The sequence below is a fragment of the Buteo buteo genome, chromosome 16, assembly GCF_964188355.1.
Source record: "Buteo buteo chromosome 16, bButBut1.hap1.1, whole genome shotgun sequence".
In the NCBI taxonomy this organism is placed as follows: Eukaryota; Metazoa; Chordata; class Aves; order Accipitriformes; family Accipitridae; genus Buteo; species Buteo buteo.
In genome coordinates this window covers 4,231,960-4,336,157 of record NC_134186.1, presented here as the reverse complement: position 1 = coordinate 4,336,157, position 104,198 = coordinate 4,231,960, and the positions used below count along the sequence as shown (strand labels likewise).

The window sequence follows — 104,198 nt, the reverse complement described above, 5'->3', positions numbered from 1 at the left end:
TGAGCGGCTGCGTTGGTGCTCAGTTGCTGGCTGGGGTTAAACCACAATAGGAGCAAAACAGGTCAGTACTGGGACCACAGGGACAGACAGGACAGGCAGAGAGAGATGGAAGGCACTGCCAGGACTGAGGGAAGGCTCCCCAGGGTCAACAACGAGCATCTGGGCTGAACCCACCACCTGCTGCAAGGGACACGCAAAGGTTTTTAGGTTGCATCTCTTTTCATCTCAAACCCCGGAGATTAAAGAGGCCTCTGAGCACTTGCAATTCTAGCAGCAGTTCTCCCTTTGCCCTCTTCAGGAGGACGCAAAGCAAGTCAGCTGTGTCCTCCAGCACTCCAGCCCAGCACGCTTTACCTGGTGGAGTGTGGGACGGGAGCTGGGAATATGGGGCTGCCCCAAAGAGAGCGGCTGCATCTCCAACCACCACCAGCCCCACGGCTCAGCCCGGGGCCCCTGCGCTGGCCCCGGCTGCTCCTCATGAACTGCAGCCCTTATGCAATTGCTTTCTGCTTCAGGCACCCAAATAATCTGGAAATTCATCTGGGAACAAAGGGATTTCAGAAGAACGTGACCTGGACCCCGGCTCCCCTCGCAGCGACGCAGTGGTGGTGCTGGTTCATCCTTCAGGTCACTCGACTTCTCCGTGCTTCGCTTGCTCTGCTTCTAAGTGTCTGCGGTCTCAGGCTCCCCAAAAACGCTTACAGAGCTAATGAAGAGAGATCTGCAGCAGCTCAGTCTTGTATTTCCACCTCCCACCCCTCCCCAAACAGCGCAGACAGTCTGGACAGTTCGTGGCATTTCAGATACTTCCCTCTTCCTTCACTGCACTTCAGAATAGAAATTGCACTTTGCATAAACGGCTCCCCAGCCCCTCCAACCGAAAAGGAAACTAAACAGTCAACACTCAGCAGTGCCCATTAAATAGAGTTTGTGTTTAAATACTCCTAACTAGTTAGCTGTGGGACAACTCCCTGTGTTCACCACAAAAACCACCAGTAAAGATTAAAAACACTTAACGATCTATACCCCATAGAAGGATTCACTGGATATGGGTGGAGCAAAGGGAAAAACAACACAAAAATTCAGCCGTTTGTGCTGTCCGCAGTCCAAAGGCCACCTGAGCATGTGTGTCGGCTCAGCCAGCCACTGCACGGGGCGGGGGGGATAAAAAAAAGTTGTTTCTCTGAAGCAAGGGCACCCTTCCAAGGGGCGGGCAGGCGGCTGCCGGCTCCCCAAGACAGAACTTTTATCTCAACCACAAAGCAACATCTGCCATTACGCTGCACTTTGCGCAGGAGCAACGATTGGCTGGCATGAAGGAAACCTCTGTTTAAATCAACACAAAGTGAAAATACAAACAAGGCGAGTTCCCAAGCCCAGCGCTGCAGAGTGGGGATCGCCTAGCCAAGCCCTGCCCAAGAAACAGGCTGGGCAAGCTGGAGCCCAAGGCCTCGGCATTCTGCAGAAAAAAGAAAAATAAAGTGAAGCTTGGGTTATTCCGGCTGAGACACAGCCTTAGTTACATCTAATTTCTGCACCAGTGCATTTCCTTGGAGATTTTTTTCCCTCCTCTATGGACTAGATATATTTCAAGTACATAGGCTTAGTTTTCTTCATTTTGCGGGGGAGGAATTTAGCTTGTGTCTATATTTAAAAACACCACTCTTACAACTAATCAAATATGTGTGACCTTCTCCTTTAATTAAGGTGCTTATCCTTTAATAAAAAATAATCTAAATTTCAATCCTTTCTCTTTTGCAATGACTGCATTGATTTACGGGTTTAACCACACAGCTCCTGCCAGGTGGGGAATCTGCTTTCTGGCACCAGGATACACAGGAATCCGCAGGCAACAATGCAAGCGCATGGCACGTAGAAAATGACTGGGCTTGGGTTTGTTGTGGGGGTAAGAAATGGCAAGACAAAACAATTTACAGCATTTCCAGTTTGCACTATTCCCACTCCCAGTCTGCACAACCCTTTGTTCCAGAGCACTGTTAATTAAAACATGCAAATGACTCCTAGGCTCTTGTAGCATGTAGAAGTAATAGTGTTTCCTCACCTTTATTTCTAAGGTTTCTTGGGGCATGTGAGACCAGCAGGCCACTGTGCCTCACAAAACTCCAGACCGTTTACACCCAGTTCAGACCCCGCAGCCTGCACACGCCAGCAGCACTTGGCCCTCCTACGCAGGAAGGAAACAAACCCAGCAGAGCACACATTAGCTGGGCTGCCTTCAGCCCTCTGCACAGGGGGGACAACGAGGTTCACCCACAGAACGAGGGCTGGCAGCTTTCTGGGTGAAATCCTGCCCCGGCAAAGGCAGGAACTAGAGGGGAAAGGCTCGCTTCAGCGAGAGGAGCATCAGTGCCCAGGAGAGCAGCAACATCTATTTGCAGCCTCAAAAATCCAGCAGTACCAGTAGCAGGGTAGGCAGAGCCTGCCAGAGATTCCCTTACAGCCCAGGGTGGTACTCAGTCTGCTTGTAATAACAACTTCAAGCACATACTGGATGCAAGAATGCTGCTTTTAGTCTTTAATCCCCTCTTTGAAAGTGAGGTACACCCAGAAGAGCACTGTTTTGATTCTTCAAGGGCTTGGCAGAAGCCGCAGGGCCCACACAGACATGGCTCACTTCAAGTGGTCCAGGAGCCAGCTCTGTTTTCACATCCAGTTTGGCCTCCCTCTGTCAAATCCTCCAGCAGTGGAAGTCTGGCACTGCCGCTACCCACAGATGATGAGCAGCACAGCTATTAGCCAACCTAGCACCTTTTACAAGCTTAGGATCACTTACAGTGCGACTGTGAAGTGCTACAGCTTACTTCTGTCCTAGCACAGCAACTAAACCCTTCTGCAGCTTTGCTCACAGCTAGATGACACTGCACTGAGAAGAAAGCATTTCTCTGTAGAAAGGTCAGAAACTTCATTGAAATTCAGATTTTATTTCAAAAACAGTCATGAACTTAATAAATTACACAATAAATTTCCTCATTATAAATTCTCCATAAAATATATTTTACAGTTTTTAAAGAAAGATTTGAAAAAAAATCTTTTCTGAGTGCTGAAAAGTATCTTGACTTTGTGTCACGCTGGTGAGTAACTCCATAGCTGCTACAACAATTTGATTTATCAAAGGTTTTAAAACAAAGACCTCAGACAACAAAAATCAAACAGAACACAGACCTCAAGGACTACCATTCAGTGTTAACCAAGGAAACACTCAGTGTCACCCAACAGCAAGGCTAAGCACCATGAGAGGGATTTCAGGTACCCCCACCCTTTAAAGTGGCAATCAGTGCAAAGAAACACTTTGGGAGTCAAAAAACCCAAAACCTTCCTGTGCCATTCACTTGTTTCTGCACTGCAGGCAGGCAGCACATTTGGTGTGCATCCTTTGAAATACCTCAGAGGAGAAATCAGATGATTTGCAAAGTGCCTTAGAGGTAAGTAGTATTATTCTGTAGTAGGATTCATACTTCAAGATAATACAGTTGATTCTGACTTTGGTGGACAAGAGAGAAGGAAGTTAACAAGGTATTTTTAAAAAGATCAAATTTAACAAGGAAAAGTGATATACCCTCTTAAAACTTTACTCATCGAATGACCACACTGAAATGTAAGTACTGTGAAACAGTATTGGCACAGACAGCGACAGGTTTGTTTTCCTCCTTTCAGTAACAAGCTGAGGCTTCAGTGGTACTGAAGTCAGTTAAAACATGAGAACAAACAGATCTCCCCTTCTAGAACACAAGAATAAATAGATCTCTCCTTATCATTGCTCACAGATAGGCTCCAAGTCGTCTTTTATAGACCAAGCTCCCCACAGGGAAGGAGCAACACTGGGACATCCACAAAGGCAACAGGCTGTATCCTCGGTACGACACAGCCACCTCTGCCAACTGATGCTGAAGTGAGGCACTCTGCTGTAGTAACTCTAAAAGTTACTTCTCTAGCATCTTCTAAGCAATCTACATTGTTTAGAGACAGCAAGGTGTATTTGTCCAAGAATCACTGTTTAGACAACTTGCCTTAAACGATAAAGTGAAGCAAAATAACAAGAATTAAGGACTAAGGCCCCATGGGTATCTGGCACCTGCTCTACACAGCACCAGGTAAGAACCACCTGTAGTCTGTAAAGCCCCAGAAGTCTGGTAGAATCAGTATCCTTTGCTTTTGGAAGAATAAAAAAAAATTATATTTTGTTTGTGCTGTTTATTCATAGTCAGGCAGAATAAACCCTGACTGATCAGAACTGCTCTCAGCACTGAGAGGGAACAGTATCTGAGAAAAAAATTATACAAGGAAATACTTACGGCAGTTTTCAGGTAAGTTTTGGGGAAAAAAACCAAAACAAACCATTAAATTGATTTTAAGAAAGCTGGCCTTTGTTGCAGCTTTAAAGGCAATTTTTTAAGACTCTACTTCTTCCAAAAGGTCAGATTGATGAGAATGTTCTTGTGGGTGCAGGACCGTGACCTAAGTGCTATACTATTACAAAGCAGCTTCTGTCTGCCATACAGTGTCAGGTGGCTGCAGTGAAACCTCTCTTAGCATATCAGTCTGCTTCTGGGGAGTAAGAGCTGGGGATAAGCAGCCTTTCAACTACTTCAAAGCTTTCCATCCTATCATCTGTGCTTTTAAATAAATATTATTTCTTGAAATGGAGGAAAACAAATAAAAAAAAATTGGCCAAGGTTGCCACACAAATCAGATACCTTTCACATACCGGTTACTGAGTTTTCTCCCATATTTGAGAATAGGTGTGTTCTACAAGACAAATAGTCACCCCTTTATCTCCTCATCACTACCAGATTAGAAGCAGTGCCAGAAAGGAAGAGGCCAGGACCAGTATTACTAGTCAGATTCAGTTAACAGGAAAACTGTGCTGCCACCATATTTTGAAGAATCTTAAAAATAACACTCTATGCTGCTGGATTCCCTCACCCACATTTCCATAAACTAAGCCCACAGTACTCTGCCATTATAAATCCTGAAGGTGCTATTGGATTATAGATAGAAGAGTAGAGAGCATGTTGTGAAACTGTAGATTAACTGGTTAAAAGTATTCGATTATTAGAAGAAAGCAAAATCAAATGATTAATGAACTAGCCAACATGCTAGCACCTGATTGCATCCATTTTTAATTTGACTCCCTCAGTGACAAGCTCATTAAGCTGTAAGTGCTAAGCTTGGCCATGTCAGCACTTTAAAAAACTGCTGATCCCCTTGCATTGCATTTTTTGTCTACAAAGTCAAGTCTCAGACCCTACCTTTGACATTAGATAACAAAAATAAATAATAAAGTTATTCAGGCCTGGAGAAGAAGGAATGCTTCTCATCTATCTTCTTCACCTAGTTTTCTAGCAGACCGCAATCATTCAGACCCATAGCAAATAATTTAAGAAAAGTGGCATACACTCCCAGTCACTCGTATACATAAATATATACACAGAATTACTTTACAAAGCCTGAAGATTTGCACTACCAGCATGCAAATCTCTTTTTTCCGTAAGAGTTCCTAATACTGACATAGGAAACTGGAATGTACGAAATACTCCATGACATAGTGCTGGAAACCAAGTCTCAGCTCTTAAGACATCCCACCGCCAGCATACACAAACGAACATTGTCACATCTTACACTTGCATGTAACATCCTGGTATTATACACATCAACGCATTGTTAACACAACGGCCAACTCACATTCGTATCATTTACGAAACTCAAAAAGAGATTCGTTTGGTAGAAACTACACCCTGCAGGTTTGAGTTCAGGCTCATTTCTTTTACTGCCATTAAGATGCACCATCAGTTAGGTGAGAAGCAGCTCTTATCGAGAGATGTCAGGCAGGTCACGTGTCCCAGCTGCTGTCTTTAAAAGCTATGTTAACTAATCGCAGTTCTAGCTCAAAAGCATCGGGTCGGTCCTGCGGGTTGGCAGCCAGCATTTCCTTGATCAGCTGTTTCATTCGAGCATTCATGGATTTTTTCTTTACGGGGATGAGCAGTTCCATTTTAGGGTTTTCTAGAAGCGCCTCTCCAACAGGGACGATCGCTGTCCCCTGCTTGACGTAACTCCCCAGAAGTTCTTTCTTTGTTTCCGTATCTATGAATGTGATTCTTTCCAACATTGCCCAGATTATAATTCCCAATGCAAAGATGTCTGCTTTGGCAGTGTAGTGTCCTTCCCAGACTTCAGGGGCCATATAGAAGTCAGTCCCACATGCAGTTGATAGAAAACACTTATTTACGTTGACTGGTTCCTCGGGATTCTGTCCTGAGGCTGAACATACTTTACTCAGCCCAAAATCAGCTACTTTCAGGGTAGGTTCCAAGTCACTAGCATCCATCCTGCTCTGAGATATCAGAATATTGTCAGGTTTGAGATCACGATGAATAATCTGATTTTTGTGCAGGAATGCCAGCGCGCTGCTGAGCTGAAGCATGAAACTGGTGTTGGTCTTGCGGTTTGGCTTTCGGGACAACAGATACTCATTCATGTCTCCTCCATCACAGAAATCCATTACAAACCAGAGGTAATAAGCACTTCTGGGGTCAAAGACTATTTCTCCCTTTAATGAGGTCTCTACAAGCTGCAACAAGGAAAAGAAACGTAACTACCTGATGACCACAAGAATGTAAAGATATGATGGAAAAATGCATGAAGTTTGGATCTTCCTCTCGACAATCCAGAGAGCAAGATATTGCAACTAGTGAAAATAAAACTTTCTGCAAAGTTTCTGATGTAAAAAAAAATAACACAACACAATGTTATTTGGCAGCCTCCTTATTTCCATGCACGCAAAGCGTATCAAGTTGACACTCCTGTCCAAAAGCTAGAGCTAGACCCAGATAACAGTATTTTGAAAGATACTGAGTGGCCATTGCACTCCCATCTGTTTCAGCTGGACAGTGTCCCACCCCAACAAAGCCCGTCCCACCCATTCTGCTAACAACTTTAATGTATAAACAAACTCCATACAGTGCCAGGGGGTTCTATTTGTCCTCCACTGATGAAGCAGTGCCACAATAGATTTTCAAAGCCTATTCTCCATTCCTTATGCATTAACGTGTTCTAGCAAGTGTTAACACAGGATCCCTTAACTCAGGAGAACGCCAGTCTACAGGCACAGCTGAACAGCTGCTGCACATAACACCTTTCCCACCATCACCACCCACTAGCTATTTTCTAGAATACAAGCAGTGAGTAGCTTGAGCAGCCAGTTCTAATAGCTGCTTCATACAAAAAGCAAAGTAAAACCAGCAGTCAGTTTTACTAATCCTGTTTACAAAACTACACATTTGCCTCTTCAGCTCCTCTGAGGTGGCTCTTGGCATGCTCTGGAAGGTAAGTCTCACAATTATTTCTGTTAGTAGTAAACCAATGTATACTGAACCAAATGTAGCTCCTACAGGCTTTAAAAAATTAAGGTAGCTACTAATGTTTAGAGAGGCATTTTAAAGTGCCTTAAAAAGCAACCTCTTCCATCCAAGAGCAAAATTGCTACCAATTTATAGCTACCTTTAATTACAAGCACAGCTAGTACTCAAATGGGATCAACTTAAAACAGTAAATCCATGTTAGAACTAGAAAAATACATATTTAGGTCTTATAGTCAGTAACAGTGAGATTAAGGTATCACAGGACAGCAGGGAGTCTCCTTTGCCAAGTGAGCACCCACACGCACCTCTCCCCTCCACACGGCTGTACAGAAGCTGTACTTGCATCTCAGTTCAGAGCATTAAGACAACAAAATCCACTACCACGTCTGTGACAGTGGCAAAGCACCACAAGACTAGGCTAGTTTAGGACTCTTGCTTTACTGTCTTAGCTCAGCTGACACCAGCTAAGCACCTGCCCCAAAGCCCTTCAGGAGACACTAATACCCCCTCCCTGGCCAGCCTCCTCACACACTGCACCCGTTCAGCTCTGTAATGTAATATCACCTGGGGTGGGGAGAGGAGAAGGCAAGCCAAGGGAGATCTGATTTTCTCTATTTTAACACATGCTATTATAAACTGATCCCAGTCACTTCAGAGTCAACTCAGCTCTGCCCTTTGCTCTTTGCTCTCTGGAGCAGGAAAACAATTTGTAGCGCTTGCACCAGACAGGGATCTATATGCTGCATTGTTAATAGGCACTACCATCAAAAACAATGCTGCAGGTGATCCGAAAGCTCTCCCCCACCTTGCAGTTCCACCCTGCTTTTTTTAAGCTCCTCCCTGTACAGCTGTCCACAAGTTTGATGCAATCTCTCACAGAGCCACTCATGACTAGGAAGGTAAGGCACTAATTTCTCCCACAGGAGCTAGCCAGTATTATTTTACCCTAATCCCTTCACAAAAGCAGGTCAGTAACAACTACCAAGCTACAGCAAGTTTACAAAGGCAAGAATCCTCCTTCTCAGGCTCGTACAGCACTCGGCACAACGGGATCTGGACAGCCCTGAAGGGCTGTCAGATGAATGTTCACTAACAAAAGGTCCTACATTAGACATGCAAGAATGACAACAATAAAAACTGAAATGATAAAAGCTGACTAGGGATAACACAATAAACATTGAGTGGGCTACTGACTTTTTAAACTAGAGACACAAATTTCTGCCAGGGGATGATTTATAGTTGGGGCAGCTTCTTGACAAGGGAATGAATCAGATTATCTGTAGAGTCTTTCCAGAGCTACTTATTCTTCAAAAATATGCATCTTCAAACTTAAAGGCGACTTAAAGGACACTTTCAGTAGTCATACAGGGCAAGCAATATTTATTCCCTTATTTATCAAACCTTTAGCTCTCTTGGAAGAGATTAATAGTTATTTATTCAAAAAAGAAAATGGCTCACCACACACTACCAATTGCTTATTATTTCTGAAAGAATTTTAAGTGTTGGCTTCGTAAATCAAGATGGTTACTTCCTCTTCCAAGGACATCCGAGATTAAGAAATTCTTCGGAGCTCTGTCTCAAGACGTTAGTACAGGTCTGCTCATTAACCCTGCAGGAGGGCTTCTATCAAGTAATACAACAGCCTACACCTCCCTTCTGCTTTACCTGTGGCATTTCCTTAAATTATCAAAGCAGATTTGCATTAAAAAATCACGGAGTCTTTTAGAGTGGCATGGTTTCAAACTACAAGATACAGGTAACTGTTCAATAGATACACTCTTTTAAAGATATAGAATAATTTTTGGGTGTCAACAATGCAAACAATACCCTCTCCTAACTAAACATACCTCACAAAAAAAATCATCATGGCTGCCCACCTCCTTCCCTCCCAGCTACACATCCATATTAATTACTTCCACCCCATTACCTCAGCTTCATGTACCTGTAAATAAAGGGAGGAACTGGAGCCATGGGACATCTTCTGCACCATACCATCTTTCTGCAAGATGCACTCCTCCAGGTGAATGACGTTGGGATGCTGGCTCTTGATACTGCTAAGTGCCCAGAACTCACGCAGAGCTAGTTCCACGTTCTCTGGAGCATGGCACCGAATCTTTTTCACCGCGACCCGTGCAGAGGTCTTCCTGACGACTGCTTCGTACACCACACCATAACTGCCACGACCAACCTCCCGTATTAGATCGTACTTAGGCTGGCTACTCACCATCTTCAAGATCAAGGGTTCTGGGGAAGGGGGAAAAACCCACAGAACTAAAACTTATGAACAAGAACTGGGCTGTATTTTCCCCCATAGGGCTTGGTGCAGCAATATCGGGCCTATCAAAACCCTGCAATTAACAGGCCAGCGCCTCTGAGCGTTACCCTGTACGCAACGCTGCATTCGAGTGCTAGAACATTCTAGAAGCTACCCTGTAAACCTGTACCTGTTGCCACAGACTAGTTAAAAGTGAAATTACATCATTTTGGTGGGACTATTAAGACTTCAAATACAGCCCAGTTTTCAAGGTGGCAACAATTCAAACCTAGACTTGCATTGTGCTGAGACAGGACTGTTGTGTATGCTCCTGCTCCTTTCTCTCAGTGACTTCCGTGAACATCTGTGGGAATAATAGTACGGTACCATGCCCTCCATCCACGCCTGGGATAGCAGAGGAGAGGTTCTAGTTGAAGCCTGCGGTTGGGCAGTAACAGATTTAATTAACACCGCCTTTTATGGAGGTGACTGCATAAGTAAATGTTTCTGTTACAGCTTAGTCGTTAAATTCTTTTAGTAAAGAGGATGCTTCAGATCGCTTCTGATTTATTTTTTTAATATTACTATGATTTTTCACCTAGTCTCCTCTGAATGAGGAGCCTACAGTTACAAAAAGTTAGAAAGGGTAACTGATTGCAGAAGCTTGTACCCAGCATCTAACTTTCACTTTTGCTCAACAGGGAAATGACAAAATTTAAGATATTGCTCTGCAAGTAAAACAAAAGACACACACACACAAAAAACAAGCCACCAAACACTGCTACAGATTTATGACCCTCCCTGCACACTTCCCTGCAAGATTACAAACCAAAACACACCAGCACCACCTTTACACAAACAACCAAAATGGGACACTGACTATAGACAGAAAAAAGCTTGGCTAGCCAATTATCACTGGTCAAACAGAACGAAACACAAAAATAATTCAAAAAAAAAGTCACAGCTAGCATAGCAGAACTAAAAGTTTGTAAGACTGCCAGTGACAAATGTAATTCTCTTTATGTCAGTAAACCAGGCAATAAGGACCACATCAAAACAGCCTGCTATTAGTCGGAAGCTTTCAATTATTTCCACTGTTTTAGGTACTTTTTTTTTTTAGAAAAAAGGAAAAAAAAAGAAAAAGAGAGAGAAAAAGAGGTATCATCAGTCTCAGGGCAATGCTACACAGACATTTTAACCTTGCAGCAAAGTTCTGTTATAAACATTTACAAGAACATTTTGAACTCAAGTGTGATGTGCCCAAGAAACACATTACCGTGAGATTCTGCTCACAAGATGCATTGAGCCTGCACCTGTAGCAGGGCTATGAAGAACAGATTAAGATTACAGCCTGCACACTCAGATCTGATAGGCCAATAGCCCCTCCCATGCAGGGGAGAAGAGCAGGATCTGTAATCTCACCAGTGGCCAAATATTTCCTGAGGAAAAGATTGCGTTACTCAAACACCATCACATCAGGTTCAAAATGAGCAGAAAACGTCCTCCCATGTCCAGAGTCAGTTAGCTCCGTGCTGTTACCAGACAGGATCTGTCATTCTGCCAAGCGTCGGGGTTGCTACCTGCCTTCCTTTGCCCCCACAGTGGGCTAGGCTGGTCTGGAAACGCCACCGAGGTTTATTGCCCAACCCGATGAGAAGTGCCGCCTGCTCCCCAGGGCAGCGACCGGGGCAGCTCATGCCAAGCTGCAGTGCCCTGTCAGAGGGACAGGCACAGGCCAGGCAGTGAAAAGCAAACAGGCCGGGCCTGCCCCTGCTCCCTCCTGCAGGCCTGGGAAGCTGCAGCCGGCATCTCACAGGGGAAGCCCTTTCCCTCCCCGGCTGCTTCGTTAGCAGCAATAATTACGGAATAGAATAAATTACCCCCACCACTCCTCTTCGCCCTGCTCCTCCAGGGAGGCCCTACAAGCGGCTGTCACACCGGGACCCCCGACTGCGGACCTTGCTCCAGAGGGAAACCACCGAGACACGGCTCGCTTCGGGCAGAGGCCGGGAGCGAGGCCTCACCCCGTCAGCCGCAGCCCGAGGAGGGGGAGCCCGCCCCGCTGGGCCCTACCCGCCTCAGCAAGTACCGGGGCCACCTCACAGCCCCCGCGCACACCTGGGGCGGAGACCCCCACCCTCCCCACCCGTGTGGGCCTGACGTAGCGTGGCCCTCACTATGACGCACCGGGGCGACCACCCAGACCCGCTCCCCACCACCAAGCCGAGCCGGGCCGGACCAGGCACCGCGTTACCTCAGGGCCGCTACCGCGCTGCCTCCACCCGGCCGCCATTATAGGGCTCCCCCCCTCCCCTGCGCCGCCGCCGCCGCCACGCCCCCCCGCGGGAGCCACGCCTCCGCGCCGCCTCTGCGCCCTCTGATTGGTCGGCGGCCAGGGGGAGCGGGAAGCGCGCGCCCCTCCGCCCGGTAGGCGGGGCGGGTGGGGTGGGCGCGCGCGCGCGCGCGCGCGCGCCGTTCCCGCGCTGCCCCGGCGGCGCGCGCCGCTGTTGCAGCCGCCCGTGCAAGGGGCTGAGCAGCGCTTTGTGCATCCTCTTCCTCCCTCCTTTGCAATAACGGCCCTCCTCTTTTTTGGGGGGTGTTTGGGTTTTTTTTTGTTATTTTTGCTTAGTATTTCATTGCTTGGCATTAAGAAAAAAGAAGAAAAAAAAATCAGTGCAGTCCCTCGTACCTTTGTTTGCGCTCTGGCTTTGCGTGACAGTGGCCCAGAGCTGTCCCCCCTCTCCGTGCCCTGCTCTCTGCCATTGCCCCCTTTCCTTTGCAGGCTGCAGGGCCGGAGGTGCCCCCCATGCACAGGAGTTGGGGGGCGCAGGGCTGCTGTCGCGGTCCCCACTGCCTCCTCAACCCATTGCGCAGCCATCACAGGGTCATTTTGGGAGAAGCCAGGGCCACCCGCTGCTCAGAGACCAAGCAGAGGCCGTTCAGATGCGCTCCCGCCAGAGCAAGTGCTCTCATACCTCTCCGGGGTTAATTGGAACGAGCCCGGGGGTGATTAGCACCCTACGGCCATGCCTAAGCTGCCCCAAGCCAATTAGAAGCCAACGAGTCCCTTGTGGGTTTTGAAAGCTGATTAGGGCATTACAACCCCTCCATTCCTGCGAATCCCCTTAATCAAGTCCAGAAGCAATTAGTTCATCAATGCCACCCCAAGCAGGGCCAGCTCGTGGGCATGGGTGCGCATCTGGGTACCCCACTTCTGGCTCCGGTCGGTAGCTGACCCCCGCGCTGCCCTCCTGAGTGCCTGGCCAGCCCTGCTTCCATGCCAGCTCCTCCCTGGAAGAGCCCAAAGTGCTGAAACGGGATGATTTTGCAAGATGTGCTTGGCCCGTCCCAGCACAGTCACTTGGTTGACATGCGAGCCTGCCCGGAAGGAGCACCCGAAACAGCTGCGGGGCTGCCCTGCCCTGGGGGGGGCTGGCTGCAGTGAAAATGGGGCCTGTGCACCCATGCACCCATGTACCCGTGCACCCATGTACCCCTGGACTTGTGCACACGTGCACCCATGTACCCATGCACCCTGTGTACCCATGCACCCATGCACCCATGCAGCTGTGCACCCATGCACCCATGCAGCTCTGCACCCAGGTACTCATGTACCCCTGCACTTGTGCACTCGTTTACCCGTGCACCCACGTACCCATGCACCCATGCACTGGTGCACCCAGGTACTCATGTACCCCTGCACTTGTGCACTCATTTACCCATGCACCCACGCACCCATGAACCCATGCACCCATGCACTTGTGCACCCATGCATCCCATGTACACATGCACCCATGCACTTGTGTACCCATGTACCCCTGCACCCATGTGCTTGTGCACCCATGCACTTGTGTGCCCACGTACTCATGCACCCCGTGTACCTGTGCACCCCTCCACTTGCGCACCCACGTACCCCTGCACCCATGCACTTGTGCGCCCACCTACTCGTGCACCCCTGCACCCCAGCACTCGTGCCCTCCTGCCCGCAGTCGCTGCGGGTGCAGCAGCCCCCGCCATCCCACCCACCCTGTCCCCCTGCCAGCATGACCCATAGGCGACAGCGCTATAATTACCCCTCTCTCCCGGTCCGGCTGCCAATATTTACAGATATCCCTGTGGACGGGTGCTGGCATTTGGCACGCCACCCTGTTTATCCCCGTGCATGGGGGGCTGTTTTCCTCGGCGAGTGCGGGTCCCGAGGGGCCGTGCTCACTCGTCCCGTCCCCCCCGTCAGCCATTTCTGGGTCAGATTTTGCAACGAGCGGGGGGGCTGGCTGGGTCATGGCCGTGCACGTCTGCATCTGGGGGTACAGTAGAGCCCCCCAATCCCTGCCTGGGGAGGGAAAGGGGGGACCCCGCTGCATGTGCCAGGCCTGGGGGCTGCATCTCCCTGGTGCTGCCTCTCCCCTCCAAGCACAGCCACTGGCGAGGCGCGTGTTTGCACCCCAGAAATGGTCGCGTTTTGGGGGTGCGAAGGGAAATGCTCTGTATAAGCCACCCCCCCCCGGTGCCGCTGGCCCCGGCTCTGCCCCGTTCCCGGCACCGTCACAATATCTGAACGACCGTGGGGCTGGTTTTTGCCCTCCCCTCGTCCCCACCCCGATGCCGTTATGGGGTCCAGCCCCAGGATCCGGCCACGCTGACCCCCAGGGTGTGCAACAATTTGGCCCCGGGTCAAAGCCTGACCCTGTTTACCCCCCAGTTCCAGTTTTGACATGCCAGTAGCCGCAGCACGGGAGGGCAGGGCCTCCTGGACAGCCTGTCCCCAGCTTGTTTACCGCGGCCGGCCTCATCCTGATGGCTCAGTCCCTTGTGACAGGTGCTGTTGCTTCCCCGGATACCCGACCCCGCTTTGGGATTTAGCTCCGCGTGACGGGAAGCGCCTTATAAATAGCGGGACGGAGGGTCCTGCCGGCAGCCGAGAGCGGGTGAGAGGAACGTGCCGTGGTGCCGATGGATTTCCAAGCCGGTATCCTGCGGGATGGCAATCCCATGGAGAGCCTGGAGAAGCAGCTCATCTGCCCCATCTGCCTGGAGATGTTCAGCAAGCCGGTGGTGATCCTGCCCTGCCAGCACAACCTCTGCCGCAAGTGTGCCAACGACGTCTTCCAGGTGAGAGGGGGGGTCCCCGCACCCGTTCCCCCCACCCTGCTCGGGCTGGAAGTCACCGGGATGCTCGTGGTGTTCTGGGAACGCTCACGGAGCTGTGGGGTTGCTCAAATATTCATCTTCCCCTTCCCAGGCCGCCAACCCGTACTGGCAGAGCCGGGGCAGCGTGATTTCGGGGGGACGGTTCCGGTGCCCGTCGTGCCGCCACGAGGTTCTGCTGGACCGTCACGGTGTCTATGGGCTGCAGAGGAACCTGCTGGTGGAGAACATCATCGACATTTACAAGCAGGAGTGCTCCAGGTAGGCGCAGGCGACCGTGGCTGATCGCTTGTGCCTTGTCCCGGTGGGGACACGGGGACACGGGGACACGGGGACGTGGGGATGGCCACCTCCCGAGCCCCAGCACCGTCGTTGAGACCGCAGGAGATTGCAGCTGGGCGAGAAATTGGGGGGCTTTTCTGCTGGCTCAGTAGTTCCCGATCCAAATCTTCCTCCCCTGACCCAAATCTTGTCTCCCTGTCCAGAGCAATTTGGGTCTCTGGGTGGCTCAGGGGGGTGGTGGGTCCCTGGGGGGGGGGGGTGGTGGGAGCAGGACAGGTCCTGCCCCTTCCACGCTCCACAGCTGGAGGGTTCGGTGGGAGATAAGAGGTGTGGGGGGACAAATCCGGGCTCTGCTCGTGACAGCGGGCGCTGCTGGCTGATAAGGAGCAGAGGGACAGTTTGAGGGGGGGGCCCACTCAGTAAAGGCGTGCAGCTGGGGAGGGGGGGGACAGAGGGGTCACAAGTTCCCGAGGCAGAGCGGTGGCTGTGGCCAAATTCCTTGAACCGCTGTAAATATTGTTTGAGAGCCATGGGGACGGGGACGATGGCACGGGGCAGGTGTCTGTGGCTGCTGGGGGGGTCTTGGGGGGGCCAGCCTTGTCTTTGCTTCAGTGGGTTGGCTTGTCCCCATGTCCCCCCCCTTGCTGCAGAGGGGACGATTTGGCCGCAGCCCCTGGCTGGGACCCCCCGGGGGGGTTCTGGGTGCCCCCACCCTGGTCACGCGTTGGGTGACAACAATAAATCCCGGCAGCCCAAAGCTAAAATTAGGCACTTGTGCAGCGTCCCTGGAGCGCAGCCCCGGGGCCCCCCCCCCCCCACCGGCGCTGACTGCTGCCGTGCCCAGTGCCACACTGGTTTAAACTGGGGCTTACTGGGCTTGGGACTTACGGAGGCACAGAGGTCCATGGCTCCCGAAGGAGCGAGTGTGGGGTTATGCCAGGATCTGGCCTCTTTGCTGGGGAGCTGATTTTGGGGTGACTGTGCAGCATCGGTGGGGATGTCACCGCAGGGGGGACGTCATCGCGGCAGGGATGTCACCGCAGCGGGGACGTCACCCCGGTGGGGATGTCACCCCGGTGGGGATGTCACCCCGACGGGGACGTCACCGCGGCCGTGCCGCTTTCTCCAGCAGGCCGCTGAAGAAGGGGGAGCACCCCATGTGCAAGGAGCACGAGGACGAGCGGATCAACATCTACTGCGTCACCTGCGAGGTCCCCACCTGCTCCATGTGCAAAGTCTTCGGTTCCCACAAGGACTGCGAGGTCGCCCCGCTGCAAACTGTCTTCCAGGGCCAGAAGGTGCCGTATGGGGGGGGGGGGACGACACGGGGGGACGGGGGGGGCCGCGGGGGGCACGGCTGGTCCTGCGGCGATGTGCTGAGCTGGGGACGCCACAAATAGCACTGGGACCTGCTCACAGGGTATTAATAGCCCCTCGGGTGACTTCGCCCAGGAGACAGCCTATATTTAGAGCGGCTGTAGCTTGGGGGGGGACGTGGGGGGAGCAGAGCTGGGGCTGGGCAATGCCCAGCCCATCCCCACATTGGGATGGGAGATGTCCCTGTCCCTGTCCCCGCTGGTTCAAGCTGTTTCTGTCCATCCGCCCCTGCGCAGACGGAGCTGAACAACTGCATCTCCATGCTGGTGGCGGGGAACGACCGGATCCAGACGATCATCTCCCAGCTGGAGGACTCGTGCCGGTGCACCGAGGTGAGGAAAGGGCGAAAAGGAGCCCTCCGAAACCCGGGGGTGAAACCTCAACCGGGGACCATTTGGGACGGCCAGGAGGGAGCCGGAGCCCACGGAGCAGGGAAGCTCCCGGGATGCTGCTGGTGCCGAGGGACACACGCGTGGCATCCCTCGCCCCTCGTCCCCCGCAGGAGAACAGCGAGGCAGCCAAGCAGGAGCTCTGCGCTCGCTTCGATGCTTTGGCAGCGGTGCTGGAGGAGAAGAAGTCGGAGCTGCTGCAGCGCATCACCCGTGAGCAGAGCGACAAGACGGGCTTCGTCCAGGGTCTCATCTGCCAGTACAAAGAGCAGCTGGAGAAATCAAGCCGACTGGTGGAGACGGCCATCCAAGCCATGGAGGAGACCGGGGGGGCTGCCTTCCTCATGGTGAGACCCCCAAACCTCCCCCCCTCTCCCCGCTGGTGACCGCATGGTGTCCCACCGGCTTGGGGACATCCCGGCGGCTGCCGCGTGGCTTCACTCACCTCTCCTCTCTTTCTCCGCAGAACGCCAAGCAGCTCATTAAAACGTAAGTACCCAAATTGGGGGAAAACTCAGGGATCCTCAGTCCCGCATCCGGGCAGGATTCGGCCGCGGGGCTTTGCCGGCGGCACCCAGGAGGCGAGCGCGGGAAGGATTCCCCGACCCCCCGCCCCGGTGCCCCGCGGTCCCCCAGCCCGGTGAGGGGACACGGGGGGGACACGGCCGTGCTCTCCCTGCCCAGGATCGTGGAGGCCTCCAAGGGCGGCAGGCTGGAGAAGATCGAGCACGGCTACGAGAGCATGGACGCCTTCTCGGTGAGCCTGGACCACCTCACCGAGGCGGTCCGCGCCTTGGACTTTGAGCCCGGTAATTCAGCCCCCGACCCCCCAGTGCCCCTTTACCAACTCCCACCGACCCGGTGGCACCCGTTGCCTTTCCCGGTGGCCCCATGGTGACGTCTGACCGCCTGTTTGCAGCCGAGGAAGACGAGGAGTACTTTGACGGGGAGGAAGAAGAGGTGGAGGAAGATGTGGCGCCCGAGGGGACAGTAAAGGGTAAGGGGTGGCATGGCTGAGCCCACCTCCCTGGGACCCTCAAGCACCCATGGACGAGCTTCAGGGGCTCGGACCCCCCTCTACCCCCTCATCCTCTCCCTCTGGCAGCTTCCCAGTAGCCGCAGCGACGTTGCCGGCACAGGAGAAACGCTGCGGGCGCAGGATGTCCGGCGATGGGACTCGGGACCGGGGGGGACATGCTGCGGGGGCCGGTGGTCTTGCGAGCCGGTGCCTGCTCCAGCATGGGACACTTTTCTATACGGGTGCAAAGAGGACAATTCCGCACGTTTTATATCTTTTTTGTTTTGTATATAATTGTCACGGATTTGAATTTTTTGTGTATTTTGTAAAGAAAACTGGTGGTTCGGGTGGTTTTTTTTCCTCGCCTCTTGTTCTCGGCTTGCCAACCCCGCGACGGGCACTGGGGATGCAGGTGGGTTTGCCGGGCTGGTGCCGTCACCGGTGTCCCTGCCAGCACCCAGTGTGGCAGCAGGATGCTTCCCAGTCCAACACTTAATTTTCACCCTCATTAGCACCTCCAGCAGCACTCGCACCCCGTGCCTGGCCGCCTGCCTGGGATGTCACAGGTTGGCACCCGGCAGGATTTATCTCCTGGTGATGGGGTGCCCGGGGCCAGTGCTCGCCCGGGCTTGGGGATATGGGGGACAGGGAGGATGCTCTGAGCTGTGCCAGTCCCCAAAACAGGGCTGGCCTCGGCATCGAGCTGCTGGTTTGCTGCTGGGTGAGCTCACGCAACTGCAAAAATATACCACGAGTGCAAAAATATACCACTTGTGCTTTTCTCCTGCAAAAATATAAGCCCGGCTCAGCGCCTGGCCAAGGGGAAACTGAGGCAGCGCCCGCAGCGGTGCTCCGGGCTGTGCCACAATTGCAATTAGCCCCAGGGCAATTAGCGCTGCTCCTCCAGGGCGGTGGGCAGGAGTCACTGCTGGCGGAGGCGGTGGGGGGGGGGGGGGGTGTCTGATCCCAGGCTTATCTGTCACATGGCTGCTTCACGGCTGGATCTAAATTGGGGGGCCCCAGAGCAGGGAGTGGGGGTCACCGGGTGCCTTTAGGGGGGGGACAAGGGGATGCTCCATCCTCCCCCAGCCTCAGGGGCTGCATCCGTGCCCTGATGGGTTCCTAGCGGGGTGCCCATGGAGGGGTCCTAGAGTAATCCCATCAGCAGCCCCTCCGGGTGCCGGGCCCAATCCAGGGCAGGCGGCCGCAGGTGCTTTGCAGCCGGCTTGGCCTTCCCTTCCCCCCCCCCCCCCCCCCCCGGCCGGACTTTGCACACGAATCCCCGGCGTTTCACACGGGCCGAGGCCACCGGCTGCCACCAAGGACCGGCCACGCACCCGGGGGTCACCCACCTCGACCACCCCGGACCCCGAGGAGGATGGCAGCCGGCGAGGAGAAACGGCATCTGCTGAGCGAGGGTGTAGGAGGGTAAGGGGGGGTGCCCCGGGAATGGGGCGAGGGGGGGGGGTGGCTGGGGACACGGTGTCCCTTCTTCCCCGTGGGACTCCCACGTGGGGTCCCCTGGAGGTGTAGGGGCTGGGGGGGGGGGGGTGGGGGGGGAGGATTCAGGGTCCAACTCGCTCCCCCAAATTCTCCCAGGCCCCCAGCTCCGGCTCCCGACCACCCCTCTCCCCGGCAGGTCCTACCTGGGGGCCGCGCAAAAGAACGGACACAACTCGGTGCAGGGACAGGCACCCGTCCTGGAGTTGGGGACACGGCGCAGCCGGCATTGCCACACGCGGGGAGCCACCGGTCACCCCGGCCAGCAGCAGCGGGCGCGCAGAAAGCTCTACCTGGCCGCCGGCATCTGCCTCGTCTTCATGGTGGGAGAAGCCGTGGGTGAGTGGTGGGTGCAGGGTCCGGCCGGGGTGGTCCCCGTGGGGGTACCCCGAGTGGCTGCCCGCAGCCCCTCTTGTCCCGATTCCCCGCCGTGGGCGCAGGCGGGGTGCGGGCAGGGCTCCCCATTGCTTTTTCGGGGCCCCCCCAACTCTGGCACTGGGTGACCTGGTTCATGCCTGGCTTGGGGTGGGAACCCTTCTCGATGCCACCCCGATGTCCCCAAGGCCCCCCCACCCTTCGCAGGCGGGTACCTGGCGCACAGCCTGGCCATCCTGACGGACGCAGCCCACCTCCTGACGGACTTCGCCAGCATCATGATCAGCCTCTCCGCGCTCTGGGTGTCCTCGCGCCCCCCAACCAAAACCATGAACTTCGGCTGGCACCGGGCAGGTAACGGGCTGGCATCACCCCCGGGGACTGCCCTCCGGCTCTCGGGGACCCCAGGGAACGCTCGGAGCATCCCAGGGTGCCCTCTCCATGGGGACTGGGTGCCTTGGGGAGCCCTGGGGGGCACGGGGAGCCCCAACAAAGCCCCGGCACCATGTGCATGGGCAAGGCAGAGCAGAGGCACCGCTGTCCCCGTGCAGGGAGCAACCCCAGGGATGGGTGCTGGGTGCCCACCCTGAGCCCCGATGCAGCCGGGGGGGGGGGGCCAGGAGGGTGCTCAGGCTTGGCACGGCAGTCAAGTGGCAACGTGGGGCTGGTGGGGGGGGCTCTCCGCAGAAATTCTGGGCGCCCTGCTCTCCGTGCTCTCCATCTGGGTGGTGACGGGTGTCCTGGTCTACCTGGCGGCCCAGCGTCTGCTCTCGGCCGACTACGACATCGAGGGTAGCGTCATGCTCATCACCTCCGCCTGCGCCGTGGCCGTCAACATCGTGTACGTAGGGCTGGCTCTCACCCTCTCCCGGTGTCCCCCACCCCTGCCCGGTGTCCCCGGGGATGTCACCGCTGCCCTGCCCGCAGGATGGGGGTTGCTCTGCACCAGACCGGGCACGGGCACAGCCACGGGGCGACAGGCGAGCAGCCCAACGCCAGCGTCCGCGCTGCCTTCGTCCACGTCGTGGGGGACCTGCTGCAGAGTGTCGGCGTCCTCATCGCCTCCTACATCATCTTCTTTAAGGTCTGGGTGGTCACGGGGGCAAAGGGGATGCTGGGGACGGGGATACGGGGACAGCGGCTTCGGCCAGCCCTGGCCAGGCACGAGGGTGAGACGGAGGGGACCGCGTCCTCTCCCCACGGGTACCGATGGGGATTTGGGGTGGGGGTGACGGCGCCGGAGGGACCTCACCCTCTCCCACCCCCTCCAGCCCGAGTACAAGTACGTGGATCCCATCTGCACCTTCCTCTTCTCCGCGCTGGTGCTGGGGACGACGCTGACCATCCTCCGCGACGTCCTCCTCGTCCTCATGGAGGGTAGGGACCCGCCGGGGGGGGTGCGGGCCGTGGGGTCACCCGTGGGTGCGGCGGCCCCCGTCCCTCCAGGGCCTGCGGCTCTCCCTCCCCAGGCACCCCCAAAGGGATGGACTTCAACGCCGTGCAGGAGACGCTGCTGGCGGTGGAGGGGGTGGCAGCCGTGCACAGCCTCCACATCTGGGCGCTGACGGCGGCACAGCCGCTGCTCTCGGTGCACATCGCCATCAGTGAGTGTCGCTCCCCGGGGAAAAGATGGAGGGGGGGGGGGGGGATGGATTTGGGGTCTACCCACACCCCGACATCCCCTCCTTTGCTCCTTGCAGACGCGGGTGCCAGTGCGCAGGAGGTGCTGGAGGAGGCCAGCTCCCGGCTGCAGGGCGCCTTCCGCTTCCACACCACCACCATCCAGGTGGAGAGTTACTCCGAGGAGATGCGGGACTGCCAGGAGTGCCAGCCGCCCCGCGACTGAGCCCCCTTCGGCAGCCCCTTCGTGTCCCGAGGGGGACTTTTCATGCGTGGAAAATAAAGGGGAGCAAAGGGCTGCGTGCGTGCAGGGCGGGGATGTTGGTTCTGGCGGCACCGGGGCGTTATCTTGGGTGTCTGCTAGGAATGAAGGCAGCAAGGACAGACCCACGGCTGCGGCAGCCGGAGGAGAGCAGCCGTTGAAGGCCAGCAGCCTTAATTTTCCCTATTTCTATTCGGCTGGTGGGAAATACAGCTGAAATGGCCCTTTTCCCTTCTTCGGGGAGCGCTGCGAGGCAATGGGGTGCTGGGGTGCCCAGGGGCTACGGAGGGACCCATCCCAGCTGGGGGGAGGGAGGACACACTCGCCCTGCTCTCACCTCTTATCGCTCCTCTGTTTGCCCTCGGGAAGCCAAAGGACCGGCCGTCCCCGCAGGGCTGGTGGCCGGGGGGGCTGCGTGCACGGCCGGGTGCCACACGGGTTATTCCCAGTGTGCCCAGGCGGTCACCGATGGTGGAAGCACCGGTGCACCAAACCGCCGGTGCTCCCGGTGCTCCCCGCCAGGCACAGCCCGCTCCCCAGCATCCTACAGCCACCGGCCGGACTCTGCCTCTCTACCCACCTTTATTGTACTGGTAAAACCCAATAACGAGTAAAACCCCGTCAGCAGCAACTGCCTGTTCCGGGAGAGCTCCGTGCACCAGGAACGGGGCACCCGGGGCCGGCTCCGACCCCGATCCCCGGCAGCCCTCAGGGTTTTTCCAAGCGTGGGTATTTCTTGCGCAGGACGGAGACCTGGTCCTTGAAGAGGACGGGGTCGAGGCGCAGCTGGGAGGACACGAGGGGCATGTAGCCGAACCAGTCCGCCAACTGGTTGAGGCAGTCCTGATGCTGGGAGAAACGCCGGCCGCCGGCCGCCCCTGTCGTGCCCTTCACCTTGGCAAGAGGGGAGCGTGGGGGTGAGGGGCTCCGCTCCCTGGCCGGGGCGGGGGTCCCGCATCCCCATCCCTGCACCCTACCTGCTGGGACACGCTTTCCTTGTGCTGCTTCCGCTGGGTGACCTTGATGGGCGGCAGCTTGGTGACGGCGGCCACGAGGACGTTCATCAAGATGTCCTCGCAGGCGGCCAGGCCGTCCACCAGCTCCCGCAGCCCCGCCGGCAGGTATTCCGTGAAAAGGGTGTGATAATACCTGAGGGGAGGGAGCGAGGTGGGGGGGCAGGATGCGGCCGAGCCCCCCACCCTGCCGGTTTCTCCCCGGCCGGGTACCTGTGGTAGAAGGCGGCGGCGGTGAGGACGATGGAGAGCTCGTTGGTCCACTTGGAGGTGTAGCCCCAGCGCTTCTGCTCGGCGTCCCAGAAGTGGGTCTGCGTGGGGAAGCCCACGATGCGCTCGGGGAAGCTGCGCCACACCGTGAAGGCAAAGTCCACCTGGTACGGGATGGAGGATGGTGTCACCCGGCTGTGGGGACCTGCGGGAGGGGGGTCACCATCGCCCCTGGGCGTGGGGGATACGGGGTGACCACCCAGCATCCTTCCCGGCTCGGCTCGGGGTTTGCCCCAGCTCCATGGGGCCGGGGACCGCGGTGCCCACGGCCTCACCTCGCTGGTCGAGAGGCTGGTGTGTTCATCCAGGCTCAGGACGGCGTCCGTCTGGATGGCCGCATAGGGGAAGAATCGGTCGCTGAGCTACAGGGGGGGAAAAATCAGGTTGAGATGTGCCATGGGGTGGATGGCCCAGCTCCCTGGCCGCATTCCCGGCTCCTCTCACCTTCCCCCTGCCCTGGATGATGGTCAGAGGCACCGTGGTCTGGGGCCATTTCCCGCTTGGCGGTGGTGGCTTCTCGCAGCTCCAAAGCACCAGGATCTGCAGGGGGGAGGACCAGCGTGTCTGGGGGTTTTTGGCCAGGCTGACCCATTGGGGTCCATTGGTGCATCGGTGTTTGCAGGGCGGCCACGGCTGAGCCCTCCCCGGCCCCGCAGCAGGACCTGCTCCAGCCCAGCTCACCCCAAAACCATCTCATGGCAGTTTGGACCAGAATAAACCCACGGGCGGTCCCACCTCCAGCCCGGTGGGCTGGGGAGACAGCTCTGCCCACCCAAGGGTGACACCATCAGCCAACCCCTCCTACCCCTAAACTCACCCGTGCCCTTCCCAGCCCACGGGACCCTGCTCCATCCCTCCCGCTGCATCCCTGGGAGCTGCACCGAGTGCTGCGGGGCTCAGCTCCCCCTACCTGGGCGCAGTACTGGGATCCGGAGACGGCTTGGATGAGCCTGAGGATGGGCTGGGAGAGGGAACCGGCCGGCGAGACGGCCCGGATGAAAGCCGTAAACTTCTCGGAGGGGCTGGAGCCTGAAAAAAAGGCGGCGAGAGGATAGGTGTTGTGGCATGCGCTGAGTTTGCCGTGCTCAGCTGGGGCAGGCAGGATCCTACCGTGCTGCAGGTAGTAAAAGGGAAAGTCCCCGAGGTGGGTGGAGAATTCGGGCAGAGCCAGGAGCCCCCCGGGCAGCGTGTTCCAGAGAAAACGGGAGCGGGAACGGTGTGGGAGCAGCCGGTCCTTGATGATCTGCCAGAGGCCGGAGAGATGGACTCAGCACCCTGGTTGTGACCCCGGGGGCTGGCAGGGGGGGAGACAGTTCGGGGTGGGGGGCTCACCTCCAGCGTGGTGTGTACGATCTTGTCGACGGAGGAGAAGTAGGCGTCCCAGAGGAACTGGGTCTGCTGCTGGAAAGCCAGCACGCGCTCCGGGTGGATGCAGCGGACGGCGGAGGGGATCTGTGCCGATGAGGGGGGAGCTGGTTTCTCACCTCGGCCCCCCCCTCCCCAGCCCCCCGGCAGGGCTGCCTTGTCTCCGTGCCATCCCAAGGGACACCCCATGGCCAAGGATGCTGTGCCACCGCCCCGCTGTGGCTCTGCCACCTCCTCTCCCTGGAGCAGAATCTGGCCCAGGACCCTCCAAGGGCTTTGGGTTTGTGGAGGTGCTCAACACCCACCCCCCCGAGATGAACGATGCCCCGGGGCTGTAGCTGGGACAGGACCCCCCCTCTGGGCTGGATGAGACCCCCCTTGCATCCACCTGCGGGAGGGCTGCTGGGCTCAGCTGTGGAGGTTTCACCCCCAAGCTTAACTGGGGGCTCCACCACCACTGGGGTCATTACTGGGGGGGGGGGGGGGGTCCCTTGTGTCCGGCGTGGGGCAGGATCCGGCCACGGTACCTGCAGGAGCAGCCTCTCATTGCCCACGACGGCAGCTTTGCCCCAGTCGATGGCCTCGGCGAAGGGCAGCTCCCAGCCATCGCTCAGCAGCACGGGGATGCAGGCGGCCTGCGGCGGGACCCCACACAGGCTGGGACAGAGCCCCCGGATCCCGGAGAGGGGGATCCCCCGTCCCCCCTGCCCACCCCATACCTGCAGCGCCTCCAGAAAGCGGAACGAGCCCAAGCGCCTGCCCCGGGGCACGATGCAGAAGGTGGAATTGTGCAGCAGCTCCTGGTAGTTGAACCTGGGATGGGAGATGGGGGGGGGGGGGTCAGGCACAGACCCCCCACCTCCTTGTGAGCATCCCGGGGGGTCTCACTGGCACCCAGCAAGGCTGAGCATCCCTCCTGGGGGTGCACGGGGCCAGCCCAGGGCAGCGTTAGGATTAATCAGGGCTGATTTTTGGCTCTGAGAAGCCCCGGCTGTGCGGGGCTGGTAAGGCAGAGATGCCCTGAGTGATGGAGGGTTGTGTCCACGGTCAGAAAGGGAACCTGTGGCAGAGCCAGGAACCAAATTCGGCTCCAAGTGGGGGGGTCAGGATAGGATCCCGGTACCCAGGCAGCGCTTGGCTTTCCGTGGTGTTACCCAGTTCCCTCCACGCGCCTGTAATGAAACCCCATGCAAAGCCAGCGCCCGAACCCCCGAGCCCGAAACTGCGACGACTCCTTTGCTGTGCCCAGACTTGCCGGGCAGGACCAACCCTGCCTGCCCTGGCAGCGTTTTGGCAGGGGCAGAGGGCTGGCTGCCTGCAGGGGTGCAGGCAACGCGCTCCCCCCGCAAGGCTGGGCTCACACCGTGGGGTTATGAAAGCCCCTTCTGTGCGGCCGATGGGGAGAGGCTCGTCCGCTGCCGCGACCGCGCCGGAAAATCCAATATTGACTTTAGGTTGGGACAGACCCGGTCTGTTCCTGCCCGCGGGGAGGGAGGGACAGGGCAGCCGGGTCCTGGGTGGGCTGGGGGGGATGAGCGTGGTCTAGCTGGGGGGGCTGTGAGGCTAAAGGGGCTGCTTGAAATGTGCTGGTCCCCAGGGGGAAGGGTCTCCCCACGGTGGGGATGTGGGGCTGGTGCCAGCCTGGGGGTTGAGACGTGTCCCCTCCGCGAGTGCTAGAGCACCCTGGCACCCCGGCACGTGGGCAATTGGCCCCAATACCAAGGCACGAAGTTTTACAAACAAAACCCACCCCCGGATGAACTACCCCAACGTCTCCAACGCATGCCAAAAACCCCATTAGTGCTCCGTGCCTCGTTAACACTCCGGTTCCTGGCCGAGCGACCTGCCGGAGGGGCGAGGGCAGCTCAAACAAGGCCAAGACCCCCCCCCCTCCACGAAACCACAGCAGTGACAGCCACATCCCGGGGAGCCGGTCGCTTCCAGCGCTCACCCTCAGAGCAGCCCTGCTGTCACCCGCTCCTTCGGGGACCCCAAACCCGGCCGTGACCCCCAGCACCTCCGCGGGGCCGTGCCCGCCGCCAGGGTTGGGTGGGCAGCAGGATGCGTCCCGAGGGGCAGAGCGGCCGCGGGCAGCCTCCCCTCGCGGGCGGCCGTTGCGGGGAGGCTGGCGCCGGCCAGGCTGCGGGGCCAAAACCTCTCGATGGAAATACTTTGCTCCTGACGCGTTGCGGTTTCCGGGTAATCACGCCGTCAGGGCTTCCTTGTTTTGTTAGGAGCTGGGACGGGCGTCCACCACGCTCCCTCCGCCTGGCTCCTCCATGGCTCCGGCCAGGCACGATGCCGCCGGAGGAGCTGTCGGCTCCAGAGAGCCTTTTCCAAGCCGCTTTGATTGCTTTAAACCCGGGGCAGCCCGCAGTGGGGCCAGGCTGCGGCACTGCTACAAGCCGCCCTTTATCCGGGCACAGAACCGGTTTGTTTTAGGCAGCCCCCGTGAGCGCGAGGAGGGTGATGGAGCCCCCAGCGAGGCCTTCCTCTGCTCCCCGTGGCTCTCCGCCGCGCCGGCACCCACCGCCCCGAACGAACGGCGACGTCCCCAATGCACCGGGCGAAGGGGGCAGCTGGGGTCTCACTTTGCCAACCGTGGTGTGTCCCCTCCCCGCTGGCCTGTCCCCATCGTCACTCTGTCACTGTCCCAGCTCCGGGTCTGGGGACGTCTTCTGCCGGGGCAGGAGGGGATAAATCCCCCGCGCGAGGTCGGGCAGAGCTGGCCCAGCGCAATGGAGACGCCGATGGCTTTTTGCCCGGTGTCCCGTGGGGATGAGCTGGGATGGCAGAGGCTCGGGGTCACGCACGAGCACGCTGCCCTGTGCCACGTGTTCCCTGTCTATCTGCTGCCTAAAGCCGTCCCGGGCGAGGTGTAAATCTCCCTGTACTTGCAAACAGCTTTAAGGGATTACCTGGGCCGGGCGGGAGGGGAATTTCCCATCCCACCGCCCCTCGGCATGGCACGGGGCTGACCGTGAGCCCACCGTCTCGCCAGCCCGTGGCATCTCCCACCATCCTGCGATGTCCCGTCCCCAAAAAGGCTCCGCTGCAGGGGCTGACCCTGCTGGGCTGGTGGCACCCGCCGGACAGGGCCACGTGGTGCCCGAGCCATCCCGAAGCTCCGGCTAATCCCGATGCCCGCAGCACCCTGGCTCCACTTTTACCTCCCAGCACCTCCTAAGACGCTTTGAGGATGATGCCAAACGTGGCCTCTCCCCATCTGCTCTCCTCCAGCTGGGTGGCTGCGGGATGTCCCCAGGCAGTGGGACGGGAACCTGCCCATCACCAGTGGGACAGGGTCTGTGCTTACCAGCCCTGGACTGGGCAGCTGGTGACGGGTCCCAAGCAGCCGGACGGGGAGGTGAGGAGCCGGCGTGCGTCCCCGCAGCATGGAGCCCCCCAAACTCACAGAAATTTGTCCCAGGTCCATCACACACTGCTGCCGCCGTCCCCATTTGCGAGGGGGGACGCAGGAGGACCTCCCCACCCCACCACGTCTGGGTGAGCTCAGGGCTGCCCACGCTGGGAGATGCCCAAGGACCCACCAGTTTTGTGGGATTTTTAGCGGAGCCAGTGATGGGGGGATGTTTCGGGCTCATCTCCAAGAGAAATGTTTGTGTTAGTGGAAGGCAGGAGGGGGGAGAAGAAAAGCATCATTCATCAGCGTTAGGAAAAAGGGAAATCGTATTAGAGGCGGCCGCGGTGATTGCAGATAAGAGCCGCTCTCACCAGATTACTCAAACTTTAATACAGAACAGGAGAGCCCTGAACAATCAGCGCCTCACTCCCCACTATGGAAATGAAACCTTCCTCTATTTTGGGAGAGCCCAAAACTTTCCTCTCTTCCCACGTCCGGAGATCCAGCCACCGCAGACGGGCACGGCTGCATCCCGCAGAGGGGCAGGAACATTTTTGGGGTGTCCCCCCCAACCAGACCCCCTTTCCCACCCCATCCCCAACTCACTTTTCGTAGTCGACGTTATCCTTGTCGCAGCGCGTGTCCTTGTGCTTCTCCCAGTCCTTGCCGTGCTTGCAGGTGGTGAGCGAGATGATGTCCTTCCCGTTATGGATGTGGTGCAGCGCGTTCCTGGTGCTGGAGCCGATGCCGGTCAGGTACCGCTTCCCCTTGAAAACCAACAAATATTTCTTTTTTGGGGGGACCGAGTCCTGATACAACCACCCCTTCTCCCCGCCGCGCTGCGGGTGGTCCTTGGGGAAGAGAGGGATGGAGATGTCGAAGCCGGGCCTGAAGCTCTCGGTGTAGAAGCTGGCTTTGGCCAAGATGGCCTGGCCGATATCGAAACCCAGGTCCTCGGTGTAATTGGGCCAGGTGCCCGAGTAGAGGTTGAAGATGAGGTGGTTACGGCCGCCGTTCCAGAGCGGGAAGGCGCGGATTTTCTCATCGACGTTACGGACGTATTGACCCGAGAGATGGTCGCGGTCCAGTGTGTCGATGCTGAGGATGAAGAGGCAAGCTTCCTCGGGGTTCGGGGTGTAGTACCGAGAACGCTCGATGGAAGCGAGGATTTTGCCATAACTCTCCGAGAGGGGCTGGTCCCTGTCCCGAGGGTAGGTGAAGACTTTGAAGCCGTGCTTCTCGCACCTGGAGAAGTCGAAGCAGGTTTCCATCCGGCATCTGCTGTTCTTGTAGACACTCAGCCGTGCCGCCCGCCGCTCCCGGGGCGATGGCAGTGAGGGGTCCCCATCGCTCTGGAGCTCCTTGGAGTCTGCAAAGCTTTTGAGAAGGGACCGATCCGTCCAGCGGGGCCAGTTCCTCCGGGCTTCAGTTTTCCTCCCAGAAAAGAAAGCGAAATGGCGCAGCTGGTCTCCTCCAAAGAAGAAAAGCAGAAGCCAAGAGGCAAGGAAAGTCAGGAAAATGTATTTCTTCCTGGTCTGCATAGGTTCACGCGTGGCCTCGGCTCCTCATCGGGCTCGGACGGGCACCAGAGTCCGGTCAAAAGGCCGATGTCCCAAACTCCAAGCGGGCGGTGGGATGGCTCCCAGCCCCCAGATATTGTCCCACAGTCCTTGCAGCCCGTGGGAGCGTGAATAAACCCCACGGTCCTCTTGCTGTCCCCTCCGACCAGGTCTGCGCTGGCTTTTCGGGGCCGTCCCTCTCTCCGGCTGTGGAGCGGAGCTGGGTGCAGCGGCGTCCCGCTCCCTTCCCTGTGGCGTAGCGTTTACTTCGCTGGGCCCCCGTGCCACGACAATGACATTTCCATCGCCGCTTGGCCCAGCTTCAAATCCCTGGAGAAGGGGAGAGGTCACATCGTCACCGTCCTGCCGCCACTAACCGTGTCACCGCAAGCAGCTCCCCACGTCCCCGCGGCGGTGACCCCCCCCTCCCCAGGGAATAAAAATTAATAAAAATTAATTAACAATAAATAAAATGAATGAAAATTAATAAAAACGAATAAAAATTAATTAAAATGAATAAAAATGAATTAAAATGAATAAAAATGAAATAAAATAAATCCTCCCGCTCCCTCCAGAGCCCCCATTTCTCGCCACCCTGCTCCTTCCCCACCTCCAAGCCCGGTGTCCCCCCGTCCCGTGTGTCCCCCCCCCGTTACCTTTGGGGACACACAATCCCGGGTGGATTTCAGGCCACCGTGCCCTGAAGTCTCGATATACGGTTCCCCGCTGCTTCGGGTTGCATCCCCGGCCGGGGAAGGCGGCGGAGCAGCCGCCGTGTCCGTCCCCCCCGCCCCGCGCCGGGTTCTTCCCACCCGCGGAGGAGCCGCTGCGGGAGGATCCGCGCAGCCCCGGTCCCGAGTGGGTGTGTGGGGGTGTGTGTGGGGGGGGTCTCCCCCCTCCGCTCGCCTGTCCCGGGGGTGTCCCCGGTGAAGTGCGCTTGGCTGGGGAGGGGGGGTGTTCCCCCCCCCCCCCTTGTCACCTTGTCCGTCTGTCCCTGCGTTGGGCTGTCTGTCCCCGTGTCCCCCCCCGGCTGCCTGTGCAAGCCCTCAGCTGCCTGCGCTCCCCGTGGCTGCCTGCGTGTGTGTGTCCCCCCCGGCGCTGGCTGTCACCCGTCCGTCTGTCCGTCCGTGTCGTGTGTCCCCCCCCCGGGGCTGGCTGTCCCTTATCCGTCTGCCCCCCCCGAGCTGACTGTCCCCTGGCCCGTCTCTTCCCCGGTCAGTGCCCGGTCCCGGTGCCCAGCCGGTCCCCGCGGTCCATCACCCGCCGTGGTCCATCCCCCCCCCCCGGTTCCGTGCCCCCCCCCTCCCCGCGCCCCGTCCGCATCTGTTACACCGCGTCCTCGTCCCACCGTCACAACATTCGCCCTTGGCCCCGCCCCGCTCGCCTCCCATTGGTCTCTCTCGCCCCCGTGGGCGTGGCCCGCACCCACCAAAGGGCCAGCCCAGCGGAGCGGCCCCCCCCCCCCCCCCTGCGGCGCCTTCCCATTGGCAGCGCTTCGCCGCCCGCAGAGCGCCCACGTGGGACGGGGGGGGGTTCCCCGCGCGCCCGGGGAGGGGCGGGGGAGAAGGGGTGGTGCCCTGAGGGGGGGTCCCGGGGCTCCGCAGGGTCCCTGCGCCGCCCGCTCGTTGCGGGACCCCACGCGAGGGTCGTCCCACGTCCCGTGTCCCCCCCCCCACTTCGCGTCCCTGCTGGCGGGGGCGTTCGGTGGCGGGGAGCCCCGAGGGGAGCGGCCCGTCCCGCTGGTCTCAGCCCTCGGGTGCTGCTGCCTTCAGCCCACCCCCCCCCCCAGCCCCTCCGTGCCCCGGAGCCCCCCGTGGAACTCCCCAAAAGGGAAGGGGCAGTTATAGGGCAGCGATGGGGTCACCATGGGGCAGCGATGGAGGAGCAGGCAGAGGCCAGAAACATAGCTGGGGCCATCTCCACCAGTGACCCCCCCCGGGCACCAGTGACATTCTGGGCACCAGTGACCCCCCCTGGGCTCCAGTGACCCCCCCCGGGGTCCAGTGCGACCCCCGGGGTCCCACCACGGAGCAGGAAGGTCAAGCCCTTTTGCAGCCTGACAGCTTTTGCCTAAGTCAAACCCAGCTCCAAACCCATCCCCACACGGGAGCCGGGGTCACGGTGCAAAGCTGGTGGTGGATTGCGGGGTTCACCCTCCCACGGGGCAGAGATGAGGGTCCCAGGGTGGTCTGGCCCCCCCCAAATCAGCCATCCACAGCGCGTGGCTGTGAGAAATCTTGAGGGGGTAGCTGGAACCAAGCGGGAGCGTGGGCCGAGTTAATTCCTTTAAAGCAAACCCCTGTAAACGCCACGCGAGCCCAGCGTGGGGGACAACACGGTGGGCAGCAAAGCCAACTGGTCCCCAGTGCTCCCCCCCAGCAGCACCCACATAACCCAGACCCCAGGGGTTCACCTGTGGGACCCCCCCCACCCCTGTCCTGCAGCCGGAATCGCCACCTTGAGCAGCCCCCCACCCTCTCCGGCGAGGACCCTCTCCCACGGGTGGCTTTGCCAGGGTGACGTGGGGGTGCCGAGCCCCACGGCAGAGAGCCAGGCGTGGGCTGGAGCGGGCAGCAGGGCAGGTTGGGGCTCGCGTCTCCCACCCCGTCCCGGCATCCCCAGCCACCCTCCGCCCTCGCCCCGCCGGCCGGGCAAGCCGGGACGCGACGGGGTGCTGGATCTCATCCATGGGTGTAACAACCTGGCCGGCCTCAGCCTGCAGGTGAACCAGCCTCTGGGGGCAGGATGGGTGCTCAGCACGGGGCAGGGTGCCGCAAGTCCCAGCTGGGCGCCTCGGGGTGGCAGTGGTGGTGGGTACGGGCTGGGGTCCCCTCTCCTTGCCCCAGTGGCCAGGTGGGAGCCAGGGGACACACAGAGTGACAGCCGTTCGGTGCTCAGCCCGTGCCTCAGTTTCCCTGTGCGCCCGTGGGAGCCCGGCGTGAGGCTGCGTGCGTGGCAGCTCGGCAGGGACGGTTTTTACCAAATCTTTGGATATTTATTTGCCAGGCCTGGCCAGCTCAGCCCCGTGGGGATTTAATCCCCGGCCACCGAGGGGATTACCGGGGCCCGGGGCTGCCTTAGCTGCAGAAAGCGGATTAACGGAAGGACAGGGAATGTGGGGATGGGCAGCGGGAGCCCCGGGGCTCTTCTGGGGGGGACATATGGGGACAGTCCCCAGCCCTTGGGGGGCAGGAACCCCGGGTGGGGTGCAGAGAGGGACAGGGCAGCCCTGGGGTCAGGGTGCTGCCCATGGGCAGGGCCCCCCACAGCCCCCCCACGGAGGGACCGCGGCTGCGATGGGGAGACTGGGGTTGTGGCCTGCACTGGTGGCACTGGGAGCTGTGGTTTTTGCACTGGTGGCACTGGGAGCTGCATCTTGTATTGGTGGCACTGGGAGCTGTGATTTTGCACTGGTGGCACTGGGAGCTGTGATTTTGCACTGGCGGGACTGCGAGCTATGATTTGGCACTGGTGGGACTGCGAGCTGTGATTTTGCACTGGTGGCACTGGGAGCTGTGATTTTGCACTGGTGGGACTGCGAGCTGTGATTTGGCACTGGTGGGACTGGGAGCTGTGATTTGGCACTGGTGGGACTGGGAGCTGTGATTTTGCACTGGTGGGACTGCGAGCTGTGATTTTGCACTGGTGGCACTGGGAGCTGTGATTTTGCGCTGGTGGGACTGTGAGCTGTGATTTTGCACTGCGGGGGGCACTGGGAGCTGTGGTTTTTGCACTGGGGGCACTGGGAGCTGCATCTTGTATTGGTGGCACTGGGAGCTGTGATTTTGCACTGGTGGCACTGGGAGCTGTGATTTTGCGCTGGTGGGACTGCGAGCTGTGATTTTGCACTGGTGGCACTGGGAGCTGTGATTTTGCACTGGTGGCACTGGGAGCTGTGATTTTGCACTGGGGGGGGCACTGGGAGCTGTGATTTTGCACTGGTGGCACTGGGAGCTGTGGTTTTTGCACTGGTGGCACTGGGAGCTGCATCTTGTATTGGTGGCACTGGGAGCTGTGATTTGGCACTGGTGGGACTGGGAGCTGTGATTTTGCACTGGTGGGACTGCGAGCTGTGATTTTGCACTGGTGGCACTGGGAGCTGTGATTTTGCTCTGGTGGGACTGTGAGCTGTGATTTTGCACTGGGGGGGGCACTGGGAGCTGTGGTTTTTGCACTGGGGGAGCACTGGGAGCTGTGGTTTTTGCACTGGTGGCACTGGGAGCTGCATCTTGTATTGGTGGCACTGGGAGCTGTGATTTGGCACTGGTGGGACTGGGAGCTGTGATTTTGCACCGGTGGGACTGCGAGCTGTGATTTTGCACTGGTGGCACTGGGAGCTGTGATTTTGCGCTGGTGGGACTGCGAGCTGTGATTTTGCACTGGGGGAGCACTGGGAGCTGTGATTTTGCACTGGTGGCACTGGGAGCTGCATCTTGTATTGGTGGCACTGGGAGCTGTGATTTGGCACTGGTGGGACTGGGAGCTGTGATTTTGCACTGGTGGCACTGGGAGCTGTGATTTTGCACTGGTAGCACTGGGAGCTGTGATTTTGCGCTGGTGGGACTGCGAGCTGTGATTTTGCACTGGTGGCACTGGGAGCTGCATCTTGTATTGGTGGCACTGGGAGCTGTGATTTTGCGCTGGTGGCACTGGGAGCTGTGATTTGGCACTGGTGGCACTGGGAGCTGTGATTTTGCACTGGTGGGACTGCGAGCTATGATTTGGCACTGGTGGGACTGGGAGCTGTGATTTTGCACTGGTGGCACTGGGAGCTGTGATTTTGCACTGGTAGCACTGGGAGCTGTGATTTTGCGCTGGTGGGACTGCGAGCTGTGATTTTGCACTGGGGGGGGGGGCACTGGGAGCTGTGTCCTGTACTGGTGGCTACTGGGAGCTGTAGTCCACGTGCACGCGTGGCACTGGGAGCTGTAGTGCAGGGCGCACTGGTGTGTGCTGGGAGCTGTGGGCCGGTGCACTGGTGAGTGCGGGGGGCGGGCTGGGGAGAATGGGGGATACTGGGTGCTGAGGGGGGGGGTGCTGGGAGCTGGGGAGCACAGAGGGAAACTGGGAGCCCTGGGAACTTGGGAGGGGCACTGGGAGCCGCAGGGGGAGCTGGGGGGGGGGAGGCACTGGGAGGTCTTGGGGAGCACTGGGAACTGCGGGGGTACCAGGGCACTGGGAGGGATACTGGAAGCTGCGATGGTAACTGGGGACGCTGAGGGGAGCACTGGGGGCTGCGGGGAGGGCTCTGGGAGACGGGCACTGGGAAGTACTGGGATCTGTAGTTCAGCTGGGGATACTGGGAGGTGTAGTCCGGGGACCCAGCGCATACTGGGAGGTGTAGTCCCAGGCCAGGGCTATACTGGGAGTTGTGGTTCCCCAGCCTCGGGGGCTGCTGGGAGCTGTAGTTCTGCACTGGGGGGGGTGCAGGGTTCCACCCCCCCCCGTGTCCTCAGTGGCTCCCGTGGGTGCTGAGGGCTGCGGCCGTGTCAGCCCCACACGGACCCCTTGCTCGCACGTCCCCAGTGCCACCCCAGCTCTGCAGTGTCTGGCCGTGCTGGTTTCCCCCCCCCCAGCCCTCAGCATCCCTGGGTGCAAGGGGGGGGGACAGGGACGGCTGCCCCACAGCAGGGTGGCCATGGGGCAACCGACCAGCCATCAGCCCCGCTGTCCCGCTCCGGCAGCCCCCAGGAGAGAAACGGCGGGGTTTCATCCCTGAGCATCCCCAGGGGGTCTGGGAATTCCGTGGGGTGGGAATCGGGAATCTCGTTTCTCCTCTTGCTGCCATGCCGGTGTGTTTGCTTGGCACGGCGCTGGGGGGATGCCCGGGGTCTGGGCAACAGAAGAGGGGTGGGGGAAGGAAGAGGGACCGAGTCGGGGTCCCCCCAGGTGGGGGACGGACGCTGACCCCGTGCCTCCACCTAGGTTTGGCCGTGGCAGCATGGGGGGGACGCTGGCGCTGGCGCTGCCCCCGGGGAAGGGACCTCACCAGGTGGGCTGCGCGGATGTCATGGTGGGCCACACGCGGCAGGTACGGGACGGGGACAGGGATGGGGACGGGGACGGGGACAGGGATGGGGACGGCGATGGGGACAGGCTTCCACGCACAGCAGGGTGGCTGCAGCCAGCTGAGCTTGCCGAGGACATGGCCACCTCTTCTCTGCGCTGTCCCCACCGCGTTCCCCCTTCCCCTTCTCTCCCCCAGGGACTCTTCCTCCGTCTCTTCTACCCCTGCCTGCCCCGGGCAGGGGCCGAGCGGCCGCTCTGGATCCCACGCTACGAGTACTGCCGTGGGCTGGCCGACTTCGCCCGCCGCAGCCGGCGCTGGTGCGCGCCCCTGTTCAGCATCGCCATCGGTAAGGGGGTGGTGGGCACCACATCTGCCCCATAGAATCACAGAATCGTTTAGGTTGGAAAGGACCTTCAAGATCATCCCTGGGTGCTCTCCCATTCCTTTCGGGAACCCACTCCTTTAGTGGGGTTTGAGGCCACCAAGCCCATCCTCTGTGCTTGGGGCAGCTGGGTGGATGCTACAGGCAGGGATGGAGCCGAGTGGGGACCTGCTGCAGGACCAGCACCCCACTGCCCATGTCCCCCCTTTTCCTGGGGGGGGTTTCTCTTCCCCGCAGGCTCCTGCAAAGTGCCGGTGAGCTGGAACGGCCCTTTCAAGCCCTGCAGCAGCGGGTACCCACTGATCATCTTCTCCCACGGCCTGGGAGCCTTTCGGTAGGATGAGCCCCGAGAGGGGCTGGGGGTGCTGAGCCCCTGCTCAGGGCCAGAGCCAGGATGGGGACGCAGGTGTCCTGGGCCCCCCATGGCCCCGCTCGGACCTGCCTTGGGTTGGCAGCGGAGCCCTGACCCTGTTGCCCCCCGCACCGGCTCCCTGGCAGGACCCTGTACTCCTCGGTCTGCTCGGAGCTGGCATCCTGGGGTTTCGCGGTGGCGGCACTGGAGCACAGGTGGGTGCCCCGGTCCCCACTGAATTTGGCAGCCGTGACAGGGCTGGCAGGGCATCGTGTCCCGGGGAGCTGGCGGTGCCCCCCGCGACACGACTGCCTGCCCTCCTGCCGCTGCAGGGACCATTCTGCCTCCGCGACGTATTTCTGCAAAGCAGAGGCTGGGAGAGAGGAGTGGATCCCCTACCAACGGGTGCCCCAAGGGCAGAAGGAGTTTTATTTCCGCAACAAGCAGGTACCAGGGTGGGGGGTTAAGGGTGGGCAACCCGGGAGCCATGAAATCCCTCCCGCAAACCAAGCCAGCCCCGCATCCCTGGGGTCTTCATCTCCTGCCTTCCCCAAACCCATACCACTGTGATGCTGGGGCTGAGCTTTCTCCTTGCAAGCTGAGAAAAATATATTCAACCTGTTTATCTCTGTTTCATGGGGTCCCTCTGGCCGGCTCCAGCTGACCCCGGCAGGAGCCGGGCTGGGCTTTGCCGTGTCCGGATGCTTAATGCCACCCGCACCCCAGGGAGAAACAGGCTTTCTGCCCAGCCCAGCGCCGCAGGCTGGCAGGGCTCCGGACCTGCTGCTGGGTTTGTTCATGCTCTGATTTTTGTCCCTATGGGATTACCCCAGACAGCTGCTTGCTGAGGAGCAGGAAGGTTTCCTGCTGAGCCAGGTTCCCCCCTGCTCGTTTCTCCCTTGATTAAAAGGACAATGTTGAGTCAAGATTTGTCGTAGAAAAGCTCTCTAGGAAATGCAGTGGTTGGAGGTGCTTTTGGCAGTCTTAAATCACCTCCCAGCCTCTTATTTTTGCGTACAGTCTGTCTCACGGCACATTGCATGAACAAGGGAAACAGTTTTCCTATAAAGATGAACCCATGAGCATAAATGTTGAGGGTGAATGAGAAATAAATTATAAATAGAGGGAAATGGTTGCCAGGTCAGCCTCAGTTATGGCATCATCTATGTTGGAGGAAGCAGGGAAGAGTGGAGAGAGGCTTTCATCTGAGTTTTTTGTCACTTCTCACTTTGGGGAAAGGCCTTTAAACGTGCACAGCCAACAGCATTTGTGTCAGGGGAGCAGAGGACATAGTCCCAAAGTGGATCCAGGTCAGGGCTTCCTCCCCCCAAATCAGTGGTTTGGGCTTTTGAGCTGCTCCTGGATGGAGCCCCCGAGCTGGGTTTCAGGGTGACGTCCAGGTTTGCTTCTGGCAGCTGGGGTGGGATGGGGGGTCTGGGCTCCCCGTGGGTGTTTGCACCGGTGGGTGGCTTCGGCAGGCTTGGCTGAGGGGGCAGCCGGCGAGGAAACCCGGCTCTCCCTCCCCTGCGCACCCCGCTGCTTGCTTCCCAGAGCAGAGGTCTTTCGCTCATCTCCAGCCATCTCTGCTATCAGATTAACTGAATTAAAAACAAACAACAAAAGAAATCATTCCAATAAATTCACCACATCCCCACAGGAGCCGCTGCGGTGCAGCCTCTCACTTGCTTTTACGTTTGCCGTAATTCAGGGAAAGCCTCGTTGGGTCTGAGAGCTGCAGTTTTGGAGGGACGAGTGTGGGTGGATGTCGGGGGGGAGGATCTGGCCCCAAACTTGCGGGGTGGAGGGGCTGGGTTAACCGAGGAAGGGGCAACTCTCACTCCCAGGTTCATCAGAGAGCGGAGGAATGTGTGCGAGCGCTCCGGCTCTTCGAGGACATCAGCAGTGGTAAATCTGTCCTGAACGTCCTTCACCAGGACTTTGATCTCTCTGTGCTGAAGGTATCTGGGTCTGTCTGTGCTGAAGGATGAACCAGGGGGATCATTTGGCTGATGGTGGGGGGGGGGTCCGGGTGCCCTTTGCTGGCAGGATCAGTCCTTGTTGCATGAGTCCCTCCTGGGACAAGCAGGGTCTGTGCAGAGCCACAGCCTTCCACTTTTTGGCTTCTTGGTGCCTCTCTTCTCCTTCTTCTCCCCCGTGCATGCCAGGGAAGCTGGGTTCCATTGCACTGGCGGTGAAAACTGGACACAGCATCCCTTGCAGAGGGCAAAGCAGTGGGGCTTTGCTGATCTTCCTTCCTTGACTTTTTCTTCCCTAATTAGGGACCTTCTGCAGCGGGGTTTGGGCACAGGCTCCTCAGCCTTCTCCTTTTTGCAGGACAGCGTTGATCTGACCAAAGTCGCTGTCATGGGCCATTCCTTTGGCGGGGTGACAGCGGTGCTGGCCTTGGTGAAAGAGCCCAGCTTCAGGTAAGCCGCAGCAGGGACCAGGAGACGTGGGAAGCTCCAGGGACATGTGGGTCATCCCGGTGGGAAGGGAAGCTGTGGTGTGGGCAGCAGTGCCGGGTGTCCGTCCTGCTGCAGGTGTGCTGTGGCTCTGGACGCCTGGATGTTCCCCCTGGAGAACGCGCTGTACCCGGAGGTGCCCAAGCCCGTGCTCTTCATCAACACCGAAAAGTTCCAGACACCGGAAAGCATTGCCAAAATGAAGAGACTGAGCTCCAGAAACAGCCAGACGAAGATTATAACCATCCTGTGAGTCAGGGGCTGGGGGCACCGACCGGCCAGTACCCTCCTGGGACCACCTACGAGCTGTGTCCCAGCAGGAGGACCTCTCCCCAGCTCCCACTGAAGCAGATCCCTTCCCTGTCCCAGAGGATCTGTGCACCAGAGCCAGACCGACTTCACCTTTCTCACCGGGAAACTCATCAACCGCTTCCTTGGCCTGAGGGGGACCCTCGACCCCTACAAGGGTCTGGACATCACCAGCCGGGCAGCTCTGGCCTTCCTGCAAAGGCATCTCAGTACGGCGTGGGGTGGAGGGCACGTTGGCCGGGGGCTTGGGAGGGCACGAGAGCTCCCCCGTTCGCAGGGGGCTGCGGGGCGGCCGCTGCCTCCCTGGGCTTGGGTTTGGTGCTTCCCATCCCATTGCACAAAGCAAAGAGGTCCGGTGGCTGCACCTCCTTTATGCCTGGAGCCAGGCTGATAATTGCTGTAGTAACCCTGTCACCATCTCTGCCCCGTGCAGACCTGGAAGAGGAGTTCGATCAATGGGACAACCTCCTCGAAGGCATCGGAGACTCCGTTGTTCCAGAAGCACCGTTCCGCCGCTCCAAGCTGTAGCCTGCTCCGAGGTCGCTGGTGGGAGCTGAGGAAAGGAGCTGCTTCTTGTCCAAACTGTGCCGTGCAGGAGCCAACAAGGGCAGGAGGACCCACGGGGAGAGCAGGACCTGGGGACCGTGCTCGTAGGACGTCTGGTGGCCGTGGTGCTCAGCGAGCGTGCCAGGAGAGCCCTCCCTGCTCGAGCGCTGCCTGCAGTGGCTGCTGCCTGCAGTGAGGGCTGTGGGACTAAAAGAATAAAATCCCCGGGGGCAAAGACTGAGTTGGCTGTGTCTTGGGCCTGACGTGACACCCTGCTTGCGTGCAGAGGGTAGGTGGGCATCGATCCCTCGCCGGGGCTGGCTGGTTCTGCTGCAGCTGTGGCACATCTGGCAGGAGCAGGCAGGTCGTTTGCTGTGGGTTGGGTGTAGTTCAACCACAGCCAAAAAGAACCAGCGCAAAGAGATGCAGCATCAGGGCTCCAAGCACAAAGGTAATGAAAATCTTATCGTCGTCCTGGAAAGCTGGCCAGATTGCTGACTCCACGCCTCAAATGTGGGGGTAAAAAGAAAGAGGATGGTATTAAACACGGGACTCGCTGGAGGTATCTCTGAGCACCCCAGCAGCACAGGGATGTGAAACGGGGACTGGGATCAGCCCCGGGGACGGAAGGAAAACAGCCCAGCCTGGTTTTGCAGCATGAAGAGCAACGCTGCTGCAAACAGGCACATGCTGGCGGTGGGAATAAGGCATTTTGGAAGTACCTATAGCACATTCCTGGGTAACACCAGAGACGTTAGAGCAGGGGGTGCTTTTTAAGGGGGGGTCCGATCCTCAGCTATCCTGAAGCCGGCGGAGCTCCATGGATTTACCCCACTGGAGACCCTCCCCAGGGTCCTCGCTGGCACTGCGGCCGGAGAGGCGGCCGGCAATCCTGGACACGCCGCCTCGGCAGCTGCTGGGAACATCCGGGCTCCCGGCACACCATCTGCTTTTGCATTGTCCCTGCAGCCGCCGGCATGGCATTCCTGCTGGGGGATGCGAGGGGGGACGGCAGCGGCAGCCTTGGCTTTGCTTCACCTCCTGCCATCAAAGAGAGAAGCTGCAGCAGACGACAGCGCCCGGTGCAGGATTTCCTGGGGTGCCGAGGATGGAGGAGAGGGGAGTTTGGGTGGTACATGCTATTCCTCACCCAGTGACAGCGGGTGACAGGCGCCAGCAAAGCCCTTCTCCCAGGGGAAGAAAGGGGAATGGAAAAGCAGCATCTCACTCCTCCGGTGCCTGAGTTGTTTGTGTCACCGTGATGGCCACGTCCTCGCCTCGCTGGTGGCCCCTGGCCCCTCTTAGTCGAGGGCGAGTCCTAGGGCTGAGGATGCGCTGGGCTGGCCTCAGGGGGAAGGCAAAGTCCTGTGCAGCAGCAGAGGGGACATCTTTCAACGTCTGCTCCGTTCTCCAGTGACACAAAGGACTGATGTGAACAGGACCACAAGACCCCGGTGCTTTTGAGGCTTGGAGATTTTTTTTCTGTTTTACACATTAAACACCATTTCTAGCCCTGGGAGCAGGCTGGGGTGTGACAACCCAGGGATCCTCAAGACCATCGTGCTGAGATGCTGAGGGTGGGTGGCGGACATTCAAGGTTGATGTATGCGATGAATCGTGTGGGTGAGCCGGGGGGGATGGACAGAGCCCGTCAGGTCCTGTTTTAACAGTGAGAGACAGTGACTGGTGCAGAAATCAAATCCCATTTTCCTCCCTGAATTAGCATGGCAGGGGATCTGTGCTGGCAGCTACAGGGGAGCAGCCCGGTCGCGGCTCCAGCACGGCACAGCTGAGGCAGGCTATAAATTCTGCAAGGCTCTTATGTAAAGGCTTTCGGGAAGGGGGTGGCAGAAACCGACTGTGCTCAGAGGGTGACTCTGACATTCGTTAACCCTTTGGTTCACAGAAAGCCATTTATTCCCATCACCAGTACCTGTGGGGCTGGGGGGGAGCGGGGAAGCAGGCAGATGTCCTTCTGCCTGGCCCTGCATCCCTTTGCTCCCCGCTCCAGAGTCAGCCTCTGCGCCCAGGACCATGTTCCCAATTGTGTTTGTGCCTTGGGAGGAAAACCCAGCTGGAAGAAAGAGGGGAGTTCAAAAACTCTCTAGGGTCACTTGAGACAGGGCAGACACCCTCTTTCCTCCACTCCATCGGCCCCTCTCTGCTCTCTGTGGGATGTGGAAGTGTAGGAGCCCTCTCCAAGCATTTTCCTACTTCACTGACTCACTGCATCTACTTTAAAATCCAGCCCAGAGCCATCTCTTCAATCAGGCTCCCCTTGCAAGCAGCACTTTCCTTCAGATCCCCATTACATGCTCCAGCCTCGAGGCCGGAGGCAGCGTGCATGAAAGATGCGGCACAAATCCCTGGCGTAGCACACGAGGAAGGTGTTTTCCCCACGTCCCAGCTTGCTTGGATTGCTTTGCTGGGCCTGAGAGGTCGGAAAGAAAAGGGCTGGGACACCTCTGCCGGAGCCAGCGTTTCCCAGGCCAGCCATGGGAAGGGATAGAGCATCGTTCCCTGCCATGTGCCCGGGCCAGCGACCGGAGGGGAGAGCGCTCCAGTCTTTGGGGTGGTCCGGGCTGCTCCAGGCTTGCCTGTGCCACACTGGAAGGTTTTCTGGCAAAAAGCAGGAATTAAGGGTTAGCCTGGTACACTATCTGCCACAGCAGCCTGTCGGCACCAGCTCTTGGTTGCCACAGAGGTTTGGGTTTGAATGTGAACTAGCTGGGTTTTATACCCATAAATCCCCCGTGTTTTATCCACAGAGGGATTTTGCTTCTCAGAGACGTGGGAAGGAAACACCAACTCCGTTATGTTGGGGATGTCGGCACCCAGGGCACCTGCCTGCAGGTTGGCAGCCCAGCCAACCCCTGCCCTGGAGGGTTGTGTGTTGGAAAGAGTTCACTTCCAGCCAAGCATTTCAATGGGTCTGATCTGCTTTAATATTCAAACCGGTGGCTTTAAAAATAAAAAAAAAAAAACGCTGCCCATTTATATTCCCCTCACAGCTGTGCTTGCAGCATGGCTGGGGTATGAATGGACGCATTCCTCTTACCCACGGCTTATCTCCGCAGAGCAACCTCCGCTCTCCGACCCGCTTCGGCTTCAAAGCTTTCCACTCTCCGGGCTCAGGGCTGAAATCCGACAGTGTCAGCACAGACCTGGCTTGGAGCTCTTAGTATCTTAGAGCTGAGAGTCTTCTTCTCATCCTCCCCACCCCCAGCTCATCCTGCCTGCGGCTCCCTCCCTCCTGGGAAGACCCTTCCAGCCGGCAGATCCCTCCCCATCCCGCCACACATGCATGCAGCAAACTGGAGTTACCAGCTCCAGCCTGCCGCAGCATTCGCTGCCGCTTAGGAAAAAACCTCATTTACTCAATTGAAGCTTCTCTGTTGATTTAATTAACGCAAATTGAGACATGTGTTAAAACCTCCTTGTAATTACCGCAACACTGTCATGGTTTGGGGTTTTTTTCCCTTTTTCTTGTGTTTTTAAGGAAAATAGTAAGGCCTGGATTCACAACAGCTTCCGAAGGTCCACGGCCCTGCAAGCTGAGTGCAGCGTGTGCAGTGAGAACCGCACGAGCTCTAGTAGAGGAGCTCAGTGTCTGGCCGTGGGCTGCGATACCAGCCCCGAAGACCAGCGCAGATGCAGGCGCAGGGCTGACCCCGCTCCCAACCCAAACCCGGGCAGCACCCTCTTGAGCAGAGTTCCTTAGATTCCTTTGATTGGTGAGTATATGCTTGTTTTTACGTTGGTTTCTCTATTGGCAAATCAAAACTTCGCTCTGGGTGAAGTTCTGAAGAAAAATCGAGTTTCTTAATCTCCAGAGGGAATTGTTCTCATCTAGTGCATCAGCTTCCAGGCCGCCTTGAGCGGAAAACCCTGGATACTCGCAGTCGGGAGAGATTCAGCTCAACTTTGCCATCTTCCCAAGCACCAGTTCCTCCCACGCTGGGTTACAGGGCAGGACCAGGGCTCTGCTGGGCAGACAGACCCTTCAGATCCGGTGCAGGGCACGTGCTTGCTGGCTTCGAGGTGCGATGCTGCAGGGCTGGGCTGCAGGCGTGATGCTTGCTGAGTTCCCTGGCCTTCAAAATACAATGCCACAGGCCAAGAGGGCTCCTGTTCTCTCAGCCAGCAGCATCGAGGGTATTTTGAGAGCACAACTGTTTTTTTGATAGTTTTCACTCTGCAGCAGAAGCCCCATTTCAGGCTGGAGCGGTCTGTTGCTGACCCTAGAGACGATTCCTGAATAAACAGGGGAAAAAAGGGACTGAGAAGGGAAATGGAGGTGCTGGAGGAGAGAAAGGCCTGTGTGAGGTCTCTCCAGTTCCAGGCTATTCTGAAAAAGCCCCTGAAACAGATTGGAGGGATCGGGTTTGGTCAATATCCAGATTTCCTCCATTTTAGGAAGGACAGGCTGAGCTCAGCCCTGCAGATGCCAGCTCGTGCTTTGCACCCCAGCGTGGTGGTGGGGGAGAGTGGGGGGGGCTGGGCGAGGCGGGGACCCCAAATGTCTCACGTCCTCTTTTTAACTCTTTGGCACCCGGACCGGGGTGCATGTAGGTGCTGAAACTGTCAGCACCCCTCTCTGGGTGACATGGTGGCACCAGACCCCCCCAGTCCACCAGCTTCAGGCTGCCTTTGCCTCCTCGTGTTGGTAGCGACTCTCTAACAACATTCATCATGCAAGGCCTAGGTTGGGATTTTTGGGGGGGGGTTGGTTTTTTTTTTTTTTAATTAAAATAAAGCACTTAATGTTGGCAATCGCAACGTAAGGGTGTCTCTCCGGGTATTGATTTTAGTGTACAGCAGCAGTTTGCTGGTTTATTGCATAAAAGACAGAGATGTGTCTTTCCTCCGGAAAGGCTGGCTTTGTTTGCCTGTTCTCACAGCTGCAGTGGATGTGTTTGGTCTTTTTTCTTTTAATATATATATTGTCCTATTATGAACTCGAATTACTGGGAGGAAAAGGGATCAAAGAGCACTGAGCAAATATTAAGTGCAGGTATTGTTTCCACGCTGGTATTGCTGAGCTACAGGCAGTGGGTGAAGAGCCAGCGGGAGGGAGTGGGAATTAACCCATTTTGATGCAGAATTGTCAGTGGAGATGGGAGGGGAACTGCTTATTGTCCTGAGAGGTCCTAAAGGGTGAAAGCATAGATCTGGACCTCTTCAAAGTCAAAAGGTGCCATAAAAAAAACCCCAGAGTTCTTTCCTTGACTCACAAATCCTGTGGGAAGAGGCAGGTTTTATTCTGCCCATGGTGTCTGACGGATCTCGTCCATAAACAGCACCTATAGATAATGCCACGGAAAAATTAGCTGTGGCTGTTGCACTGGGCAGGTCAGGATCTCCTGCATTAGCTGAGCGTGGGGTGGATGCAAGGAGAGGGGGGACGCTTCAAAATCCTGCCTTTTGATCTGAATGCACTTGAGAATTGCAAACCCACCTGCTCCCCAAGCAGCAGATCTCTCTGAAAAATAAGTAAAACCTGTTACCATTTGGCCGCGTACCGATTTTGTCAGTGAAACAGCTTTGATAGCAAGCAGCCCGAGAGCTCTGCATTGAGCATTATTTTCAAATTTGCTCTTAGTGGGAACAGGCTCAGTCTGGGGGCTGTTACAAGCTCATTCATATTGTTTATTTGACATTGGGAAAGTCGTATTCCTTTAAGAGGATTTCCATCCCTGAACTCCTCCCATTGTGACACTTCCAAGCTGCATTTTGTCTTGAAAGGGTGGGAGTATTTTTAACTATATCACGCCGGGGAAGTATTAATAGCACAATAGGCTTGCTGAGCTGCTGGTAGAGCTGAATCCATATTTTAAATTCAAAGAACTAATTAGGAACTGGGGAATAATTAGTGATATACCCAGCTTTTCTTTCCCCCCACTCCATTTTCAAAGAGCCAAAGCAAATGTCTTTACTGGAATCTTCTATAGCTGTTGAATATTTTATGGCTTTCCAATGTATTGCTATTCCATGTGGTTGTCAAAATCACGCTGTCTCCTTTGCTCTATCCCAGCTGAAATGGCTGACTCTGACACTTTTGAAATCTAATTAGTGCATCTCCTGTTGGCTCACACGCAAAAAACCCCAACCCATAAACCCTTTCTTCGTGCTTCTCTCCCAGCCACTCGCTATCGCTCTGTGCAGCGTAGCTATTTTTGAACCCTCGGCAGTGAGTTGTTTACGGGCTTCCTTGAATAGCAAAGCTCTTGGTGCTCCATATGGGAAATGCAAATTTGTGGACTCCGGTTAGGAGCAGAAAGGGAAAAGCAGCGAGGATGCAGAGAAATGGGTCGAGGCTCCAGGCTCAGTTGGGAGCTATGGGACCAAGGAGGGGGGAAAGCAATGTGAGGAGATCTCCGGGCCAGCTTTCATCGTGTGTTTCTGGACACAGTGGAGGTGGAAGCCAGCAGCCACATAGATTTGTCCTTGTATTTGGCAGGTAGCTGCTGGGAGAGCACAACTGCACATTAGCATCTTGGAGGATCTGCTGGTGCCGTGAAGCAAACAACCAGCTCTGAAATTGTACCCACTGTTGGGAGTGGCTGTGATAGCTCTCCCTTGTGTGAAGTCTCTGGTCTCTAATAATAGTTGGGCTTGTGCTGAAGCCTCTTCCTCGCTCTTGCCTCTCCCCAGCCATCTGTTTTCAAGAAACTTGTGGAATTCATGTCACTGAGCTCTTATCCATATTTATCGGAGGGGCAGAGACTGGCTTACAAAGCTAAAAGCTGGGAGAGAAGACTAGTCAGAGATATAGAAGTAGTTTGATCATGTAAAACTTAAGAAAATGATCTTAGGAAACAAAGAATGAAAAGCACGCCAGAAGATCTACCAGTAGGCTGGGAAGGGAACTCTGCTGTTCCTTTGCCCAGGCTGGATCAAAGGCAGACCTCACTATTTAGGAGAAAGACCAGATCTCGTTCAGCATCCTGGTTGCAGTCAGGATGAAGGTGCCCATGTGTCGGTACCGCAGTCACTGCCATTACTTTAGGGGGTGTCGCCATTTCAGTGTGTTGGAGAATTTTTTGCAAGGACAGCAGAGTGCTTGTGGGGTCTTTGTCTTTACTTCATTAGCAGCTTAGATTATTTTTCTACTCTAGAGCCTTGTCAGCCCTCATCAGCATAGTATTTGGATATCATGGAATACAGTCCTATGACTGCATTTGTAGAGGTGGGTATGACATTTCAGGGTTATATTGCCCCAATATCAAAGCAATTAATTTATATTTTCATCTCTCTTGCTGCAGGCGCAATCGCCATCTGTGGTGAGTGCTTTTACTTGCCTCATTTTGTGGAGGAATTAAGTGAGATCGAGTGAATTTCTCAAAACACAAACTAGCAATGCAAGCCAGGCGCTTCATCCGATTTGAAAAAATTAAATAATTTTGAATAGCACATTGGCAAGTGCAAATTTGTTCTGAAGGGAATACTTTCTTTAATGGTGTTTTTCAGCATAAATATAGTATCAGCCTAAATACCTCCAGTAGACAAATACAAATTACCTTAAATATTTCTTGCCTGTGGAAAAGCTTTCATTGTGAGGGAGACACTCCCTAAAAGTCTTGTTTTATTCTTCAATTCCGTGGACTCCTCGGCTGCATTTGGATTAAAATATATTTTTATCTGAAGATCAGTGAGACCTTTGCAACCACTAATTTTCCTTGCAAGACCTTTGTCGGGCAGCAGCATGTCAGTACTGAAGATGGGTAAGCTGCAGTGTGGAGCAAAATTTGCTGAGGGTTAATACAAAGACAGAAACAAGGATAGAAAGAAATCTTGTAGCCCTTCTTTCTATCTCTGAGAACAAGTTTATTTTAAATTACTGTCTCTTCTAGCAGGTTATTTATTAAATCACTTCAACAGATTGACTTGGGTCAAATAGTGTATTGGATTTCTAGTTTTAAAATGAAGTTTGCTAATGCAGTGACTGTTACCAGTCTTAGCAAATGCTTGCTAATATTACTTACCAAGGTGCTTTAAAACATCCTCTGATTAACAAATAAGCTGTCAGTCCATCCACCGCGAATGCTTAAGGGTGGCAATTTAATACTCAGAAAGCACATTTTCTTATTGGAGATTAAATATTTTTGCAAGTTAAAAGAGCTGCCGTGGGCTGAGTTGTCACCTAATTATGTCAGTCTCTTTGTGGAATATTTTGATAAGCACATCAGAGGAGATGCTTTAATCTTTATGCTAAATCTGATCACGTCACGTCCTAAATTCACACGTACAAGGAGTCCTCCTGATGAGACCTTGACTTATCTGTTCCACTGAGAGCAGAGCATGTTGAACCAAAGCTGAAGGGCCTCGTGTTTTGCCTGTGCTGAGAATGAGCCCCCCTTGAGCAACCGGTGGGCAGTTACAGCTGTGGCTGCTAGTTGCACGAGGGCAACGGTGAGAAGTGGCTACAGATACCACCGGCTCGGATGCGTCATAGCCACTGACCCTCAGAGTAGGTCATATTCCTAATTTATAGAGCCTTTGTCCCTTTCTACTCTGGGAATAGCTTCAGCAGATTCTGCTGTGGTCCTTTATTTTCCTCAAGATGCACAAAGTCTGGCTGATGTGGTTAGATTTGGGCTTGAAATGGTATCTTCCTTCTTGAACCCTGTTTTGGGGCTAAATAGTGACATGTTGGAGGAAATTTCTCATACTGCTGCTTGCTCTTTTTTTGGTAAAACTGGAATTACAGCAAAAAGCTTTTGTTGATGATAAGGAATCCAGTAGACAAAAACTACCACAGCCACATGCTGCCAGGCTCGACGAAAGAAGAGTCTGTTTAGAATTGCAGTAAATGTGTCAATAAACACAAATCAAATGCAAATTAAATAAAAGCTTTTCATATACTCCATTCTCCTTGAGATCAGACAAAAATAAATGCCACATAAACAAATGGGTTTTATGAAATGTTCCAAAAATAAAACCACTCTTGCAAAGAGGCCAAAAATGAAATCGTCTCCATGCCTTTCCAGCTGCTAGGAGCTGTTATTTCTCTTTGTATCACAACAATACTCAAAGATTTTGGTTTAAATTGAAACCAGTTGTGGCAGGTAGGGTAAAGGGGTTGCTAAAGAGTCTCAACCTAAGTGCCACAGCATGGAAAATGCCAGAGCTGAGAACAGAGCACGAATCTGCTTCCCAGCTCAGTGCCTCTCGTCAATAAACCTGTGTTGCCTCTTACATAGGAGAGTTCTTATCTGAAAGAAATATCTTTGGCTTTAAAGCCAATCTGCAAAGGAAGGTAAGTTACATTCAGGTCTTTTTTTTTTTTTTCCTCTCTCTGTTTTTTTTTTCCTGTGAGAAGCCCAGGAAATAAGATGGAAAGTGCTGAGAACAGACGCTGCATGACTCGTAGTTTTATCTCAGCCTGCATCCCTTCTTCAAAAGCGGTAAATGATATTTCATCATCATCTCTCCAGGGGATGAGGACTGACTAAAGGCAGTCACACAGGTACCAAACAAAAAGCCCCAAGCCCAGGAAGCCTTGTTTCCTCTGGGAAATCCTGAGATCATCCCAGGATAAGCTCATTGATTTTACTAAAAAGCATTAATATTAAAGCATCCAACACACTGTTGATCTACATGGGTGATAATTAATAAATGATAAAGTAAAACACAGACTGATGGCATGATCTCTTGGCTGCTTTGTCTTCCAGCAACATTTGATGCAATTTAATCCAAGCACTCAAGATGTTTCATTTAAAAACATGTGTGTTGTATGTGATACCTATGTATATACCGCTGGTATTGAGCCAGGAACCCCATGAGTGTACCAGGCATGACCCTGAATGGCCAAGCAGCCAAACCATTTTGAATCTGAATTCCCTTCAATCCCACAAAAAGGTTCTACCATGCTGCTGGAAAATGGCTCTTCCCATGCCCAGCGAGCCACTCCGGCAGAAACCTCTCCCAATTCTAGCAGCTCGGTGGCTGGATGTGGTTTCCATGGAAATAGACATCAGATCAGCAAAAAACAGGGCAAGTGTTTAAAATAATCTCTGTTTTGAAAGCTTTATGCATTTCTGTCACAATATTAACCTTCCTCAAGGTAGGATTTTTTTTTTTTTTTGTGCAAAATCCTTGGTTTTAAGAGTGTGCACAACAAGGGTGGGTCCTCTCAGAAAAGTCCTTTCTTTTTCTGGTATTTAGGGTACGGACACTGCTGTGCTGGGCTTGCATTGTAGCAGAAGATTTGTGCTGTCCTCCGGCCATCTGCCTTTTGTGCCTAGTGACTCTTGGTGTAACTCAAGTGACTGTAGCATGGAAACTACCACAGGAATTGTACAGAAGTCATTTGTACGGAACATGCAAAAATGCAGCCAGTTCATTTAAAGCACGTTTGGGAGCGAACCACTTATCTACGCTTGGCAATAGCGTTGTCTTGAGAAGGGAACTGCTCACAATGCAGCCCTTAGGACAAGAATGGATCGTCTTTGCACGGCCATTATGTACATACTACGGAATCTGCATGAATGATGGCTTTTCTGGATGTGATTTGACTTGCTGGTGCCACCCCAAAGGAGAGGGAGGCCATGTGGCTGTCCACCAAAACACACTGCCAGGTCCTGTGGGGCCAGCGCGTTGTCAGACCCACAGATCCTCTTTGGGGTTGGCCTGTGGGGGCTGTGACCCTGAGGTGACCAAAGGAACACGGTGGTCATCTTGGTGATGACCGAGATCCCTGAGTTTATTGTGGCCCTGAGATAACCACCTGGCCCTGAGGTGACCATGCCCTCATGACCATGGCCCTGAGATGACTGTGGCCCCAAGGTAAGTGGTGATGACCCTGAGGTGACCATTGGTCTTGAGGTGATCAAGGGCCCTGAGGTAGGTGACCATGGCCCTGAGGTAAGTTGCCATGGCCTTGAGGTGAGCATAGTCCTGAGGTGACCGAAAGCCCTGAGGTAGGTGACCATGGCCCTGAGGTGACCATGGCCCCAAGGTGACCATGGCCCCAAGGTGAGTGGCCATGGCCATGAGGTGACCATGGCCCCGAGGTAAGTGGCCATGGCCCTGAGGTGACCATGGCCCTGAGATGATCGTGGCCCTGAGGAAAGTTACCGTGGCCTTGGGGTGAGCATAGTCCTGAGGTGACCGAAAGCCCTGAGGTAAGGTGGCCATGGCCCTGAGGTGACTGTGGTCCTGAGGTGACCATGGCCCTGAGGTGAGTGGCCATGGCCATGAGGTGACCGTGGTCCTGAGGTAAGTTACCATGGCCTTGAGGTGAGCATAGTCTTGAGGTGACCGAAAGCCCTGAGGTAGGTGCCTGTGGCCCTGAGGTGACTATGGCCCCAACGTAAGTGGCCATGGCCATTAGGTGACCATGGCCCTGAGGTGACTGTGGCCCTGAGGTCAGCGGCCATGGCCATGAGGCGATCATGGCCCTGAGGTGACCATGGCCCTGAGGTCGGCCATGGTGTGACCATGGTCCTGAGGTGACCATGGCCCTGATGTAAGTTACCATGGCCTTGAGGTGAGCATAGTCCTGAGGTGACCGAAAGCCCTGAGGTAAGTGGCCATGGTCCTGAGGCGACCATGGCCCTGAGGTCGGCCATGGTGTGACCATGGTCCTGAAGGCGACCGTGGCCCTGAGGTCAGCGGCCAGCCCCGAGGCGACCATCTGAACCACGGCTCCGCTCCCACCAAACGCCCCCGAGGAGAACGGGCGACGCTGACCAAACGAGGCCACACCGCACCGCAGCCCCGCTCCTCCCCACCACCCGGGGGTGGGAGACAAAGGGAGTCCCGTCGCCCTCCGGCTGCGGGCGGAGAGGCCGGCGCGGGAACGCACGGCCCCGGGGGGGGGGCGCGGAGACGAGGGGCGTCGCGGCCAGGTCCCGCACCCTCCACCCGGGCCCCACCGGGCCGCGGGGGTCGCCTCCCCTCGCCGCCACCGCCCGCCCTTGGCGGACTACGTCTCCCGGCATGCAGCCGAGGGGGGTGGCGGGGGGGGGGGGAGGCGGTCAGGAAAACGGGGGAGGGGGGCTGCGCGCCCCCCCTCGCCCCCCCCCCGGCGGGCGGCACGTGCCGCCGCGCTCGGCCAATGGAGGCGGGGCGGGGCGGGTCACGTGCCATTGTTTGGCGCTTTTGTGCGCGGCGGGGCGGGCGGGAGCGGAGTGTGGCTGGAGCGGCGGAGCGGGCAGGTGGGTGCGTGGCGGCGGCGGCGGGGCTGCGGGTCACCCGGGATTGGGGTGGGTGTCCGCGATCTTTCGGGTGGTGGAGTAAGGCGGGGGTGATGGCTCATGGAAGTCCGGTGTTCCCGTGGGGATGGGCGGCGGCGGCGGTAGTACCGCAGCCGAGGGGGGTCTGAGGATGGGTGTCAGGGCGAGGGGGGTCGCCGGCGGCTCCGCAGCCGTTTGCGGGCGCTTGGGGAGGGGGTCCCGCCCTTGTCTCCTTTGTCCCTTTTCCTCGCGGGGGTCGCGTCCCCGCCCGCCGCCCGCTTCTCGGGCGTCGCGGTGACAAAGGGAAGGGAGACAATGGGCGGGGGGCGTCTCTAGCCCACCCCCACACCCTCAAATCCCGCTGGGGAAGGGGGTGTCTATTGTCCCGGGAGTGGGCGACGCTCGTTCTGTGAGGGGCGACGCTCTGTGAGGGGCGACGCCCTACTCGCGGTAGCGGCGCCCCCTCCCCTCCCTGACAGGACCCCGCCATTGTTAGTGGGGAAGGGGCGGCGCCCGGCCGACCGCGCCCCGACGCCATCGAGCTCGGGGACCCGCCGTTGAGCCCCGCTTAGCGGCGGTGGGGCGACGGTCCCGTTTCTTTCCTTCTCCCACCCCCCCCTTCGCCCCGGTCCCTTCCCTTTCCCCTTCACCCCGGGGTAGAGGCGGGGGCCCGCACCTGCGGCGGGGGGCGGCAGGTGCCCGGATGTTACCGTTGGCCCCGCCCTCCCTCGAGCCCCCCGCGCGCGCGGGCGAGCGCGCGCGCTCTCTCTCTCGCGCTCTTCTTCCCTCCCTCCCTCCCCGGCGGTTTGAATTCGGTGCGGTTAGGAAGGCGCGTGCGGAGAGGGGGCGGGGCGTGCGCCCGGCCGCCCGACGGCCTCGGCGCTTATTGGTTGGTGGCGGGAGGGGGCGGTACCTCTGGGGCAGGGTGGGTGCGCGGTCCCAGCGCCGCCCGACCGGGCGGCGCTGGGACCGCGCACCCACCCTGCCCCCGCTTCATTTTCGGCTTAAAACCTGGGGAAAAAAAAAAAAAATCCCCCTTTTGGGGTTTTTAGAGCGCTTTGTGGCTTTTTTTAAAAAATTTATTACGTCCCTTTTTAACAAGGGATGCTGGGCAGCGTGTGTGCTCCCTGTCTGTCGTGATGTGCAGCATCTGGCCTCAGCTGCACAAATAAAATCGAATTTTAAATGAGGTCGATGCACACGTTTAAGATCCTCTGGTAGCAGCGGGAATCCTGACTGTACTGTCCTGTTGTGTGCCATATTTTAATTCAGAGAGATGTATCTGCTATGTGCAATATTGGTGAAATATCCGTAGCCCTGTAAGCTGCTGAGTTAATGGTGAAATGGGAGTCTTTGTGTATCTTATTTACAGTGGAGTAAAACAGGGACTGAAAATGCCCGACCATACAGTCGTACACACAGATCCTGCAACACCAATAATAGAGAACCTCTCTTCTCTGCTGTTCCTAGCCAATGTACATCAGCCTCAGCCCCACAGGCTGACTGGAATTACTGACAGCAGTAACCTACCTGACTGTCTTTTGTTCAGCAGGCCTAATTATGCTTAGCAATTTTTATTAGGAGTTAGAAGAAATGACATTCATGTACTTACTGTTCAAAGGCGTGTCTCTTTGTTATCTAGGAATCCAACCGATTGAAGTTCTCCCAGAGTTGGCTTCTGGAGTCATATTTTCTTGGTCATGGCTACTTCTGGTATGTAGTATTATGTACTAAATGCTCTTGTGTCTTTTTTTCTCTTAATTTCCTCAGAAAGAATTTAAAAATCTAATATAGTAAAATAAACTGTCATCACCAAGCTTTTCTCCCATCTCTAGGCTGCTTTTGGAGAAGCTGTTAAAACTGGGTGCTTGTGAAAACATACTGAAAGCCCTCTCAGACTAGGCTGTTAGCAGATGGGCTTCAGCTCATCTGCATGCCATCTGCTCCGTTAACAGAACTGACTATCATCTAGACATCTTGGTGATCAAAACTGGTGTGCTGGTACAACTGACATGGTGCAGGGCTGACGTGCCTGTTGATAGGTGTTTGAAGAGAGAACACTGGCTTACATATTTCTTTGAAAACTGGTTTCTTTTCTTGGCTATGTCAGATCTTAGGCAAACACCTTGAAACTCATCCTCAGACTTGTCGTTGGAGAAAGAGGGGGGTGTTTTTTGTTTTTGTTTTTTGTTTGTTTGCTTGGGTTTTTTTACATTTGAAGTACTGATAAGATTGTTTTCAGGACCCTGGATATTAAAGGCTAAAATAAAGTGTCAGGCACTTGGGTGATGTACTATCAAGGAAGAATTGTAAACAGAATTGCCTGCAACGTTTTTGAATGGTGTTGCTGCTGCTTAAAACGAAACTATCAGCTCAGATGCTAACTGTCTCCTTAAGTGAGCTTTGTGGCATTGGATTTTTGAAGGCTATTGTTCAAGTTACCTAAGCCAGTTCCTGGCTTAAAGTACTGTTTGGGGTTTTTTTCCCATGTTCCTAGATATTCAAGTGAAGGAACTGGAAAAGCGTGCCTCTGGGCAGGCATTTGAGCTGATACTCAGTCCCCGCTCAAAAGAAGCAGTTCCAGAATTCCCTCTTTCTCCCCCAAAGAAGAAGGATGTGTCATTGGAAGAGATTCAGAAGAAGTTGGAAGCAGCAGAAGAGAGACGTAAGGTAAATTTGAAACAGCTTAAGTGAGCTCTGCTCAACTAGTCTGTGCAAGCTGTGTTGTGTGGTTTTTTTTTTTTTAAATTGTTCCTTAGGATAAGTGATTAGCAGTCTGTATTATGGTAAATGGAATATTAATTGAGCTTTGTTGGAATCTCTGGGGCTCTTATGAACCTTTATGGTCTGCAAGGCCATAGCTTTGTTCCCAAAGTGACCTTGAATGGTCACTTGAAAAACTGGGAGAAAATGTTTAGTTGAGAGGGGATGCTTTTTCAGGATGAAGTTGTTTTTCTTCTCTTTAACATCATACAGATTCATTTTCTCCTAGAAAATGTAGTGCTGAATCTGTAATGAGAAGGTTTGTGAATATGTCTGACTTGATGTAAGATCTTGCTGTTGAGATGTAGCTTGAAGCCCTTGACCGTGCAGAGGCTTACTAGTTGAAGTGCAGCCTCCTGCATGACCTGAATCACAGTGATTCACCATTCTGAGAAGCGAGAATCTTCTAGGAAAGATCTGTCAATGTTAATGTAAAAAAAAAAAACAAACCAACCATATTCTTTTTTTCCAGAAAAATCCCGTTTAACAAGACTTGCAAGTAATGACAGAAACTTAACTTTCCTGGTAGTTTGTAATGGTGAAAATGTGGGTTATGTGGGTGGGGGAAGCACCAGGGAGCTCTGTCCTGCATCACGATATTATGCTGTTCTCCAGTAAAATAGCAGAAAATCTCTTCTCTGGGGAGTTGTGGGCAACTCGACTGTAGTTGTCTCTGTAGTTCATCTGTTTTATGTTCAAAGCATGCATCCTCTGTTTTGTTAGTCTCATGAAGCAGAAGTCTTGAAGCAGCTAGCTGAGAAGCGGGAGCATGAAAAAGAGGTGCTTCAGAAAGCAATTGAAGAAAACAACAACTTCAGCAAAATGGCAGAGGAGAAGCTGACCCACAAAATGGAAGCTAACAAAGAAAACCGCGAGGCACAAATGGCTGCTAAACTGGAACGCTTGAGGGAGAAGGTGGGTGTAGAGTCCCCGTTCCCCTTTGGGAGAGAGTTTATCCATGCTCCTTACTGTGAAAACTGGCTAAATAAAGCCAAGTGACTGGCCAAGTGAGGGGAGGGGGTACTATGAGTATACGGACATCCTTGGGAGTTCTGTGATGGTCTGATCTTGAAAAATTATCTGCAGAAGACTTTGCAGAAATCCTCCTCTTGGGGGAGAGGGGATGGATGGAGCTACAGCAATGTCTCACTCTTCTCTTAGCAAGCTTCATCCTGTAGCCCCCTTCAGTAACCTGGAGTCACAGGTTCCTGCTGTGAGCTGGGGGGTGGGAAGCAAGCTGGGGCTTGCTGTGCCAGCCCGGAGCCCTGCCTCTCTGTGCCTGGGCAGCTAACTGCTTCCCTGCTGTTGTCTTTCAGGACAAGCATATTGAGGAGGTTCGAAAGAACAAAGAAGGCAAAGACCCTGGTGAGGCTGAAACTGACTGACTTCATTCTGGAAACTGACTCTCTCCCCCTCCTCTAAATATCCAAAGACTGTACTGGCCAGTGGTTTTATCTTTGTTTTTTTTTTTTTAAGTTTCTAGAAACTGATGTAGAACTGTAAAATTAGATCCAAACTGTACACTTTCTTTGGGGGCTAGAGGGGAGACTTTACATGTTTCACTTTTTCTAAAGTGTTGTCTTTCCAGTGTAGCTATCTTCTTGTTGCATCCTTTTCTACTCCAGGGCGCTTGCTACTGGGTTGATGGCTAGTACTGTATCAGCTCTGTAAGACATTTGTGAAAGGAATATGTAGATTACTGTTCCATGCTGAATATCTGTTACACTTCAAAAATCTGACTCTGTCCCAGTCTGCTAAAATACTGCTGTAACTGAGTGACTAAATAAAGCTGCACAGTGCTGTTATCATGAGAATTACTTCTAAAAGTGACATGAGAAACAAAATCAGTTGGCTGAGGTCTGCAACAGGCATCCTTATCCGGTGCTGGGTGGAAAGGTCTGCAGCAGCACTTTTCCTTACATCCATGGGCATGCTGCGTGACTGCCTTTTCCCCTAGAGCACACTCATTGTCTTAATTTTACAATCAGAGCTTTGTTTTGACACCTCAGCAGTTGTCAGCTGTTGTGTCTTTTTGTTAAAAAGAGTTCAGAACCACCTCCCTTTGGACGCTGAGACTTCAACAAACAAGTCCTTGTTACCACATGACTCTGATCTGAGCCTTTTTTTTGGTAAGGGTTTCTAGAAGATGACTTGTGCTATTGAATGGTGACTTGTATACCACTTCTGCAGTGTCAGAAACCTGTTCTGTGCTGGGATCGTGAGCCTCCCCAAATTGAAAATGTCATTGTGGATAAGAATTATTCTGCTGCAGATGTGCTGGGATAGTACACTGTGCCACAGGGTGAGTCTGAAGATAAACTCCTGCCCACAATGAGATGTGTATCATCTATGGTTTTTCTGGGGTGTGCGAAATGGATACAACTGTGCTTGTGCTCTGAGGAAAGATGCTTATTAGGTGGATTGGGTACAAAGTTGCTGTGCTGTTGTATGGGTGTGTTAAAAAAAAAAAACAACAACAAAAAAAAACCCCAAACCAACAAACCCAAACCCTTCCTCTAAGGCCATCCACAGGTACTTGTGCTACTCTGCAGCAAAGACAAGGTTGCAATCGGGGTGTGTGAACAGCCACCCAACTTATTCAGTATAAACACTCTGTTCTGAAGTATTTCACTTCAGTAAGTGTGTTCCCTCGGAGGGAGGAAGCTTTGGGTTTCACAGCTCCTGTTAATGTCAAACACACAGTAGCACTGGTCTTGGGGAGGCACACTTGGTCCTGTCTTCCCCCTTTTGTGTCCTTGATCTTGAGGCTTGGCTACCAGGTTTGTTTTCAGGTGAACTCCACACCTGGGGCATCTGGCACTGCCTGGGTGACAGACTTGCATCTTCTGAGGATGGAAGAGCTGGTAGGGATTTTTTTTTTTTTTTTTTTTAGGGGCTAATTGAGTCCTGGACCACTTGACCTGTCTTCTGGGGTTTGCTAAAGAAGGAACCTCAGTTTAGAAAGCTTTCATGCATCATATTAACCACTTTTGATTGCATCAGAGTTGTACTTAACCAAAAGCTGATATTGCGTTGTTTGAGTGAAAGAACAGCAGTGAGATAAAGCCAGGCTTCATGCACAGGAAGGCTGCGATCAGATCCTTTCCCTGAAGGGTTTTCAGAAGTGTTATGATACTTCATCATTTAAGGTAAGAGAGACTGCATTTCTACCTGTTGGGGAGCAACCACCCATCTGCAGTGGGGTCATAGTGTGGTTTGGGGGTTTTTAATGGCGTATCAACGTTGTGCAAGACGAGAGCAGGGGATGTGGGTCAGGATCCACCCCGGGAGGTGGTGAGGACAGGGGAATATAGAGCTGCGCTTTGAGACCTGCTACATAATGTGGTTAGGAAAGATGCCGAGTGTCTCTAGTACCACAAAATGGAGGCTTAAGTGATCACTGGTTCAGTTCCCATAGACAAGATCAGCCATAATTAGCAATCAAAAAAAATTGGCTCTTCATTTTAATGTATTTCTTTACCTGCTGAGAAGGGACCAAGTGTCCCAAATACTGTGTGTGGGTTTTCCCCATCTTCTCAAGGGGTGGGGGAGGAGGATGACAGCACTGCTAAACCCCAAATGGTGTTAAGAGCAGAGAGAGACGTTAAATGTGAGTTTTTTGACTTGCCAAAGCTGTCAGATCGCAGCTCGGGGCCTTCTGTTCCCTTGTCTCAGTTCTGTTTTATGTGGCTGCCTGTGTTATTCTTAACTGGAGCTTAACGCCCCGGGCCTGAGCTGGGTCTGGTTCCTCTGGGAGCTGCGGGGGGGGGGGGGGGGGGGGGGAAGAGATTGGGGGGTTGCAGATAGCGAGAGGGTGGTAATGATCTGAGAACGGAGTAAGGGGAGGGGGGAAACTACCATGGAGGAGATGGTGCTCAGGCAGGAAAACAGTAATGCCCTCTCTGGTAGGGAAAGCTGGACTATGGACAGGTTGCTTTAAAAAAAAAAAAAAAAAAAAAAGAAAAAAAAAGACAAAAAAGCAGCTCTGCAGCTGTATTTCCTAGGCTGGGCAGCCCAGCCCGCGGTAGCAGGTTACAAAATAATTGCTGGCCCTTGTCACGGGTGCGGTGGGGGCAATGGGAGAAGTAACGATTCAAACCAGCTTTGGGGGATAGCGGGGGGGGTCGGGACAGAACCCCCCACCGGTTTCCTTCATCTCCCCATCTGAGACAGGTCAGTCATTAAGGAGAGAAGCCCAACCCGGATGGAAAACGGCGCATCCTCCGTGCGCTGCCGCCTCCCGGAGCCGGGGACCCTGCCCGGCGGAGCCGCGGGGGGGGTAAGCGGGCACGGAGGGCTCCGGCGGGGACGGGGAAGGGGGAGAAGCCGCGGCAGCCGCCGGTGTTGAAGCCGGGGGGGGGGGCGGTGCGGAGGTGCAGCCTGGTCCGGCGGGGAGAGGAGCTGCGGTGGGCTCAGCAAGTGCCTTGGTGGGAAGCGGGGGGGGGGGGGGTGTCAGGGTCCAGGGCCCCAGCGATCCTGAACTCCAGCGATCCTGACCTCCAGCTGCACCCGTGTCCTGAAATACACACCACCACCCCCCCGGGAAAAAAAAAAAATATTGCGGGAGGGGCGGGGATCGGTCCCTGGCTGCCCCAGAAGGGGTTTTGGCAGGGCTGGTGCTGCTGTTCTGCTGGGAGGGAGGAGAGGCTGGCCGGGTGTGGGGGCTCGGTGAGCCTGTGCTGAGAAGGAACAGATCTTCACTTAAAAGAAGCGTATTTGTGCTCTAGAAGGCTAAATATAGATGTAGGTACGGGAGCAAACAGGCATGTCAGCAGCTGGGGGCTGAGTCTGTATCATTAAGAAAAAATTAAGCAGGATGGGTGGATGCTGCTTGAGAAAAGAAACGCTCTGTAGGATGTAACAGGCAATGCTATCAACACCTCGTAGGTATGTGGAGGCTGTTATTCAGGGTACAAGCCGGATTAATGATTTCCAGCACCGCGCAGGATGTGCGGTGTTTGTAACTGAGCATTGCTCAAGGCTTCATAGCTGGGAAGAGCTTTGCAAATGAAGTCCTGCTGCAACAAGTTTCGGAGGACCTGATGTAAACACCGCTCCCTTTCCTGCCTCGTGCTTGGCTGCTCTGAACGCAGCTTTTCCCGCTGCTTTTGCTGCAGCGTTTCCCTGAGCAGAACCAGGGGTGACTTTCCTGTAGGAATTTGTCTTCTGGCAGCCGTGAGGGGGGTCAGACCCAGTCTGGAGGTGAGCCCCCTCCCCATGTACCCAGGTGTCTTCGTGGGCAGCAGCAGCCCTGGCACAGAGGCAAGTTCTCCGGGTGGCAGAAGGGCAGTGTTTTCTTCCAAACCGCCCATCGAATTTTGGTCAAAATAGCTTAACCTTGGAAGTTCTGCTTTTGCCCACATCTCCCCGGCAGGACTCGAGGCTGTTTCAGTTCAGTGCAGCAGCCGCAAGTGCGGAAGCGGTTTATGAAGTTAATTTTTCACTGGCTGCCTGTGCATGTTGCAGTGTTACAGGAGGGTTTAGGAGGCCAAGCGAGGGTCAGGATTGCCCTCTGTGAGGTACTGCCCTGAGCCAGGTGAGTTGGTTTTGGTGTGGGACCTCTTTAACCAGGTGAGGTGGGGAAAAAAACATTCAAGAGGGAAGCTGAGCAGCAAACAGCCAGTTTTTATCTGTGTCTGTGTTCCTCAGCTTCAGGCAGGCATGAGTTACAAACCTCTCTACTCCATTTTGATTAGGAAATTACAGAGATTTTTAAAATAAACAGTTCCAACCCCTCCTCCTCCTGTTCCCAAACTTTGAAGAGCTCTTCCTGTCTGAGCTGTCCCTGAAACGACTGCGCTTGCCAGGAGTTGAGGCGTAAATCAGCACTGCAGCTGGACAGGAGTTGGGCTGTTTTCTTCAGATCTTGTCTGAGCAAGAGCAGGTAAAGAGGGGGGGAAATCTCATTTTGAGCATGTTCTGTTCAATATGTTTTTAAGGCTGCCGTGACAAGGCAGAACAAGCCAGTAAGGCTGCCTTTATCTTGGTGAGGACAGCAGCTTCAAAACTGTAAATATGGAAGCGCTTGCTCGCAAAGATTACGCTGCTGGACCTTGGTGATGCAACAAGATGAACTTACTTGAGCCGCGTTGTTTTTGTGCAAAGCCATGTGGAAAATCAGGAGCTGAAAAAAGACAGTAAAAACTCAAAACACAGAAGTTGTGTCTTCTGTTGCTGGTGTTACAGTTATTTATGTTCTCGGGTGCACCCCTTGTGAGGCAGAGCAGGTTACCTCGCTGCTTGTGGGAATGCGACTCGTTGTTATTTGTAAAGATAGATACTGCAGACAGTTTAAAAGGGGGAAACTCTGGGCTGGTCCTGGAGAGGGAAGTTTGTTTAGGATGTTTAGTTTGTTTAGCAGTTCCCAAACTGCTGGGAAGGGGTGAGCTAGGAACTGATGTGTCCTGGTGTGTTAATTATTGTGTCAATTAACCCTGTACTGGTGTCCTCTACTTCTGTACTCCTCCAGACAGTCTGTTGCTTGTGCAGCATGGGGAACTCCAGGGGTTCTTAAATCTCCCTTCAGCCTCCTTCCTATTACTATTTTTGGAGATTCTTTTATTTCAGCTATAATGAGGCTGTCCTCCAGTCACACATGATTTTACATATCTTTGAAAAAAAACCCCCAAACCAGACAAAGCATTTAAATGGCCTCTGCTTGTTGATTTGGGTTGGTTTTTCTTTTTTTTTTCTTTTTTTTTTTCTGGTAAAGTCACTATTAAACCCCACAGCAAAACTTCCTTTCCATCCCAAAGGTTGTTCTGTGCGGCGGAGTCCTGGTGTTTGGCTGCATCATGGCAACGGTCATCACTGAAAAACTTAGCCGCCTATTCATTAATGTGCGGCAGGTCCCTCAGCTGATGGCCCCCCTCTCCCCTTCCACCGTCAGCAGCTCGGAGGTGCCGAAGGTCTTCTGGAAGCCCTACATCCACACCGGCTACCGGCCGGTGCAGCAGACCTGGCGCTATTACTTCTCGACACTCTTCCAGCAGCACAACGAGGCCATCAACGTCTGGACCCATCTGGTGGCAGCACTGATCCTGCTGCTGCGGTTCCAGCAGCTCTCACAGCGGGTGGATTTTGGGCAGGACCTGCACGCCCAGCCCCTCCTCATCATCATCGTGGCGTCCATCACCTACCTGACATTCAGCACCCTCGCTCACCTTCTGCAGGCCAAATCTGAGTTCTGGCACTACAGCTTCTTCTTCATGGACTACGTAGGGGTCGCCATTTACCAGTACGGCAGCGCTCTGGGGCACTACTACTATGCTATCGAGCCAAGCTGGCATGAGAAGATCAAGGGGTTTTACATGCCGGCGGCTGTCCTGTTAGCGTGGCTGTCCTGTGCCGGTTCCTGCTATGCCAAGTACCGGTACCACCAGTCCGCTCGCCTTCTGAGCAGGCTCTGCCAGGAGCTGCCCTCCAGCCTGGCGTACATGCTGGACATCAGCCCTGTGGTCCACCGCATCTACACCGCGCCACCCTCTGAGCAGGCTGACCCAGCCCTTCTGTACCACAAATGCCAGGTGCTGTTTTTCCTCATCGGTGCCTTTTTTTTCTCACACCCTTACCCTGAGAAGTGGTTCCCTGGGAAATGTCACTTTTTTGGGCAGAGCCATCAGATTTTTCACGTGTGCCTGGTACTCTGCACGCTGGCGCAGATCGAGGCGGTGGTGTTGGACTATGAATCCAGGCGACAGATCTATTCCACTCTTCAGGGTGATTTGGCACATAACTTCTCTGCCCTGTGCCTCTTCACTGTGACCTGCTCTGTCCTCACAGCTGCTTACATGGCCCGGAAGGTGAAGAACAAGTTGAGCTTCAAGGAAGAGTAAGAGCCCTGAAGGAGAAGCAGGTGACCTTACCTGAATGGTTCATCTCCAGCCAGCTGTGGTGATGCTGGCACAAATCTGGCCACAAACTTTGAGGAGAAAAGGAATGAAATGCTTCAGGAACTAGTGGTCTCTATAGGGAGGGAAAGTAAAAGCTGCATTTTATGCTTTTTTAATTCAGAATTAGTTCCAGCTTGCTCTTAAAATGGTACACTGGTTTAATTCACATGTCTGAATAAACAGTGGGAACAAAATGTTGTTAGTGCTGCAGCTCTGTACTCTTAACAGCAGTGGGCTAGGAAAGGTTCTTGGAAGCTACCAGGTCTCAAAGCAAAAAGTAAGGAGCTGCCATCTGGCCCCCCATTAGCGGTGGCAGAGTCTAACCTGTGGAAACAGACTGAGGTGAGCTTGTATAAACCACAAAAAAGGGTAGAACATTTATTTAATATCATTTCAGGCCCCTTTTATATGGCTTAGGGAGTTGTACAGAGCTATCTGTGCAGTGAGAAGACCCTGTCCCTTACCTGGTGAGAGTGTGGGGTTGCAAGAGAGGGAAAAGTGCAGTAAGAGGAGAGGTGGAGAGAGTGTGGCTGGGGCTGATGTGAGGGAGGCTGAGCCCCAGTGCAACAACAGGGAACCTCTGCACCCCCAGGGGTGGATGAGGCCCTCTCAGCAGGTGCTGGTGTGTTGGCTGCAATGGTTTGAAGCATGCAGCCTGTGGCTTGTAAAGACAAGATGAGAGGGGCTGGGGGGGTGTGTGTGCGTGTCAGGGCTTGGGTTGTTCAGCAAACACCCGGGCTGGGGGCAGGAGAGCATCAGGGAGAGGAAAATCCCCAGGTGTGTTGTGCTGCTCCCCCTCTGACCTGCACAGCAGCCCCTGTTTCTTCCCCCCCCCCGTTGGCATCTCTGCAAGCACTCGCCCCCATCTTGCCGAGGAGCCTCTGACACCGGCCGCCCCTCTCCCTCGGCGCAGGAGCCGCTCCCGCTCCCGCCGCCATGAATCTCCTCAGGGAGCCGCCGCCCCGCCGCTTTATATAGGGCACGGCCCAGGGTGGGCGGGGCTCGACCTGCCGCTCATCCCGCCCTGCCGCTCGGATTGGTCCCTCACTCCCACGAGCGCGCGCGGTAACCGTTGGCGGCCGTTAGGCGGGGGCGGAGCCCGGGGCGAAGGCGGGAAGAAGGGAGCGGGGCCGGACCCAGCGTCTGAGGTAGCGCCCCGGTGTCTGAGGTAGCGCCCCGGCTCCGGCCCTTCCTCGGGGCCCCGCTGAGCTCCGTGCTCTGGGAGACGGCTCGGTCCCGGGGATGAAGCGCAGGCGGAAAGGCGAGGCGGCCCAGCAGGCCGAAGCGTGCGATGTCTGGCTGGACACCGCCGAGCTGAAGCAGAACGCGGCGCAGGTGGGGCTCGGTGTGTGTGGGGGTCCTGGCCGGGGGTGGGGGGGGCCGCTGCAGCCAGGCGGGATGTGCCCAGACCCCCGTCCCGAGGGAACGTGTGGTTCCCGGGGGGGGTGGAGGTGGGAGATGCTGTGGTACTGGGAGTTCGGGGTGGCTGGCAGAGTGAGGCTGGGAGTCAGGTGCGGTGGGAAACTATTTCAAGAGGCATGAGGGCGGTTTAGCAAAGCTGGGACGGTGCAGGACGGCAGGGACAGCCTGCAGCCTCCGGCCTGAGCCTCCTGCTCGGGGTGACCCTGCTCGAGTAGGGAGTCGGACAAGGTGAGCTGCGTGGGCCCCTTCCAACCTCAGCCGTTCTGTGATGGTGTCACAGGAAGAGTTGGAGCGTTTAACAAAGGTGGGAACTGTGCCACAATGCTGGAAGAAGGGTAGAATTGTTTTTAGCGGCCTATGTTTACTTTCTACTTGTTTCTTTCCCTACCCAGCCTCCCGTAGCCAAACCAAAAGCACCTAGTCGAATTCTGGAAAGGAAGCACACCTCAGTTGCTTTCACACAGACAAGAGCCTCTCAGCCACGCACCAAGCAAACCATCATCTCCGCCTTCTTCAGCGCTCAGACAGGTAATGGGGAACAGCATATGCCCCTGTAGGAAAGTAGTTTCAGGCCATCATAGGAAAGCTATCTTGCTTTATTTCTTGGCAGCTTTACTAGGCAGAACAGTGGATTTTCTAGTGAAGAAGGTAAAGGTTAAAGGTTTGAACTCCTAGAAAGGATTGTATTGTGATGGTTAATCTAAATGCAGGCACCTTTTACAGTCTTAGACCAAGTAGCAGCAGTTGTAGCCAGTCTTTGCTGGAGAGCAATCTGAATGCTAAATAATGCACCGGGCTTTACTCCCTGCAAAACTGAAGTTTTCAGTGGGACGCTGGGACGCCTGGCTCAGCCCGAGCGCTGCCACAAACCATCCAGGTGGCAAACCGTCCAGTTCTGGGTTGCCCGATGGTATCACATAAAGCACAATCCAGTTGGGAACACCACTTCGGCTGGGGCAGGGCACGGTCTGGGCAGGAGCACCGAGCCTGGTGGTGTCCTGTGGGCAGCTCTCCCTGCCCGGGGAAAGGGCAGCATCCAGAGCGTTACATGCCAGGTTTTCTCTAAACAAGGGCAGCCCTAAATTGTCAGTTAAATGCCCTTGGAAGAACATTATAGCTGGAAGAGAAAATTAACGTTATGTGGTTCAAACAACCTCCCTGTAAGGGGAATCAGCGGGAGGTGAGTGAGGAAAGCTTTTTATGAGGGGTTGGACAAAGCATTTTCTGAAGAATACAGTGTTTAATCCTAACTGAACCAATGAAGGAATCACAAGGGAACTGGAATATTTAAGCTAATTAAGCCAGCTCACAACCTCTGTGCTTTTGAGGCTGCTTTTGTGCTCTGGAATAGAAGAAGCTGGGATTTGTTCGTGGGTCTCAAATTAACAAATATAGAGAAATTAAATGGATGCAGGAGCCAGCAGTGCAGGATTGTGTAGTTGTTTGTATATTGTAAATTGTGTAATGGCTAGTTTATCAACATTGAAATAGTTTAGCAATAAGGAGATGAGAGGAAGCATTACCTAAATTGTACAATTCAATTATTTGACAGAATTTTTGTGTTGTGACTGGGCTGTTGATGTTTTTTGCTTTGGATTCATTATTCCTACTCCTTTTGAATGTGTTGTGTGGTCTCCTCTTTTTGTCATTTGATTCCCTCGATTGTGTTCACTTACTCACTGCGTGTGTTTGGATTCACCGAATGCTGCGGCTGTTTGTCAGAGGTCTGTAGGATTTAAGATGCTGGAATATTTCTTATTTGTTTTTTGGTTTTGTTTTTTTTTGTTTGTTTGTTTGGTTTTTTTTTAGCTTATCCTGAATTGACGATGAGTTTGTATATATTGAGGTTGTATTAAATTTTATATTAAATGGTTTCAGAAGCAAACGTGGGACTTGATGCCTTCTTCAGGTGATGAAGGCAAGCTGTAGAAGTTTCACTGTTGAGTTTTGTGGGGTTTTTTTGTTGTTTGGTTGTGTTTTTTTGGTTTTTTTTTTTTTTGGTAACTAACTGTTGAGCTGCTGCTTTTAAAGGCAACATCACAGGTGAACTGCCTGGTAAGCTGAGAGGAGGAAGGCAGAGACGCCAAAAACTGGAGCAGCTGGAGATGCACTTCTTGCATCTCACTTAAGGGAAGCTCGCTTAGTTGAACTACTCCACTGTTTTAGGCTGCCATTCCATGGCAGGCTCAGCAGCACAAACACAGATGACCGTGAGACGCAGCAGTGCTAGTCTGGTGTCGAACAGTCTGCGTGGTGCTACTTGAAGGAGCAGTAAAGCGGCAGTTCTGAGTCGAGTGCCAAGGAATGGTGCTGTGGGTAGTGACTAAACCCCAAGAAATGTGTGTGCCAGCTCAGGATTTAACCAGTTCTGTATTGTTTTCAGATGAAAAAGACAAAGAAAACTCCAGGTCATCTCCTTTCATCCTGAATGAAGACTGTAAAGAAAAAGGTGTTTCTTTGCCTGCCTACCCTGTGAAGATCTTGGCTTTGCCGCAGATGGAGGAAGCCCAGAAACAATCCTTCAGAGCCGAGGAGGTGATGGTGCAGGTTACGCCCCAACGTTGTGCACAGAAAGCACCAGCCTCGTCGACTCCTTTGCCAGACTCTTCGGTGTTACAAGTAGAGTCCCGCAGCAACAGTGAAGCCTCCTGTGGGGCGGGAGAGGATTGCTGCTGCTTCAGTTTCACCCAGGATTCAGAGGGCAACCGGATCATTGCTCACAGAAATGAGTCTGATGTATTTGCTGGAGAAACAGTTTCAGCAAGCAGCAGCAAAACTTCAGACTGCGGGATAAACAAACAAGCGGGCCAGCTGTTCCTGAAGGCAGCAAAGACCAGGCTTGATTTCCAACCAAGACTTGGTGCAAACCAGAGTAAGAAACCACACCGATTGAGTAGTGCGAATTCTTTAATTGATTTCTCTGAGACGGAGAATATAAATCCTACGATAACGAGAGACAGTACCTGGGCTGCTGGCGCTTATTTATCTCCACAAAGACCAGCTAGAGCACAGCCTCTGAGAGAGCGCAGCCAGAACGCTGGTGCTGGTTCAGCCGAGGAGGGATGGGGCAGTAAGATGGGACTGAGCAGTCCCTGCAGGCAGTTGTTCACCCAGGATTCCCAGGGGAACAGAGTAATCGCTCACCGCTGCCAGAATGTCCCATCTCCTCACAAGGACAACAGCAGCTCTCGCAGGCAGCTGCCCGACTCTCCCTATGAGGGCTGTTCCAGCGATGCTGCAAACAGGAGCGTGAGCAAACTGGGGGAGCAGTCGTTAGATGTGTGCTATGATTTACTGTTCACGCAGGATTCAGAGGGGAACAGAGTGATTAAACACTGATAAGTGACCTTGAATGGGTCGCCTGTATGACCTCTTGTGAAGCCTCAGGAAAGCGTTATTTTGTAATAAAGTGGTCAGAATTAGGTAAGTGTACCTGTTGTTTCTGTATGTATGGTCTAGCCAGCATATGCAGTAGACCCATGCAGCAGCAGGACCTCTTTGTTCTCTGAAATTTTGCTTTAATAAAAATAAAATTTTGAAGAAGGATGTTTATAATGGTTTGACTGTTTCAATCATGATTTCAGCCTGTGTGGCTACTGTCTGGTGTTTACGTAACATGCTGCTGTCCAGCCTGAAAGAGTCTGCTGTTAACCTGTCTTTATTTCTTAGGATCCTGGAAGTCCAAATGTAAAGGTTTTCTAGGCTCAGCTACATTCTGCTTATCTCAGAACCATGGTTGTGCCAGCCCCTGTACGTGACAGCTGGTGTGTGTGGCAATAATGGGAGGCTCACGTGTTTCAGCTTGTGCGTCTGTAGGGGTGAAAGATGCACCTCTGCTAGCTGCAGGTGGGATCACAGCACTGAACTGCTGTTGCCAGACCTACCGGAGGTTTAAAGTGAGGAGGACTGTGACAAGGGAGGAACTGAAACAGTGCATCTGTTCTGGTAAGTCTGAACTGTAATCCTAATGTTGAATTCGTAGCTCTTTCACAGGCGGGGATGCACCTAGATGGAGCGGGGTGTGCCTGCGAGGGCTTACAGCTGCAGGTTGATGCAGTTGGTCTGGCCCTGGTGAGGTGAAAAGCGGAGCAGTGAGTGCTGCGGGCTGGAGTAAGAACTGGTCAGTATTGGTTTAACTGTGTGTGGCAGCTGCTGCTGTGTCTCACTAGCAGCAGTGGTACTTCCCCTACACAGCTTGTTCAACATAATCCCCTGCTTTTGGATACACAGGGTTTTGGATGGGCATGCTTTAGATATTGTATCTGTTTTAAAGTGCAAGGAGCAGCTGCTCAAAAACCCCAGGGGTCACAAGCAGCAGACAGCAGAGTCCATCTGTGACCATGATCACCCTCCAGAACAACAACCTGCTTTGTCAGCAGTAACCGCCCACTTCTTTACTCTTTTTTGTTGTTGTTTTTTAAATGTTGAGTACTAACACTGTAAGCGTGGCCATTTGAGATAGCTTTACTTTCCCATTGGGGCAGATTTTCAATACAATAGATGCAAATGGAGTTATGTCACAGTCCAGAAGTTAATTGTGCTGATAAGCTCTTACATCCAGCCTGCACATGGAGCATGTTCCCAGGAACAGGGACTCTTGCTTACAGCTCCATCTCCCCTGTAGGCAGGTGTATTCCCACCACATCCTTATGCAGAGGAGCCTTACTGGGACAGGGAGAACAACTGCATCATCCAGTGGCTCTTGGCGTGCATCTGAGAACGGAAGAGCTCTATCAACTCCCTATAAAACTGATTAAGTCTTCAATTTCTGCTCTTGCTCTCTGGGTGGCCAGAGGTAATATAAGCCTCTTTTCTCAATTCTAAGGTGGAGATGATGATTTAATTTTTCAAGGGCTAAAGGCCTGGTGGATTAAGAAAATCCTCGGCATCTGAGTGCATTTGTCTGCAGCACCATCAGCCAGTGCTGCAGCAGCTGAAATTCCACACGCACCCCCAACCTCCCCCAGATACAAGCACCACTGCTGACATGTTTGGACATCTGCATGTTAATAAGATCAAGGACAACCATTGTCTTATTAAGGCTCCATTTTATATAAAGGAAAAAAAAATCATACTTTAAATACAACCATGAGGAACATTGCAGAGAATGTGTAGCTGAAGGAAACCTCTTCAGTTAGTGAGAACTGTAGCCATAGACAATGCCAAGTTCCTTCTTCCCTTTTCTCAGATGACAGCTCTTGTGGTGGGTGCTTGATTCTTAGCATTGGTGGTTCAATAAATAGACTTTTTGAATGCTAAATAAAATGCATTATCTGAATACAAGGACTATTAATGAAACATTAAATTACTGGCAAGAAATTAAGGCCATTCTGTCATGCAACTGTGGGGATAATTTGTGAGTTAAGAAATACCCAGGGCATACTAAAACCCGCCAGCATCCCTCAGATGTGACTGAGTGGTTTGATCATTGACTGCAGTTTCATCCTACCACTGGGTCAGACAGAGTTATTGGGAAGACGTCTTTTACCACTGTGGTTCAACAACCTCCTAAACACTGGAGACCTGGAAGCATTTCTTAGCTTATTCTCAGTAGCTCTGTACCATACTCAGAACAGAGAAAGAATGGGATGTTTGACATCCGTTTATACTGGCAATGGTAACTAGTTATATTGTAACAAGGCCGTTAGAAGTTAATGCTTAATTTGAACCTAAGGAAAATTGTAGGTCAAAAGAACGTCATCCAGCAGCACGCATTGCACTCTTTAGAAGATCCTTATCAATAATCAACATCAAAATACAGGTGGAAAAGAATTTCCATCTTCTTAAAAAGTTTTTTCTTAAATGTAACAATACATGGAAAACACATCAAATCCGTAGGGTCTTTCCTAAGTAAGTGTCCAGTGCAGAAACCATTTCTAATTAATAAAAGAGGCAAAAGGCTCAATCCTTAGGAAGGCAGCTACTGTGGAGAAAATTTTGGGAGCATAACATTTTTGCTTACAGAGTTTAGTGATAGTAACATCATTTCTCCTTAAGGGCCAGATCTTCATCCTTGAGGGCAAATTTTCTTCTCAGAACTTCTGCTATAAGAACGGCCGGGTCTTCCTCCTTCATTGAAGTTCGGTTTCTATATGGAAGATAAAAGCACAGTGTATTAGTAAAGAGAAGTGTCAAAATTGATGCCTTACAGCTCTGGTTAGAATCTTTTCAGTATTTTTCTGCAGCCGTTATCAGCTTTTGTCACAAGTGGAGAAGGTGCAAGAACACCACCACAAAACAAGAAAAAGCAGCTAAAAATTCAGGCCTTTCATATTGGCTTAGAAAACCTGGAGCTCATTTTGTGGATCAAAGAGTATCCTGAAAATCTCAGCATCAACACTCTTTATAATTCAACTGTGTTAATAATAAGTAAGTAAAATAAAGCTTAATTAATTATTTACAGCCTACGTCCCCTCAATATAAATCTACAAGTGGTGTGGTGTTTGAGTTGAAGTCCTGGAAGTATTTTTTTTCATTAATTTTGCTATACAATGGATATATGCTTTCATATTTAAATATGGGTAATTACAGGTGTTTTAAAGGAGGGCTGGAATACATTTCCCTCTGCTGAGCTACTGCACATGACCTTTTTCTGTAGCATTCTGTCATCAAAGCATCCTGCCTCAACTTCCAACAAGTGCAGACAAGCAGTTCGCATTAGAAGCGTTAGTGAGCCTGTTTTACAGGAAGCCAAAACCCAGTTCTTTTTCCTCAGGTATCATGAATTGCTCACTACGGTTTTGTTTAGAAACTGTACTAATCATTTCAGAGCTTAACTTGTTTGGTTTTTTTTTAATAGCTGAAGTCCTCCTTTGGTCAGAAAACATTATCGGTATTTTAAGCATTCCTTTTTAGGAAAAAAAACCCACAGCGTATTTCCGTATGTGTTTGGGAGGGGCTTGTTCTCAAATTAACACTGAAGGCTTTTGGTAAGCTGTGTAAGATGCCATTGAGCACCTTGCATTGGTAACCTGTAGCACAACGTCAGATTTCTGTCTGATGCAAGTTCTTAATTTACAGTTGTATAAATGCATCACTATTTAAAAGATGACTTTGTAGCCAGAAGCATGCCTTTCACTTCATCCAGACAGAGCCCTTCCTTCTGAAAAGGGTGCAGAAAGAGACCAGAGTACAGGATCTGGAGCCGTCCCCAAACCCTTCCTTCCACACAGGCAAACCTGAGAATTCAGAGTTACCCCAGTATCCGTCAGCTGCCTCCGAAGAGGGACAGGGGGAAACCAGAGCAGCCAGAGGCAGAGGCGACGCTAAAAACAGCGAGGAGAGACAGCACTGACCCAGCCTCGAGCTGTGCCGATCACAAGGATGAGTGAAGGGACAGATAACCCACACCAGAGTGAGGAAAGGAACCTCTCCTACCAAAGGGTACAAGTGTCCTACAGCGAGGCACAACCAGCAGCAGACCACGGAGCACCAGCGTTCACCTTCAGTGTCTCAGCCCTTTATAGCCACTTGAAGGACCAAGGAAATAATCATGGAAAAATGAAGTTGTTCAGTGCCGTAACAGTAGTACTTACAAGTCAAAGTGTACTCACAGTCCAAGCAGCTCCTCACGCTACCTGTCTTTAACCCCACACTGAGCGCACGGCCCAGCAGGCACACCACTCAGCCACTCCCCTCGCAGAGGGCATCACAGACACTTTTAACAGGCTCTCTTTCACATTTGTTGAAACATGCACATTTCTGCAAGCGTTTCTCACTCATTCCTGAAGCTTCCAAGGATGTGTTTAAGCACCAAGTCCTAAACAGGAGCATCAGAGAAGCATCTATGTAGTTATCTCGTTAAGCATCATTTGGTACCTTCATCCACTTAAAGAGTACATGATCCTTTTAAGTGTTACACGTGCTGCACACCTACACTAGCACAACTGCTCTGCGTAACCCAAGGGCACATCCACAAGGTGAGTACAGCTGCAGAAGCACGGGGCTGCTCTCACAACTGCTTCAACACTGGAGAATTGTGTCTAGGAATTAAACCTCATCAAGTAATTAACAGCAGTAATTTATTTAATGTAATTTTTCAACTACCTGCGATTCTTCAAACAGCTTTAAGCTGTAGTAACCATATCCAAAAACATCACTGTTGCACATAGGAGGCAAGTTAGAGGCTGAGATAGATAGAGAAACAGATGAGAGGAAAACAGTTTGGCTCCAGCAAGAAACAGTCTCAAGCTTTTCTGTTAAAATGTTCCTAGCCTTGACGCAAGCAGCAACAGCAGAAGCAGCAAGTGTGACCCAGCTCCCGGTGAATCGGTCAAGCTGTCGCAAGGGGAGATGGGTCCTGGTGACTCAGTTCTTTTGCTCACTCCATACCACAGCCAGGAGGGATATGGCAGCTATCCCCTTCCCCCCAAGTATTCTACAGTACAAAATCCTTGCTCTCCCCCATCTCCTGTAACATTAAAAAGAATCAAGGCTGTTGGTAAATCCTTCCTTTGTGCACAAGCCATCTCTTCCTCCCACTCATTCACACACCTTCTCTCCCAGAGTAACAGCAAGATCAAACACCTTCATTATTAGTTGTTCTCATACATTTTGTTGAGGAAATTGAAGTCAAATTGTGACCCATTACATTGCAACGTTCACTGTCACCTACACGCTGCTTTTCACAGCCTTCCTCCCAGTCAGCACTTGGCTCCTCGTGATTTGGCCAGTGCTGGCAGGAGCCTTGTTGGCATATCCAGGCGTGGATAAGAAATGCCTTGGATTTCCCTACCATAATCTGTATTTGTACAAGTCTTTTTTTCCCCTAAATAATGCACATTTCCCTGTATTCATCTGGCACAAATGGTGGCAGTTTTCTTACCCTAAAAAGTCTGCTTCCACAGGAGGCTGACATACCAGTCTGCACTAATTACAAGATTGATAATTACATTGTTACATGTAAATGCTTAGTCCTAGAAGTACACGTTTCTAATAAAGTTAAAACATTACATGTCAGAACATGAAGCACCTGCAAGCTTTGCTGGATTTAACAGAGCCCATGAACGACCATTAGAATGGCAGTTAGTTATACTCTTAACAGGGAAGTTACCTAAAGCCTGACTCAAACCCCTCCTGAGCCAATGTGGCCGAGTCACGCACAACAGCAGGTATTTTTCTTGAGAATTCTCTCTCCCTTTGCCTAATAATTCAGAATTATTTTTGGATGCTCAAAGCACTGCTTTGCAACAGACAGGAAGAAAGAAGAGGAGCGATTCATCTGTGGTCCATGAATTCTGCTTACCCCCAAGAAAAACAGGCATTTATATAAAGCAAGTAAGTAAGTGTTTAAGATTTGAGTAATATTTAACACTTGGGAAAACAAAAGCAAAAGGGTATGCAGTGTGAATTATGGATGTGTAATACCATACTGACATTCTGGATGCAAGCTGAATGTACTTCTCTCATTTGACTATGTGATTTTTTCCGTGCTGAGAATTTAATTTCTTTTAAACTGAATTAGGCATAGAAATTGTGAACAGCCATCACACAACATGTTATTTTTGGCCAGGAATCTTACTCACACAACATAATGGCTGGATAGATCTTTGGGCTGAAAAATGTGGAAACTGAACTTTATCACTGTGATTTCACATGTAAAAGGAAGGCAGTACAGCTAACATTAAAGAATCTACTGTATCAGCTGGGCAGAATCCTGCCTCAGCCATGCAGCAGCTGGCATGTCAGCAGCTTGAGGTGTTCTCGTGATCAATGTGTAAACTCGTCATGAGACGAGTGAAAACTCTGCCCACGCTCAGAGCTGGGCCAGATGCAAAAGTTGAGAAGCTGAAAAGCTCCGTGTGTTAATTCCTGTATGTGCCACGCTGAAAAAGCTGCTGAGCTTCCCAGCCGCTTGGGTCTGCAAGATGGTCTAAGCACCAGCACCTGGAAGCACTGCAAGCAGAGAAAGCAGTGCAGCTCTCACTCTGAAAGTTGCCAATACATACAGTTCTGGGTTTCATCAGGGCAAACACAAGCTTTTTTTCAGGTGAACAAGCTGAAACAGCCGAACGTCATGCTAATCAGTTTGAGTTCCTCTCTATTGCTTTTTATCCAGGCAGGTAAGCCATCAATAATAAAAACCCAGAAACCTAAGTGTTAGCAAGTTCTACTATACACAGGTATTTCCCTCCCTGTGAATCATGAATATAGAGCAGCACCAACAAGCAGTGAATGCAATGTCCAGTGTCTACAATGATCTGACAGACAAAAAAAGAGATAAAATAAAATCAAGAGAGTTCAGGAAGCACTTACAAGTCTTTGCTCTGCTTCATCCTATGAATGTCTTTAAGAATGCCCATCATGTCTGCAAAACTGCTGGCCTTCGAAAGAGACACAGAATCTTCCTCGTCAGGATCCTTTGGTTCTGGTTTACAACACTCGGAGGCTGTAGAACAAAGCATGGAGACTGACGGGAGCTCGGGGCTTTCGAGTTCTGCCTCCTCCTCTGTGATATCGCTAATGACAAAGGAAGTTGTAGATTGGAAAGAGGGTCCAAAACAAGGTAAAGGAGAAGATGCATTTGAACTTCCTGGAGATAATAAGTCTGGTGTTAATGAAGCAGAAGCTGAAAAAGAAAACAATATAGGTGGAGAGATAAACTAATACCAAACCACGTAAGTATTTTTTTCCCCAAAACAACAGAATATAAGAGGTATCATCAGCCAGCCTCCCCCATGCTATAAGAAAACAAATTCATCATATTCTGTCACCCTCCATGTCCACGCTGATTCCTGCAACACCATGTAACAACACAAGACCTTCTCCAGTACCTTTTATCCCACCAACCCCCTTATGTATCTCTACTCCTTTCATGCCCATCACCATATCACCCCTCCAGTTCAAACACTGCACTCTGTCCCTGCAGAAGTTGGGTAATGTTTACTTTTTTCCATTTTTACAGATAAGAAATGGAGGAAGAGAGGTTTAGCTGCTGCTCAGGGTCACAGAGGGAGCCTGTATCAGAATGTACGTCTTAATTGTCTTAACTTCCCTCCTCTTTTTCTTCATCACCTTGAGAACTGCTTGCCTTTCTTTTCCTTTCAGGCTCCTTTCCCCATAACTATTACACCTGGTGAGAATGCAGAGCCAGTTCAGGAGCTCCAGCATTTTGCACTAAAGGGTCACAGCAATTCACTCTGTGACTGCAGGCATTTTGACCTGTTTTGCTCTCCATCACCATCTGTAAAATGAGAATAGCACCCACATATTCCACAGGGAAGATGGGATTTATTTGTTCAGGCTTTAAAGTGCAATGGGGATAAGAACAGCTATAAAAATTCTGAGTGTTATTAAGTGAAAATGAGTTAGATATTTCCAGTGTAAAACACTAAGGGAAAACAACCAAAAACCCAGAAAAATGCTTAGTGCACATCTCCTTGAAAGAACCTTCCTGTATGGAAAACAAACTGTACCTAAAAAAATAAGCACTAATGCCCTTGGCCTCAAGAGTAAACTTGTAGATAGTTATCAATTTCCAATTAAGGGATTTCTCTAACAGTATATAATAAAGCAGATTGCACAGTATTTCTTTTTTGACATCAATCTTTCCAAAATAAGCCTGCTAAATAGTTATCTCCTTCATCAGATTATCAAGCTACAGCTAGGCCCTAAATCACAGCTCCCCATTATTGACTTAGAGGACGCGAAGTCAATACGAACTGTTCTCAAAATGCCAGCTGATAACAACCAGGCACATTGCTGAGTAGAGAGGGAGAGAAAAAGGTATTAAATGATTAAATCATTTTTCTCCCATTTGGATCTCTGATTTTCCTCGTTATTACTCTCCTTGAATTAAAATGGACTTTTCTAGCACACAGCTTGAGCAACTGTAGAGCTGAGACAACACTTAGAAGGAAAAAAAAAAAAATCACAGAATTTCCCCTGGTCTTTATTCCAATTTGTTTGTTCCTCTGATCTTGCATGAAGAAGAAAGAGGACACACGCAGCCTCTCTGAAGGGGACATCTGCGGTGCCTTGTTTTACGCTTATTCCCTGCAGAGTTGAGGGTAATGTGGCTCCCTCACGCCCAGAGCGGCTTCATTTTACCATGCTGCTGTAAGAGTCAAGTGGCATACACGATCCTGTGTACTGTGACAGGACCAAAGATGATAAGAAACACCAGCACAAGGAGATGGGTACTCTGTGAGTGTGCGTGGATCATCAGAAATACCTAATCTCATCTAAATGCAACTTTGCATGCTAAAACCATCCTATATATTCTCATGTGGCGGCATATATATTTACATTATTGGTATCAAGTAGATTCTTAAGAGTCCATTGACCACCCCACAGAACTGAAAAAGAACCCCAAATCTCTCACGTAGAAACCAGATTTCAGCTAAATCAAACACCACAACTCTGTTTCATGTTCAAATGTGTTTACGGCTCATGGATAGCTGGACTAAATATACGCAGCCATTAAAACTGCAAGTCCCTTGGGGTTACAATAATCAGACAACCACGTCGTCTTTCGCAGATCATGAGAGATTTGGTCTCCTGCAGACATCATGCAGTGCAGCACAAAGTAGCAATCTGGGAATTAAAAAATATTTTCTTTCAGATGTAGGATAAGGAAGGTTTCATCAGCCACTATTACCCATTATAAACAGGAATTAACCTGCCTGATACCATTCCAAGTGTGGCACAATCCTGGTTTTTGGTTTGCCTTTTTTTTTTTTTTATTTGTTTTTAGATAATGGGAAGAATTATAGGACCTTCTTTCCCCTGGAAAGCAGCCATAATACAGCTGTCACCTTGGTTACTGGCAAAAGTATTCTGCATACAAGAAACGCAGCTTTTAAGAAAACCTGTCTTCAAGAAGGACTAAATTCCTTTAGTTTGCAAAACTGTTCAATGTTTTTGAGTTGGGAGATCGACAACTCTGCCTTCAGAACACTCCATAAATAGATACCAACGTATTTCTATCTTACTAGTTTCCACATTCTAAACCAGCCACTGTTGCAGCAAGACTTGTAGAACCACTTGGATTTGGATCCTACCAAATACCATCATATTTTCAGAGCTGAGTATACAGGAAAAACCATGAAAGGAAGTGAAGTAAAAAGTCTTTCCTCACAGTTCAGCTTTGTGGCTAAAACGTGGCTATTAACTGCACACAATTTTACTAAAAGAAAGAAATAAATAGTTCAGCTAGGCTTTTTCCCAAATACCTTATTTGCTACAGAAACGGCACTGTCGCTTTCATAACAAAAACAAACACATCTCACTTCTACCCAAATCAAAATGCAACCCGCTCACTCCTGGCCGACTTGGAGCAGGAATGGCAACAATACACCAAATGTTTTAATGAAACAAGGTGCTTGAGATGAGAGTCGGCCTCTGGATCAAATGCAGTCACAAAGCAGCACTTGGTATTTCTTAAAAACAAGCAGGGCTCCTCCAGTGAAACAGATGTGAACACCTAAACACAGAACCAGCACTGAGATGACACCAAAGACAGCATCCCACCAACGGGAGCCACAGCTCTGCTGGAAAAAAAACAGGCAAGTCTGCTCTGTGTGGAGGAAATAACATGGTTCACTAATTCAGCTCTTCTCGTTCAAAAAAAAAAAAAAAAAAGCTCATTATATTCCTACCTGACTCTGCAGCCACTATTTTAGCTATCTGACTCCGAAGGTGACTCAGCTCATCCTGGAGCTCTGTTGTTCGGCTCAGTGCTGGTAAACCAGGTTTCTTCAAGGCGAGCAGCTTCTCCTCCTGCTTCCTCAGGTTGGGGACTGAAGCATTTCGCTGTATAACAGTGAAGGGACTCGGCTTCCACTTGTGCTTCAGCGGGCGAGTGTCACTTCTACAGGACAAAAACCTGTTGGTCATTTACAAGGTCCAGACCCCTCCATGACAACAATGTTCAGCAACGCTCTGCCTCCACCTCAGGACAGCAGAAGACTTCAACACAATTAATTAAGCCTCTGCACCACTATGCTGTATCTACCACTGTATGTACCGCTATTTAGATGTGCTGTGCTGCCATATGTGCTCTCTCTGCATTAAAGCAACAGAAAGCCTGTCACAGAAATCATGACCCAACAGCACAAGATGTGGTGAGAGGACAGAGGGACAGAAGTCTGGGTGTGCTCACATGGTTTCAAGTCATTTCTCTGCTGGTAACTGTGTCTCCATGCCAGGCAGAGCGCTGGGTGCACATGGGAAATGTCACCCATTAACTTTTGCCTCTGATTTCAAAGGCCATTTTATCTTTCAGAAGCTACCCATTACTATTGCCCTGCCTTAAGGAAATTCAACTGACCAGAACCAAACTCCTGGGTGTAGAACATTTCAATCCCGGGAGAACTCAACTCTTCAACTTTCTAACCAGAAAATACCACAAATCAGGGGGGTTACTCTGCACAGATCTTTCAGTGAGTAAAATATGGGACAGCATAGGCTCTTAGCAGTTCCTACAGGAATTCCTCTCATGGTCCTTTGTCCAATTTTTTGTTTCTCCTGTCTCTTGGGAAAAATGTATTTCAACAGGCACCATATCAGACCTTGGGAGGACTGGAAGTTGTGATCGTGTGATCAATGTCCAGCCTACACTGTGCAAAATAAACCAGTGTATAAAAGTAAGGACCAGCAGACACAAAGAGGAAACCAACCTGACTCTGGCATATGTTTCTTCATCATCTGCTGCTATCCACACAATGTCTGCCAAGGTGGGGACTGGAGGGACATCATTTAAATAGAGCTCCGAAACATTTGGTAGAACCTAAAAAGAAAGTTACACTAAGGAGACAGTGGTCCTGTCTCCTGAAGCCACCCCAGATGTGCTGTACCGGCTGTCAGATCCTTTCTCCCCTGCACTAGGTCTGCAGCTGCATCTGTCAGATATGCGACAGCAACACCATTCGGCTCATGGGAACGTAGCGCTTGCATGCGTCGGCTTCTGCACGTGTTCTTGGGCGTGTTGGTGTGTTACTGTGCTCTGCGAGACTGAACAGCAAGGCAGCAAAGGGATACTTGATACAGCTTAGCATGCTGCCAAGGCCACGTGCAACACTTCGCCACTACATGTCCCAGCACTGTCCTTGAGCTTAAACAGTGACGTAAGCGTTTCCATAAACCCTGTTTTAATGTTTAGGAAACACAGGCCCAGAGGGCAGGGGGCTTGCTGGAGGTCACACAACAAAGCACTGGTTCAGCAACTCCATGTTTCTGTCTCCTCTAGCTTGCTAACCCAGTCCACAGACCCTATTTCAGGAGGTATTTTCCTCAAGCTGCCAACGATCACTTACAAGAACAGAATTTCTAAAAAAAGGAATAAAATCCTCTTAACTATACAGCTACATGAGTTTTGTGAATACAACTCTGCAGACGCATGCGGTTGACAGAACAGCAGCTTGTGACAGCACCTTGCCTTGCTCTGGAGCAGCAGCTTCCAATATGTGATCACCAGATCCCTTATGAATCTGCTTACCTCAAAGGTTGCTCTGGGACAGGGTTTTAAAGGGAGGTTTGACCCGATCCTCCTGACAACGCTGCGTGCTGAGCCATGGGGTTTGTTCTGCCAGATGGGGATCGTCTACAAGAATCCATGTGATATCGTTAATAGTTTGAGTCAGTTGCCCTTCTTAAAATTTATGAAATTGGAAACTGTGCTATACAATCAACTCAAGAGCTCTGATCTCTGACTTTTTATTTGTTGAGTGGCACTTTTAATTGGGAATCTGCTAATAACTGAGGTTATTAGCTTATTCCATAAAATGGTGTTTCAGCTGAAAGTCAGCCAGTTACTTAAGAAGCATTTTAAACACAGGTGGAGTATTTTCAGGACTGAAAACTAAAAGCACTCAGTAACAGACATTGAGCTCCAAATGAAAACATGCAAAAAGGAGGAAAACAGCATCACATGAGGGGCCCAGGAGAAAAATTAAATCAGAAGAAAGACTCGTTTAAAGGAACACTCTCGCTTCCACATGGTCTTTAATACAAGCAGCACTGATAAGACTGTAAACGTTTCTTGGATGACGGCAAAATGACAAGTGTACTCAATGCCTATGCCAGCTGAGGGCCAATGAGAGGATGTTTTCAGCCTTAGAGGGTGTTTTCAGAAACAGCAAATGTTTTAGTGATCTCTGGATGCTTCTGAATTGGATTGAAAAGGTGAAGTGCTCTGTCTGCCCCTCTGCCAGTTTTACAGCCATCACAGGCTCTCGTGACAGGAGGGAGCACAGGACTCGGGACAGCGAACACCACAATGACAAACCAGAATCCAGACAGGTTATATCGCTCAGTCCACCAACAAATCCATTAATGGATTTATCGCTGGGGCTTGTTAGGCACGCAATGCCTGAACGTTGGTCTTACGCAGTTACATTTTAAATTCCTGAGGTGTATTTTAAACTGAATCTCCGAGCTGGGAGCGCACTGACTGCTGTGACGGTCCTCTGGCTACCGGCCACGGGAGAGCTTGCGGTAGTGAAAGGGCCCGGGAGGGGAAGGGGGCCCGTGGGCGGTGGTGAAGGGTCCCAGGTGCCCACCGGTACCGGGAGGCGTTTCGAGCGGCCGTTACACTTACGGAATCCGCTGCCATCTCCGGCTATGGCGGTGGCCGCCGGGGCGGGCTCAGCGCTGGGTGCTGCGGCTCCCGCGGGCGCGGACCGGACTCATCTTACCCTGCTCCCCGCCGCGCTGGCGCTTCTCACTGGAAGACAGAAGCCACTCGCTGCGAGCACTGCCGGGGCCGAGACCGAGACCGGGACCGGGGCCGGCCCAGGCCCCCACGGAGCCCCCGGAGCCGAGCCAGGCGCCCCTCCCCGCCACCCCCGCGGCCAAGCAGCGAGCCCCCGTCCCTCGGCCGGTAGCCTGAGGCGCGACCAGCCCCGCTCCCGCCCACCGCCATCTCCCCGGGGCCCCGCCGGTACCTGAGGGACGGCGGTGCAGCACGGCCCCGCCGCCGCCATTACCCGGAAGCAGAACCCGCCCCCCCCGCGTTTCCGCCGCCGCCCGCGCATGCGCCCCTCGGAGGAGGAGGAGGGGGGGCGGCTGTAATGGCGCCCTGAGGGGCGTAATGGCGGCATGAGGGGGACAGCGCCGCGGGTCAGCCCGCTCCACGCTCACACCGAGCCGTTCCCGCCGCCCCCGTCCCACCCAAAGCCGGCCCCGCTGTCCCCCCCCTCCCCTCCAGCCCCCCTTCCCGCCCCGTCCGCCCGGAGGCAAGGAGTGCAGGAGGCCGAGGGTGGTGGGATGGGTTTAACGAGTGCAGCTACAGCCGGGGCCCGAGGGCCCCCCTCACGCCAACCGGCACCGAACCGCGCGGGGCTGCTTCTCCCCCCGGACCCTCGCTGAGAAAACATCGGCTCTGGCCCCGTGTGGGTTTCGGACCAGAGCGTCACAAAGCCCAGGAGGGGGGGAAAAGCAGCACCTCCTCCCCCCCCCCCCAAGAGGTATTACAAACCTATCGGAAAAAAAACCCCAACTTAGCAAGTTTACAAAGAGGAGACAAAAAGCTTGGCACATATTAATAAAAGCCTCAGGCAACAGCTTCTGTCCGGAGCCCACCTACGGCAGCAAATGGGCAGCGACAGATCAATTAAGCAGCTTTGCAGTTAATGGGGGGACACAGGTGAGTTCCCCCCCCGACCCCCCAGATCACTCCAGCCTGGGGGCGGCTGCTTGGGCTCCTTCTGCCACCCTTCGGACTAACCCCGAGCTCGGACAGCCCAGGAGCGCTGCAAGGTGGCTCTGGGCAGAGCTGCGAGAGCCCAGCGGTTCACCAGAGGAAAAAACCACAAGGTATTTTCAGGGATGCCGAAGGCTTCGTGCGAGCCCGGGCTCACCGCAGGCTCAGGCACGGACCCTACTTGTGTGTGGGACTGTCGCAGGCACCATCGCTGCCAGGGATCAAATGAGCGATGCTGCCCTGTGCAACTCCCGACCTCAGCACAGCGTGAGGCCAAGGGGCTCCCCCGGCCCTGCGGAACCGCTGCTGTGCCTGTTCTTCCAAGCCTTGAAAGACAAAAGCAATCCCTGCCTGCTCAGCCACTGCCCTCTCCAGCCCCTTCTGCTGCAAAACCGGTGGGAAGGATAAAGAAATGGAATGAACTCTCCACCCGAGCACAACTGACAGACACAGCTTTGAAGTCCAAAGCCCCTGTCTGAGGGGCTCAGGAAAGGTGCAGCAAAAATACCTCACGTGAAGCTTTGTAAAAGCCAGAAGGGCAGATCTATGCTGCAGCTGTGCCTCCCAAGGAGCTGGGGGGAGGCAGGTACTTGGTCTCCTCTGCTGCTCTCTGCTCAGACCAAAGTGCCCTGAAGGGACAAGACCAAAGCCCCCCAAAAGGACGAGACCGTCAGTGCGACAGGAGCTTGGTCTCAAACACTGCCTGGAGGCTTTGGCACTTCCTGCAGCTGAAAGCGCTGCCAGATCCAAGCCTGTCATTACTGCAGGCCCCTTGGAGTGCAAGAAAAGTGCAGAGCTAATGCATAGTTATAAAGCCGATACTGAGAAATATCCCAGGGGTAATTAATCTCACTAGAGCAATTAAGTGAAGTTACACTGGTTCAGCCCAGAGGTCCATCTAAGCTCAGTCTCCAGCCACGGATACATACAGGAAGGCTGGGGCAGGGTGGGGACAGGGTAATCACGATGCCTGGGTTCCTCCCAGGTCCTGGAGCCCAGGAATGAAAATACCCCTTACAAAAAAAAAAAAAAAAAAAAAGCTTTTCTCCCTTTTTCTCCCTGTTTGATTTGGTCCAACAAAATTGTGCTTCAGAGAACAGAAAAAGCATCAACAGCCATGGCTGTTTGCAGCCATCTATTGAAGATGCTTTGTCTCCTCACCTATCTACAGGAATATACTTTAAAACCCGTTTCATTTAACCTTTCCTTCTCCAAATTATGCTCAGTCTGTAGCCAGGCACTGGTACAGAGTAGGAGCAACTGCTCAGGGTGGTTACAGATAAGGGACAAAGGCGTTCTGTCCTAACAATTTCTTTGGAAAAATCTCCTGAAAATTTCTTTAGTACTGCTGGCTTTTAAAACTGCTCAGTTCTCAACCAGTTAATGCTCTCAGGGCAACACTGAACTTGAAGTTCCCAAAGGGAACTTCATCATGGTTCATCATTCAGCATGACTTGGAAGCTCAAAGCAAACATGGACAGAGCATTTCATCATCTCCAAGGAGACGCTGGGAGAACAAAGCTCTCAAAGCCAGTGGGGTGGGAGCAGCCCTGGGCTGAACGGGGTGGGGGCACTGCTCACTACCATGTCCTGTAGCCTGGAGTGCACGTACTGCACTGGTAGAGCTCGTGGGGCTCTGACCCCTAATCCCCCCGAGTTAATTCGCCCCTGACATCTGAGCCGGACCATACCTCTAATGCCCTGGTCTCCGTTCCTTAATTTCACTGTGTCAACCTCAGCACCTCCCTTAGATGCAAAGAACCTGAATAAGTGAGACAGCTCTCCCGCCCCGTTACACAGGGTGCTGGGAGGAGGCCATTCCAGAGCTCAAGCCTCCAGTTCAAACCTCCTACGTTCATGTCTACATATTACCAGCTACAGTCCCATTATGCATTGGTTGCCACTGCTGTCAATAAATGCCATCGTGAAGAGCTGGCATCCAAGCCACCAGGCAGCTTACAGCTCAGAGCTGCTGCTGGCGAGGAGGTGTGGAGGACACCGGCTACCAGGAGGGAACTTCCCACCTGTGCTGGATTCTGCGCCTTCGCCCACAGGGCACAGGCGCTCACCACGAGTGTTCGGTCGTAATGGCAATGCTGTTCTCCATGATTCAACACACAGTCCAGTCCTTGAGATCAGGGGTTTCCGGGTGACGCTTGGTACAGCTGTTACGCGAGTTTCACACAGAGTCTGAACAGGAGCTGGAAAAACACGAGGGTGGGTGGCAAATCAAGGTATATGCACCGAGAATGTTTATAGATTCAAGTATTTTCACTCCTGTAAAAATTTGCCTGAATTCAAAAGGGCAGGTTATGTAAACTGGTATCACTTGAAACTTAGCCTCAAACCAACATCGAGAGCAAAGCCCTGGTCCTGGGACTGTCTGCATCTTAACATCAATGTCTGGCATGAAGATGAGGAAGAATTGCTGTAATCAAAATAGATCTCTGAAGTCTTTGGCCATCTCTGTGGGGCATTCGGGTGCCTTTGTTTTTAGGTCTGCAGGTATGGTTTTGCTCTTTGCAGTCCTTCCTTCAGGAACTGGAGGTAAGTTGCAGTTGAAGGGTCTTCAAAATTGGTTGAGAAACTAAATATGCTGCTTTCGACATCTTCAGGCTTCATAGAAGTAATATCCAGGAAGTAGTTGGCATTGATATGGTGAATCTGGGAAAAAAAACAGATGAGGAGACTTTAAGGGCCAGAACAATTCCCCATCCACTGCCTTGGCCTCTGGCCAGGACATAGGTGACAAACTGTAACAACTCTTAAAGAATCTCTAATACTTTGCAAATGCTAATTCAGCATCCAGGATTCAGGTTTGCATTTTACAGTCAGAAAAAGAGGTACAAAAGGCAACGGTCTGTTTCTTCCCCCTAGAGTGCTGACCCCTCACTTAGGTTAAGAAGAAGATGAAGGTGATTTGGGAAAAATCATGCAGGCGTAAAACCTAGCTCTGAGCAAGGGCTGGGGAGATGGCAGCCCGACCACGCTGACTGCTGGGGTGTGTGCTCTCAGCCCAGCTCAGCTGCAAAACCAGCACCTGAGCTTCAAATGCCTCTGTGCTTTCCGCTCCCCCACGGAGGTGGGAGAGGGGGACATGTGGCCACTGAACACGGCAACCTCGACAAGGTAAGCTGAAGCCACCACCCGTCCCTCATCTGGAGGGGAGCCACTAAAAAGACAGCAAGGATTCACTGCACGTGTTACTAGCTAATATCTGGCAAGTGTGGGGCACAATCAGATTAGCCCTGGCAGGATCCTCCGCTACAGACAGCCTGGCTGCTGACACACAGCAAAGCACCACACTGTCAAGTGTCAGGGACTGCTGTCACTCTTCAAACCCAAGGCGGGGGGGGGCTGTTGGGGAGCAACAGCAGAGCTGAAGCACATGGACTTGCTAATGGCTGATTTGCTGTGACAAACTTGGGGAATCAAGATAAATGTGCTAGAAAGTGCTGATAAGGAGGGATTTTCTCCAAAGCATAAGCACAAGGGACAATGGGTGCAGGAAACAAGCTACAATGGCTTCCCAAAGATCACTGACTCCAACCAGGGACAATGAGGAAACGCAGGCAGACATTTGGTTCAACTCTGATTGTTCTCCCCTCCCTCCACCCAGAGCTGCTGTTGTCCTGTCTCTGAATAAAAAGACATTTGTTTCAGATTTCTTGGTAGAGCTGCTGTCTGTCTGCCACAGCATCCATCAGAGCACAGCACCATGAGGGACTGCAGCCCCACAAAGGCTCAAGGAGCCAGGGGATGGCTGGGGGAGCAGACACTCACTTCAGGGTCTGCAGATGACCCTGACAAGAGCACATTCTGATGGGAAGAGCCAAGGCCAGCTAACGGGGTAATGAACATACCACTGTGCCATTGGGGAGGCAGATGATCATCTCCACAGGGAAGTTGTATTTCTCCAGGTGCAGGTCAGCCAGCTTGCTGTAGAACTCATTCTCTCTGTTGGTCTGTAAGGAGACCCCAAAGAAACATGCCTGCACACACCAAAACTAGCAGAACAGCGCAGGAGGAGTACACCGAACGCAGGAGAAGGCAGACCGAAAAGCTACTCTGCAGCATGGCAGTAACTGGCTCTGTTCTCACTATCTGCTTTACTATTCCCTTTCAGTCAGTCTTCTCCTCACTTTTTAGCTGTAGATTTTCTCTCTGAACAATAAAATCACCCCATCACTGGCAGTTCCCAGGTGCACCAACAGCCTGATCCCAGCTTTTCCCAGAGTCTCCAGCTCCATGATTGACCCCAGCTGACAGCACAGGCCCAGAGGCAGGCTCATAAGGGGGGAAAGGTGTGATCAGGAGACTCAGGGTTCAGACAGTATTTGGTTGCTCCCTGGGTTACAGAGAATTCAGTTTGTTGATGGCACAAATGGCCTTGGGCAGGGCTATCTTGCAGTGAAGCATCTGGTTTAGCTTTTAAAATTGGCACCATGACAGAGTGAAAGGGGTGATGGTGCCATTTTCTTAGCCTGCCTCCATCTGGTGTTTGCTTGGCCCCTGTAATTGCTAGGACATGGAGGGCTTGGAACCGAAATCCCCCACTGGCACAGGTGTGAGCTCCCTGCTCCTGCTGGCACCCCCGTGCCAAGCACTGTCTGCATTCACTAGCACTGAACGCAAAGATGGCAGATGTGGCTGTGACGCTCACCTGCAGCTCTTCCAGCTCCTTCACCAATGACCAGCTGCTAATGAAGCTCTCATTCAGCAGGGCGAGGATGGGCGAACTTTCCAGGACAGTCTCCCGGAGAGTTCGCCCTGAACCTGTCATAGAAAGAGAGGCAGACAGTGGTTTGCTGTGTTTCCTGAGCTGACGGTTGCCATGTTTGATGCCACCGTGATGCCAACACTCTAGTTGCTGTGGCAGCTGGCTCAGGCTCCCCCCAGCCTGGTCCATTGTCTTATTTCTGCTTTGTTGGTAGCTTTCCATTTCCCGTTTGTGCTGCTGGCAGACAAGACTCACCAGAGCAGACCCCAGCCACTTGCAAGGCAACAGAAGGACCAGGACAAGCTTGCCACAGAGACCGACTGGTGTGGTCCATTTAGGAAAGGATCAGTCCCTGTGGACCCACACTGAGTGCCTCTTGCTGTTCATGCCAAGCAGAGCCCACACATGCTGAAGAGTTTTTAAGGGCAGTAGGACTAAAGATACCTGCCCCTCTCCCACCCATCACTCCTGCCCAATGTGGCATGCAAGTTCTTAGGCATGGTGAGGGAAAAAGCTACACATCAGGACAGCCCCAGGCCCACACATCTGGCTCTGGCGTCTCCTGTGCAGGTGTCAGGGACAAAGCAGAGAGCAGTGTCCCTTTCACCCTGCAGGTGCTGCCTCTACCCACGCAGACTGAGAGGGGAAGAGAAAGGAGAAAGACCAGACCCATGCCTCTACCTTGAAAAAGCCACTTGAATTAGTGACTTGGTCTAGGGCTTGCCTCAAATAGATCTGATCCTGCCACTGCGGAGCTAAGCCCTGATCAGTAATTGCCCAGTTCCAGCCTTTTTCCGTTCACCATCTTCAGTGCCGAAATGAGTAACACAACGTTTACCGCTGGCTCGTGAACAGCTCCCTGATCCCCAGCTCTTCTCAGAGCCTGAAGGAGGTACATCATTCTCGCAGCCACACTAGGCATGTCCTCACCTCAGCAGGACTGGTCATCCAGGGCACCCCACAGCAGGATCGAGTGCACTAGCTTCTTTTCTGCTTTTGCTTTCTCGAAAGCTTGTGTGAAGGGAAGATAGGAGACCTGGAGGCAGAGAGACAGCTTGAGAAATAGACACAGAACAGCCCACCTCAAATACGAGCAGGGTCTGAAGGAACCAGACCTGCCACATCCCAGAGGTGGCGCACACACGAGTTTTAATCTGCAGTATATTCTGCAGATTAAAGCAAATGACAACTGTGGTACTTTCCTCAAGGACAACTTCATCTCCCAGTGAGATTGTAGCGAGCCCCTCACACACCCTGTGGGCTGTTACTGGCACCTGCAGAACCCCGTCTTTACACACTGCAGAAAGCATCTGCACAACTGCGGGCAGGCTGTCAACAAACACACCTCAGCAGCCTGGGAAATCTGGCCTTGAGATATTTATTACAAACCCTCACTGAAATGGTCTAAAAACTGGCTGTGAGGGACCCTGCACAGAGACTGTTCCAATCACTCAAGTGAAGGGAACTTTATTAACATCCTGGCAGCTCAAAGGGACATTTGTAAGCTCACGCACAAGGAGGCAGCCATTGAAACGTGTCCCTTCAGCCAAGGAAGCAGTGACAGGCAGTAGCCATCTGCTCCACAGGCTACTGGCATGTTAAATAGTTTGGGTCACCCAATGCTATAAATTTGTGTCTCACTGCGGGATGCAGAGGCACAGGCGGATTGTGTGTTTTCTGCTGATAAGGAAAGCTTGGTCCAAAGGTAGCTGAACATTGCAAAAGTAACGCCAGAGGAAAACCATTTGTAAGCAGCGTGATTACCTGCTTCACTCAGAAACTGCGTCGGCAGCTACTGATAAGAGGAAGGAAGGATGAGCCTACATTTACAATACGAGCCTGGGACACATGACTTCTAGGCTTTGCTCCTGCCTGTGCTGCTGTTCAACCCCAAATGGCCTTTCAGAGATGCTGTACTCCCTCCTCTGGAAACTGGAAGTCCATCAAGCCACACACAGTGTCTGGGAGGCACATGCTGAGCTGGGAGACCCTCACACTATTCTGAATGCTGACCAGGTTGTGACCTCTGGTTTCTGCTGGTCTTTGAGGTTACTGGACACCTCAGTGAAGATTACCCACCCCAAATAAATGTGCCAAGGAAGCGCTGGCCCCTTCCTCACCTTCTTAAATGGATACATGGCCACTTCCAGCTTCTGGGCTGCCTCTTCCCAGGGGATTTCCTGCTGCCAGGTTATCTCTTCAAACACAAATTGAATGGGGTCCCCTGAGGGATCCCTGCTGTCAATCACATTTCCATTCTCGTCATGGATCACAGAGGGGATTGAAGGCCCTGTCGATTCCAGCTCCATCTGCAGGAGAACAGGCTGAGTTGGACATTGCAGACACCCCACTCCTGTTTTTTCTGTACTCCAGGACAGGATAAAGATGCAAAATAAGACTGTGCATGTTCTAATGAAGATATAGGTTGATCTATTGTCTCCCGGAGCTGCAGTTTATCAGTTGCAGATGTGTTTTATTGGGGAATAGCAGGAAAGCAACTTCATTTCCTTCAGTTATTGTCTGACTGTGCTCGCTAGATTGGAAAGGCATGAGACCTGTTCACTCCATGTTCCCACTTTCCCAGTGGAGATTTTTGACTGTGGGACACCAGATCCTTAAAACCATCGGGACCTGCAGGGCTAGTTTGAAGCTCTTGCTCATATCGCCAGCACAGCCCTTACACAGCCCGCGGCTAGCCACAAGAGGGTGCAAAAGGGAAAGCTGTTCAGGAGCTTCCCTGCAGTTCAGTGTTCTGGTACATCTGATATTATTTTGCAAGGCTCTTTTCCTGACTTTTCGCAATTAAAAAGAAACATGGATCTAGTTTAGGAGAAAATGGGACTGTTAAGTTCAGGCATTCAAAATCCTGACTTACATTTCCTGTCCCAAGAGCTGGGATTACCACATGCAGTTTCTAAATTCAGACACACTGTTGTTCGTACTCCCCTCTAGGCTCAGGGCCTGGGTTCAGCTCCTAATCTTCCCCCTGCCTGTCAGACAACTTTTTAAAAATGGAAAAAGTTGCATGACTCCAAGAGCTTAGGATTCAACCCACACAGAGGGAAAAAATAAAATATTACAAGAACTGGCAACAGGGAGCCACTGTGCTGCAGAGGACATACACAGATCAACAGAGATTATATTATTATATTGAAATATTCGAGAGAAAGCTCTAAAGAACAGGGATAACTGAGGTTATACAGCTCAGGACCATGGCAGCATAAATCCCTGCTGAGATGCTGCACACATATGGAGGACTGAGAGTGACTACAGACCTGAGGCAGGTAACCAATATCCACTTCCATGTTGCTGCTTTCACTCGCCCCATACAGCCACTCCATATCAACATTCAGAGACCTGCAAAGCGAACCCAGTATGTTCAGAGTCATCCAAGGCTAAAGCTGTGTATGGGAAACCCCAAACAAATAAGAACACCCAGTGCTCCTCTTGCAGGGTCAGCACTGAAGCCCAGAGCCTCTGGCTCCTTGGAGATCACCATGTTCCCTGAACAAGACCAGCAACACTAGATCCCTGCTGGATCAGGGCCCAGGCACCCACGCAACACTCTGGGCAAATGCGCTCACACCTTTGAGTACTGTCACAGTACAGAAGAGAGAGGTGTCTTTGCTCCCCCCTTCCTTCCCAGCACTTAACTTGCACATTCTGATCCTGCGGAAATCTTAAAAGTGTTTTTTGGAAGCAAAAGGCTTTTGTAAGGAGTTGCTGGCAGAGCCGTAAGTGTCTGCTTGCTGTAACAAATGTGCTGACAGAGCCATAGGGATTGAGTCGCCAGGGTAATGTTATAATAGAATTTTCACTCCAGCCGTCACGGGCAAAGAGATTTGAAGCTTCTTTCCCCTGAAACGCTTCCAGCTGCTTGCCAGAGAGCAGGGATGAGCTAGTGCAAAGCTATGCTCACAAAACCTTAACCTGTGAAACACCAAGCAAAAAATATGTTGAAGCAAAAGCATCAGGCTTTGCTGAACTTCAGTGCTTTAAGCCAGGCACTGGGATTGCCAGGGGCTGCTCTCCACACCCTGCCTGTCTCTCCCCATCCTCCAAGTACCAAGGGACAGTTACTGGTGAGCGAATCAGACCTTGAAATGGGTCAGGGATCCTCAGCAACTAGTAGGGATGCATTTGCCAGTTTTACAGACAACTGCAGAGCTCAATTCAGTCAGATTTTCCAGGGACTTGGCTGAAAAGCGTGAGCTCATCCATCACAGACATGTTCTGCAGCTTCCAACAGGTATCCGACATCTGCAAGAGTGCCTGCCACAGCCAGGGACTGCTGGGACAGGTCAAAGGGAGCAGTGCTTGCAGCAGTGCTACTAACAAAGAGGCTGCTGCCTGCCTCTAGGGCAGTATCAGGACAACTTAAATTTCCCATCCCTGTGTGTCTTCCCATGGGCCTGCAGGTACCTCCCTCTAAAGTGGTTTGGCACAGGACAGCTCAGGCTTGGACGCTCAGTTGAAGCACATGCCAGTTGCAGCCAGGTTGTGCAAGGACAACTATCCTCAATCCCACGCTCCATGTTCCCAGCAACCTCTGCCCTGCTTCTCCCATGTCCCTCCTCTGCCCTTGTTCTTCCCTGCCTCTTCCAAGCCAGATGCCCCCCAGACCTGTTGATAAACAGAGCTATTTCTGAAAAATTGCATCAGAACCTGTTTAGGGAGCAACTGTATCTAGAGAACTGAGGACATGATGACCGTGATGACTGCTGGCAGAGAAGGATGTGTGGGGAAAACAGATAAGCAAACAGCAGAACCAGCCTGCCCAAAGCTCAGACTGCAGATCTGCCTTCCCTGCACGGGCCAGGATGCCCACATACGGCTAAGGACAGAGCTGTCACCACACTCATATCTTCATTAAAAAAGAGCCCACCAGTCTCCCCCATGCACAGCCCCCACTCCTGCACAGGACAGGATCCCAGAGCCCCTGGGTTCCACTGGGCTTCATTTAAAACAATCCTCAAGTCTGTTCAGCACCCAGGAAGAGAGAGAAACAGCTGTACCTGTTGTTAGGAACGAAGAGCTTAAACTCTCGGACATGGGAAGAATCCTTGGAGAGGATGATGTGACCTGTAAACTGGCCTGGGGAAAACCAGAAAGGGAAGTCTGGTGGCTCATTCAGCTGGAATTCAGCATGGATCCTGAAACAAGAAAGGAGCCATCAGCTGCAGCACCAGGAGGACAGAATGGATTATGCATTGCAGATGACAGCAGGGAAGTTATCTCCAGGCACCAGAAATTACGAAGCTAAACTGGGGCTGAGGTTCAGTTCAAAAAGCTTTTCATGTCACACAATGAAGAGGGTAAAAGGTTGGAGCAGATCCCCTGTGTCAGGATCATCTCTAATATTGATGTCTTTTGGAACTGGGCAGTAAGTGTCCATCCAGGAAGGATGAATTACATTATCGTTCCTTGAAACACAGGAACAGGCTAAGACCCACTCAGCCACCCTTTCAGCCTGATCAGGCAAATAAAAGCTGCGGGTAACACTTCCAGTAAAACAGAGAACAATTCCCCAGACTCTCCCCCTTGGAAAGGCACTCCACCCCCATTAACCAAAATCTAACAAATTTCTTGCTAATCAGACTCTCCCCTTTCAGCCAGGGATAGCTCCAAACCAAGGGTGATGGAGGATGGCTGCTGTCCTGCATGTGGGCAACAGTCCCTGCCTCACCAGGGATTCGGTGACACTGGGAGCATGGGTGCCCTCTTTGGGTGTCAGCAAAGCATCACACATGGGCAAGAGCTGGCTATGAACCACCCTCTTCCTCGAAATGCTTCACTTCCCTCCCAGCCAGGACACATCGGATCTTGTTTGGGAGTGCGACTGCACATGCAATGACACGCACATCCTCTGCCACAGGCTCACAGCAGCCTTCTCCACTTCCCTGAGATATGGAACAAATTCAGAAGTGCCCCCAAGCCCTCCTCTAACACCCCAAACCCATGGCCTTACCTGAACGCTATCGTGTAGTAGAACGTGCTGATGGCTTGGATGCAGGCCACAGCTCCTTGGGGAGCAAAGCGGGTTTTGACAAAGGGGCGTGGGTGGAACATGCTCAAAAGCCTGTGGATTATGATCTAGAGAAGGAATTGTAAGAGAGCAAAAATGAGACCAGTTCCTCTACTGCAGGTCAGCTGCAGCTGCAGAGTAACTCCCTACCAGATCAGGAAGGCAAGAGAACTGCTATGACTTAAAAATTAGCTCAGAGACCTACCTAATCACAAAACAAGGAGATAAAGCAAAAGACTGCTTTTAAAAATAAATCCATCTTCCACGCTTTTTATGGTATTCCCATTGTTTGCAAGTTTCCATCATCCCAGTCAGTTGGATGTCTGAGTACGGTAAACTGATCTATGAGGCTGCCTCCATCAATACTACTTAAGACTTTGAAAGAGTAGGTATGCAATCAATAAACACACCAGGCTGCGAAGGTGTATCAACTATGTGATCACTAACACCTACCTGGGCACCCTGGGGGAGAGCAATATACACGCCTGCCTTTACAAACTATGTATACACATCGTTTCACTTGTCAATGAAACGCCTACCTCTGGGGTGGCACTCGGCAACTGTTCCACAAGGCACGATTACTTCACAGAAGTGCTTTCTGAATAACCCTCTCCCCTACCTGTCCAGGAAAGACTACCCTAAAAACCCAAATGCTTAAACAAAGCAAGATGAAGTTACTCAAGTCAGCCTCATCTGGCCGTAACAGATGCCCAGAGCTTTTACCTGCTCTCCATTTACCTCCAATTTAGGAGGTGCTGCTCCTGGCTGTATGCTGCAGCCTTTTTGCTCCCTTAGAAAGTCCAAGGAGACATAATGCAAAAGCCTTGTCTGCTCTAGGGACTCCTGCGATTCATCTGGGCTATAAGGCAGAACATTTATACAAACTACCTCTCAGGTATATATAAATTGAGTTTCATATCTCACCTCTTTGCCCTTGGGAGGCGGAGGGTAAAATCTGTTGTTGGAAAGATACCCAGTGAAGATGTTCAATTCACTAGGAATTATCCACCATGGATCCCCAAGATCCAGTTTACTCTTTGGAGGAAGAAAGGCTTTAAACTGTCTGGCAAGCATCACACTCATAGGGGCTGCTGGGGCAGTCCAATTCCTCAGCCCAGACAGAGCAACATGAGAAATCTGTGAACAAAAGACACTATCAGAGCCTAGACTGGCCTCTTCAAACATGCAGTAATGCTGATGGATGTAAGTAAGCTTTGGAGAAGGGGGAAAAAAAATATCACATTTCAAATTCTTCCTACCAGCCCAAACACCACCAAATAGTTCTGTCAACTTTCAGTTAAGTGAGTAATAGGAAATGGGAGAGAGGGGACCATACCACATATCACCACTGCTTTCAGACTTAGCTCCAGGAGAGCCATCTCTAATGTCTGCTTCAAGCTTCCCAGGAAGGGCGTATTAATTGGGGCATAGTGTTGCTGAGTGCACTGAAAACAATGAAATGCTGCAGAAAGCAGCGAGCTTGCTCGTCAAAGCAAATCCCATGGGCTTGAGCAACACCATCTCCCCCTCCTGATATGCTAGCATTTATTCCAGCTGATGTTACCAGCCCATTGCACACGTTTATACCAGAATTTCTAGCCATACATATCCTGCACAACACTTACTCCCAAGAAACCGTCTTTGCTCTTCGTCATCGTTTCCATGACCAAAGGCTGGAATTTAGCCACAATGGACAACGTCTCCCCGCTTGGATCAGGCGTCTCCTCCTCTTCAAATTCTGAGACGGGAGCAACCCCTAGACAAAGGGACAGGAATTTAAGCAGCTGTTTCCCCTCCCTCCCTTTTTAAACAATTGTGAAGTGATTACACATTTATCCTGGCAAATCCAGGAGCACTGGGAGTTTCCCAGCTGTCCCTACACTGTATGCAGCGGCAGAACTCAGACCCACCCCAGAGACCAGCTTCAGCTGCATGAATTAAAGGGGAGCCCTCTTTTTAGCGGACGACTTTCTAAACCCCATGGCTCAGTTAAGCCGCCTCATTTCACCTAGGAGGGATCAGAACACATGCTTTAGCCAATTCATTACAGCACAAGCAAACAACTGTCTGTATTTCGACTGTACTGTAAGCTCTCCTGTATATTATAATCACCACGCTTCTTCCTGCTTGGCACCACCAAGAGACATTTGCCACGCACTGGTACAGTCTCCAAACATGATCTCTCACAATTGCTATCTGGGAGAGCCTGCTACAGCTGGAGAAGCATATGAATGAAGTGCTGCAACTCACTAACAGTTTTGGCCTAGCCTGGGCTGAGCTGTATTTGTTGCATTCACCCATCCCAAATCCCCTTTAAGCTCTACACAAAGTAACTTATGTACTTTGCTAGTCCAGCACTGGGATCTTCTGTCTTATAAAAACTCTACTTTGTGAAAGTGATGTCTAGTGCTTAAGCCTTTTCAAAAACACGTAAAGCTTAGCAGCCTCTCCTCATGTAAATAAGACCCAAACCAGCACCCAGAAAAAAATAAAGACGCAGATAAAAACTGCTGAGTGCATTACCTTTGGCTTTTGCTCGGTCTGTGCAGAGAGAGCTCTGCAAGGTAGATAGATACCTACCTGTCAGCTTTTCAGCTATTGGCTTGAACTCTTCCGGACTGAGGTACAGATCATTGTTTGTGTCCAGAGAAGAAAACAGAAACAGCCCCTCACTTCCCAAAGACTTCAGGGCCAGCTCCTAGTTTGGGAAGAATAGGCAAGTGAGCTTTCATTCTAGCCTCTTGCAGAAATTTACTCCAGCCCCTCTCAGCTTCAGAGTTAATTTGCATTCTTTCCAGCACACAAACACAGCCATCAAATCGAAAGATTAACGCCCCTTGGCAGGATTTTGTGCTATTTACAACCGGGATCCGTGTCCAGGAACTGTTGGCATGAGCATATTAAAACTACATCTGGCTGAGTAATTCAAACTGAATCATTTGCTCTGAGTCGGCCTCAAAGTCTTTTGTCAGAAAAATTTCCAACTTTTTCCAGATAGTTAGTCCTAAACCTGCAGATATTCAGAGCACCTGGAGATTGTGATTTCTGTAATTAACTGATGCGCAGTGAAACAAAGGCAGTCAAATACATGACTATCCACATTGCAGAAACACAAAGGAAATGAACTGAGCCCTTGTAACTCTGCAGAAAGCAACTTAACTTACACCCATGCTGAGATCCATGCCAGCATTACTGTACACAACTGCCCTGCTTCGGTCAGGATCCCCTCCAGGTCTCTAGCCTCAGGACCGGATGGAGCATTTCAGATCTTTGCTCTGCAGGGAGCACTGCCTGCTCATTCGGCCATACATCGGGGAGCCACAAATCCCATGGTCTTCTCCAGAAACTTCTGCAAGATCCCAGCCATGCCGCGCCTCAGTTTCTCCCTCTGCAAAGCCCACGCAGAGATCATCCAGTGGAAAACACTACTGAAACGCAATGTCTCCCTTGGAGCAGCCTCAGAAAGGCTCTAGATTCTTCTAGTCATTTCCACTCCACAGCACTTGGCAGTGAAAGGAAAGGAACAACTTGCAGGCAGAACAAGAGAGCTCCACGTTGGTGTGAGAGGAGGAGAGACGTAGCAAGTCAGACAAGCCACATCACTGCCAGCCAGCCTGCAGCACATCCCCTGTGACCCATCATTTGGGGCAGCTTCCCCTGCCACCCCCCGTAAAAGCCTAAAGCTGCAAGGATAAATACTCTGTATTCTGCTGTTTAACCGTGTTTATTCTCTATTGCCTGCAGCACCATTACCATCCCCAGAGCTCCTGAACTAGTTTATTTTCCATCTGTTGCCTGCCAGCCTGAAGCAGCACTAATGCAGCCTGGAAGGCTTTGCTCCTGTCAACTGCAGCAACAAAAGCACTTAAGAGCCTTCCAGGGCAGTTTTAGGACTGAAGCAGACAAAAATAAAGACCCTGGAATACAAACCAGAGATCTGGACACAGACATGGCTGAGGAAAGACAAGGAAGGGAGCATGCAGAAACTACACAGGTGAAAGACAGAATGAAGGAACAGGATGGTTATTTATCTACACACAGGAATAATCCACTCCGGAGTGTCCACGCTCCTGGGGTCAAAACTGTGCCTCTGCTCCCCAAATGAATGGGGATGCACATCCTTGGCCCTGTAAATAGATAACAACATTTTCCTGAGCAACTGCCCTGTTCCCTGACAGCCATGTGCCAGGGTCATATCATGAAGCCTGGCCCAAGGCTTCAGTACCCCTCTCGGCTCTAGATCTTGCTTGTGCACGGCACGTAATGCATTAACCTCGTAAGGGCCCCTGTGATCGCTCACTGTCTGGGAGCCGGCTCATGGTGCAGGGAAGCGTGCCGGGAGCGCACGATGGCTTCCCCCTCTGCCGAGGAGGCTGTCCTGGATGCGTACTGAGCTCTGAAGAGATGGTCCATTTCCTAGTCCTCTCCACAGAGCATCAGCGATTCCCTGCTGATGAATCTTTAAGAGTCTCTCTTCTTTTTGCACTTCACAGACACGGACCTCAAGGGATGGGAGGCAAATGAGCGACAAAGTTTTTAGTTGGTTAGACCGCCTGCTGCTTAGTATTAGGAAAAAGTCGTGATCATTTACTTAACAGGGCTGAAGGCAGAAAGGGAACCAGTTATACCCCACACATACAGAAGAACACCTCTGACTGCGTCTAAGACAGCAGAACATGAAGGGAGGAATACAGGTGCCTGGTGTTGGACATTAGCATCCAAAAATCAATCTACAGACAAGAATTGAGAGCACGCTCCACATCCCCTCAGCCTGCACTTCCACATAGGTCAAGCAATAAAAACCATCAGCTGCAGAACCATCAGATAATTATTCCTACAACCGCAACTGGCCAGAGATGTGGTAGCTTTGCGGTCAGGCAACTTACATGCATGCACACACATCTCACACGCGTGCCAGCAGCCGGTTCAATTCAGCCTCCCTGCTGGTAGGTTTGGTACCGGGCTCCTGCCTCCTCCAGACAACGCTGCCCTCTCCAGTGCAGGTTAAAACAGCCACTTCTCCAGCAAAGGCATGTTCCAGGCAGTACTGGCACAGCGCATCAGTTCTGCACAACCCTGCAGGACAGATCGCTCCCTCTGGAAACATTCATTTCTACACTCACAAAGCACGGCAGCTCAGCAGCAGCAGCGCGTGAGCCCCTATGCACAGCCTCACCACTGGGACCCCAGGGACCCACCCAGCTGGAGATAAGACCCCAGCCATGGAGGAACAAAGACTTCTGCAGAGCATGCACCCATCTTGCTGTACTCAGTCAAAAGGGATGATAAAAATTATGTTTAAAAGGGTAGAGAGATGTCAGGGCTTTGCCCTTTGCTTCCTGATAACATTCATGTTAAAGAAAGCTCTCCAGAGCTTATGTTTTTTTTCTTTTTTCTTTCTAATCTGGGATTATAAGAAATAAAAAGTTTCCCTGTTTGTGCCAGAGCAGTAAGACTGAGCTTTTTCAGTCTTTTTGTAGAGGAAGAGAGTTGTGGTTTTTACAAAGAGTTTTCTTCTCCCACCTGCTTGTGGGTTGTTTAGCTAAATAAACATTTCCATAGAAAGAGACAAGACATATGTTTTAAGCAAGATGAAGGAAAAATAAAAACCTTGGGCTGTTCACATTTTGTTCTCCTCTCCAGCAATGCCCAGTCACAGCTGTCTGCCCGTCCTCTGGGAAACACAAAACCTCCACAAGACCTGGCTTTTCGTCAAGCAGGGCTGAGGTCCTCTCAGCCAGCCTGTGAAGGACTGCCCTGACCCTTCTGCCCCTGTCAGAGGAATTCTTCTAATTCACTGGTCTGAGCCATCTCCCCTTTTTGCAATGCAAGAAGAGACAAAGAAAAGAGGCATCATTTAAAAACACTTGTCTTTTTACCATAGAAATATCAAGAACAAGACGTCTGCTCTTTCCCATGAACCTTTTTAGATGTTCAAGGATGCACACCCAAGTGAAGAGCCAGGGGAGTACGATCTTTAACAAAGGCATGCTTTCTCCAAAGCATGCAGCAGCCATTTGAATTATACAGATTACAATCAAAACCAATGTCAATTAGCCTAATTTAAAAAAAAACCAAAACACAACAAAGCCCCTAAAAAGCCTTCCCATTTTTCAGCTCACATCCTCCACTCCTTCGCTGCTTCTACAGTCAGGGCACACAAGACCTGCATTTCTAGTATGAAAAAAATCCACAGACATCTGAGAGTTTGGGGCCTTTTTTATTACAGGGAATAAAGCCGGAAGGAAAGACACCTTCAGAGGCCATGTCGAGAGAAGGAGCGAAGCGTTATGCCGAGAGCAGGGCCAGGTCTGGTGCTCCTGCTCTTCCTCCTTCTTCTGGCGGGGGCAGCTAGCCTCAAAGGCATGGCCACTACCGGTGCCTGGTGGTCACCACAGCTCTGTGATTGTGGTGGCCACCACAATCCCTGTGGCTACCTCAAGCCCGGTGGCTGCCACAGCTCTGCAAAACCTCAGCCTGGCAGTGGCCACCTCAAGCCCATAGCCACTTGTGTGTGGTGAGTACCACAGCTCAATGGTCACCTCAGCCTGGTGGTGGCCACCACAGCCTGGCAGTGGCCACCTCAAGCCCATAGCCACTTGTGTGTGGTGAGTACCACAGCTCAATGGTCACCTCAGCCTGGCGATGGCCACCACAGCCTGGCGGTGGCCACCTCAAGCTCCACAGCTGCTGATACCTGTTTGTCCCCACAGCCTAGCAGTGGCTGCCACGGCTTCACGGTCACCACAGCCCGGCGGTGGCCACCTCAACTTTGGCAGCCACCTCAAGACTGCAGCCCCCAACACGCCCTGGCCACCACAACCCCATGGCAACCACCACAGCTCTGCGGTCACCTCAGCCTAGTGATGGCTCCCTCAACCCCTGCGGCCACCTCAACCCAGCCGCCACCGATGCCTGGCGGTCACCTCAGCCCGCTGGCAGCTATCTCAGCCCCTGTGGCCACCTCAATCCCAGTAGCCACCTCAAGCCTGGCCACAGCCACCTCAATCCCAGTGCCCACCTATGCGCGGGGGTCCCCTCAGCCCACCAACAACCACCTCAACCCCCGGCGGCCACCTCAACGCCCGCCTTCCCCTCAGCTCCTCATCCCCACGACGGCGGCGCGATCGGGTCCGCCCGCCATTTCATCCCTCCCTCTGTGAGGGGCAGCGCGGCCTCAGGACCGCCTTCCCCCCCCCACCTCCTCTCCCCCTTCCCGTTACCTGCTGCCGCGTTGCCTCAGCGTCCCGGTAGTACTTAACGGCGACAAACGCTGCCAAAGCGGCCAGGGCCAAAGCCAAGCGCGGAGGGGCCGCGCCGGGACCCGCCATCCCCGTCTCCTTCAGCGCCGCCGCCGCGCCGCCATGGCCGCGCCGGCCGGGGGAGGCGTCAGGCGGGCAGCGCCCGGCGAGGAGGGGCCGGGGCCGGGCGGGGGCCGGAGTCCTCCCCGCGGGGCCCGGAGGGGGGGAGAGGGGCCGGACGGGGGCCTCCGGCCCCCGTCCGGCCCCTCTCCCCCCCTCCGGGCCCCGCAGAGACCCTTATGCATTCCGGAGGAAATCCCACTTTTTGGCCTTAAATTTATCCGCTGTGAGGACCGTTGGAGGAAATTAATCACCCTTCTCTTCAGCAATCTTATTGCTTTCCATGGTTTTTCCTTTTAATTATCGATGGGGGAGTGGCGCGTCGTCCCCCCCCCCCCCGGATTTCCAAAGTGGTCTTTGGCCCTCAATTCAGCGTTTCCCCAAAAGAGCCGTATCCTGCTTTTCTACTCGGTTTCAGCTCACCGAAATGGATTTTTTTTTTTTTAAAAAAAACATATTAGCAGTTTCACCCACAGGGGTTTAGGCCCCAGGATTGCAGGGATGGCAATGACTTTGCAGCCATGAGGCGATGGTGCTCGCCCGCAGCCATCACCGAGCCTCCGCCTCCTCTACCACATCACGATCCCCAAATTCGGAGTCGTTGCTACCGCCACCCCACATTTTGAGTCGTTTCTACGATCCTTTAGGACACCCCAAACTTTTCCACCCTCCCTGTGTTCTTTGTGCCCTTCAGGTTCTTCTGCATGGTTGTCACATTGCTCCTTAGCAGTGGCTTGGCCAAGAGATATATATTTAGTCATTTTAATCTTTCCTCATAAATCAGTCTCCTGCTCCTCCTTACATGCAATCCTGCACTGCCACTGAAATCCCCTGATTGCTGGGGAAGATTTAGTACCATTTTCTGCTGCTGCAGGGCTAACAGTACAGAATGTTTGATCTCTCTAAGGGCAGCAGGAAGCGTTAGCATTTAATCCTTTGAAGCTTTTGCTGTTTCCTAAGCCTGCCTAATCATTTTTGTTTTAGGTTTAAGAGCATTTTGGTTGGAGATGAGGAGGGCATGTCCAAGCCATTAAGAGAGTAGTGGCAGCTGCATCAAGGAAGGAGGAAGAAGCTGGTAATCCTGGGCAGAGCAGGAGCGGAGTGCGTGGAGTTTTGAGCGATTCCTGGGACAAGATAAAAAAATCACACTGTGCATTTTCTTGCAGACCAAGCAAGCAAGACTGGAGGGGGCAGGACTCAGGCAGTGAAGGGGAGGCACAGCCTTCTCCCTGGGACTTGGGCACTGTTCCTCTCTCTGCCATAGATCTCCACATAGCCCTTGACGTTTCTTTTGCAGTGAGGGTGCAAGCTTGGGCACCACAGTGGACCAGACTGGGGAGCCCAGCAACAGAATAAACACTGGGTTATTCGTAACTCAGATCAGCGTTGTTACATCTGCATGGCCAAGGGAGGAAGGAGAAGGTTCCTTCCGCCGGATCCACCGTAGAAGAAAATGTTCACGAAACTCTGCCACAGCTCTTTGCTCTCTACCTCCTCATCCATCAAAGAACTGGTGCTTGGGCTATGGGAAAGAGATGGGAGGAATTAACAGAGCATTGAAATAATGTCTGGGAGCAGAGACAGGTGTGAATGAGTTAAGCACTCAAGCACTTTAAGCAGATGTGCTTTAAAACTTCCCAGACTCATTAGGTTGGGCAGTGAGGTGTGGAGAGCTGTTGCTTACCTCAAATAACCTAGCAAGTACCTTCAGAGCACAAAATGTAACAGGACGAGATAGCTTTGAAACAGGATAAATGTACTTGGGTGTCTGGGAAACGAGCAAGAGGTGATATGAGATGACAAAGCCTGCAGACAGCTAGATGGAGAAGGAGACCTGACAGGGTGGCTGGCACAGCCAAGATGACACCATTTAGATGAGAAGCAGAGGGGCTCATTTTACATCTGAACCATTTCCAGTGTCATAAGCGACCATATAAAGATGACAAACATGAATTATTTGATAGGAAAAAGAATGAAAGACAAAAGGTGAAATAATTCAGGGCATCTGCTGGGAACTAATCCTCCTCAGAGGAGAACAAAACCAACAACTCCTGGCTCTACATTGCTGGTTCTTGAGATTACAGATTACAGCGCTCAGGAAGAATTTTAAATATCCAGACATCCGCTGTGTGGCCCACCCAGGCACACCTGTATCAAAGGAAATCCTTGTGATAGAGAAATGACAAGGAAGATTTCCACCAAGAAAATTCACCCAGCAGGAAAAGCTATCCCAGATTTCCCCTTTGCTGGCAGTGAGAGTGTCCAGCTGAAGATAAGAAAAATAGTGATAAATTGGTAGCAGGGATAAAAAACTTGGAGCGACCTTTTTTGCACTAGAGGGATGGGTTTTCCATATGTCAGAGTACATGCAGTAACTCCACATTCCAGGGTGGCACGTTGCAAGAGCAGAGAAACTCTGTCCTCGTTTAAATTGATGGCCCCATTCCCATAGCCTGAAACCCTGGCCTGTTTTAAAGTCAAAGCGATCATGGTATAATGGAAGGCAGCATTAAAATCTGAGCTCTGTGCACAAATGGATAAAGCACCTGGAAACAGAACCCCCCTCTGAGGAAGCAAGTCCTGACCAGACTGAGGCCTAAAAACATTAATCCTCTGGAAAACAGTAAGGAACAAGGAGTATCCAAGTCTGGTTTCAAATGGGGCTTTTCAAAGTTGACAAGAAAACCGGAGGTGTGTTTACTGCAGAAGAGGGACTTGCATCCTGCTCTGGGGATGTGCTGTGACAAAGCTTCACAGCCATGGAAAACACAGAGTTCATCCTGGAAAAAGAATGGCCAGCAAAGGCTGCGGAGTGAAGTGAAGTTTGACTGAGACATTTCAAAGTAGATCATTTAGTTGAAGAGCAAGAGCCAATGCCTACTCAATTCCCACGGGCTTGCATTCCTAACTCCCCTTTGGCCTCTCCTATTCAGTGGCAAGCAATCCAATCTGGTGGGTCACTTAACAGTTCTGACACTCGCTGGCTCTCACTAATGAAAGCATTTACAATGCAGGAGTGTTTTATTGAGAGGATTCCTAATTACAGCACAGTACCTGTATGAGGCTCCACAGGGAATGAACCCAAAGACCCAAACGTGATCAGAAGCAACTGCTGAAACTTTGAACCTGCTAGCACTGGCAGCCAGCGCTTGATGCATCACATCTGAAACAATCAGATAAATAGATCAGATCAAAATGTATGTGGAAAAATACTATGACTGCCAGGCTTTTGAATTCAATAACCAATTCTGCTGAAAGCCTTCCAAGGGAATTTAATAACGCCGTAAAAATGAAGTGTGGGTTACAAAAAGATGCATTTGTTTTCTGGAGAGTTTTGTCTTATCTCCTTGTATGGCCAGGCGACAACAGCCAGCTGTTCCACAAGTGATAGATAGTTAATAGTTATCATCTCTACCACTAATGCAACTTTCTTTTATCACAACTTCATTTACAGGAAATTCCTTCTGACATAACATAGGGCCACGTGTTCCAATGGTGAAAATTAGAATGGTAATCACGGTTTCTGAATTTGAATGTAACAGGGGAAATGGGAAATAACCTAGGCTGATCACATTTCCTGGTAAGGTGACTCAAAAGTAGAAAAAACCCACCATAAATCAACAACAGAATTCCCACTGGTGTCCCACATGCCTGAGACTGAAAGGCAGGAAAGCAGCTCAAAGACACACATCTTCCCAGATCCCTTCCATTAGACATTTAAAACCAAACCTCTGGTTCAACATAACACCCCATTTATTTATCTACTCAAACTAAGAACACAGAGGCGTTCCCATCTGGCCGAACAGAAGTCCTGCCACCTTCAATGAGCAGGAAGTATACAGGGTGGGTGCAAGGTAAGAGAGGTGAAATCCCAGAGCCTGCTTCTGCACACCGGGCTCCCAGAGTTGAAGGCTCTGCTTCAGCAAGAGCATCCAGCCAAGGCTTGAGGTGTGCAGAGGAGCAAGGAAAGAGCACAAGCATTTCAAGACACTGGCAGCACGAACATTTCTGTTACCTGCATTGCCGTAGGACAGAAAAATCCCCACTGTGGATCAGGGCCAGGCCTTGGAACAAAGCTGATTCTTGGAACAAACCTCCACTCCTGCTAAACACATGCATGCTTAACTTGATACCTGTGATGAATCCACTGGCCTCAGGGATTTAACTGTGGATATCCGGGAGCACAGGCAGAAGTATTTGCAGAACTGTGGTCTACGAGAGTGGAAATTTTCAAGCATGGCTGTTTACAGCAAAATACTTTCATTGTGACTGGTGCGGAGCTCCATGCAGGTGTCTTGGTAAGCAAATTTATCAATAAGCTTTACATCCTCAGGCATGCTGGGCAACTAAAAAAACTCCCTATTTGTGATGCAGCCATTGAACTGCAGGAAAGCAGCAGCTCTCCTCCAGAAGTGTATGGGACTTTACCAATACCGTTCTTGCTTACTTGTATGGAAGAGAAAACAAGAGCAGAGTTTTAATATAACACCAAGGATCTATTTCTAAAGGAAACTAGAACCATGCTATTTATTTGGGGAGTTTCAATTTTGCCAGGCAAAGTGTTTTGAGTTTCTCCAAGAGCAGGACATTTTTATTTATGGAATTCCCTTAATCTATTATAAAAATCCTCTGAGCTAAACCAGCTTCCCCATATCCAAATCTCTCGGATAACACAACTCACTCCCAAGATGTTTACTTACCACTAACCATCCCTCTAGGCCAAGCTTACCAGCCAGTATCTTTATCCCCAGGATAACACTAAGTCCGCATCTGACAACCTTATTTCTCTGGGGGAATTACAAAGGCATGAATTTAGAAACACATTTTTTGTTTTCACAACTTGCTCAAAGCAACTTTATCTTCCCAAGTTGCTGAATATCAAGAGAATGTCACAAGAATGAACAAAAACGTTCCATCACCAAGGGCCACGCAGCTTTGCAGTGACTAGAGGAAAGG

The 104,198-nt window shown here is 52.6% G+C and overlaps 10 protein-coding genes across 26 annotated transcripts; 6 read left to right on the top strand and 4 right to left on the bottom strand.

Annotated features, from left to right (window-relative positions):
* Positions 1–2,922: 2,922 nt before the first annotated feature.
* On the bottom strand, positions 2,923–11,956 carry PDIK1L (PDLIM1 interacting kinase 1 like). 3 transcript variants are annotated; one of them, XM_075047510.1, is made up of 3 exons: positions 11,891–11,956; positions 9,325–9,626; positions 2,923–6,592 (listed from the first exon to the last, which is right to left on the bottom strand). In XM_075047510.1, the coding sequence occupies exons 2-3, from the start codon at positions 9,607–9,609 to the stop codon at positions 5,852–5,854; spliced, it is 1,026 nt and encodes a 341-aa protein (XP_074903611.1). In that variant the 5' UTR covers positions 9,610–9,626; positions 11,891–11,956; the 3' UTR covers positions 2,923–5,851. The 3 variants fall into 3 exon arrangements, with proteins under 3 accessions (XP_074903611.1, XP_074903608.1, XP_074903610.1); XM_075047507.1 differs by having other exon boundaries at positions 9,325–10,742; positions 11,891–11,953; XM_075047509.1 differs by lacking the exon at positions 11,891–11,956 and having other exon boundaries at positions 9,325–11,840.
* Positions 11,957–14,536: 2,580 nt separating this feature from the next.
* On the top strand, positions 14,537–18,185 carry TRIM63 (tripartite motif containing 63). Of its 4 annotated transcripts, none has more exons than XM_075047505.1 (9): positions 14,537–14,748; positions 14,879–15,045; positions 16,196–16,364; positions 16,680–16,775; positions 16,946–17,179; positions 17,299–17,321; positions 17,517–17,589; positions 17,752–17,829; positions 17,938–18,185. In XM_075047505.1, the coding sequence occupies exons 1-8, from the start codon at positions 14,590–14,592 to the stop codon at positions 17,824–17,826; spliced, it is 996 nt and encodes a 331-aa protein (XP_074903606.1). In that variant the 5' UTR covers positions 14,537–14,589; the 3' UTR covers positions 17,827–17,829; positions 17,938–18,185. The 4 variants fall into 4 exon arrangements, with proteins under 4 accessions (XP_074903606.1, XP_074903605.1, XP_074903604.1 ...); XM_075047504.1 differs by having other exon boundaries at positions 17,517–17,641; XM_075047503.1 differs by having other exon boundaries at positions 16,199–16,364; positions 17,517–17,641; positions 17,752–18,185.
* Positions 18,186–18,296: 111 nt separating this feature from the next.
* Positions 18,297–22,035, top strand: SLC30A2 (solute carrier family 30 member 2). The gene is made up of 8 exons (XM_075047501.1): positions 18,297–19,278; positions 19,490–19,689; positions 19,933–20,079; positions 20,413–20,566; positions 20,653–20,809; positions 20,997–21,102; positions 21,195–21,329; positions 21,426–22,035. Exons 1-8 carry the CDS (start codon positions 19,229–19,231, stop codon positions 21,569–21,571), a joined length of 1,095 nt encoding a protein of 364 aa, XP_074903602.1. The 5' UTR covers positions 18,297–19,228; the 3' UTR covers positions 21,572–22,035.
* Positions 22,036–22,170: 135 nt separating this feature from the next.
* On the bottom strand, positions 22,171–30,446 carry EXTL1 (exostosin like glycosyltransferase 1). Its single transcript, XM_075047500.1, has 12 exons — positions 29,835–30,446; positions 28,226–29,508; positions 24,975–25,068; positions 24,783–24,890; positions 24,223–24,342; positions 24,001–24,133; positions 23,801–23,919; positions 23,335–23,430; positions 23,166–23,252; positions 22,834–22,994; positions 22,585–22,756; positions 22,171–22,501 (listed from the first exon to the last, which is right to left on the bottom strand). The coding sequence occupies exons 2-12, from the start codon at positions 29,158–29,160 to the stop codon at positions 22,316–22,318; spliced, it is 2,211 nt and encodes a 736-aa protein (XP_074903601.1). The 5' UTR covers positions 29,161–29,508; positions 29,835–30,446; the 3' UTR covers positions 22,171–22,315.
* Positions 30,447–34,110: 3,664 nt separating this feature from the next.
* PAFAH2 (platelet activating factor acetylhydrolase 2) lies at positions 34,111–39,467 on the top strand. Its single transcript, XM_075048727.1, has 11 exons — positions 34,111–34,156; positions 35,104–35,209; positions 35,384–35,534; positions 35,808–35,904; positions 36,069–36,137; positions 36,255–36,369; positions 37,767–37,880; positions 38,257–38,348; positions 38,463–38,633; positions 38,754–38,902; positions 39,127–39,467. The coding sequence occupies exons 2-11, from the start codon at positions 35,120–35,122 to the stop codon at positions 39,219–39,221; spliced, it is 1,143 nt and encodes a 380-aa protein (XP_074904828.1). The 5' UTR covers positions 34,111–34,156; positions 35,104–35,119; the 3' UTR covers positions 39,222–39,467.
* Positions 39,468–51,327: 11,860 nt separating this feature from the next.
* On the top strand, positions 51,328–55,995 carry STMN1 (stathmin 1). The gene is made up of 5 exons (XM_075047498.1): positions 51,328–51,400; positions 53,061–53,131; positions 53,916–54,088; positions 54,905–55,096; positions 55,498–55,995. Exons 2-5 carry the CDS (start codon positions 53,119–53,121, stop codon positions 55,564–55,566), a joined length of 447 nt encoding a protein of 148 aa, XP_074903599.1. The 5' UTR covers positions 51,328–51,400; positions 53,061–53,118; the 3' UTR covers positions 55,567–55,995.
* Positions 55,996–56,232: 237 nt separating this feature from the next.
* Positions 56,233–62,263, top strand: PAQR7 (progestin and adipoQ receptor family member 7). 8 transcript variants are annotated; one of them, XM_075047490.1, is made up of 4 exons: positions 56,233–56,483; positions 57,075–57,330; positions 58,355–58,460; positions 60,937–62,263. In XM_075047490.1, the coding sequence occupies exons 2-4, from the start codon at positions 57,311–57,313 to the stop codon at positions 62,014–62,016; spliced, it is 1,206 nt and encodes a 401-aa protein (XP_074903591.1). In that variant the 5' UTR covers positions 56,233–56,483; positions 57,075–57,310; the 3' UTR covers positions 62,017–62,263. The 8 variants fall into 8 exon arrangements, with proteins under 8 accessions (XP_074903591.1, XP_074903595.1, XP_074903593.1 ...); XM_075047492.1 differs by lacking the exon at positions 56,233–56,483 and adding an exon at positions 59,878–60,065 and having other exon boundaries at positions 57,313–57,330; XM_075047494.1 differs by lacking the exon at positions 58,355–58,460.
* A 926-nt stretch (positions 62,264–63,189) lies between these two features.
* On the top strand, positions 63,190–67,496 carry AUNIP (aurora kinase A and ninein interacting protein). 2 transcript variants are annotated; one of them, XM_075048725.1, is made up of 3 exons: positions 63,190–63,408; positions 63,888–64,023; positions 65,879–67,495. In XM_075048725.1, the coding sequence occupies exons 1-3, from the start codon at positions 63,316–63,318 to the stop codon at positions 66,832–66,834; spliced, it is 1,185 nt and encodes a 394-aa protein (XP_074904826.1). In that variant the 5' UTR covers positions 63,190–63,315; the 3' UTR covers positions 66,835–67,495. The 2 variants fall into 2 exon arrangements, with proteins under 2 accessions (XP_074904826.1, XP_074904827.1); XM_075048726.1 differs by lacking the exon at positions 63,190–63,408 and adding an exon at positions 63,698–63,799 and having other exon boundaries at positions 65,879–67,496.
* A 1,027-nt stretch (positions 67,497–68,523) lies between these two features.
* On the bottom strand, positions 68,524–83,599 carry MTFR1L (mitochondrial fission regulator 1 like). Of its 3 annotated transcripts, none has more exons than XM_075047489.1 (7): positions 80,379–80,514; positions 80,033–80,158; positions 78,932–79,036; positions 78,114–78,223; positions 77,094–77,305; positions 73,750–74,062; positions 68,524–69,583 (listed from the first exon to the last, which is right to left on the bottom strand). In XM_075047489.1, exons 2-7 carry the CDS (start codon positions 80,045–80,047, stop codon positions 69,478–69,480), a joined length of 861 nt encoding a protein of 286 aa, XP_074903590.1. In that variant the 5' UTR covers positions 80,048–80,158; positions 80,379–80,514; the 3' UTR covers positions 68,524–69,477. The 3 variants fall into 3 exon arrangements, with proteins under 3 accessions (XP_074903590.1, XP_074903589.1, XP_074903588.1); XM_075047488.1 differs by lacking the exons at positions 68,524–69,583; positions 80,379–80,514 and adding exons at positions 69,591–71,254; positions 83,161–83,599; XM_075047487.1 differs by lacking the exon at positions 68,524–69,583 and adding an exon at positions 69,591–71,254 and having other exon boundaries at positions 80,379–80,515.
* Positions 80,692–99,261, bottom strand: SELENON (selenoprotein N). Of its 2 annotated transcripts, none has more exons than XM_075047484.1 (12): positions 99,105–99,261; positions 94,462–94,579; positions 93,507–93,637; positions 92,806–93,018; positions 91,825–91,949; positions 90,872–91,009; positions 89,132–89,213; positions 87,977–88,165; positions 86,787–86,892; positions 85,800–85,912; positions 85,000–85,101; positions 80,692–83,800 (listed from the first exon to the last, which is right to left on the bottom strand). In XM_075047484.1, the coding sequence occupies exons 1-12, from the start codon at positions 99,210–99,212 to the stop codon at positions 83,630–83,632; spliced, it is 1,596 nt and encodes a 531-aa protein (XP_074903585.1). In that variant the 5' UTR covers positions 99,213–99,261; the 3' UTR covers positions 80,692–83,629. The 2 variants fall into 2 exon arrangements, with proteins under 2 accessions (XP_074903585.1, XP_074903587.1); XM_075047486.1 differs by lacking the exon at positions 99,105–99,261 and adding an exon at positions 95,046–95,224.
* Between the last annotated feature and the right edge of the window lie 4,937 nt (positions 99,262–104,198).

Bases quoted from the DNA above. Each gene is read 5' to 3' on its own strand.
- PAQR7 (XM_075047490.1), top strand. From the start codon at position 57,311: ATGATACTTCATCATTTAAG. The intron at 57,331-58,354 runs GTAAGAGAGACT...CATCTGAGACAG, and splicing joins ATGATACTTCATCATTTAAG to GTCAGTCATTAAGGAGAGAA. The intron at 58,461-60,936 runs GTAAGCGGGCAC...TCCATCCCAAAG, and splicing joins CCGGCGGAGCCGCGGGGGGG to GTTGTTCTGTGCGGCGGAGT.
- STMN1 (XM_075047498.1), top strand. The intron at 54,089-54,904 runs GTAAATTTGAAA...CTGTTTTGTTAG, and splicing joins CAGCAGAAGAGAGACGTAAG to TCTCATGAAGCAGAAGTCTT. The intron at 55,097-55,497 runs GTGGGTGTAGAG...GTTGTCTTTCAG, and splicing joins TGGAACGCTTGAGGGAGAAG to GACAAGCATATTGAGGAGGT.
- MTFR1L (XM_075047488.1), bottom strand. The intron at 78,224-78,931 runs GTAAGCAGATTC...CTTTCTTTTTAG, and splicing joins GTCCCAGAGCAACCTTTGAG to GTTCTACCAAATGTTTCGGA. The intron at 71,255-73,749 runs GTAAGTGCTTCC...GCTCCTGTTTAG, and splicing joins ATGAAGCAGAGCAAAGACTT to GACTTGGTGCTTAAACACAT.
- PDIK1L (XM_075047510.1), bottom strand. From the start codon at position 9,609: ATGGTGAGTAGCCAGCCTAAGTACGATCTAATACGGGAGGTTGGTCGT. The intron at 6,593-9,324 runs GTACATGAAGCT...TCCTTGTTGCAG, and splicing joins GTTCCTCCCTTTATTTACAG to CTTGTAGAGACCTCATTAAA.
- SLC30A2 (XM_075047501.1), top strand. From the start codon at position 19,229: ATGGCAGCCGGCGAGGAGAAACGGCATCTGCTGAGCGAGGGTGTAGGA. The intron at 20,080-20,412 runs GTAACGGGCTGG...GGCTCTCCGCAG, and splicing joins CTTCGGCTGGCACCGGGCAG to AAATTCTGGGCGCCCTGCTC. The intron at 20,810-20,996 runs GTCTGGGTGGTC...CACCCCCTCCAG, and splicing joins CCTACATCATCTTCTTTAAG to CCCGAGTACAAGTACGTGGA.
- EXTL1 (XM_075047500.1), bottom strand. From the start codon at position 29,160: ATGCAGACCAGGAAGAAATACATTTTCCTGACTTTCCTTGCCTCTTGG. The intron at 23,431-23,800 runs GTAGGGGGAGCT...TCCCCCCTGCAG, and splicing joins GATCCCAGTACTGCGCCCAG to ATCCTGGTGCTTTGGAGCTG. The intron at 22,757-22,833 runs GTACCCGGCCGG...CCCTCCCCTCAG, and splicing joins GCCGCCGCCTTCTACCACAG to GTATTATCACACCCTTTTCA.
- AUNIP (XM_075048725.1), top strand. From the start codon at position 63,316: ATGAAGCGCAGGCGGAAAGGCGAGGCGGCCCAGCAGGCCGAAGCGTGC. The intron at 63,409-63,887 runs GTGGGGCTCGGT...TTCCCTACCCAG, and splicing joins TGAAGCAGAACGCGGCGCAG to CCTCCCGTAGCCAAACCAAA. The intron at 64,024-65,878 runs GTAATGGGGAAC...TATTGTTTTCAG, and splicing joins CTTCTTCAGCGCTCAGACAG to ATGAAAAAGACAAAGAAAAC.
- TRIM63 (XM_075047502.1), top strand. From the start codon at position 14,590: ATGGATTTCCAAGCCGGTATCCTGCGGGATGGCAATCCCATGGAGAGC. The intron at 17,180-17,298 runs GTGAGACCCCCA...CTTTCTCCGCAG, and splicing joins GGGGGGCTGCCTTCCTCATG to AACGCCAAGCAGCTCATTAA. The intron at 17,322-17,516 runs GTAAGTACCCAA...CTCCCTGCCCAG, and splicing joins GCCAAGCAGCTCATTAAAAC to GATCGTGGAGGCCTCCAAGG.
- PAFAH2 (XM_075048727.1), top strand. From the start codon at position 35,120: ATGGGGGGGACGCTGGCGCTGGCGCTGCCCCCGGGGAAGGGACCTCAC. The intron at 37,881-38,256 runs GTATCTGGGTCT...TCCTTTTTGCAG, and splicing joins TTGATCTCTCTGTGCTGAAG to GACAGCGTTGATCTGACCAA. The intron at 38,634-38,753 runs GTGAGTCAGGGG...TCCCTGTCCCAG, and splicing joins ACGAAGATTATAACCATCCT to AGGATCTGTGCACCAGAGCC.